The following is a 144,179-nucleotide window of genomic DNA, read 5'->3' as shown; positions in this document are numbered from 1 at the left end:
TACAAAATTTATATGCATATGCATATATATATGCATATGCATATATATATATATATATATACATATATAAAATCTGTTGTGTTTCTCTATACTAGTAATGAAGTAGCATAAAGAAGAATTAAGAAAATAGTCCCACTTACAATTGCAGCAAAAATAATAAAATACCTAGGAATGTACTTAACTAAGTTGGTGAAAGACCTATACTCTGAAAATTTTAAGAAACTGATGAGAACAAGTGGAGGTGATGCAAACAAATGGGAAGATATTCCATGCTTATGGACTGGGAGAACGGATATTGTTAAAATGTCCATACTACTCAAAGCATCCTACAGAGTCAATGCAATTCTTATCAAAATACCAATAGCACTTTTCACAGAACTAAAATAAATAACCCTAAAATTTGTTTAGAACCACAAAACATCTCAAATAGCAAAAGCAACCTTGAGAAAGAATGAAACTGGAAATAAATCCTGAAATTTGCAATTTAAAACTATACTATGAAGCTTGGGGTGTCTGGAAGTCTCAGTAGGTTAAGTGTCCTACATCAGCTCAGGTCATGATCTCACAGTTCGTGGGTTAGAGTCCTTGTTGGGCTCTGTGCTGACAGCTCAGAGCCTTGAGCCTGCTTCGGATTCTGCGTCTCCCTCTCTCCTCTCTCCTCTCTCTCTCTCTCTCTCTCTCTGCCCCTCTGCCACTCGTGCTCTGTCTCTGTCTCTCAAAAATAAATGAATGTTAAAATTTTTTTAAGTGTACCATGAAGCTATAGTAATCAAAATGGTATGGTACTGGCACAAAAATAGACACACAGATCAATGGAATAGAGAGCCCAGAAATAAACTATGCTTTTAAGGTCAACTAATCTAGGACAAAGAAGGCAAAAATATGCAATGGGATAAAGACAGTCTTTTCAATAAATGGTGCTGGGAAAACTGGAGAGCAACATGCAAATGAATGAATTTGGACACTTTCTAACACCATACACAAAAATAAACTCAAAATGGATAAAGACCTAAAGGTGAGACCTGCAACCATAAAATTTCTAAAAGAAAACTTAGGCAATAATCCCTTGGACATTGTCCTTAGCAACATATTTATGGATATGTCTCATCAGGTGAGGGAAATAAAAGGAAAAAATAAAGTATTGGGACTACACCAAAATAAAAATTTTTTGCACAGCAAAGGAACCATCAACAAAATAAAAAGGCAACCTACTGAATAGAAAATATTTGCAAATGATATATCTGACAAGGGATTCATCTCCAAAAAATAGTTATACACAAAATATAACCTCTAAAATACAGTTATATCAGGGCGCCTGGGTGGCTGTTGGTTGGGCGTCCGACTTTGGCTCAGGTCATGATCTCATGGTCCATGAGTTCGAGCCCCGCGTCGGGCTCTGTGCTGACAGCTCAGAGCCTGGAGCCTGTTTCGGATTCTGTGTCTCCCTCTCTCTCTGACCCTCCCTCATTCATGCTCTGTCGCTCTCTGTCTCAAAAATAAATAAACGTTAAAAAAAACTTTAAAAATAAATAAATAAAACATAGTTATTTGAAGAACTTATACAATTCCACACCAAAACAAGCAATCAGATTAAAAAATGGGCTGAGTACCTGAACAGACATTTTTCTAAAGAATACAGATGACCAACAGACACCTGAAAACATGCTCAACTTCACTAATCATCAGGGAAATGCAAATTAAAACCACAAATATCACCTCACATCCGTAAGAATGGATAGAATCAAAGAGACAAGAAATAACAAGAGTTGGTGAGCATGTGGAGAAAAGGGAACTCTTGTACAGTGCTGGTGGGAATGCAAACTGGTGCAGCCATTATGTAAAACAGTATGGAGATTTCTCAAAAACTTAAAAATAGAAATCCCATATGATCCAGTAATCCCACTATGGGTATTAACCCAAATAAAACCCTAACTTAAAAATATATATGCACCCCTATGTTTATTGCGGCGTTAGTTATAATAGCCAAGATATGGAGCCAACCAAGTGTCCAGTATAAGTAAATGGATAATGAAGATATAGCATATACATACAATGGAATTTAACTCAGCCATAAAAAAGAATGAAATTGCCATTGGCAGCAACATGGATGGACCCAGAGAGTATTATGCTAAGTGAAATAAGTTGGACAGAGAGAAACAAATACCATATGATTTTATTAATATGTTTAATCTAAAAAGTAAAACAAACGGACTCTTAAATACAGAGAATAAACTGATAGTTGCCAGAAGGGTGGGGCGTGATGAGCAAAATAGATAATGGGGATTAAAAGGTACAGACTTCTAGTTATAAAATAAATGTCACAGAAATGAAAAGCACAGCCTAGAGAATCTAGTCACAATAATATTGCAATAATGTTGTATGGTGATATATGATGACCACTTAACTTATAGACTTAGCAGATCACTATTTTGTACACCTAAAACTAATATAACATTGAATATCAACTATATTTAAATGATAATTTATTTTTAATTTGAAAAAGGGAATAAAAAAACAATCATGAATCAATATGTTTGGGAGCACATAAGGAAAAGTGAATATTTCAGCTGAATCTTAAGAGAAGGGTAGAAATTTATTTTGTGTGTGTTCCTTTGCTTTCTATTTGGAACCAGGTTAAGGAGTAATCTGGATTGTGTCCTATGGACAGTGGAGGGTCGCAAGTAGGAAATGGCTGTTATTTTAATTTTTAGAAGATAGCATTAACGACAATTTGAGTCTTGTTGAAATTCAAATATTTTGATCATTTTCCTTTTTCTCTCATTTGACAGTGATTATTTGGAATTTAAACAAGAAAATTTAACATTAAAACACACACACACACAACTTCTTTCTCATGATGGAGCTGCAAAGCACCATAAATCAGATCTATTTATTCTGCAGAGACTTAACAGGTCCCTTAATTAATTAAATATTAATCAACCAAGCACCTAATTCCCTAAATCAGCAGAACTGTGGTGGGGGAGGGGGGTGGGTGGGGAGCAGAAAAAACGTGCAAAGGGACTAGGAATCTCCTGAGAGGAAGAGATTAAGATCTCAGCTTCTTTCTATTTGAAGTTCAATGCTATCACATTTTTACTGCTGAACTGATTATGCTCCACAAAAGACCCATTGACAGGAAAGGACCTGAAAGAGAAGGTGCCAGGAGGGAAAGAAAAGCCTGACTGGCCACCCAGGTTCAACAGGGGGGCCTAAAGAGAGGTGAGAATGGACATGTGGCTGACACTGAAAATGCATCCCTTCCAGAGAAGAAAATGTTAGGCACAATTGCTGGAACTTCATCGTTAAACTAAAGAACGCTAACCTTGTACGTCCTCTTGAGCATCTGTGGTGGGAGTGGGGGATGAGATCCCGACCAGTAACGATGTCTTTCCTGCAGATAATCAGGAAATATCCCACAGGGCAGCAGCAGCCCTCAACTGCACAATTTGGCAGCAAGGAAAACAAGTAGTCGAAAAGCTAGCATCTGCTTGTGGCCATGTCTAATCTTGAGTTATCTTTTAGCCTAGAAGCAGGATGAGCCACTGGCTCTGGGCTGAATAACTCTCCAGAAGTTCCTAGACAATTGTTGAGTACTGAGGAGGCCTGAGGAGAGAACTCTATAATCCTGTAGTATTAATTTGCTAGAGCTGCCATAACAAAATGCCACAGACTGGATGACTTAAACACTCAAAATTTATGTTCTCACAGTTCTGGAGGATGGAAGTCTGAGATCAGGATGTCAGCAGGGTTGGTATCTTCCTTGGCCTCTCTCCTTGGTTTGTAGATGGCTGTCTTTTTCCCGTGTCTTCTCATGGTGTTCTCTAGATGTGAGTCTGTGTCCTCGTTCCTTAAAGATACCACTCATATGGGATCAGGACCCACCCATTTTATTTTATTTTTTTTTTTTTTATTTTTTTTTTTCCTGAAAGATTGCATTATATTTAGAACATTTTTCTTGGAAATATAAATTTCAGGATACTCTTAGGATCATACAAATGAGGTCAGGAAACTGATGTTACAGCCCCAAATCCATCATAGAAACAGTTGCTCTTATCTATATTTCAAGAGCTAGTACAGATTCCCAATATTGACTCTATAGTTCCCTTTTTTTCCATAATGTTGATTCAGGTTAGGCAGATGATTAAGTTATGATAGGCTAAATTATAGTTCAATAACAGGTGACCCTACCTCTGACTGGTAACAGACCTGTGTTTTGTATTCGTACAGTACTCTGAAGCCAAGTAATCCTCCCTCCCCTCAAGGCTATTTATTCCTCCTCAGCCCTGCCTCTCCTCTAGCTAAAGATGCCTACTGCTTACTCAGTGCAAGACTCTTAGTGGGGACTGGAAGGACCTCCCTCTCCCTCAGGGACTCTGCCTCTACCTCTCCCTGAGAAACAGATTTTACATGGTCCCTGGGGGTAGGAATATTTCCTATCCCTCCCATGCCACTTCAAATTTTTGTTCTAAGCTGGTAGCTGGTAGACCACATTTGGCCTTTGAAAAGTCATTAAAATTGTAGCTGTTTTCTTTTTCTTCTTCTTCTTCTTTTTCTTACCTGCTTTTATGGTGGTCAACTTTTCTTCCCAGGCTTTTCCAAAGGTGATAGTCATATGACCTTCCTCCTCTGAGGAGCTTGGTACCATTTGTACTTTGTTTGATGCCTTGTAACCTCAACTCCCTCATAGCCTCAAGAAAAATTATGATTTTGTAGACTATCTGACTTTTTCTAGTTGTTAGGGGGGAGCGATCTTCTCTTGCAGCTTTATGCATTTTAAGCAGAAGCTGAATTGATTTTGAAGCCTTCATCAGAAGGTAATTGTGTATGCTTCTATAGCCCAGCCAGGAGATGCAGAAAGACAAGAGTTCCAGAAATTCAGAGGAACAGCTACATTTGACCCAGCCAAAGGAGCATATTCTTGTTCATCTTTCTAGTGATGCAGAGAAGTGGGGACTCAGTACGTCCTGTTCAAAATGTCTACCTCGGTAATCCTTTCATGTGGAATTAATCATAATCTCTGTATCTTATAGTCAAGGCCACTTCACTTTGGTCCCCAAATGCTTTTCTCAGCATCTCCCGGCATGCTCAGCTGCACCTGTGATTCAGTCACATGAGCTGATAGACCTCAGAGAGGGGTCAGACCTCCTTCACTGGAATCCAGAGTACGTCACTTACTAGTTCTGTGACCCGGGGCGAGCTGCTGAAACTCTCCATGGCTCAGTTTCTTCATTTGTAAAATGGAGAAAGTAGTAATACGTACTTGCACCATAGATTTGTTATGAGATGCCCAACTTATTCTAGACTATTTCCATTTCTCTGAGAACCTCTTCTGCAAAACTAGAGTATATAAAACACTGTACCTGGCTGCAATTTGAGACATTAGAGGCTAATTTTATGGCTTTTGCATTGCTATAACAGGACCCACCCATTTTAATTCAATCACCTCTTTAAAGACTCTACTTCCAAATACAGCCCTGTACTGAGGCACTTAGGACTTCAACATATAAAGTCAGTAGGGTTGCAGGGGATGCAGTTCAGCCTATAACACTGGCCAAATTCACAAATGGAGACTTAAGGGAATTTGAATGTTGAAAAGATAAAACTCCTAGTATTTTTAAAAGTTATTTTATTGTCTAATCATTACCCATCACCAATCTTTTCAGATCTAATGCTCTGTCAACTTGCTTCAGAGATTTTGTTTAAACATATTGATGAAAATAGAAGATGTGGTTGAGGTCATCAGTATGTACCCTGACAACGTTCCTATGGATGTTTTTATTCTTCTGTTATAAACTGCCTGGCATTGTAAGCTGGTGAAGTATATCATACCATTTATATCTGATTAAAATTCTTATATAAATGTCAACGTCAGAATAAAGTCCACACTCCCTAGCATGGCATAGTTTTTAAAGATCTGTCCTTACCTGCCTTTCTGCTCCCACTCACCGTCCTGCCCCTACACAATGGTGAGCTAAACACATCATTTGCATGCATATATCTCCATTCCCTTCCTTATATGAGCTCTTCTCTTTCCCTAGAATGACCTTGCTTCCTGCCATCTAGTTTTTTGTCTCATTTATATTCTTGTAGCATTGAATAATGCCTCTGTCACAATAAACATTATATCAGATTAGAATTGTACACTTTTTTTGCATGTTTTACCAAAAGGATTCAGAATGCCTTGAATGTAAGGAGTGGACCTCTCATGATTCAATGTCTGGAGCTTGGCATGTAGAATATTATTAGCTCAACTAATATTTTTTAAATGAATAATTTAATGAATAAACTGGTTATTGAAGACGTTGGTGACAAATATTTCTTGGTGGCACATACTTGTCCCATGAAATTGGAAAAAAAAATTAGTTTTTGAAAAAAACTAAAAATAAAGTATTTCTGAGATTCTGTTCCAACGACAGAAGGAGCACCTAAATAAGGGGGTGGGGGGAGATATATGTACTTCCTGAGAATTGTTTCTCCTGCTGAGACTTTCACAACACCACTGCTTTCCTTCAGTGGCTAGGATGTATACATGACTGACTGTCTCTGCGATGCCTGGACACAGCCTTCGCTTGACACCTGACAGCCCTGTCTCTCCCTGACCCTGCTGGGAGCTGTTACTGTCAGGTGTCAGAGGCTTTTATTCCTACCTTATTAAGATGGAGACCCTGGTCCTGGAACCTAATTCCACCAAAACCCATAACTCAGGGAAGGGAGTGGGGGTTAGGGAGACATATAAGAGAGCCTTTCAAACAAATTGAAAAGCTAGTCTAGGTTCTAAAATTTTAAAAGCTTTTTCATCACATCCATGTTCTGTATCTGTCTCTTCTCAAGAAAAAGTTATTTCTATCAAATTGAGGTTATAGGCGTCCCAAGGAAAGCCACGGGCCAGCTTCCCCCCAGGCAACAGAGTCTCCCAGATTGGTCTGTCTCTGCAGGGGACACAGCCTCTGTGCCCCTCCTTGCTACATGGAGCAGCCTTGCAGTTTCTGCACACAGGCTTATTCCACCACCCACCCAGTGCCAATTGTTTTCCTGGGACACGACAAGAAGCTGGGGTGGCAAAAGCCTGGCAATATCCTGAGATAATTCCTGAGGGCTGTCTTCCTGCACTCATTATCCTCACAGACACTCAGCCCTCCAGGTTTCCCCAGAGCACCCCAAGTCAGTCATGCCAAAGGAAGGCATCATGGGCACCCTCCCTCCCAAATGATATAACAGAAGGTTAATTTCCAGGCACAGTGCCTGGGGAAGCCAGGGACTGTACACAGGAAAACTGATAACTGTATGAGGGACTCCATGTCAGCTCTCTCACCCTCATTAGTGGGAGCAGACAGAAGAAGCTGTCTCGGCTTGCAGACCTGAGGGGATGCTGGCTGCCTACAGGGTCATCACTAGAGATAAAACCAGAGGAGAGAGCCAAGACCTCATGAGGAAGTTTTGCCTTGAATGAATGAGAACATAGTAAAATAGGACACACAGGTGGTCTTCTCTTGTAGCCCTGAGAATGTCTGACCTGGGGCTCAGGACTTAATACAGGATGGATAATTGTCACCTGATGTGGCTCAGACGCTGTGAACAGAAACGTGTCCACAGAGAACAATATAAGAAAATTCAACTTCATGAAACAATAGCTAAGTTTGGGGGTAGTAACAAGCACTTGAAACACAACTACCGTGCATTTTTAAATAAAGATCTCCTACCATACACATACAGACACACACACACGCACACATGCACATACAATGAGCAATAAGAGAATTTCTCTCCGTTTTTATTTATTTTTTATTTTTATTTTTTGGAAAAGAGGAAACTTGTGCAAAGTAACACACATAAAAGATACTGACAGACTCCAAAGAGATCAGAAATAAGCTAGAAGGGTCATCTCTTTAAGATATTGTTTTATCAATATTGTTCCAGGACCATTTCAATACTTTTATGTGATCATGCCTGTTTCCTCAAACAGATGACCATTCTCTTGGCTAGATCAGTGTGTAACACATCCCCATTTGTATAGTCTGCGGTGCCTATGAAAGTGACAGGCACAATGAAGGTGCTAAATCAACATTTCCGGAAAGGAAGGAAATAAGGGGGAGAAAGGAGCAGGGGCAGGATGGAGAAAGGAAAGGAGATAAGGAGGAAAATGGATGAGAGATGTTTCAGGGCTTTCCAAAATTACACAGGAATCCACTCTCTGAGCCAAGATATAGGTTAAATTTTTCTTGGCATTGAGATGAATACAAAATATCCAGAAGCTATGCAATAGCTTAAAAAGCAGTCAGCAGTTTTTGTACACAGCTCTAATTCTCCAATCTAATTTCAATGATGAAACAATATTTCAATAACATTCTGCACTGCTTCTTACCATCTTCTGCCTGCAGTCAGCCATGTTCAATAAACAAAACAGTTATGGGCCCCAGGGGGCAAAAAAAAAAACCCAGAAATCCTAAACAAAGGGCTTCAAACGGGGCACTTGAAGAGGTTTTCCAGCCTTTTTCAAGGCAGAATGTACAGAGAGCTGAAGGAATGGTAGCACTTAACTTGACCCGCCCTGCTCAAAACCACCATCTACACTTTATATAAGTATCCTTCTTCTTATAAACAGGACAAATTGCAATTTGGCCCATGCTAGCAAATACTATCCCTCTGAGAGAAGTTTATCCTGATAATTCTCTGTAAACAGAAGAAAGGGGGAAGCCAAGAGAAGGACTCAGAGGTTCTCAATCCTAACATTATCTCTTCCACTAATTTTGAAGGGAAGAAGGGAAACCTCTGTTTATCTCAGTCTATAGCATCCTTACTTAAGTTGCTCCCTCATCTCTCTCTCCGTCACTCAGCTACGAATGTACACACACGCACACACACACATGCCTATTCTAACCCTGGAAGATGAAGAGGACTAGAAGAACACTTAGGATAACTCCTGGGAAATCTGAAAAGTTAATTTTACATTGTTGTTGTTGTTGTTGTTAATTTTAATTTAAAATTTTTTTAAATTTATATCCAAATTAATTAGCATATAGTGCAACAATGATTTGAGGAGTAGATTCCTTAGTGCCCTTACCAGTTTAGCCTTTTTCAAGATCGCTTTGGCTATTCGGGGTCTTTTCTGGTTCCATACAAATTTTAGGATTATTTGTTTTAGCTCTGTGAAGAATGCTGGTGTTATTTTGATAGGGATTGCATTGAATATGTAGATTGCTTTGGGTAGTATTGATATTTTAACAGTATTTGTTCTTCCTACCCAGGAACATGGAATCTTTTTCCATTTTTTGTGCCTTCTTCAATTTCTTTCATAAGCTTTCTACAGTTTCAGTGTATAGATTTTTCACTTCTTTGGCTAGATTTATTCCTAGGTATTTTATGGGTTTTGGTGCAATTGTCAATGGGATCAATTCCTTGATTTCTCTTTCTGTTGCTTTATTGTTGGTGTATAGGAATGCAACCGATTTCTGTGCATTGATTTTATATCCTGCAACTTTGCTGAATTCATGAATCAGTTCTAGCAGTTTTTTGGTGGAATCTTTTGGGTTTTCCATATAGAGTATCATGATATCTGCAAAGAGTAAAGTTTGACCTCCCCCAGGACGATTTGGATGCCTTTTATTTCTTTGTGTTGTCTGATTGCAGAGGCTAAGAATTCCAATACTGTGTTGAATAACAAGGGCGAGAGTGGACATCCCTGTCTTGTCCCTGACCTTAGAGGGAAAGCTCTCAGTTTGTCCCCATTGAGGATGATATTAGCGTTGGGTCACTCATATATGGCTTTTATCATCTCGAGGTATGATCTTTCTATCCCTACTTTCTTGAGGGTTTTTATCAAGAAAGGATGCTGTATTTTGTCAAATGCTTTCTCTGCATCTATCGTGAGGATCATATGGTTCTTATTCTTTCTTTTATTGATGTGATGAATCACGTTAATGTTTTGTGGATATTGAACCAGCCCTGCATCCCAAGTATAAATCCCACTCAGTTGTGGTGAATAATTTTTTTAATGTATTGTTGGATCTTGTCGGCTAATATCTTGTTGAGGATTTTTGCATCCATGTTCATCAGGGAAATTGGTCTATAGTTCTCCTTTTTAGTGGGGTCTCTGTCTGGTTTTGGTATCAAGGTAATGCTGGCTTCATAGAATGAGTTTGGAAGTTTTCCTTTCATTTCTATTTTTTGGAACAACTTCAAGAGAATAGGTGTTAACTCTTCCTTAAATGTTTGGCAGAAATCCCTTGGAAAGCCATCTGTCCCTGGACTCTTGTTTTTTGGGAGATTTTTTATTACTAATTTAATTTCCTTACTAGTTATGGGTCTGTTCACATTTTCTATTTCTTCCTGTTTCAGTTTTGGTAGTATATATGTTTCTAGGGATTTGTCCATTTCTTCCAGATTGCCCATTTTATTGGCATATAAGTGCTCATGATATTTTATTATTGTTTTTATTTCTGTTTTGTTGGTTGTGATCTCTCCTCTTTCATTTGATTTTATTTATTTGGGTCCTTTCCTTTTTCTTTTTGATCAAACTGGCTAGTGGTTTATCAATTTTGTTAATTCTTTCAAACAACTAGCCTCTGGTCTCATTGATCTGTTCTACCGGTTTTTTGGTTTCGATAGTGAAAAGTTAATTTTACTTTCAAGGTCACAGATTTACTAGGAAGTATAGTTCAACACAATTGTTTTATAAAATTTTTACTGTTTTTTTACCCCTTCCCCCCCAAAAAAAAATCACTCCCATTGCCAAACTCTTGCTTCTCCTCTAGCTCATTGTAGCAATTTAAGAATACTCTTCTCTGGTTCTGGTTCTAGTTCGAGTTAAAATGGAGTAAGAAGCACCCTCCACCTCACTCCCACTAAGTGCAACAATAAAACCTGCACAGAATATGTAGAGCAGCTACTTCAGGACGCTGAAAAATAAATAGTGGCAGACAGGGTGAGGAAGAAGATCAGAATTCAAGGTTCCACCATAGTCTCAATGTTTGCCATTTTCCCTACCTGTCTTCCTGCTGTTCTGCACCACATGGGATGCAGTTGTGGAAGTACACAACAGTGCAGGATGGGGATTAGAATAAGGCAATGCAGGCAGGGTCATAAAGTACAGAGCCAGAACCTGTCTTTATTTAAAATTGTAATACTTTGTACATGATGTATTTTGCATTAATTTTTAATGCAATGCATTTTTAAAATTTTTAATGTTTTTATTTATTTGAGAGAGAGAGAGAGAGAGAGAGAGAGAGAGAGAGAGAGAATTAGTGGGGGAGGAGCAGAGAGAGAGGGAGACACATAATCCAAAGCAGGCTCCAGGCTCCAAGCTGTCAGCACAGAGCCTGATGTGAGGCTTGAAATTGTGAACACGACATCATGACCTGAACTGAAGACAGATGCTTAACCAACTGAACCACCCAGACACCCCTGATGCAATGCATTTTTTAAATAATGCATTTAAATTTTATTTATCTTAGTTATTGATTTTTTGGCACCCCCTAATTTTGCACCTCCAGTGTATGCCTCCCTTATTTCACCCTAGTCATAGCCCTGTAGCAAAGTAGAGCAACTAAAACCTATTTTCTTCTGGGGAACTGAAAATGTGGAACTGTGGGGAACAGGAAACTGTGAAGGAGATCAAGGATAGAGAGGAGTGGGTTGCCTGGGTGGCTAAGTCAGTTGAGCATCTGACTCTTGATTTCAGTTCAGGTCATGATCTCAGGGTCATGGGATCAAACCCCGCCTCTAGCTCCACACAGAGCATGGAGCCTGCTCAAGATTCTTCCTCTCCCTCTGCCTCCATCCCCACCCTATCCTAAATAAATAAATAAATAAATAAATAAATAAATAAATAAATAACAATAAAAGAAAGAATAGAGAGGAGCTCAGGAAAGTGACTCCATGACAATTGTAAATTAACTCCTGGTCTAAACACCCAGCTGTGTAGACATGGATCAGATTCTAAAGAGCAAGTCAAAATCTGTGAGAACTAAGACAAGATACATCACTGCCCAGGACACTGACTGGTCACTAGGTAGAGAACAGACAGGACAGATAGAAGGAAAGCTTTTGAAAACTCACTTGACATTGGAACCACAGACAAGATAATTCTACAGAAGGTTGGGGTTGACTTGCAGCCTGAACCTACCAGAAACAAATTATACCAACATTCTCTATAGTATTTACATGCTATACAACCTTAAATGAGGCAGCATATGAAGGAAAAATCTCAACTCACATTGGAAAATACAGCTGCCAAAGCTAAGGTGGCACTATCTGATGGAATTATCTGACTACATCTTTAAGGCAGCTATTATAAAATGTTCCAACAGGCAATCATGAACACTCTGCAAACAAATGAAAATACAGAAGGTCTCAGTAAAAAATTAGAAGATGTAGGAAAAAACAAACAGATTCTAGCTAAAAAAATACAAATGACAGAAATAAAACATTCACTAACTGGACTCAGTAGTGAGATGGACATGAATAAAGGAAAATAGAGAAAAGAGTCAGAAAGCTTGAAGATATATAAATAGAAATTTTCCAGCTTGAACACAGAGAGAAACAAGATATAAAAAAAAACAACAACAGTTTTGGATATCTGCAGGACAATAAAAACAGGCTTCATGTGTGTGTCATCAGAATCCCAGAAAGCAATGAGGTAGAGTTTGGTCCTGAAAAATTAGTTGAAGAAATAATGGCCAAAAACTTTCCAAATATTTTGGTGTACAATTCTAATAATTTTAATGCATGTATTGAATAATATAACCACTACTACAAACAAGTAACAGAATTAGATTTCAAACCGAGGTTTCTTTTTCTCAAAAGCTTATTTAGATCCTGTCCATATGCATCCTTAAGTCTGCATTTGAATTCTACAAAACAGATAATCTCTTCTGTAAAATGTGAAGTGAAGGGTGTTATTTGGCCCTCATAATTTCTTTCATTCTCAAAAATCCCTGACACTGAACTATCATTGTGGCATTAACAACTATATTATGAGCAGTTTCCCTCAAAACTGTTCTTTTTAATAGATAAAAATCTCCAGGGACCTAAAAGACACTGGGCCTGACTCTGACAATCTGCATGGAAAGCTTTCAGAGTGTAGGGTCTCTTCACTTGCTGGGTCTTTTCTGACAAAAAGAAAGGGGGGGGTGGTGCTTGTGTGAATGTAAAGTATGTAGAAGTCTCAATACTTTGTCTGAAAAAACTATCAAATAAGAAAGTCACCAGAAAGTTGTGTCCAATGAGAAAGGTACATTTATAAAAACCAGAAGGAGCTTCACTCACATTAGTAAAGAGTAGTAAAGACCGAATGAGAGGGGCACCTGGATTTCAGTCGGTAAAGTGTCCGACTCTTGATTTCAGCTCAAGTCATGACCTTGAGGTTCGTAGGATTGAGCCCCTCATCAGCTCTGTACTGACAGCAGGGAGACTGCTTGAGATTCTCTCTCTCCTCTCTCTCTCTCTCTCTCTCTCTCTCTCTCTCTCTGCCCCTCCACCAACTTGCTCACTTGCTATCAAAATGAATAAACATTAAAATTAAAAAAAATTTTGTTAATGTTTATTTTTGAGAGAAAGAGAGTGCAAGCAGGGGAGGGGCAGAGAGAGAGGGAGACACAGAATCTGAAGAAGGCTCCAGGCTCTGAGCTGTCAGCACAGAGTCCGACACAGGGCTCAAACCCATGAACTGTGAGATCTTGACCTGAGCTGAAGTCAGACGCTTAACCAATTGAGCCACTCAGGAGCCCCAAACATTAAAATTTTTAAAATGCTATCTTTAAAAATTCAAACAAACAATAAACAAATGATATCAGGAGGTTGGGACCATAAGACCAAGCCAGAGTACTTAAATAAATTTTACCAAAAGCCTTAATTACATAGAGGGCTACCAAGGACAAATAGCCTTTTTTGTTCTCAACCAGGTACACTGTTAGAGAAAAGGGTTAAGCATTTTCTTCCCACAGCAAAATCAGTGGTGGGGCTGGGGGCAGGGGTGGGGAGTGATGGGATCTGAATGGTTGAGATGAGAAAGACATTCTTATTTATGTCACTGCTGCTCATAAAGGGAGAAAATTCCATGTGGTATACCTTTAAGCATACCCATTTTGAAATCAGAACTCTTTGTAAAACTCATGTCTCCCATTATACATGAACTTGGGCAAGTCATTACACTTCTGTCTTGAACTCAATTTTACAAACTGTGAAGGATGAAGATACCATGCTGCTTCACATAACTTTTATAAAAATTAGTGCACCAGGTCACACCTCTTCAAGCTGGGATATTCTGAAGGGAGCATTTTTCCTGCACATGGAGTAGCAGTTACCCTCATTTGAAAGACCTTTTATCTTGACTTTGTTCTGTGAATCTTGAATCAGCCTTGGGTGAAACCATGTCTCTTTGAGTTGACTATATCTCTGGGTAGTTTTCTGCATTCCAACAGCCTCAAACTTTAGACATTAAATGGAGAAATAAAACATATAATACTTCAACTTCCTGGCTTTGAAACACTTCAGTGAAGCAAGTTATTCACCTGTATATGAATACAAATTTTAGAAAAAAGCAAAAGGGAAATAAATATCACCTGTTGTATCTCAAACACAGTTTTAAAGCCAACCCTATTGATAGTTTAGCTCAACTTGGAATTTACTGAGCACCTACTGGATAAGACATGCTTTCTGCTCTCTAGCTGCCTAAAGCACACCTGGGGACACAGAAATCTGAGTAGATACTCCTGAGTGACAAATCCAGTAATGGAAATATATACAAAGAACAGAGGTAACATAAAGGAAGCCACTAGCTTGTTCAGGAGGGCAGGTATACTTCACAGAAAAAGTGGTGTCATGTTTGGTGACAAAGATGTGTAATGTTTCTTGGGTTGGAAGTGGGAACAGGCTTTACAGGCAAGAGTAACAGCTTACACAAAAGCACAGAACCAAGTGATTACAGGGAGAAATGAGGAGATCTCCTTAAATCTACCATGATCCCAGAATGAAAGCATGAGGACAAAAATCCCTTTCCCTAGGCCCAGGATTGTCTGGTTCTAAATTTTGCCCACATGGGATAATGCAGGGAATAATATGTAGACAAAAGACTAGGCTAACCATTTGATCTTGGGCAACCAACTCTGAGTATTAGTTTCCTTGTCTATGAGTTAAAGATCATTGCTGCTTCATACAGCTGTTGTGAGAATGTGGTAATATGAAAGTATTCTTCAAACTTTAAATCTATACAGATGTTTATTATTATGGATATTACTTTAGATATGGTCATTTATAAATCACTCATATTCAATTAATCATAAACAGTTATATTTATAAAGAAAACCAAAGCAGGAGGCCTCACAATCCCAGACTTCAAGCTATACTACAAAGCTGTAATCATCAAGACAGTACGGTACTGGCACAAGAACAGACACTCAGATCAATGGAACAGAATAGAGAACCCAGAAATGGGCCCACAAACATATGGCCAACTAATCTTTGACAAAGCAGGAAAGAATATCCAATGGAATAAAGACAGTCTCTTCAGTAAGTGGTACTGGGAAAACTGGACAGCGACATGCAGAAGAATGAACCTGGACCACTTTCTTACACAGCATACACCATACACAAAAATAAACTCAAAATGAATGAAAGACCTCAATTTAAGACAGGAAGCCTTCAAAATCCTCGAGGAGAAAGCAGGCAAAAGCCCCTTTGATCTTGGCCTCAGCAACTTCTTACTCAACACGTCTCTGGAGGCAAGGGAAACAAAAGCAAATATGAACTACTGGGACTTCATCAAAATAAAAAGCTTCTGCACAGTGAAGGCAACAATCATCAAAACTAAAAGGCAACTGACAGAATGGGAGAAGATATTTGCAAATGACATATCAGATAAAGGGTTAGTATCCAAAATCTATAAAGAACTTATCAAACTCAACACCCAAAAAACAAATAATCCAGTGAAGAAATGGGCAAAAGACATGAATAGACACTTCTCCAAAGAAGACATCCATATGGTCAACCAACACATGAAAAAATGCTCAACTTCATTCATCATCAGAGAAATACAGATCAAAACCACAATGAGATACTACCTTATACCTGTCAGAATGGCTAACATTAACAACTCAGGCAGCAACAGATGTTGGTGAGGATACAGAGGAAGAGGATCTCTTTTGCACTGTTGGTATGAATATAAGCTGGTGCAGCCTCTCTGGAAAACAGTATGGAGGTTCCTCAAAAAACTAAAAATAGAACTACCCGGCAACCCAGCAATTGCATTACTAGGTATTTATCCAAGGGATACAGGTATGCTGTTTTGAAGGGACACATGCACCCCCATGTTTATAGCAGCACTATCAACAATATCAAAAGTATGGAAAGAGCCAAAATGTCCATCGATGGATGAATGGATAAAGAAGGTGTGGTATATATGTACAATGGAGTATTACTCGGCAATCAAAAAGAATGAAAATTTGCCATTTGCAACTACATGGATGGAACTGGAGGGTATTACACTAAGTGAAATTAGTCAGAGAAAGACAAAAATCATATAACTTCACTCCTATGAGGACTTTAAGATACAAAACATAAGAACATAAGGGAAGGGAAACAAAAATAATATAAAAACAGGGAGGGGGAAAAACAGAAGAGACTCATAAGTATGGAGAACAAACTGAGGGTTACTGGAAGGGGTATGGGAGGGGGGATGGGCTAAATTGGTAAGAGCACTAAGGAATCTACTCCTGAAATCATTGTTGCACTATATGCTAATTAATTTAGATGTAAATTTAAAAAAATAAAAAATTAAATTAAAAAAACAGTTATATGTATAAAGCAACAGGTACACAGTGCCTGAATAATAGTAAATAATACATGGATACCACTAAAATGTTCTAGGAATTGAAATAGGCAGGAAAAGATCTAGATGATTTGAATCACTTTCAAAATGTTTACTAAGAAGAGAAACCTCCATCTCTTAGGACTTCCCATCTGCAAAGTGCAGGGAAAGAAACTTCCCATCTCTTTCACATGAAAGAAGTATTATGACAGAAAAATAATGAAGAAAGCTTTAGAAGATACTTGAATGCATGGTTTATTTAAAAAACATGATGGAAAACTTTCAGAGTGAGACATCTGATGTTCAGACTACAGCAGCTCAGAAGACGAGACAGCAGAAGGAGAAACTACGGCCATGAGACAACCAGGGAGTCCCGGGAGGTCCAATGATGAACACTAACCTGTTTTGTTTTGTTTTGCATTGCTTTTGAAGGCTCTCACACTGCTTCTTAGGTGCCATTTCAGAACTGTGAGTTTTTTTCTTTCTTTGGGGTGTGTGTACATGTAGGGAGAGGACAGTTTATGTGTACTACTTTGCTTTGAGAATACTGTGAAGTATATTTGGAGCTTTCCTCTGGATTGTGACTCCCCTGGGAAAAAAAAACTTGCAAATCATCTGATATGGTAACTAATAGCAGCTAAAATATTTAATGAATTTATCAATTAATTCTTTTTTCTGTTAACCCGCCAGCCCTACATTATGCCAGCACTTGGCTGGATGCTATGAATACAAAGGTGAGCAGGGACCCACTGCCTCTGCCTGCAGGCTACTTCAGGTTGCTTCCAGGGGAGCAGGGAAGATGGCCAGCTGAGCAGCAATTACAGGAAGGTTCATTGCTGCTCTAATAGGAGGCATGCAATGTTGTAGCAATCCTGGTAGAAATTATGTGTTTAGTTTGGGGTGGGAGGGATTGGACAGAGGATTATCACTAAATAATGGATTTTATAATGCAAACATTTAATGAGTACCTGAAATTTTCATGCTGATTTGGGGTACATAGAAACTACCAAAACTGATGCATTAACATTAACTCCCAAGTTTCTTCAGTGATTCATGTGGTCATCCAGTGAACATTTAATGAATGTTATTTCCTTCTGTGGGACAGGCACTGGCATATACAGCGATGAGCAAGACTGGCTGATCCCCTCCATCACTGAGCTTAAATGTAGCACATCTAAAATCTTCATTGCACAGCTGGAGAAAGACTTAAGCCAAAAGGATCACTTACCACAAGTTAGAAGTGAAGACATTCCCTTCCCTGGGAAAGGGTGCCCAGCACACAAGCTTGGAAGCAGCCTCAGAAATGATTGTCCCCTTTCCTCTGCCTGCACAAAGGACACTCCCCAAAACCAAACACAAAGTACCCATTCTCACTTTGAAGACCTCCTTAGACCTGTACTGCCCAAACGTATGAGGGAAAGAGTATGTCTGAAGACAGCTAGGTTGAACTCAGCCACAAAGTTTCGCAGCAGCTGTGTGGAGCTTTGTGAAGAGCGGATTTCCCCAAGGCTCACTTTCATCTGTCTGGAAAATGGAGGAAAGCACAGCAATCTTCTGGAGCTGTGGTGAGGATCCAGTAGACTAATCTAACTGAAGAATAACACAGCATGCAGTGTTCAGTAAATTTTTCTTTGTGCTTCAAGGTCCTGGCCAATTGTCAATCCCCACGTTAAAACTTTAACTTCCTTTTCCCAAGTGTGTAACTATACTCCTGTCATAACTTGAATGCAATTTAAAAAAAATTAAATTTCTATGTTTCCTCACCAGGCTATGAACTCCTTGAGGATAGGGAATATATGTGTAGTCCTGCCCTAGTTCACTGCTTGGAACCTTTTAACTGCTCTTTCCCTCCCTCCCCTACAGGATTACCATGACTTTCCCATTAACAGGAGGTGCAAACGACAGGAAGTCAGGGAATTCCTTCCAGCATCCTCTCAAATGGAAAACATTGCTTGGCAAATCTCTGCCTCAGTCAGAGGTACTTACCTGAAGTGTAAGGTTCAATAAATTTCCAGGTGAGTGGCCATACATTTTTGGCAGCCAAAACAAATAAGGAGATATGAATATTTACATAATTTGATGTGCAAAAGAGGAAAGCAAACCAGAAGCATTAGTAAGAGCACAGTGATCTCTGGTATTAAAACCAGAGAATCTCTTCTCTGGGGCCTCAAACAAAAGACGCTGTTTAATTTAATTAACAATGCCCACAAGAGCATCCTTGCTGTAAATATAGCATACAACAAGATGACAGTAACCAAGATACCTAGGGATATTCCTGCTGGTCATTTGTAATCTAGAGATACACTTTACAATACCTAGAGGAACAAATGGACAGCAGAATCTTCAGACAGTCCTGCATAAACACTTATTTCTCTGAGCCAGTTTGAAAGGCATGGAGCATCTGTGACTTTGGGAATCTGCTCCCTGAACAGCATAGCAGCAGCATTGCATAGTGGTTAAGAAGCCAGGTTCTAGGGGCGCCTGGGTGGCGCAGTCGGTTAAGCGTCCGACTTCAGCCAGGTCACGATCTCGCGGTCCGTGAGTTCGAGCCCCGCGTCGGGCTCTGGGCTGATGGCTCAGAGCCTGGAGCCTGTTTCCGATTCTGTGTCTCCCTCTCTCTCTGCTCCTCCCCCGTTCATGCTCTGTCTCTCTCTGTCCCAAAAATAAATAAACGTTGAAAAAAAAAATTAAAAAAAAAAAAAAAGAAGCCAGGTTCTAGACTCATACTGACCTATTATTTACTATTAATTCTATAACCTTAGGCAAATCATTTAACCTCTCTGAGCCTTGATTTTTTTCATCAATAGAATGGGAATAACAATAGGATCTATACCTTAGGGTTATGGTGAGCATAAACCAAAATGTGTAAAGAGCGTTTAGCTCAATGTATGGGATATGGTAACCACTTAATAAATGTTAATCATCGATTCTCATGACTAGTTGTTTCCTTCAGTCTCATTTCTTAGAGGAGGCATTATCCTTCAAGGATGTTCCTACAATAGTCATCAGTCATGCAGCTCAAAGGCCTCCATATGCCCCATGCCCTTTGTGGGAAGGGACTACCTTTGTCTCTGCCCAGAGTGTTCCCCTCAGTGTTCAGAGTCAAATGTTACTAGACCCACTCAGGAGTATTTGGTTTCAGGGTTTCTGTGCATTCATTCAGTAATCATTTATTAAATACTACCATGTGCCAGGTACTATGCTTTGTCCTGAGTCTGTTATAGTGAACAAGATGACATCTTTGGTCTTGAGGTCTCAGGAGAGGATCCTTGGCTCCTATCCACCACAGTCTATGTATTCCAAGAGTCTTGTCTGGCTCACGGCCAGTCCTGGGGCAGGCCTTGAACTGGGGCCAGTGGTTTGCAGTGGGCATGCATGTGCCTTGATTCTCTGGATGCTCATAGGCTCTTTTGGAGGCTTTAGCCTCACTATAACAATCTTGGTAAAAGTAAGCCTTTGTTATTCTATGAAATCAATTAAGCAAATATTTAATTTTGTGGATACTCATGGAGCTTGGGAAAGGAATGGAATTGACATCTTTTGTGTTAGCACTTTGGCATGCTTTGGTCTCTCTTAAAGCTGTCTGCGTCCTTAAGAGGCAAAGGCTAAAGTGTTCTGAGTGGTAACAAATAGGCACCATATTTGTTTCTCTTTCTGTAAGCATAGTTTTGATCAGGACTTTGTGTCTCCAAAGAACAGCCAGATCCTTGAGTTTTATTAAGATACAAAGATCCCTGAGTCTTACTATGACAAGAATCCCTGCTTTCATCTGTCTCACTGGGTCTAAATTCTTGTAACATTTTATGTCAGAACTTTTCAAAGTGCAGAGATGTCAAGCAACTTTCCCACGATCATAAAAGCAAGTGAACAAGTGAGTTAGTTGGGATGGGAACCTAGATCCGACTTCAAAGCCATATTTTCCACTATACCAGGGTCTCTTAACCTTGGTAATATTATCATTCCAGACCAGATAATTCTCTCTTGTTTGTTTGCCCTATGTATTTTAGGATGTGTACCATCATTCTCAACCTATACTAACTAGCTGCTAGTAGTACTCTCCACTTGTGAAAGTCAACATTTTCTCCAGACAATGCCAATGTCCCTGCATTAAAAACATTTGCCCTATAATAAACTAAGGGAAGCCATTCATCCAATATAAGTACTTGAACCTCCTTAAAATTGCTGAGATTTCAAATTATATAAGGCAATCTCTTAGAGACTGTGAGGATGAAAACATGCATGAAACATTCTACCTTGGAGGAACTTAATAAAAAGGTCTTGGAATAAAGAAAAAGAAGTTGGGGGGGGGGGCACCTGGGTGGCTCAGTTGGTTAAACAACAGACTCTTGATCCCGGCTCAGGTCATGATCTCATGGTTCATGAATTTAAGTCCTGCATCGGGCTATGTGCTGATGGTATGGAATCTCCTTGGATTCTGTCTCTCTCTCTCTCTCTCTCTTTCTCTCTCTCTCTCTCTCTCTCTGCCCCTACCCCACTTGCACTCTTTCTCTCTCACAATAAATAAACATAAAAATTAAACTAAATACATGAATAGTTAGATAGATAGATAAATCTAAAAGAAGTTGGAATTGCTTGTGGGGACAATCATTTAATTTATCAGGAGTGGGAGCTATTTAAGCACTGTTGTCCATTCACTGATCTGGTCAACATTATTGATAGTCTATAATATAATAATGTGGATAGTAACAATCACAGTTGTGACAACAATCCTATGATATTGCTAGTTTTACTGATTTTGCAAATGAGGAAATTGAGGCTAAGAGAAATAAAGCAGCCTACTCCAGATGAGGTAGCTGTAAAGAGAGAAGGTCAGGCCAGGACCCATTTCTGCACTATTTTAACCAACATTCTAAATGACAATCACCAATGGTGGAAAGTCACAGATGCTGTGAGAGACCCAAGTGCAAGCAGTTAGCAAAAGCTTTGCGAATAAAGTGAAAATAGCAAATTAACCACGAGTTGAAGTGAACAAAATGAGAAAAAATCATATATATTTGTAAGAGACATCCCAGATGTCTAGTGACTTTAACCTATTTATATATTGCAATTGAAGACATCACTTTGTTTTATGATCATTTAAGAATCAAATTGCAAAAAGGGCTGATTCTAACTAGAAATATTATATTAGAGCAAATTAGAAACATTAAGGCAATGGAAGTACACTTTTAAAAAATATAACCTTAATTGCCTATAGGAAAAATAACTCAAATGATACAGTATTTTATCCTAGCTTGTTCACAGGTTGGACCCATTCTGGAGATTTATCTGCCCTTTGTGTTTATAAAAAAAATCTGTAGGCTGTAAAGACTTGCTCTGGATGGTTCAGCACTGGGGTGAGACCTGATTTCCTCTCATGTGATGACTCACAGCATGCGAGGAAGACTTGCCAATCCACTCTGCTGGGAGCCCATCTGGCACCATGCAGAGGTGTCACAATGAGAGTAAATGGTCAGGTTCACTATGTTGTCATCTTCATGTGGTTACAAGTCTTCATTTTAGTGACTGCACAAAGTCTAGATTCAGTCTGCTCTGAAACAGGGTCTTTTTCTCTTGAAATTTTTTAGTTTTGGTAAGAGGAAGATTTTTTTTTTTTATCATTTAAACAGATTCCATTACAAGTCTTTAAAATAGGGCACCTGGGTGGCTCACTCATTTGGTTAAGCATCCAACTTTGGCTCAGGTCATGATCTCATGGTTCATGGGTTGGAGCCCAAACATGGAGCTCTGTGCTGACACCTCAGAGCCTGAAGCTTGCTTTGGATTCTGTGTGTGTGTCTCTCTCTCTTTCTGCCCCTCCCCTGCTTGCACTCTATCTCTCTCTCTTTCTCTCAAAAATAAATAAAAACATTTAAATAAAATTTTTAAGTGTTTAAAGTACAAGGAAAATGGAATTTATATATGTAAGAAAGTATATGTAACAAATGAGAAATATTTCTAACACATACACACACACAAAAAAACAAACCTAATATTTTTAATATATCAAAAGCTTTCATAAAAGTAGGAGATAAACATGAGTAACTCAATAAAAACAAAATAAAGTATATAAGAAGGCATTTCACATAAAGAAAACATTGGCCAATAAATATATAAAAAAACATGTTCACCATCACAGATTTTAAAAGATGAGATACATATTGTACTCAATTGCTTGATATGAGTTTAAAGTATACATATATATGAAACAGGGTCTTTTGTTCTAATACCTTTTTCAATTTCACTGTTGTAGAATTTTTCTTTTCATTTTCAATTTCCACATCTTTGGAATTGTCAGATGGAAGTACATAAGGCTGTATCTACTACTAAATATAATAGAAAAAAAGGAGAAAATTTTAATAAATAAAGAAAATTAAAGCAAAAATATTTGAAGAAATAGATGGGGGCAGGGTGCCTGGCTTAGAAGAGCATGCAACTCGATATCAAGCTTGTGAGTTTGAGCCCCTCATTGGACATTGTGATTACTTAAATAAATAAAACTTAAAATAAAACAAGGAAGAAACTGGGAGTGAAATACTAACTTTATGGTGCTTCAAATGTACCTATTTTTTTTATTATTTTTGTTTTGTGAATCTCATCTCTCCAGAAGCATCTTTAGGCTCCCTATGGAAAGTGGCACTTGTTTTTTTTTTTTTTTTTTTTTTTAAAGTGATAAACATACAGCAGTTGCCTAAGTTAATCGCCCTTAAGTAACCCAAGCAGGGCCAAAGTACAACATGGCAGAACTAGACAAGAATCCCAGGACTTGTGTTTCTAGTGCCAGGTTTCCCACTCACCATTTTTGATCTTCAGCAAGTCACTGAGCTCCTCAGGTTGTATGTGTCTCACCTAGTAAATGAGTGTTGGGTATATTAACCATGCATAACTTATTCCCCTTAAGTCTAAAAGTAATGTTAAGGACTACAGAGTCACAAAGTTTGGTCAAATGCTAGCTTTTAGAATTTACTTAAACTTATTTAACTTCAATGTGCTCAGCCATTACATGGTCAGAATAACAGTACCTACTTCACAAGGTTGCCATATGACTGTCACATACAACACGTCCAATGCACTTCAGTTAGTAGCAGGAATAGCAGTGATAGTACTGTTGAATAGCTTTTAATATCAGTGGCAATCTTGACCACTATCACTTTTAAATAGTTTCTCTCTTCCCTAAACACAGGATCATATGAAGAAAGATCATTTTCAGTGCAAAGGAGGAAGGAGGAATTAGCATTCCCATGGTACTTCATTCCTGGCCAACATGTGGGTGTTACACACTATTCACACTCCAGAATCTTCTTTAAATCAGATAAGAATTTCATGAAAACGATGCCAAATACTTTTTTGCTTTCAGATATTTGGTTTCAGCAACAACATCATTAAGCATACATTTATTAAACACCTACTACGTGTTTAGTGTTGTTCTAGGTATTGAGACATAATGAATGATGAACAAGAGAGACAAGATTTATCACCTCATGTTGAAAACATTGAAGAGACAGAGAACAAAAATAAATAATGGAATTACAAGTGTTGTGCCAGGAGGAGAAAGCAAAGCCTGAAATAGTCTTGGGCAGGACCCACTGAAAAGATGAGTCCATTGGTGGTAATCCAATATATTCAAAATACTATGCTGGTTAAACATTTAGAATAGATGTCTATGGGATTTTAATAGATGTTGCCTGAGGAAAAAAATACTGTGTTCAAACAGTTGGAGAAACTATAGTAAAGCATTAAATACATTCCTTTAGTGCAGCACTTACCAGAACTATCTCTATCTGTCTATCTATCTACCTATCCATCTACCTATCTATCTGGAGGGAGCAGCAGAGGGATATGGAGAGAATCCTAAATCTAATCCTAGTCCTAACCCTGACAAGGGTCTCAATATCACTACCCTGGGATCATGACCTGAGACAAAATCAAGAGTCCGATGCTTAATCGACTGAGCCACCCAGGTGTTCCAGAGCTTTTATTTACTGATGTACATTAGTTTTCCAAAATAAACCACTATTTTTCCCAACTTACTTTACTACACTACAGAATCCTATTCTCACAGAACATTTTTAAAAGGACAAGTGGCTCATTAACATGTTCTGGGAATTACAGCTTTAGAAATATCACATTGAACTGAAGAAATTGTTATATTAAATGATGTTTTAAAAATGTTGTTGAGAAGTTCTGAAAACTTTTATAATATAATGTAGGTATGTTTGTAGTTGACAATATTTCAGTTTGGTATTTTTATCCAGTTAGTCTTAAATGGAAAATATTATAGGCCTCTAGAGATTATGAACACATTTTTTTCTCAGTCTCAAAAGACAGTTTGCATTATTTTCATACTTGAAGGTCAGCATCATTTCTGTAAGAAATATACTGTTAGTAGAGTCTCTGGGATAGAAAGTTTAAGATGAATGACTTACTAGTGATCCATTAATGTATCAGTTGTTTCCTCTGGTGAGAGAAGGGAGAGGAATGAAGGACGATGGTTAGATTATGTTGTCATTTCAACCATTTGTTGAAAACTCATTTACTGAAAAAGAATGCCTCAGAATTGATATACATCTATGGTTTTTCTTTACTATCAACAATTTTATTTATGAAGACATATTTTGACAGAAATAGAGATTACCTTCAACTCTTTAAAATATATTTCACTTCAATATTCAAAACCGTTTTTTTAACTGTTTTCCTACTAACACCATAGAGAGACCACCAGATAGTTTGTATCCCTGATGACAGTACACAACATTATTTGTGAAATATTCTGGATTTGTTTTCTATGTAGTATAACAAAATTCTACAAACATAGCACCTTAAAACAACATACACTGTAGTATCTCATAGTTTCTGTGGGTCAGGGTTTAGATATGGATTAGCTGAGCCCTCTGCTTAAGATCTGTCATGAGGTTGTGATCAAAGCATTAGCTGCGCTCGGTTTTCATCTGGAGGCTCAAATGGGGAGTAACCTACTTCCAAGATCATTCAGGTCATTGACAGAATTTATTTCCTTGTGGAGGTAGGAATGAGTGGCTAGTTGGCAATTCACAGTTGACTAGGGGCTGCTCTTAGGTTCCAACAGCCACCTACAGCTACTGGAAGCCACTTGTAGTTCCTTGATACACAGGCTCTCTCAACATAGTTATTTGTATCATTAGAGCAAGGAGAATCTCTCATTCCAGTCTGCTATGACAGAATCTTAAATAATGTCACCCAATCACAGGAGTGACATCTCATCACCTTTACCATATTTTATTGGTTAGAATTAAGACACAAGTTCTGTACACACTCAAGGGAAGGAAACTATACAAAGGCCTGAGTGTCATAAGGTGACAATTATTTGGGATCACCCTAGGGACTGTTCATTATGTATTCCTTCCAAAAAAGTAAACTGAAATCTGATCAAGCCTGTAGATTGATTTACTAATTTACAGACAAACAAGTGGCAAAGGAACATATTAAACATCAACAGAGTTCCAGACAGTAAAACCACACTATAAAAAACTTCATAATCAATTATCTCTTTATTTGCCAATTGAATTATGAGGAGAAAAAAAAGTCATAAGGGGAGAAGAATCTCAAGTAATATTAATCAAGTGCAACGAATGAACTTCATTTTAATCCTAAATCAGACAAATGCAGAAAAATACCCAATTTATCAGATAGTTGATACTAGGGAGCTATTGCTTTTTTAAAGTACGAACATTCTTGGTTATATTTTTAAAGAATAATTATCTTTTTATGATGCATATTGAAATATTTATGGGCAACTAATCTGCTATCTATGCTTTGCTTCAAAACAAAAATGTGTGGATAGTGGGAGCCAGAGGGTGAGGGTATAGAAAAACAAGATTAGCCATGTGTTAAATATTGTTGAACCTGGGTAATAGGATTAGAATGGTTCATTATGAACTTACTTTTCTATGTTAGAAATTTTCCATAATTATTTGTAAGACTTTTATGAAAAGTGCCCAGTCAAATTTCTTAATGGAATAAAGTATCTCAATTCATACGTTGTCTAAAGGTAGCCCCACTTATATCAAGAGAAAGAGTCATTCTGGGATGGCAAGAAGGAAAAATAATAAAGTATATTTTGTAAATATATCTACAATAGAACTTTTACTGTAGTTGGAAACAAATGGAACAGCTTGGAACCCAATATATCAAAACTTACTAAGTTTTTTAGGTATCTGTATTGCCAAAGACAGCATCTCTCCCTTTAAGTGCACCACCCAAAAAAAACCCCAAAACATTTTTAAAGCTTTGTTATTACACTTAAGTTCCCAATTTTCTACAAGCAGAAGGCAGATTTTGAACTCTCTATATCCCTGAAAGGGAGCACACACCTTATATCCACTTGGAAGAGCCAAGGAGAAAAATGTGCAGAGGATCTTGTCTTTAGGTGGGCAAGAGAGCAAGAAAACTGTCAGAAAGCAAAATCAGGGCCTAATTAGGAACTTCCTTCTATACTTAGGGTAGGGGGACTTCCCAACATGTGGCCAGTGAGATTTTACAATTGATATGGAACAGTGACTGCTGTATCCCTTTATTTTGATTATGCTGGGTATGTACCACCATTGTAAATGGCTATACCAGGAGCCAGATAACTGCAAGGAGCCACATCTAAAATCCAGAGGAGGAACTTATCAAAGGCTATTCTAAACTTTGAGATGGATGCAGCCCTGTAACCAGATGAGACTTTGGGTTATTGTCTTATGGATATGCTGAGTGTATTCTATGTGTGTAAGAAAAAAACACAATGAAATGTGGCAAAGGGGATAAATGCCTACAAATTTCCCTTCTTCCTGCTGGGAGAAATACATTCTGAAACCCCTCTTCTAGTTAGGCTGGAACCATGTGACTGGCTTCTGGCTAGTGATATGCGGGATAAAGTGATAAATTCTACTTCCAGGACTGGCCCTGCTATGATGCATGATAATTTTTCTATGTCTCTCCCTCACCCATGCTACTGGAAGTGATGTGTAATACTCTGAGAAGGAAGGAGACTTGATCCCCCAGTTATCAGTTGGAAAAATGCAACAGAGAAGAACCTTCTTCCCACATCAGACTATAACATTAGATAGAGACCTTATTCTGCTAAGCCACTGAGATTTAGAGAATATTTATTGAAGCAGCTAGCATTAATTATCTTAGATTCACTGCTTGATACAAGCATATCTCTTCAAGTAGCTTTCCCAGGAATAATACAGGAATGCTATATACTTTGAGATATTATGCGCTTATGATTATCTTTGAGCTCTGCCTTTTGGGAAATTTTTTGGTCATAAGCTTTTGCTTTTTTTCCTCACCTATTTGTTCAACAGACATTCAAGAAGCATATGCTGAGTTCCTTCTATTTATCAAACACTGTTGTTGGTGCTGGGAATTCCTAGGGGGAAAAAAACAGATCGTTTCTGCTCACTTAGTGTATACAGTCTAATAGAGAGCTCTTTTGGTTCTTGTAAATAATCATTTTCAAGGATTTGTTGAAGTCTCTGGGAAATGGTTTCTTACCCTGTGTTGGGTCCTGTGATCTCTGCCTTGTCTTTCTTGTCATTTCTTTAGTGATCTTTAAGTGGGTAGAGCTCTATCAAGCCCAGCCTTTAACAGGCTTGCAGAATTTCCCTCATAGATCCAGATACAAAGGGCAGATTTTGTGTTTATCTCCAAGGTCCCTGTGTGATGCTCAGGTGTATACTTACTTTACAAATATGGACTCTCCTCTACTCAAAGCCCACAATAGTGAGTTCTATAATTTTTATTGAAACTAAGGTTTTACTTACAATTTTTTTTATCAGTCCAGTATAAGATAGATAATATGACCTGTCATCTAATATTGCTCATATTCTTCCTGCCTTAAACCCAGATTTTAATGCACTTGCTTTCATCTGCAATGCCCTGAGACTCTGAGCTTGAAGGGATGTTTGGGCATGAGAGGGTACTCAGAGGGACAGGAAAAATGGCTGGCTTTAACTCCAAAATTAGTTGACCAGGGCCAATGCATTCCCAGAAACATCACAGCAGAGACAGAAGACTAGATCAACATGCTTTTCTAATTTGGGCAGCGGGGGAGGTGGGGAGAGAATATTTGGTAGTAGGGAATGGAGGGCAGCTAAAGAGGCCTGAATCTTGGCTCTCTCCTCTACAATTGTGTGATGTGTGTCCTTGGGCAAATCAATTAACCTAGCTAACACATTTTAATTTATGAATGAGCATATTAATAGCAAATTTCTCATAGGGTTGCTGTGAGGATTAAATGAGCATATAAAGAGGGGCGCCTGGTGGCGCAGTCGGTTAAGCGCCGACTTCAGCCAGGTCACGATCTCGCGGTCTGTGAGTTCGAGCCCCGCGTCAGGCTCTGGGCTGATGGCTCAGAGCCTGGAGCCTGTTTCCGATTCTGTGTCTCCCTCTCTCTCTGCCCCTCCCCCGTTCATGCTCTGTCTCTCTCTGTCCCAAAAATAAATAAACGTTGAAAAAAATAAATAAATAAAAAAAATAAATAAATAAATGAGCATATAAAGTGCTTTGCATTAGTATTGAATTTCAGACGGTGAACCACATAGGTTACAGCACAATAAGGCCTTTCTCAGTTTATATTCATCATGACACAGAGGGAGAATGTCCCTTTGATTTGATCAATTGTCCTTTTGCTACATTTACATTGTAGATTCAGTTTTCTGTATATTTATGGCCATTATGTTGGGAAGTTGGGAGGAGTAATATCATGCAAGGTTATTATTGTAAATTTAAAAGCTGCTGCCTCATTCAAGAATGAAATAACACTGAAGGGACCCAAGCCCTGCAAAGGCATTGCAGATTGCTTTGTTTTGTAATCACCAAAGGAGCAAGGGACCTTTGCTGACATTTTTGATTTAGCAGTTTAAACATATGCTTTGTAACAGAGGGTGAGAGAACAGGTTTATGTTGGTTGCTAAAATCCCATCTTAGGGATACTGCTGATTCCTTGTTAGTTCACTACACAGCAGACACTGGCAGCAGTTTTTATACCACAGGACTTAGTGAGCTGCCATGTGAATATGCTGCCTGAGGTTACCATAGCTGAAATATTACTCTCAAAACCGCCCAAAGTTCTTGGAAACACATGCTGACAAGGGAGAGAAACTAATTCCACTAGATGTATCCTGGGTCACATCATCCTAGCTAAATATTTTAGAATAGATAGGTCTTCTTTCTAGAGTTTTATCCAAAATATGCAACTCATATCTCCAGGAAGAAGTCAGGACATTTTAAAACGTGTTTCTCTGCTTCAATCTGTATCATATAGTTACACAGGATAAAATAAGTTAAATCACAAACCATGGGTCAGGATGCACCTGTCTCACCAGAAGCAGCATAGCCTAATAGTTAAGTGCACGGGCTGTGTGCTTAAACATATCTGGATTTTATTTTGGTATAGCCATCAGTAAATGTGAACTTGAATAAATTACCTGAACATTCAGGTCACTGGTTTCCTCATCTGAAAATACTTTTAAATTTTGTTCTATTCCATAGGATGTTTTTAAGAAGATTAATTTTTCTCTCAATTTTCATTGAAGTATAATTCACCTTTTTATGAAATATCCATATTTTATGTGCACAGTTGATGAGTTTTTCAAATGCTGTTGCACTTCTATCGAGATCTAGCCTATTTTCATTACTTCAGAAACTTCCTATAGTTTCCTTCTCAGTCAAGCCCTGACTGCCCCATTTCAGAGGCAACCACTGTTCTGATTTATTTTATTACATCTTAGGTTTTCCTTTAAGGAAGACTAAGTTTGAAATGAAATAATGTCTATAAAGTGCTTAAAATATTTCTGGGTATCTAGTCACTATTCAGTAAAGGGTACCAATTATTATAATTAATAGTTCTACACAGAGTTACAATTGGGATAACTGATGCACAGCAGACACTAGAGGAAAATGTCCAAACTGACAGGGAATGAGATGTATTGAGAAAATGAAGAAAAGAGGGAAATAAAGATTAGAAGAAAATGTAAAAGAAGAATTTTTTTTAGCTTGCACCGTATTTAATCAGCAGCAGAAAGAGGTCAATAGATGATTTCATTTACTTTAAACACATTTATTTCATGTATTTTAAATTTTTTTTTTCAACGTTTATTTATTTTTGGGACAGAGAGAGACAGAGCATGAACGGGGGAGGGGCAGAGAGAGAGGGAGACACAGAATCGGAAACAGGCTCCAGGCTCTGAGCCATCAGCCCCGAGCCTGACGCGGGGCTCGAACTCCCGGACCGCGAGATCGTGACCTGGCTGAAGTCGGACGCTTAACCGACTGCGCCACCCAGGCGCCCCCATTTCATGTATTTTAAAGACAAACCTGGCAAAATAAGTCACTGAATGCTTTCAGATGCCAGTACTAATGCGAAAGTTTATATGATTTAATATTCATGATACTCTAAGAGATTCTGCTCTGCCCCCCATGAACAGGAAAACAGAGGTTCAGGCCAGTTAAGAAGCTTCCTCATATCACAACACACTGCTAAGTAACAGGGCTGAGACTGAAGCCTCTGTGGGGCTCTAGAGTAACACTCATTCTAGTAGAACACTAGAATCCCCATATTAAAAGACATAAAAAAGGAAAGAAAAACAACCTTGAGTCATAAAATGACAATGTATTAAGCTTGGTGCTTCTCACACATTATCTCATTTAATTCTCAAAGAGGTTATTCCTTCTCCTCCCATGCCCCGGAATGGCGCACACACACTGTATATTTGAGGAGTCAGAATTAAAATTTTAGTTTAACTTCAAATAACAGTGTCTTCCGACTGTCTGTCAAAAGAAAGAATGCTTGGATTAAATCAGGCCACAAATACTCAGCTCTCTCAACACACTCCACAAAAGGGCCAACTGAGATCTCAATATTTAGATTTGAAGTTAAAGAAGGTGATCAAAGTTGATCATACGGTATGATGTCAGGTCTAGGAAGTTACACTTTCATTCGTTGTATACACATTTATTTATTTATTTTTATTTTGGTAACGTTTATTCACTTTTTGAGAGAGAGAGAGAAACAGAGCATGAGTGGGGGAGAGGCAGAGAAAGAGGGAGACCCAGGCTCTGAGCAGGCTGCACAGAGCTCAACACGGGGCTCTAATTCACGAACTGTGAGATCATGACCTGAGCCAAAGTCAGATGGTTAGCCAACTGAGCCACCCAGGTCCCCCCTGTATACACATTTTAAATCATGGATGGGTTTGCATAAAATATCTAGATGTTGCTAATTGATCATAGTTACTTTGGGTGATCTATCATCTACACTCTGAGTTTTTTGTAGCTATTTTAAAAATTCTATTATCTTTTTTATATATGGAGGAATTATCTGATCTTGGGATCTCGAAATAAAGCAATCGATAACTCAGCAACTTACATAATCTTAAAAGAACAGCATTTAAAAACAGTAAATTTCAAGGCTATGATGTAAGCAAGAGAATGCAAGAGAGAATTTGGGACTTTTAGACACTATAAAGTGTCTATAAGCCATAAGTGTCTTCCTTTTACTCAACTAATATTTGATCAAAACCATATATTGTGACACTTTCATACTGAAAATTTTTTATAAAGCTGTTATAGAAATGCATTGACCCAAATCAACCTTTTATATTCAAGCCTATACTTCCCTTAAAACGGCAATTTAATCTTTAATCAGGCTGTGCTAAACAAAGTACTGTTGTCTATAACAAGGAATTATAAGATCAAGAAATTTGGGAGACGAAATGAAGTCAAAGGGTCTCTAACTCTGGCTCCAACCCATTCTAATTTGATGAAGATAAATATATTGAGGCAATTTTCTCAGTTCACAATTAGTTATTTTAAGTAGGGCATTAGAAGACAACTTGAGCCTGAACTATTTTAAGAACTTTCCCAGAAATTAAAAATATGGATGTCCTCCCAACAATGTTCTCCTAAGTTATAATATCAGAAAGAGACAGAGAGAGAAAGAGAGAAAACTACCCTGAGGATTGAGGTCAGGAATGACATACTAGTTATCTTGGATTATCAGACGTCAGGATACCAAGATCAGAGCAACGGACAAAAATGTTACTTTTACTCTGGATGGAGAAAGCAAAAAGAGAATGGTGCTCCCATTCAAGCAACAAGAAAAAAAAACAAGAAATCTCCAAAATTATAACTTCTCTTGAGCTCATTAGATAGCTGAAGTTGCAAGACAGGAAGACCTGGAGTGAATTTCAAAGAGTACACGTAAACTTTGTCACCATTTATAAAACATGGGAGGAAGAAGTGGCTGCCATAGTGTTAGTAAGAAAACTTCAGGTAAAATGTAATGGATTTCTAAAGGCCAACTATGGCTAGCATGAAAGTTTAAAATAGCCTGGAGCCCGAAAGACTCAGGAGGAGTTTGCAAGTATACACTCAAAAGCTCATTGTTATGGGCCTTAACTAGATGCTCATATTAAATATGGAATTAGGGCAGACAAGTGGAAACAGCCCTGCTCAGTGATACAAGCATGTAAGTCATGATCACTGCGACTGGAAGAGACGAGCACAAAACATTTCCTGCCTTCTAGGATACATAGAAGGTAAAAGCTTTAATCCATTGAGGAAGAGGCAGGGAAACTTTACACACACACACACACACACACACACACACACACACTCCCTCCCTCCCTCCCTCCTGGTCATCACTGAACTGTAAGATAGTAGCAGTGGTTTTACATACGTGTACTTTGATTGTCAGAGGGAGAAAAGAGAGAAACTGAGTATTACAAATAACTATTTGAGGGGTACCTGGATGGCTCAGTCAGTTGAGCATCTGACTCCTGATTTTGGCTCAGGTCATGATCCCAGGGTCATGGGATCAAGTTCTGCATTGGCATCTACACTGAGTGTGGAGCCTGCTTAAGAGCCTCTCTCCCTCTCCCTCTACCCCTCTCCCCTGCTTGCATGCTTTTTCTCTCTCAAATAAAATAATTTAAAAATTAAAATAAATAAATAACAATTATTTAAGATCTAATGGCTAAGAATTTTCAAAATTAATTACAAGAACCTCTGGGAATCCTAAGAAGATTTAATTTTAAATAATAATATTCCATTAAACACACCTATATCCATTATATTCAAACTGTTGACAAACAAAAATAAAAAGAAAATGTTAAAGCCACAGAAAATAAGGAAACATTACATAAAATGAAACAAATCTCATATTAAGTGTTCTTACCACAATTAAATTAAATTAAAAATCTAAGAATTAGAGTCAATTTCAAAAATTATTCAAGCAAGACAACAATGGAAAACATCTGTAGAGCGCTGAAAGAAAAAAGAACTGTCATTTCAGAATTCTATACAAAATAAAAATAAAATTTAAAAATAAAAATATTTAAACAAACAAAAAGAGAGTGAGTTCATTGCTAGAAGATCAGTACTTTTAAGAGATGTTAAAAATAATTTCTTCAGGAAGAAGGAACATAATACTAGATGGAAATATAGATTTATACAAATAAATCAAAGGTGCCAGATATAGTAAAATTAGGATAAATATGGAAGATATTCTTACCTTTTAATTATTATAAAAGAAATTGAATTTTTAAAACAAACAGAGCAACAATCTTTTATGGAGGGTATGTATATGTAGAGTAAGACATATGACGACAGTGGCAAAAAGGATGGGGTAATTATTGTGGAGCATTCTGTTGTAAGTTTCTCAAACTACACAGGAAGTGTTGAACTGTAATTAGAAAGTAGATAAGTTAAAGATGGATATTGTAAATGCTAAACTAAACACTAAAAGTTTAAAGCACAGAGATATAACTACTAATCTAATATTAAAGATAAAATGAAATATAAAAACATTAGTCAATAAGAAAGTCTCAGCAAGATAAATAATAATGGATGGAATAAATAGAAAAAAATAGCAAGATGTTTTACTTAAATGCAAATATATCAATAATTGTATTATACATAAATGACCTAAACGCCCAAATTAAAAGGTAGATATTGTCTGATACTGTAGAAAGAAAGAGTCAACTATATATACTAGTGTCTAGAATTACAAAGAATATAGTGAAATAAAAGAGTTCTTGCTAGTAAAATGAAGGGCTGGGAACAGTATTAAAATACAGGTTCTACCAGTGGCACACAGAGCCTGGTACAGGACCTATAATTCATAGGATGAACAGTTTAATGCATCCAGCATCTTGAAATCATATGAAGCATCTTTTCTACTACCATGGTAGAAAACTAGAAATCAATTATAAGCAAACTGCAAAATACACAAATACATACCTATGGGATGCAGAAAAACAAAACAAAACAAAACAAAACAAAAAACGTCCTAAGAGGGAAGTTTAGAGGAATAAACACGTTAAGAAAAAAGAAAAATTTCAAAATAAACAATCTAACTTTACACTTCAATGAACTGGGAAAAAAAGAACAAACTAAAGTCAAAGTAAGTAGAAAAAAGGAAATAACAAAGAACAAAGCATAAATAAATGAAAGAGAGACTATAAACCTAATAGACCAATGAAACTAAGAGCTGATTTTTTTATAAAGGTAAACAAAATTCGGGGCGCCTGTGTGGCTCAGTCGGTTAAGCGGCCGACTTCGGCTCAGGTCATGATCTCACGGTCCGTGAGTTCGCCCCGCATCGGGCTCTGTGCAGACAGCTCAGAGCCTGGAGCCTGTTTCAGATTCTGTGTCTCCCTCTCTCTGACCCTCCCCGTTCATGCTCTGTCTCTCTCTGTCTCAAAAATAAATAAACGTTAAAAAAAAATTTTTTTTAAATAAAGGTAAACAAAATTCAAAAACCTTTAACTAGACTTACCCAAAAAAAGTTAGTGAAAATTAAAGTTAGTTAAATTAAATTATAAATAAGAGACATTACAACTATTACCACACAAAAGATCATAAGAGACTACTATGACAACAAATTATCCCAAACTTGATGGCCTAAAATGACAGAAATGTATTCTGTCATAGTTGTGGATGCCAGGAGGCTAAAATAAAGGTGTTGATAAAGTTAGTTTCTCCTGGAAGCTCTGAGGAAGAATCCATTCCATCCTCCTCTATAGTTTCTTGCAGCTGTCTGCAATCCTTGGTACTCCTTGACTTGTAGATCCATCACTCCAATCCCCACATCTATCTTTATCTGACCAACTAGTGTCTTCTCCTTTTCCATCTCTTATAAGGGTACTCATTGGACTTAGGGTTCACACTAATCCAAGACGATCTTATTTCAATAGCCTTACCTAATTACATCTTGCTTAAGGCTTTATTCCAAATAAGGTCACGTTCTGAAGTACCAGATGGACATGTCTTTTGCAAAGCTACTATTCATTCCACTAGGGTGGCTTTATTCACAATCACCAAAATCTGGAAAAGCCCAAATATTCTTCAACTAGTGGATGGATCAATAAATTGTGGAACACCCCTACTACTCAGCAACAAAATGGAACAAACTCCTAATACATGTAACAAAATGGATTGATCTCAAAGGCCTCCTGCTAAGTGAAAAATTCCAGACACAAAAGCTATATGCTCTGTGATACCATCTATACAATATCCTGGAAAAAGCTAAAATTTAGGGACAAACTCAGATTTGTAATTGTCAGGGGGTGGGGATGAAAGATAGAAATATCTTTCACAAGACAGAATTTTTAGGGATAATGGAAATGATCAACATTTTAATTGTTATGATAGTTACATATCTGTATATATTTGCCAGCACTCAGAGTAGTTCAGGCCCAACAATAGCCAAGCCAAGGAGAGTCAATTAAGTTTAATAAACAATGGGGAGACATTGAAAGTTTTTGAGTACAAATGTTAATCACCCTATGGTATACATATACAATGGAATATTATTCAGCCATAAAAAATGAAACCTTTCCATTTGCAACAACATAGATAGACCTAGAGGGTATTATGCTAAGTAAATAAGAGAAAGACAAATACCAAATGATTTCACTCATATGCAGAATTTAAAAAACAAAGAAAAACAAAAAGAGAGACAAACAATAAAACAGACTCAACTATGGAGAACTGATGGTTACCAGAGGGGAGGTGCATTGCAGAATGTGTGAAATAGGTGAACGGGATTAAGAGTACACTTACAATGATGAGCACTAAGTGATGTATAGAATTGTTTAATCACTATACTGTACACCTGAAACTAATGTAACTGTATGTTAATTATACTGGAACCAAAATTTAAAAAATAATAAACATGTTAATCACCTTAATCTTAGAAAGAAAATAATGATTTGTTGAATCAGGACATGCAAAGCCTAGAAAGAAGGGTAATGGTTTTAAGAATCTGAGCATGGAAAGTGTCAGTCTGGTGGCAGAGTCAGTAGGGAATAAACAGTGTCAGAAAATATAGCCACTGGGATACCTGACAGGAATCTCAAATCTAAGATTGCCAAACCTGTACTCTTAGTGTTCCGTATTAAACATGCTTCTCTCACAATCTACTTCATCTCAGGCAACAGCAACTCCACTTTTCCAGGGTCCCTGATCTAAAACAGAGGCATCATCATCATTATCATTGTTGAATCTTTAATCTCAATCCCACATCTCAGTCATCAGAAAATCTGTAAATTCCATCTTTAAAACTTACTCAAAGTCTCTCATTTCTTATTAACTTCATTGAAGGCATCCAGGTCCAAGCCACCAATATCACATTCCTAATTTTTCCCATTGCTCCCTAACTGGCTCCTATTCCCACACTCTCCAGTCTTTCCTCGATTCAGTAGCCAGAGTCCTTCTTTTAAAAAATAGATCAGATTATTTAACTTCTCTGTGCATAAACCTCCAATCGTTTTGCATCTCACTCATAAAAACAAAAGTTCTATGGTAGCCTAAAGGATCCTACATAATCTGGCTTTCTATTCCTCCTGACCTCATCTCCTACTACTCTTCTTTTAGCTTAATCCCCTCCAGTAGTACTTGCCACTGCACTGTACCTTGAACATGAATAGATATACTCCTGCCTCAGGGTTTTTGTATTCACAATTCTCTTTGTTGGTCTGCTCTTCCCTCAGATGTCTGCAAGGCTGACTTCCCTTTAAAATATCATCTGTGCAATCAGACCTTTCAGGATACCTTATTTAAAATTAGATCCTTCTGGGGTTCTTGGGTGGCTCAGTAGCTTAAGCATCCGATTCTTGATTTTTGACTCAGGTTATTGAGATCAAGCCTCACATAAGGTTCTGCACTAGGCATGAAGCCTGCTTGGGATTCTCTCCCTCTCCCTCTGTCCCTCGTGAATCCTCTCTCTCTCTCTCTCTCACACACATACACACACTCTGAAAACAACAACAAAAAACACATCCCTCACCCTCAGCTCCTCTTATCCCTTTTCTCTATGTAATTTTTCTCCTTAGCACTTCCCATTATCTGAGATATTACATGTGTTTATATTATTGAATTTCATTGATCTGAAGATGCAAAAAATTCATATTTTATCACATTTTAACATCTATGAAATCAAAGTATCTCACAATTGATAGTGTATTATTTTAACTGGTAGCATTTTTTGTGGTGATACACAAAATAATAATGTACAGTAAAACCTTGGTTTGAGAGCATAATTCATTCCAGAAACCTGTTTGTAATCCAAAGCACTTGTATATCAAAGCCAATTTCCTCATAAGAAATAATGGAAATTCAGATTATTCATTCCACAACCCAAAAATATTCATATAAAAATGGTTACAGTACTGTAATATAATACAAAATAATACAAAAAAATACAAAAAATACGGAAAAATACACAAATTAACCTGTACTTGACTTTGAAAACCTTTGTGGCTGGTGTAAGGGAGACAGGAGAGAGGATGGTTACTGTGTAGGATGACTTTCACTATCACTAATGGAATCACTGCTATCTATTGGCTCAATGGAATCTTTTTCTTTTTGTGCAACTTTAACAAGGAACTTATCAATGACGCTTCCTTTTGCCTCCTTTCAAGGATTTTGTGGAAATGTGACATTGCATTAATGATCACCCACAATTCCACAGTGAGAGAGAGAGAGAGAGAGAGAGAGAGACCACTGGCTCAGTTGTGATCATGTGACATTCAGCACTGCATACTACTCATATTGCAAGACATTGCTCATTTATCAAGTTAAAATCTGTTAGAAATGTTTGCTCCTCTAGCAGAATATTTGCAGAACAAATTACTTGCAGTCCAAGGTTTTATGGTATTTGATAATCACTGACCTCTTAGATTCAATTAAATGTGGGTAAGTTTATTATTTATTTATTTTCATTTGAATATAAATTCTAGAGTGGTTATTTTTGTCTCCCTTGCTTAGTACTATATCCCTAGATCCTAGAATTGTCTCTGGCTAATAGTTAAGTGTTCAATAAATATTTATCCAATGAATGTTGAATAAGAATATTAAATGAATAAATGACTATTGCAGACAAGTATACAGAGGAAGCATTTGGCAACAGATTACATGTTAAGAGTAGTGTTATATGTAGTGATAGTTAACTTAAGTCCTGGAACCCAGGTACCTGAATATACAATGAGTTACCAGAAATAGGTAAGTTGGGAGGAAAGTCTTAACCTGTAGTTTAAGGGAAGGAAGTGGGGAATTTTGTGTTTCATGTTGCATTGAGAATCTGGGGCTACAGTTCAGATATACAGTAAAAAGCTGGAGGGTTGACTGCATTTTCTCAAAAAGGAGAAAAACTATAGAAATAAATGGGAACTATAAGAGGGCTATAGTAAAAGAGAAAAAAGGAGAATAAAGTCTTACTGAATAATAACTGTTACTATGAGGAAAAAAATGACCCATTGAAGAAGTTGGAGATTGATCAGAAAGGAAGGAGTAGAATGAAGTGAGACAAGATTGCTTGGTCAGGGAGGTCATACTTTTATGTGAAAGATCCTTATATCACTGTATCTATTTTGACTGAGGGTCTATTTTACATTTCAAGAGCTGGTTGCATAGCCTGGATCCTTCTCTGAGCTCTTCTACTTCCCTCACATAATCTTTCCCTTTCCTGTTTTGCTGCTTTCTTCACACTTTGATAGTAGCATTGTCTGTATAGAAATCTGTTATTTTGTGTTGTTCTTTCCAGCTCTTGGGGAATTTTTTGAGGGTGGACTCCATCTTGGCCATTATTATAGCACCAGTGTCTACCTCAGTGCCTGGAACATAATCATGCTGAATGAGTATTTGCTTAATAAAGTATTAGAAAAAACAAACAACCCTGTGAGGTGGACAAATTGCATATTTTGGTCCTATTAACAGAGAAATAATTAAGGTGTAAAGAAACATCACTCTGAGCCTCGTGAGAAATAGATGACATACTCAAAATGGATAATTTGATAATAGTTTAGTAATAGGACTATTTAAAAAGAATGGACAAGTATAAGGGAATCACAAGGGATAGAGCATATACCTGGTACATAATAGTTACTAGAACCTGGAGAAAGAGACTCTTACTGGGACTGCCTTTACAGAAGCAATGACATTCTGGCAATGGAATTGGCCAGCCCTTGATGACCCTTCAGGACAGAACAAACCTCATTTATCTCTCTTACTTTTAACTCTACTTCATTCTCCCCCTTGGTCAAATCCAACTGAAAGCCACAAGGCATGAAAACTAAAGAATGCAGTTCTTAGAGGTAGACCTCCAAGGGCATAGAGCAGATTAAAGAGTGGAAGGTGTATCTCAAGGAGCAAAGGGAAAATACCACAAGAAATGAAGGGACTTTAATAGTCATACAGGTCATAGATGACAAAAGCAGTAATAAAACTCAGATATTCTGTCTCCAAACCTAATTATATTTCCATTAAATTATGTCACTACCTGGTGCCAAATGCTATAATCAAAATTAAACATTACAATGAAGGTTGGGAAAACTTCATTAACTGTAAGTTATGTCTTCAAGGAAAATACTTTCAGCAATCCCCATGGTTGTAAGTAATAAGTGGTGACTTATTATTCTAAAATAGAAGAAAAGAGATGCTCGGGCAACAATCATTGAAAGATTTCTTTACACTAAGAGTCAATGAACTACAGCCCACAATCCAAATTCACCTGTCATTTGTTTCTATAAATAAAGTTTTGCTGAAACATAGCTTATTTTCTTTTGCTTATATATTGTCTATGGCTGCCTTTGTACTACAGCTGCAGAGTTGAGTATTTTGGACAAAGACTATAAAGCATGCAAAGCCTAGAGTATTTTCTATCTGACTCTACAGAAAAAAAAATCAACAACCCCTGCTTTACAGAAGGACATGGATTGAGGCTGTTCTGTGGTTGAACTTCCTTAAGACTGCAGTAAATAGCACAGGAATTTGGGGTCAACTAGAAAATACAGATAAATAGATAAATAGAGGGTTTCTTTTGGCTTTTCCCCTGTCTTTTCTAGGAGAACCTGTAGTTTAGGTCACAAACCCTCTGAGATATGGAAGCAGGGTACTATCTTGTTTCCAGATAACTCAGACTTTTCTGAAACAGAAGTAAAGTGCTAATCACAGTTCCAGCTCCAAAAATCTAGCAAGCATTCAATATGTGATATCTGTTATTTTCGTAGAAGAAATGAAAAAGTTAAAAAGTGGGTTATACAATGCTATGGGAACAATGGAAGGGAAGGTGGAATGTCCCATAAGGAAAAGTCTCATAATATAATTTTCAATACAACTGAGGGGGATAGAGAGGAGACAGGAAGGACATTTATCACTTTTGTCTTTCCTCTGGCAGGCATCATATGGCTTGTTGAGCAGAATGTGCCTAGAATCAAATACTTAATTCTCAAGACTCTTTTCTGAGGTCATATGCCCAAGTAGTGAACTCAGGATGAAGATCTCATCTGCCACCCAGGCTCAGAGCAAGAGGTTCCCAGGGAAGAGACCAGGCTTTGCTATTTACTATATTGCTTCATTTACTTCAAATACTTTATCCTAAAGAGTATGTTATGTATATAGATGCTAGTTAGTTCTCATCTTCACTATAGGCATGATAAATTCATAGAAGAATTAATCCCTAACCAAAAATACACTCTTCAAGGTGAATGGTTAACATCAGACAGACTCTATTGAGAAACCTGTATTTCAAAGGTAGTATACAAATTAATAAACTTTGAGAAAAGATGCCTAAAGCCACAGGAGTTCATTTTAAGTATATATAAAATCACAAAAAAATGATGACTTTCTTTCATACAGTCAGACCTCATGAAGATTTGAAGGATTATAGAATTTGAAGATTTTAGGAGATAAAAAGGATGTGTTGATCCCTACTTTAGGGCTCCATTTTGTGGTTGACCAAAAAATTTTGCCTCCTTTTTTTCCAGCACCACCAATTAACCATCTTTCTCCCTATATTTTGCCAATTTAGACTCTTTCAGAGAAAATTTGATTGGTTTGTTGAGATAGTTGTTTGCATCCCTAGATGTCCATATGGCCAGAGTTTACTCACTAGGCAACCTCACAGACTTTTGGCTAGCCTAAATTGACTGACTGCCTTTGGGTGAGATGCTCACCTCATATTTGACCAACAACAACCAGAGGAGTGAATTTATATTCTGCAAATCAGTTCCACCTCAACTAAAACACTATTTGGTTCTGTAGGCTCTGGATATTGCAAGTATTCAGAATGTAACAGGCTTCTCTCTATTACATACTGTATTTTCCTCCAAGTGTAAAATTATTATTTGTTCTAAACTTCCCTAGTATGTCTGGCAACACCCACTTTTCCCACCTTCTTCAATCCTTTGTCTCTAACTCTACTCCTGTAGACCATAAAAGCAAAGATGAGTTAGAAAATCAAGGTTTAAGACTTAAACACAGGTTATGCTATGGTTCAAGTATAAATACCACAACTACTTCTATCTGTCTGGTAACCTTCCATCCCCAGATAGTTCATTTATGCTTCTCCTTGCTTCACAAACTCCCACATATCATGAACTTCTCTGTTTTATACTTGTGCCTGATAATTTGACCTCAACTGCTATCAGTTCCTTTATTTTATATTGATCTTGACATATGTATTTCTGACTTTGGTCCTCAGTCCTTAGTTTAATTCCATGTCATAAATTTAGAAGGTAGAGGTCTATGTCCCCAAGACTCACTTTTCTTGAATCTTAACATATTTTAAAGAATAACGAATTATAATAATTTAAAAAATCTGTTGTTAGGACAGAAATCCATTTTGGATTTGTAAGAATTTAAGAAATATGAACTTGACATAAGGATAATTTTCTCAAAATTACTCTTATTTTCCAAAGGGACTCCAAATAATTTATTTTCATTTCCTCTATGAGAATACTTACAAGAGATTTCATTTGGACATATCAGGGAACTTGGAATGCTGCACATTTTATATCCACCATCAAAGTGAGCCTTAATTGGAGAGTCTGGAAGATGGCAGCAGAGTAGGATAACCCTAGGCTCATCTTGACTCATGAATATAACTAGATAGCTATCAAATCATCCTAAATACCCCATAAATAGACCTGAAGACAAGCAGAACAATCTTCACAACTAAAGGCAGAGAAGAGGCCATATCAAAGAAGGTAGAAAGTACAGACATGCAGTTTGGGAGAGAAACAGATGGTGACTCCTAGGGTGGAGAGGAACCACGGTCAAGGAAATGCAGGAGAGAAAGACTAATACATAGGGGAGAACATGGGGAAATGAATCATCATGGCAATTGGCTTGGAAAGCTAGAGATCCTGAATTTTATGAGATCTTTAAACCAGCAGAGCTTAGAACCTAGAATTCTAAAGGTCAGTAGTCTTGCCTCAGGAACAGCCCAGAGGACATTGGTGCTACTCTTGGAGAGAAGGCAGGCAAACTACCCATGGACACACAGCTTGGAAAAATTTATCTGAAGAACACCTGGGGCACACAGTGGAAAGGTTGTCTGCTCTGTGTCTCTGAGAGGCAGCATTCATGGAGAGACCCTTCCAGGAACAAAGGAACTGGCAGGTGCCATTTCCCTGCACCTCCCATCAGCATCCACCTACAGGAACCAGCACAGTGCTGACACTCACCACCTAACTTGCTTATACCAAGCCTTGCCCATGCACTCCAGTGGAACCACCCTTCCCAGTCATTCTTGCCTTAATCCCAGTGTGGTGGAATCCTTCTCCCAGAAGACCAGCCCAAAGCCCTACTCACATCACATCTCCCAAAAGAGGAGTTTTGCAGAGCCTCGGTATCAGTGCTGGTGGTAACAGGACTCATTTCACAAGAACACCAGAGCACACCTAGTCAAAATGTACCACATTTAGGCCAGGGACCAAACACTGCCTAAAACAGACAAAGAGAACTTCTACAGATGACTATCCTGAATGATAGAGTGGCCAAGGAGGAGCCAAGATAGTGGAACAGCATGGAAGATTTTTTTGTGTGTGTGTCTTGCATTCATGAAATACAGCCAGATCAACAGTAAACCATCCTGCACAACTAGAAAACTGATTTGAGGATTAACACAACAATCTGCACAACCTGAACCACAGAACTCAGCAGGTACACAGCACAGAGAGGTGAACTGGGGGATAGAGAAGCCATGTAGGGCAGGGAGCTGTTTTTGTGGGCAGAGAGAGGATGGAGATGGGGAGGGGGGAAACACAGGAAATGCACCCCCCCAGAAGCAGCTGGAGAGAAAATGAAAAAGTGGAAACCCTCACAGAGACTGAACTAAAAAGGGAGAAAGGAGAAAAGAGAGGGTTTAAATTTAATTAAGACTCTATAAACAGGGAGAGGGCAGAGTCTGAAAATCCACAGCTCAATAACTGGCTGTACTCTGGTAAGAAGGGTGAATCCACAGGAAAAGAGTGAAGTCCAGGGGTCTTTGGGCCACATGGGGAGAGGCTGTTCCCCTGCTGGGAGGACAGCTGGTAGAGGCTATGTGACCCCCCCCCCCCCAAGGCAAAGACCCTAGTGGACCCAGAGGAACAACCACATTCGCTGGTACCAGAACAAGTCGTTGGGGGTGAAGCCTGGCGTCAGATGTGTGTTGTGATTTCCCATAATCCTTGAAATGCTGCTGCTACATGATCGTGTGAAACTTTTCTGGGGTAGGCTGGCACCCAGCTGCAGCCTCTGGGCATCAAGAGCAGTATGGTCCCACAAACATTCCTGGGTACGGCCAGCATGCAGGCATTGTTCAGTGAGACTCTCCTGCAGAAGAGCAGAACAGGTCAAACCTGCAGTCCCTCAGAAATAAGGGGTCGGGAAAAACAGCTGCATCTGAGATAAAACCCAGGAGGGAGGTGCTTCCTGGGGCTTGGCAACAGTGTAAAAGCAGGGAGTAGATGGAAGCTGAAGACAAAGGATGGATGCGCCATTGCTGATATGAGAGAATAGAGTTCCCATACTAGAGACTGGGTAGCTAGGTGACGCCATTTTCATGGCTCCCACACATGCACATACACACCTACAAGCACCACAACAATCCACGCCAGTAAGCTAAGCAGAGCCATCTAGTGGAGAATGGAGCTATTACATTAAGCCCCACCCAACTGGGCCAACCTTGCTCTTCAGGAACACAAATCTTTCTGCCTGCTTAGTTTATGGACTATAAAGTGCTTCATAGTTTGACTTCTAGGGGAAAACGAAATAATTTCAATTGTATTTCAGTCTGTTCGCTGGTCCATCTATTCAATTTTCTTTTTTTTTTCTTGAATACAGAAAGAGAAAAAATTTATCTTTATTTTCAATTTTTATTAAAAATATTTTTAATTTTTTTCCTACTATATTTTTACTTTTGTGTAAATTTTTTCAAACTCTATTTTACTTCCATCATTTCATTTTCTTCTATTTCAGTGTATTCAGTTTTTCAAATTTTCAAGCGATTTCCTTTTTTTTTTTCTTTCCCCTTATTTCTCTATCAAGCCTCTTTCAACACCCAGACCAAAACACACCTAGGATCTAGCATCATTTATTTGATATGTGTGTGTGTGTGTGTGTGTGTGTGTGTTGTTTTTAATTTTTAATTTTTCTTTGATTTGAATTTTTTTCTAATTTTATTTTTTTTACATCATTAATTCCTTTTCTCCCTTCAAAATGACAAAACAAAGGAATTCACCCCAAAAGAAAGAGTAGGAAGAAAAGACAGCCAGGGACTTAACCAACACAGATACAAGCAAGATGTCTGAACCAGAATTTAGAATCATGATAATAAGAATACTAGAGGGGACGAAAAGATTAGAATCCCTTTCTGTGGAGATAAAAGAAGTAAATATAGCCAGGATGAAATAAAAATTGTTGTAATTAAGCTGCAATCTCAAATGGATGCCAAGGAGGCAAGGATGAGTGAGGCAGAGCAGAGAATCAGCGATATAGAGGACAAACTTATGGAGAATAATGAAGCAGAAAAAAGAGGGAGACTAAGGCAAAAGAGCATGCTTTAAGAATTAGAGAAATCAGTGATTCATTAAAAAGGAACAACAGCAGAATCATAGGGGTCCCAGAAGATGAAGAGAGAGAGAAAAGGGTAGAAGGGTTATGTGAGCAAATCATAGTGGAAATTTTTCCTAACCTGGGGAAAGACACAGACATAAAAATCCAGGAAGCACAGAGGACTCCCATTAGATTCAACAAAAAATGACCATCACCAATGCATATCATAGTCAAATTCACAAAATACTCAGACAAGGAATGAGTCATGAAAGCACGAAGGGGGAAAAATCCTTAACCTACAAGGGAAGACAGATCAGGTTTGCAGCAGACCTATCCACAGAAACTTGGCAGGCCAGAATTCTAAGAGTGACAGGATATATTCAATGTGCTGAAATGGGAAAATATGCAGCCAAGCATTCTTTACCCAGCAAGGCTGTCATTCAAAATAGGAGAGATAAAAAGTTTCCCAGAAAAACAAAAAGTAAAGGAGTTCATGACCACTAAACCAGGCCTGCAAAAAAATTTTAAGGGGGACTGTCTGATGGGAGAAAAGATTAAAAAAAAGACCAAAAGCAACAAAGACTAGAACGGACCAGAGAACATCACCAGAAACTCCAACTCTCCAAGAAACATAATGGCAATAAACTCATATCTTTCAGTACTCACTCTAAAATGTCAATGGACTAAATGCTCCAACCAAAAGACACAGGATAACAGAATGGATAAGAAAACAAGATCCATCTATCTGTTGTTTACAAGAGACCCATGTTGGACCTAAAGACACCTTCAGATTGAAAGAAAGGGGATGGAGAACCATCTATCATGCTAATGGTCAACAAAACAAAGCTGGAGTAGCCATACTTATATCAGACAATCTAGACTTTAAAGACTGTAACAAGAGATGAAGAAGGGTTTATATCATAATGAAGCGGTCTATCCACCAAGAAGACCTAACAATTATATACATTTATGCTCCAAATGTGAGAGCACCCAAATATATAAATCAATTAATCACAAACGTAAAGAAACTCATTGATAATAATACCATAATAGTAGGGGACTTCAACACACTACTTACAACAATGGAAAGATCATCTAAACAGAAAATCAACAAGGAAAAAATGGCTTTGAATGACACACTGGAGCAGATGGACTTAACAGATATATTCAGAACATTTCATCCTAAAGCGGTGGAATATACATTCTTCTCCAGTGCACATGGAACATTCTCCAGAATAGAACACATACTGGGACACCAATCAGCCCTCAACAAGTACAAAAAGATTGAGATCATACCGTGCATATTTTCAGACCACAACACTATGAAACTTGAAATCAACCACAAGAAAAAAATTTGGAAAGGTAACTAATACTTGGAGATTAAAGAACATCCTACTAAAGAATGAATGGACTAACCAAGAAGTTAAAGAGGCAATTAAAAGGTACATGGAAGCCAATGGAAATGGTAATACCACAGCCTAAAACCTCTGGGATGCAGAAAAGGTGGTCATAAGAAGAAAGTATATAGCAATCCAGGCCTACCTAAAGAAGAAAGAAAACTCTCAGATACACAACCTAACCTTACACCTTAAAGAAGTGGAAAAAGAGCAGCAAACAAAACCCAAAATGAGCAGATAGCACTCATGTCTCAGGGAGGAGAGGCCTTAGATACCAACATGGAATGCAATGAGACCTAGACATAGTTATGTAGTATTTGAAGAGATTTTCACAGTTATGTCTAGGAGGAAAGAGTATCACCTACAAAAACTTCATAGGGGCACCTGGCTGTCTCAGCTGGTTTCATGTCCAACCCTTGATTTTGTCTCAGGTCATAATCTCACAGTTCATGGGATCAAGCCCTGTTTTGGTCTCCACACAGAGCCTAATTGGGATTCTTTTTCTCCTTCTGTCTCTTCCCCTCCCTCACTCATTCTCTCTACCTGCCCCCTCTCAAGATAAATAAACTTCTAAAAAAAGCTTTATAGAAAAAGAACATCTAATAACAATCTTATAAAATAAGACATTTAGTAATGTCCTTTTCCACAAATGCAACTTAGTGAGGTATACCCACTTGCATTAATGGCTAGAAAAGCAGTAGGTTACAGTAGAAAGGCAACATCTTGCAATTTATATATACCCTTAACTGATTATAGGTTCAAACACTTTAGACAAATTGCCTAATTTATTTGGGACTCTGGTGTCTTACAAAATGGAGCTATATTTATCTCATGGATTTTCATAGGATTAAATGCCTACTTCTTCCCTGGAATATCCTGCTTGTTCTTATTCAGAGAACTGTCTCTTTTCTCTTTCATAACCTTGGTTAAGCTGTCCATTAGAGAAGATTTTCTTTTATCCTAAAAGAACACTATGCTTAAGCCTATCTGGCTAGTAGTTTAGCGGTAGGATTTTCATAGGCTGCAAATTCAGATCTTAAAAAAAGTGACTTTTTCTATATTGAACATACTTTCTCTACCAAATCTTAATTCACCTTTTAACAGAATCCTAATCTGTTAATCCTAATCCTAACACTGAGAGTGTTCAGAGTCTTTTCCATAAAATCAGCATTTGTCACCCACCATCTCCCTGGCTTTATCTAATGGCACCATTGTCTGTGCAGGTGGGGGTGCAGAGATTTGTCTGAAACCCTAGTATAAGCATGTATCCATGAGGTGATTCAAAATATGTTTTGTTCCAACATGTAATGGTCAGTCTGTGCAAGACACACCATTCCTGGCCACAGTGGTAAAACTGTTGGCCCCTTTCAGCTCTGAGGCTGTCTATGGACCTCTGCCTGGCCTATACCATGGCTGTTTCTACTCTACTGATCTCATAACACAAGAGGTTCAGAAAAGCCTAAGAATTCACCTACACTACTTTCTAATGGAAACATAGGGCCCTGTGAACTAGAACCCTCCATTGGGCAATCCACGTGCAGAACCCTTCTTCCTGGAACTGCCCATCTTTGATGAATGAATTCCAGGAAAATGTGATCAACAGCTCCTCACTACAGCCATGTGTATTGAATTTCATAATGGAGCTTTAATCAATGTTACCAATTAATGCAAAGGCCCTGAGGACTGTAACTTCTGAAATTCTTTCCTGTCTTCCAATTCAAGAGATTATTTTATATTACAACTGTGAATGAGTCTTAGGAACAGTCATTGGTAGAGTAATTGTGACTCACACAACAGGCAGTTAATTGTAAAACTGGTTTTCATGTGAGTAGTGGTCTAGTGGTAGAGAAAGAAAATTCATTCTCATATCTCTGCTTTCCCTCTAAGTGTGTGACCTCCCTGTGTCTCAATAACCTCATTTGTAAATGGGAATAGTTGACCTACATCATGCATGGTATTGATGCAGGGATTAAACGAGATTATGTATATAAAGTTCTAGGAACAGTACTTGGTGTATAATAAATGTCAACAAAAGTGGTAATATTCTTGTTAAAATAGATGAAAACAAATTGTCGATTTTTGAAAAAATGGAAAGTCACTAGATTTACTTTCTAAATCCTGCACCCCAGTCTTTGTTTTCTCCAAGTTTATTTAAAGTACTTAAATTGTAGACATTTTACCTACTGCATTTACTTCATTGGGTTAGATTTGCATTTCAGGTGAGGTAGACTAGCTAATGATGGGTCAATGCTCCTGACAAGAGAAATTAGAAAAAAAAAATTACACAATTTAGAAAATATGTTAGAAAGTAGCAGAAAGATGCAGCCAGAACTAAAGGGACTGAACTTTCAGAAAGGAGGAGCCTTATCATGTGGCCTGACCTTCTCCACTTCCTTTACCCTGGGGGCATTTGTTGGTTCTTGTTTGGACAGCAGTCTGACAGTTAAGACTTTGAATGTGTGGAGGGCACAAAAAACCTGGCAGAGTATTTGGAAGAAACTTGATGGGCTTCAAAGCCCTGCCAGCTTTCCCCTTGGGACTTGTGCTCAATCCTAGGCTACATGAGGCAGGAGACTAAACCCAAGTGAAAAGCCTCTAAAGAGCTCAGCAGGTTTGGGAATCTTGGGAATCAAAGATGACATTTCTGTACTCACAAGGAGGAGGAGTTGGGAATACATTAGGCTCTCTGTTGAAAAGGGGATAAGGAGAACCCAGGTAAACTAACCTTTGATAGGGCTGTACCTCAGCCTTGACTCAGAACTGCCTGTGATTGGATTCAGGCCCCTACTCTACCTAGAAAGAAAAGGGTGAAAGTTACCATCTCGAGTCTATTTTTAATAGATAATCAAACATTTAAAAAAATTAATAAGGCCAACAAAGTACAGACTGAATAACTAAAAACAAAAATAGAATATTAAATCAGATAGCAAAAACAGACTCACAAGTAATTCAGCTGCTGGAGCTAGGTAATTGAGACTTTATGACTATTGTGACTAAGGCAGGGGTAGGGGCTGACAAAAAGATTAAAAAGTTAGCTAAAAATTTATCTTATAAAAGACCATCAAATTCAAATTGTAGAATTAAAATATGTAACATCTGAAATATCTGAAATTAAATTGATGGCATTAAACTGAAATTTTAAAAATAAGATACCTTCCTTTTCATCTGTATGTAGTGAAATTGAGGTAATAGGTACATAATGAATGATGCTCTATCCTTTTCCTCTTTTTGTGTCCCTTCTCCTTGCCTCTCTCTCAGATTCTGATATTAAATCAACAATATACACAGCACTGAGTGACATATTCAAAAGGCCCCAGCTGGATGACTGTAGGTAGAAAGGGCAGCTGAGAATTAAAGAGAAAAAAATTGATACAGCATGGTCAGTATCCTCAGAGGAGACTACTGTATAATGAATAACCTCAGAATACACACTAGAAATTCAGGACAGTGGCTTCTAGTCTAAGTTTCTTATTAAATAACTGTGTGGCCTTGGGAAAGACTCTCTCTCTAAACCTCAATTTCATCCTGTTGAAAACAAGAGGGTGACCCAGATATCTATGTCTAAGATTCCTTCCAATTCTGAGATTTAAAGCAAATGGAGACAATAAGACACAGCTCAGAAATCCCCAATTTAATTATAGAAGAATTTATTCATGGTTTTCCTGAATGTTTTAAAATCAGTTTAATTTATATAACATTTACATAAAATACATTTCACTCATTTCAGGTGTGTAGTCCAATACTTTTTGACAAATACACATATGGTTATGTAACCACTACTATAATCAAGGTATAGAACATCTCCAATGACCCCAAAGTTGCTATGTGTCTTTGCAGTCAATCCTAGCCTCAGTAACCACTAATTTTTTTCCCTGTTTCAATAAGCATCTCCTTTGCCTGATATTTTATTTTTCAACTTAAAATCATATTCATTTTTATACCTCTCAGATAGGTAGCCATCCAACATTCTTTTATACACAAACACACGCACACACACACACGTAATCCAGTAAAGCAGCAAATCATTTAAACAAGTTCATCTCACCAGGATTTTATCTTTTCTTGACTGCCTTCTGAGCCCTTATTGATAAGATAATGTTAAAATATATCATTATTTTATTCAAATGGTGCATTATTATATTGTTTTTTTTCTTGGAATTAGCATTTTTTGTTTCAAATTTTTATCTAAATTCTAGTTAGTTAACATATAGTGTAATATTAGTTTCAGGAGTAGAATTTAGTGATTCATCATTTACATATAACACCCAGGGCTCATCACAAATGCTCTCCTTAATACCCATCACCCATTTAGCCCATCCCCACCCACCTCTTTCTGTCAACCTTCAGTTTGTTCTCTACAGTTAAGAGTCTCATGGTTTGCCTCCCTCTTTTTTTCCCCTGTCCCCTATGTTCATCTGTTTTGTGTCTTAAATTCTACATATGAGTGAAATCATATTTGTCTTTTTCTTATTTCACTTAGCATTATACACTCTAGCTGCACCCATGTCATTGCAAATGGCAAGATTTCATTCTTTTTGATGTCTGATAATATTCTTGTGTGTGTGTGTGTGTGTGTGTGTGTGTGTGTGTATTCCCCAATATTATTTATCCATTCATGATGGATATTTGGGCTCTTTCCATAATTTTGGTAACCACTAATCTGATTTAAGTCAATACTATTTTCTATTTTTTTTTTAATGTCCCATAAATAAAATCATTAGTCTTTTGTGTCTGGCTTTTTCCATTTAACATAATGATTTTTCAGTCCATGTTAATGCATTTATCATCACTTCATTCATTTTGAATACTGCTGAATAGTATTCCATCCTACATATATAACATGATTTATCAATTCATCAGTAGTTAGATAATTGGATTATTTCCAATGTGGGGCTAATATACTTAAAGAAGCAATGAACATTTTCTGTACTATTTTTTGTCTAGGCATGTTTTCATTCATTTTGGATAAATACATAGCAGTAAGATACCTGGTTCATATGACAGCTCTATGTTTGACTTTTATTTTCAAAATCTACCTTACTGTTTTCCAAGTATCTGTACTATTTTTCATTTCAAATAGCAATAAATGAGAGTTCCAGTTGTGCCATATCCTCTCCAAAACATTCATGGGTTTTAATTAGTATTTTCCTAATAACTAATGATGTTAATTATCTTTGCATGTATTTTCATATGACCTAGGTGTATTTTTGGTTAAATAAAAGCATGTCAAAATCCTTGGCTCAATTTTCTTACTTTTTAAATGACATTTTTACTGAGATAATTATAGATTTATATACAGTTGTTAGAAATAATATGTAGGGATCCCTTGTAAAATCTGCTCATTTTCCAACAATGGTAACAGCTTGCAAAACTGTAGTATAATATCACTATCAGCAAAATGACACAGATATGGTTCATTAATCTTATTCAGATTTCCTATTTTATTTGTGTATGTGTGTGTGTTAAATTTTATACAATTTCATCATCTGTATAGGTTTGTGTATCCATCACTTGAGTTAAGAGACTGAACAGTTTTAATACCACAAGGATCACACCTGTTGCCCTCTTAAAATCACTCCTACCTCCCTTACCTCCATCTCCCCCTAACCCCTAGCAATCACTAATCTATCCCCCATTTCTAAAATTTTGTCATTTAAAAAAGTTATATAATTGAAATTATATAGTATGTCACCTTTTGCGATTTACTTTTTTTACTCACCATATTCCATTGTTGTGTGTCCCAAAAGTTTGTTTTCATTGCTGAATAGCACGCCATAGTATGGCTATACCACAGATTGGTTAAACACTCATCCAGAGGACATCCAGATTGATTCTAGGTTCCAGCTATTACAAATAAGGCTGCTATGGGGACGCAAGGGTGGCTTGGTAGGTTAAGCATGTGACTTTAACTCAGGTCAGGATCTCATGGTTTGTGAGGTCAAGCCCCACATCGGGCTCTGTGCTGACAGCTCAGACCTTGCATGCTTCGGATTCTGTATCTCCCTCTCTCTCTCTCTTCCCTTCCCCCACTCACACTCTGTCTCTCTCTCTCTCTCTCAAAAATAAATAAATGTTGAAAAACAAAATTTTTAATTCAAATAAGACTTCTATGAATATGCATGTATTTAAAATTTTTTTTCAATGTTTATTTATTTTTGGGACAGAGAGAGACAGAACATGAACGGGGGAGGGTCAGAGAGAGAGAGAGGGAGACACAGAATCGGAAACAGGCTCCAGGCTCTGAGCCATCAGCCCAGAGCCCGACGCGGGGCTCGAACTCACGGACCACGAGATCGTGACCTGGCTGAAGTCGGACGCTTAACCGACTGCGCCACCCAGGCGCCCCTGAATATGCATGTATTTAAAGTGCACTGGGAGAGGCATTCCACTGCAATCCTTCCCCACAAACAGACACCACATGGCCCAGCCTGGTGAAAATCCTTCCACTTCCTCAGATAGCATCAGCAGGGTTTCTGTCACCTATGTACATCACTACAAGTCCTAGAGTGTTTTAATTGCCTATTGTAGCAAAGATTTCTTTTGTCATGAATTCCTTTTGCTTCTTCTCTACTCTTACCTCATACTTTTTGCTAAATTATCATGAAATAGACCCTATTCTAAAAATAAAAGCTAAGACTAAATAGACCTAGAAGAAAATCTTTATGAACTTGGGTTATGTAAATATTTCTCACAACACAAAATATATGAAACTAAAGAAAAAAGTAATAAATTGCTCTTCAACTAAGCTTAAAACTTTAGCTTTTCCAGAACACTAAAAAAAATGTGAAAATGCAAGCCATGTATTAGGAGAAAATACTTGCCACCTACAAAAATGATAAAGGTCTATGTTCACAATATTTAAGCATCCTTTAATATTTACAACTCCAGAGTCAAAATGCAAACAACACAATTAAAAATTGGGCCAAATCAGGCAGGCAAGTGGAACAGGAAAAAGGAAACCAGTTACAGCAAGTACCTAATCCAGGAAGTCTCTTTTCACCCCTCTGCCAAAGACTAACCCCTCCCACTTAGAGGAAACTTCTCCTTCTCTGAAGGGATGGGTGATTGCTAGAGCTTGGGTTTTCTCCATTAGCTCCACTGATGTATCCAAGTGGTAGATGGTCATTGTGGTATCCATTTTCTCCCATACTCGTCTATCTTCTAGGCTAGTGCTCTCTACACCCATCCCCAATCTAGAAGGAGGAGGAGGGAGGTATAGATAGGGTTACCCTGAATGTGCTCCCTTTTCTATTTTACCACCTCCTGTTTTCTATTCTTCCAATATTTCCCTGCAGGAGCAGCATCCTCTTGGGCCACAGAGGGAGTGAACTTTTAGAATATGGAGGCTGGCTACTCAATGGGTCCCAGCTCTGGGAGTCAGGCCTAGGTCAAAACTTAGTCTCTCAGGAAAAATCAGGTACTGGCATCCTCTTTTCAATAATTGTTGCTTGGACAAAAGGATATTCACATACAAAAGAATGAAGTTGGACCCCTTCCTCACATCATACACAATAAGTAAAAATGGATCATAGAGTTAACCTAAATATAAGAGTTAAAAGTATTTTAAAACACTCTTAGAAAAAAAAAAAATAGGAATAAATCTTTACAACTGAGTTACATAAAACCTTATTAGATAGGACAGCAACTGTATTAGAGACAAAAAATGTAATTGATAAATCAAATGTCATCAAAATAAAAACCTGTTATGCTTCAAAAGATGCCATTAAGAAAGTGAACAGATAATGCATAGAAATTAAGAGAACATTTACAAATCATCCATCTGACAAAACATTTCTATATAGAATTGTATAAAGAACTCTTTACAGTTCAAAAACAAAAAGACCAGAGACCCAATTAAAATGGGCAAATGATCTGAATAGATTTTTTTTCAAGGAAGTTATACAAATGACTAATAAAACATGCAAAGATACTCAACATTCTTAGAAAGGAGTTAAATGTAAATCAGAAAAACAATGATTTACCACTTTACATCCACTAGGATAGTTATAATTGAAAAGAGAGACAATAACAAGTGTTGGTGTAGATATGGAGAAATTGGAAGGCACACGCATTGCTGATGGGAATGCAAAATGATACAGCAATGTTGCAAAGAACTTGACAGTACTTCAAAAAGGTGAATATAAAGTTACCATATGAGCCAGAAATTCCACTTCTAGGTATATATCCAAGAGAATTGAAAACATGAGTGCACAAAAAATGTTTATATATGAATGCTAAGTGAAAGAAGCCAGTCACAAAAGACCACACCTTATATCATCCAATTGACATAAAGTGTCCAGAATAGGCAAATCCATAGAGACAGAGCATAGATTAGTGATTGCCAGGGGCTGGGAGTTGGGTGGCAATTGGGGGTAACTGCTAATGGTTATGGGGTTTCTTCCAGGAGTAATGGCAATATTCTAAAACAGATTGTAGTCATCATCAGGCAACTTTGTGGACATACTGAAAAAACATTTTTATTACACACTTTTAAAAAAATATCTGCTGCAATTTTATGCCCTCTTAATTATTCCTCTTGTTAATTGAGGACCTTGATAATTCTTATTTTTACTATGCTAACGTCTTCTACCTCCATTGCTGCTTTCAATCCATCTGCCATACTAGAGCCAGAAAAAGTTTTCTGAAATCTAGATCTGATTTAAAATCCCATTTAAACCCAATGGTGACTCCAACTGCTTACAATAGAAGACATTCTAATCATGTTTTCAACTTGTGTTTCAGCCCCAGTTTGGCAGCTTCTCTGCTACCTGCAGAGGAATTGCCCCGCCATATCTGCCTATTTGCTCTCTCCTCACCTTCCACTTCATTGTCATACTCTGTCTCTGCCAGATGTCCTGCCCTCTTTATGGATCTTAAAATATATACTTATCCATCCAAGCATTCCTTTCTACCTTACCTGAGAAAGTTTCTCCATCCCCTAAATACAATAAGCCATTCCCACATTATAGGGGCTTCCATAACTAGTGGATTGCACAGGATGTGGCTTTAATGATCTGTTTTCTGCCTCTTGCACTGGCCAGAAACCCGGGGGAAGCAGAATTTTTATTTTATGCATGTTGACATTTCCACTCCCTGACGTGCTGAAGGACTCAATAAGAGAGTAAATGAATGAAGCCAGGTTTAGTGCTTTTTCCAACATACTACCATTTCCCCCACTTCCTGGATAGACCAGAACTTCCAAATTTACTCTCTTCCTCTTTATTTGAAGATTTTTGTTACTCACCATCAGTCTCCAATTCCACCTGTTGTGATTTCAACGTGCACATGGATAAATTTTCTAGTATCATGGACCTGATCTTAATATCCTTGTTCCTCTACCTACCTTAGCAACTCACCTCTGAAGTCTGCCCTGGATCTACCATTATCAATGAGGAGTCTCACTTTCCTTCAACTCCATCTGTACTCCCAGTAGAGTGATCCCACCACCTTCTCACTGTCTCTCAACTCCTCATGTCTTTACTTTTCTCTTATCCACTTCAATTCCATTGTCAATTATTATATTAACTCTCTTACATGCATTTACATATCCATTGCTCCTCTTTTTCTCTATTGCACTTTCTTATTAAATTACCAACTCAGGCGGAATCTAAATCTCTTCCTACTTTAACCTAAGCCTACCTAGTAGAATGTGACTGGGAAAAAAAGGTACAACATACTTGCTAATCTCATTTTAAATTCATAACAACCAACCTTAAGTGAGTTCTTCGTGCTGGCAGGAAATTTTATACTTTTTTAGTCAAATCATTTTCCTTCTTTCCTAGATTATCTCATGTCTTTTAATTTCCCCCTCAAACCTTTTCCATTGCCCTCTGATTCAGCAGCAGCAGCATCACCCCCTTGGATTATCACAGTAATCTCCTATCCAGACTCTCTGCTTCCCTCTGACCCCTATAAACTCTTCTCCATAAAGTACCCAGAGGGGTTTTCTTAAAATGCCGATTAGATCATGCCACTCTCCTCCTCAATATCCTATAACCATTCCCTATTTTATTCCTACGGAAAGTCAAGAAAAAAACTATCACATCATCTTCTGCCTACCCAACACATTTCTTACCTTATTCCCTACTATTCTTCTTGCTCAGTGTCTTCAAGCCACACTGGTCTTGGAAAACTCCACATATGTTCCCACACTGAGGCCTTTGAATTTCCTACTCTTTCTGTCTGGAATTTTATTCTCTCAGACATTTTCATGGCTTAGTTCCTCATTTTCCTAAGATCTCTGCTCAATTGTTGCACCATAGAAGACTTCTTTGACTAATGTAATATAAACAGTAACCCCAACAAACATTCTCTCTTCCTCTTACGTGTTCTTATTTTTCTCCATGAAACTCATTAGCACCTAACATAACATATATTAATGTGTGCACTGCTCACTGCAGACCATTAGAATGCAACTCCCCATGAAAGCAGGGACTTTGATCTACTCACTGATTTATCCACAGCACCCTCAACAATGTTGACAGCCTGTTGAATAAATGCATTTCACTTGAAGAAAGGATTCCATTACAACAAAAATAATAAATTAAAGAAATGAATGAAGAGAAGAAGGAAAGAAGTGCTTTGTGTTTTTAAAAAGGTTCTGTACATAAAAAAGATTCTCCTTTTATTTGAGGTAACAGGATATATATAATTTGATGCAATATTTTTAAAAATTAAAAAAATAAAAACGTGTATATATACATAGAAAATTGTCTGCCTGTCTCTCTCTCTCTCTCTCTCTCTCTCTCTCTCACACACACACACACACACACACACCAAAATGTCAACAGAGTATATTTTTCAATACTGTGATTATGATGAAAGGATTTTGGGGGTGGGGGATCTATTTGGTCTATCTTCTATGTTTGTGTGTTTTAAATAAGGAACAGAATTTATAAGTGAAAATTTTTAAAAAGAAAAATTGAGAAGACGACATGAGAAGGAAAATAGATTTGGGTCTTCATATTTTAAAAATGCATTTCCTACACAGAAATCTCAAATACTGGACTAACGAAAAACAGACTTGGTCTTACACACAAAGAGGAACTTTCCTTTCTGTTCCCATTCTCAGATTTCCAGGCTGTCCCTCAATACCTCCGTGAAGTACCAGTCACTCTGTAGGGAACAGAGTGTTTCAGGTCCACTTTCATATGCATGGGTCGAACAAACTCAATAAGACAATCAGCATGCACTTAGCACTTATCTGATTGTGAGCTAAGTACAGAAGCAACACAGCCCTCCATCTGTGCCCCAAAGAGCTTATAAACTGTTGGGAATAAAACACTGAGTTTGTGTTTAGAAAGTAAAGCAATATTTGATTGTGAGTAATACGTGTGCCTGTTCTGCAGGAACACAGAGAAGAGGGTCACAAAGACTAAAGAGAGAAACCCTCCTTAAGGCACAGTCAGGATGCCTCAGGGCTGCTCTGTGGGGCCTCAGCCTTGTGACTCACAAACGTGTGTGGGGATATGATTAGTACACCAGGATCTAATCCATTATCTGCTTCACAGAGGGCTTGGTTTCCTTCACCCTGTAACACTGTTGCCTCTGCATATTCATATCCAATCTGTACCACCTTCAAATTTAAAAGAACTCCTATAAAAATCAAAGCCCTGGAAAATTAGAAAAGGACAGGATGGGGCTTCTGAGGGAGAAGGGTAAGCTCTATGTTTCTGAATAACTGAAGTTGTAAGTATATTGAAATCACAGAGACTTGGGGCGCCTGGGTGGCGCAGTCGGTTAAGCGTCCGACTTCAGCCAGGTCATGATCTCGCGGTCCGTGAGTTCGAGCCCCGCGTCAGGCTCTGGGCTGATGGCTCAGAGCCTGGAGCCTGTTTCCGATTCTGTGTCTCCCTCTCTCTCTGCCCCTCCCCCGTTCATGCTCTGTCTCTCTCTGTCCCCCAAAAAAATAAATAAACGTTGAAAAAAAAGAAATCACAGAGACTTAGTTTTCTTATCAGTGAAGTAAGTTGTCATATGATCTAGAAGTTTCATTTCTGGGAATACATCAAAGGAAACAAAAATCATAAACTCAAAAAGGTATCTGTACCGCCATATTCATTTAGCATTATATACAACAGTCAAGAATAGAAACAACCTAGGTGTCCATCAATGGACAAAGAAGATGTGGTATCTATATACAATGGGATATTATTCAGCCATAAAAAGAGGAAATCCTACCATTTGCAACACGTGGATGGACTTTGAACGCATTCTGGTCAGCAAAATAAGTCAGACAGGGAAAGACAAATACTGTATGACCTCACTCATATGTGGAATCTAAACAAACAAACCAACCCACCAAACTTGTAGAAAAGAGATCAGATTTGTGGTTGCCAGAGATGGGATTGAGGGGAAATTGAAGGAAGGTGGTTAAATGGTATAAACTTCCAGTTCCAAGATAAGTAAGTACTAGGGATGTAATGCACAGCATTCTGACTATAGTTAATATTGCTGTATGATAGACAGGAATGTTGGTAAGAAAGTAGGTCCTAAGAGTTCTCATCACAAGAAGAAAGTTTTCTTTTCTTTTTATTGTATCTATATGAGATGATGAATATTAACTAAACCTATTATGGCCATCACTTCACAATGTATGTAAATCAAAATGTCATGCTGTACACCTCAAAACTTACACAGTGTGGTGTGTCAATTACTTCCCATTAAGACTGGGGAAAAAAAATGAGTAAAAATACCCTTAATATGTTAGAGCATTTTAAGCCTTCTAAACTATAATACATAGGATTGTTAACTTTAAGATGTTGAGATTTAGGTACTGGGAATACTGTTATGCTGGAACTTGGTTATACTATTATTATAGATGAATAAATGTATTATTTATATTAAAAGAAATAAGTGGCCGGAGAGGGTTGAATATATTAGAGACATAAAAACATTTTAAAAAATAGTATCACTCTATCAACACTCCACTGGTCAGGCTTCTCTTTTGTGAAGTCAAACCCTCTAGGCATCCATTAACTTGCATTTTGATTTGATTTATCAAGGAGAACAATTAGGTGCCTTTGGAATTTGTCCTAGACCGCCTTCTGAACCAGTGCAGACCAGCTATGTTAGAGCGCTAGATATAGATACAGCACATAGTGTGTGTGTATAGTCTTATTTGATGGTGCCCACCTGTTTCTTACCAGAAACTTGGTGCACAGGACACAGGACAGAACACACTGAGAGCTTTCAGTACTAGAGAGTAGGATGAAATAGCCTGATATGAAGGAGACAGAGTGGTGTACCAGAACGATCCTGTGCTAAGAGTCATAACTGGATTTGAACCCATCTTTACTTTTGTATGACCTTGTGCAAGTTATTTAATCTCTCTAAGCCTCTGTTTCTTTATTTGACAAGTGTAAATTTAAATCCATGTTGCAAATTTGTTATGCCAGTTAAATAAATTAATGTAAGTAGAGTCCCTGGTACCCAATAGACTCTCAGTGACAGGAGATACTGGAGGAATTGTAGAGATGTGGCTTTTAGCCACTATTCTAAATCTTAGCTAGTTGCATGACTTCATATAGGACCCTGAACCTCCTTGGACTTTAGTGTCATCTGTAAAACAAGGGGCTGGGGAAAAAAATCTGAAAATAATGTGTTTTTAAAGCAACCTTGGTTTTGGGGGAGGATGTGTAAAGGAGGTTTATTTTCTTTTTACTAATATCTCACAAAAGCGCCTCTGGGACTTAGCAAGAGAATCAATCCTGAGGCCAGTGTTGTTAAGTATACTTTTCTGCTGACCTCAGTTTACTGCTATTAGAATTCTGACTCAGTTAATGGCTAAGGGCATCCTATATATTGTATTTACTTCTGGCATCTCCATCATTACCTAGACAACAGAACAAACCCCCACATTATTTAAAAATAGTCCGTCTTCATTTTGGGTCTTAACAGGAATACTAAAATTTTTAAGAAAACCAGCAACAACAGATGTTGGCAAGAATGTGGAGAAAGGGGAACCCCCCTGCACTGTTGATAGGAAAGCAAACTGGTATTTCCACTGTGGAAAACACTATGGAGCTGCCTCAAAAAATTAAAAATAGAACTACTCTACAATCCAGCAATCACGCTACTAGGTATTAGCCCAAGGAATACAAAAATACTAACTCAAAGACATACATCTGCCCCAATGTCTGTAGCAGCATTATTTACAAGAAGCAAATTATGGAAACATCCCAAGTGTCCATCGATTGATGAATAAAAATGTGGTATATATATATGTACAATGGAATGTTACTCAGCCATAAAAAAGAATGAAATCTTTCTATTGGCAACAACATGGATGGCAGTAGAGAGTTTTATGCTAAGAGAAATAAGTCAGTCAAAGAAAGCCAAATGCCATATGATTTCCCTCCTATGTGGAATTTAAGGAACTATTGAGCAAAGGGATAAAAAAATAAAAGAGAGAGGCAAACCAAGAAACAGACCCTTAAGTATAGAGAACTGATTGTTACGGTGGGTGGGGGTGGGGGGGTGGGAATGAGTTAAATAAGTGATAGGGATTAAGGAGGGCACTTGCTGTGATGAGCACCAGGTGATGTATGGAATTGTTGAATCACTATATTGTATACCTGAAACTAATATAACACTGCTAACTGGAATTTAAATAAAAATTTTAAGAAAATAATTCTTTTCAAACTAATTCCACTCTAAATCATTTTTTATTTAGAATCGAGCATAGACTGGACCAATGGAAATGAAAATGCTTTCCTATGTATTTTGTTTCAAATAAAGCTTTTAAATCATTTCTATGTTTTAGTAATTATTAAAACACAAATAGAATTATAACTGATATAAAAATCAAACACAATCTCGGTAGAATAAGAAATTTGTCTATGAAATTTTTTCTCATGCAAACTGATTATATGTAATATATTTTACATACAATAAAATTATGAAAAATAGACTCTGGGATTAAAATCAAGCCTGGTATGTTATTAAATATTCAGTAATGTTTATGCTCTAGAGCTCAAGAAAATCCCTTTCCTTGTTATATTATTTTATTTTTCAATTTTCACAAAATCCGTTACCTCTTCTTGAATCTCTCAGGCTTTCTTTGTGTGACATTCCAAAAATCAAAAGGAGGCAGGGAGGAAGAGAACTTAAAATGGACACAGGTGGAAATTCTACTTAACTCATATTAACATTTCATTGCTAGCAATTAGAATCCCCTGAGGAGAGTAAAGTAACCCAAAGTGTGAGCATAGCCGAATTGAAACACAATACGGGGTGCATGTATGCATACGCATACATACATACACATATACTGGGAGCTTAATAAATGGGAACATATGTTAAAATATGCCAGATGAGCATCCTCCAACAGTTACAGTGCTTGACATTCTCGCAGGACCAGAGTGTTGGTTCTAATATATCTAAATTGAAATCTATGGTTGCTACAAAACAGACCTTTGGCACATAGGATAATTGTCTTGCCTTGTGATAATTTGAGTTTTAATTCATATCAGAATAATAATACTTAGTATTTACTCGGTTCAAGATTCTGGGGAACTCCTAAATGCTTCAAATAAATTATAGTATTTCCTCCTTATCTGCCAGAACAGGTTCCAAAACCCACAGTGGATACCTGCAATGGCGGATAATACCAAAATCCATATGCACAATTTTTTTTTCCTATGCATACATTCCAGTGATAAACTTTAATTTATAAGTTAGGCACAGGGAGAAATTAAAAACAATAACTAACCTGAGAAACTTAACAGAAGACCATGGGGGAGGGGGAAGGGGGAAAAAAAGTTACAGAGAGGGAAGGAGGCAAACCATAAGAGACTCTTAAAAACTGAATAAACTGAGGGTTGATGGGAGGTGGGAGGGAGGGGAAAGTGGGTGATGGGCATTGAGGAGGGCACCTGTTGGGATGAGCATTGGGTGCTGTATGGAAACCAATTTGACAATAAATTTCATATTAAAAAAATAATAACTAACAATAAAATAGAAATATTACAACAATACTATAATAAAGTTATGTGAATGCAGTTTCTCTCTCTCAAAATACCTGATTGTACGGTACTCACCCTTCTTGTGATGATGTGAGATGATAAAATTCCCGAGTGATGAAATGAAGGGAAGTGAGGGGTGTAAGCACTGTGAAGCTAGGTGAGACTACTCTTGACCCCACCGTAGGTCACAAGGAGGATCATCTGCTTCCAGACCAGGGAGTACTGGGAGTCAGTGAAACCGTGGATAAGGCAGGGACTACTCTATATCCCTAACAAGGATTTATAGCAGTGGTTCTCAACCTCCCCTAACCCATACCCTTTGTAATCAATACTAAATCATCACTCTCTTCTCGTCCCACCCTCTTTTACTCTCACAAACACACACCAGATTCTGATATGTCATTTCACCTGACTTTCTACCTTCTACATTTTATTACCATCAGCCATTCCCCTCCATTGCAAATCCATCTTGTGAAGTTAACTTCTCCATATCTCACCCACGGAAGATGTTTAAATCTTCTGAGATTTGTATCACAAAAATAGTAGATTTTTTTTTTTACTTTTCCACTTCTAAAACTGTAAGATCGACTATTTTTCCTATTATTACCACCTCTGTGAGATTTTAATACATATCACATGCCCTCTTTAACTCTTGATAATTATTGATTTAAGGAATCTCATATCACTGAATGCCTAAGTATGTATTGTCTAGTGCTTTATATAATATTTCTTCAAATCCCACAGCATTATTTTGAGCTAAATGTTACTATTTTTAAAGATGAGCTATTTAAGACTCAGAGGTACAACAACTTGCTTAAACTCACTGCTAATAACAGACCATGCACTGGAAATCTAGTGTGACAGAAGCAAGACTACATGTCCACTGTCCATTTTATTTTCCTGTAGCACATTTCCCAGCCACTCTTACAGCTGGGTGGGAGGTTCTAAGTTCTGGCAAATGTTACATATACCACTTATAGGATTGGCTTTAAAGTATGTTCCTCAACCATCTATGTTCTCCCTCTCCTCCATTGCACATCCCAGAAACAAAGGACTCCTCAGTGATGGAGCAACACAAAGGAAGAAGCTAAAATAGCTGAATTTCTGCTTGTAGAAGGGTAGCTTTGTCGAGTTACCTGACTGGGACCAGATCATGAGTAGAAGTAGATCATGAGTACAAGCAGATCATTTAAGTAGAAGTGAACCTTCGTTATGTTATTATTGACAGTTTGTAGTTATTTGTTTTCACGGTTATCATGACTTAGCCTAGTTAACACACTGCCTGTTATCAACTTACTGCCTCTGTGTTCCAAATCCACCGTCTTTTCCTTGCATTATGATTCTAGAACTGGACACTATATTTCTCCTTTGCCAGCAGGCGCAGTGTAAAGGCTTTGCCAGTGCAGGGTGCTGTGGAGAAGTACTGTAGGAAGGAGGGGATTGTTTTCTCGGAACCAATGCTGCCAGCAGACAGGTTTTTTGCCAGACGGTCCTGGCAATGATGGAGACCTACAGGTGCACACCTCCCAGTGAGTGTCAGTGGCACGCCAGCAAGCAACCTCCCAGCAAGTGGTTTTCTACTCATCAGCCTAAGTGAACTCCTCCACCATCCAATGGACCTCAGCCATACCATCTCCAACAAGGTCTCATGTCAGCCTCAGGCAAGAGGTGGGAAGCGGCCAGGCTCTGCCAAGTGTTTTCCTTCTTTGGATGCTCTCCTTCAGCCACAAAAGTGGTGGCTTTTCCCTATACCTGACATTCCTGTAGAGTTCTTTTTAACTGTCCACAATTAACCTCCTTTTATTGGCTAATAATTCCTTATGTTAAATGTTCCCTTTCAACTGACTGTATCATGTCTGTTTCTTTACTGAACCTTAACTGATACATCTAAGAAATAAATATATGTTTTAAAAATCAGTGCCATCTAAACATATGGTCATATAAAATATAGTCATATGGAGGCATATTGAAAATAAAGTCTTTGAGTCAGCCAGTCTTGAGTTTGAAGAGTGGCTCTGTCACTTGCTAGCTGTGTGACCTTCAGTGAGTCTCTAAATATCTCTGATTAGGAGTTTCTAAATACCTCTGTTGCTATGGAGATTAAGTAGCGTATGTATTTTGTTGGCACAAAGTAGGTGTCAAACAAATGTTATTTTTTTTAATTTTTTTTAATGTTTATTTATTTCTGAGACAGAGAGAGACAGAGCATAAGAGGGGGAGGAAAAGAGAGAGAGGGAGACACAGAATCTGAAGCAGGCTCCAGGCTCTGAGCTGTCAGCACAGAGCCCAACTCGGGGCTCAAACTCACAAACCGTGAGATCATGACCTGAGGGGAAGTTGGACACTCAATGGACTGAGCCACCCAGGCGCCCCAAACAAATGGCATTTTAATTTTTTTTTTCAACGTTTATTTATTTTTGGGACAGAGAGAGACAGAGCATGAACGGGGGAGGGGCAGAGAGAGAGGGAGACACAGAATCGGAAACAGGCTCCAGGCTCTGAGCCATCAGCCCAGAGCCTGACGCGGGGCTCGAACTCCCCGACCGCGAGATCGTGACCTGGCTGAAGTCGGACGCTTAACCGACTGCGCCACCCAGGCGCCCCAACAAATGGCATTTTAAATAATAATTTACTACGAGTATTTTTCAGCACCTGTGATTGAGCATTATTGCCTTTCCTTGTCCTATTCAAACGATCGTGTCCCCCACCTCCTCACTGTAGTTCTTTGTGTACTTATGTCTAAACAAAGCATTTCTGAATGCAGCTTAAATTTTGTCCTCTTATTCTCTTTTGCCAAAGATTATAGTTGAATGTCACTTTTGTTAAAAGTAATCAGTATTTAAGGCATTTATCAAATTCCTTCTCATGCTTCTTTTGGGAAACTCTATGACCCCACATTACTTTACACTTTCACAAGTTTTTTTTCCATCCTTCTTTGATCCCTCTCCATATTCTCTCTCTCTTTAAAAGAGAGATTCCCAGATCATACTTTATAGACTTTTAAGAATAACTACCTCCTGATTTATGTAGGCAAACACCATCTGCTTAAAACATTTTTATATTAATTTTTAAATGTTAACTTAAATACAACATGTGGTATGATATGTCTATTAGAACTTCCTCTACAGTAATTTCATGATATCATCTAGTCCCAAAAAGTATTTATGTGCTTTATTTTTATTCTGTAAGCCACTTGTCACTATTTATATATTTATTTTGGGGATACTGACTGTTTAGTTATTATTAGCATGAAGCACCTGTTCTTCCATTGACTATGTCTTCATATATTTCCCTTCTAGAAGAATATTTGAAGTTAAACTTCCAATGCCTATAAAAGTCTTCCATTTAAGTGGGAGCTGTTATTTTAAATAAACATTATGGTCAAGAATATGGACCGTGAGGACCATGCACACAGACACACTGGGTACAAGACTTAACTCCCCTTTTTTTAACTCAAATATAATTAACATATAGTGTTACATTGGTTTCAGGTCTACAGTTTGATTTAACAATTCTGTACTTTTCTCAGGGCTTACCATCAGGAATGTACTCTTAATCTCTTCTATTTCACCTATTCCACCCACCCACCTCCACTCTAGCAACCCCTACTTTGTTCTCTGGATTTAAGATTATGGTTTTTGTGTTTGTTTGTTTGTTTGTTTGTCTCTTCTTTTCCTTTGTTTGTTCAGTTGTTTTGTTTCTTAAATTCCACATCTAAGTGAGATCATATGGCATTTATCTTTCTCTGACTGACTTATTTTATTTAGCATTATATTCTCTAGTTCCATCCATGTTGTTGCACATGGAGAGATTTCATTAATTTTTATGGATGAATAATATTCCATTATATATATTATATATATAATATAAAATATATATAATATCACATCTTCTTTGTTCTTCTTTGTTCACTCATCTACCAATGGACAGTTAGGCTGCTTCCATAACTTGGTTATTGTACATAATATTGCAATAAACAGAGGTGCGTAAAATTTTCAAATTAGTGTTTCCATATTCTTTGAAGAAACATCCAGTAGTGGAATTACTGAATTACATGGTAATTCTTTTTTAATTTTTGGAGGAACATCATACTGTTTTCCCCAGTGGCTGCACCAGTTTGCATTCCTACCAGTAGCGTACAAGGATTCCTTTTTCCCTACAACCATGCCAACACTTGTGTTTCTTGTGCGTGTGTGGTTTTTTAACGTTTATTTATTTTTGAGAGAGAAAGAGTGTGAGCAGAGGAGGGGCAGAGAGAGAGAGAGAGAGGATCCAAAGCAGGTTCCGCGCTGACACCACAGAGCCTGATGTGAGTCTTGAACTCACGAACTGTGAGATCATGACCTTAGCCGAAGTTGGAAGCTTAACCAACTGAGCTACCCAGGCAACCCTGTTTCTTGTGCTTTTTATTTTAGCCATTCTGACAGGTATAAAGTTATATCTCACTGTGGTTTTAACTTGCATTTCCCTGGTAAGTAGTGATGAACAGCCAAACCAACCTTAAGAAAGAAAAACAAAGCTGAGGGTATCACAATTCTAGATTTCAAGATATACTACAAATCTGTGGTAATTGAAACAATATAGTATTGGCACAAAGATAGACACATGTACCGGTGGAACAGAATAGAGAGTCCAGAATTAAACCATGATTATATGGTCAATTAATCTACAACAAAGGAGGCAAAAATATACAATGGAAAAAAGTCTCTTCAACAAATGATGTTGGAACCACAAGGGATCTTAATGATAGAGAACAAACTATGGGTTGAAAGAGGGAGGTGTGTGGAAGATGGGCTAGATGAGGAATAGATACTAAGGAGGGTAGTTGTGATGAGCACTGAGTATTATATGTAAGTGATTAATCACTGAATTCTACTCCTGAAACCAATATTGCACTGTATGTTAACTAAGTAAAATTTAAATTTTAAAAAAAAGGAAAAAAAGAAAAAAAATGACCCTGGGAAAACTAGACAGCTTCATGCAAATAACGAAACTGTACCACTTTCTTACATCATACACAAAAATAAACTCAAAATAGGTTAAAGACCTAAATGTGAGATCTGAAACCATAAAATTCCTGGAAGACACAGGCAATATCTTTGTCATCAGCCATAGAAACATTTTTCTACATTTTTTTTTCCTCTAGGAAACAAAAGCAAAATTAAGCTATTGGGACTACATCAAAATAAAAAGCTTTTGTACAGTAAGGGAAGCCATCAATGAAACAAAAAGGCAACCTATTGATTGGGAGAAGACGTTTGCAAATGATATATTCAATAAGGGGTTAATATCCAAAATATAAGAAGAATTTGTACAACTCAACACAGAGAAAAATCCACAAATAATCAAATCTAAAAATGAGCAGAGGACCTGAATGGACATTGTTCTAAAGAAGACATGCAGATGGCCAACAGACACATGAAAAGATGCTCAACATCACTAGCTCCACTTTTAATGGCCATGTGGCCATGTTAGTTAGGGGCATCTGAGTTACAAGTGGCAGAAAATCAAATCAATCTGCCCCGAAAAAATGAACAAAGAACCAAAGAGGAATTTATTGCATTGCACAACTGCAAAGTTAAAGGTTAAATTAGGATTCAAGCACAGCTGGACTAAGGGACTCAGATGGGGTTTTCATTTCTCCCCACTCTCCTTTCTCTCATTCTTGAGTCTTCATCTATTTATTGGCATGTGCTCACCTAATTGTCACATGTCCCATGGGGTGAGAAAATGATGGCCATTTCCTGTGGTCCTCTTTCGTAAAGCTTTGTGGGGGCGCCTGGGTGGCTCAGTCGGTTGAGCATCAGACTTCAGCTCAGGTCATGATCTCACAGTCTGTGAGTTTGAGCCCCGCATCGGGCTCTGTGCTGACAGCTCAGCCTGGAGCCAACTTCGGATTCTGTGTCTCCCTCTCTCTCTGCCCCTCCCCTGCTCACACTCTGTTTCTCTCTCTCAAAAATAAGTAAGCATTAAAAAAATTTTTTAAAAAAGTTTTGTGGGGTGGGGGGGCTACATTAGGCACAAAAAAGACCTTTGAATGTTTCAGCTGAATCACTAACATACCCCTAGATCTGTCACTTCAGCCAGGAAGAATGAAGTACTCTGATTAGCCCACTATGCCAAAAGTGTAGATACACTGACTAGAAATCCTGCCAGAATCATATGATATACATGAACGTTGGTCTCTATCATCCTGTTTTTTTATCTACAAACTGTGAAATCACCCCCGCCCCCATAGGGTGGTCATGATGATAAAACGACATTATGTTTAGAAAAGATATAAGACCTGAGCAATAACTATTAACATTTATTATAATGATCAAATAAAAATGAAGAATGTCATGTAGTAGAAACAGAAATAGCTTTTTTTTTTTGATCCATAAATGTATCTTTTGTCTGTCTTGTTAACCCATCCCCATCTCCCCAAGGAAATAGCAAACTTAAAGATCAGGGACACATGACTTTTAGTCCTCAGGTTTCCATGACAACAACTATCACAGAGAAAGGAAAGAAACTAACATATATTAAGCAGAGACCTTGACATGCGATCTTCTTAAACACACTAAATACAGCAACTTGTTCAGAGCAGTTTGATTAAGGACTTCAATGAATACAAAGTGACTGATGTTATACATCTGGCATAAGGTATTCTTAAAAGCAGTTCAAGAAAAAACAGAAAACATTGTATTGTATTATAAGTAATAGAATGCTTTGATATTTCACATTTGGGAAAAAAAAACACTTTAATAAGGTTTTTTAAGTCCTTTTTTAAAGAAAATTCTGTCCTAATAGAAAGCATAATTAGGGCCATTTGGAATTTTGAATTCCAGAGTCTTATGTCTACCATTAATTACGAGTACATTGCACTTAGGAATATACCAAGGCCTGGATCTGGAGATTAATAGTCTGAAAATCAATACAATTGAACAAAATAAGTTGGTTTGTTGAAATGGAAATTTTTAGTCATCAAGGCAGTGAGATAGTGTATATACACTTCCCAGGTTCATTTTGCCCTCATCTTTGAGAATTAAGCTAAGTCCATCAGCACCTCTGACCTTTCTGTTGAGATTTCTACTCTTTTTTAATGTTGGGGAATTGTATGTGCCTGGGGCCCAGAAAACAAAAGGATATTTTCAGATGGAAACAGCTCAGATGCAGCTGATCTAAATCCACGTATAACACTGGTTCCAACATCTGAGAGCAAGTCATGAATTCAGAAGTGATGACTAACCAGGCAGATGTCAGCAGTGGTAAAGGACAGCTCATGAGATTCCTCCCCGTGGAATAAAAGCAGGCCTATTCTCTGTAGTGAGGTAAGATAATGTACTAGGGGAATCAATAACTGTGTACTGCTTTCTCCTATGGCCCCACTTTTTTTTTTCTTATCACAACTTTATTTATTTGCATATCATACATTCCATCCAATTAAAGTGTACCATTCAATGCATTTCCGTAAATTCACAATGTTGTGCAAGCATCACCACAATCAATTTTAGAACAAACAAATTTAGAACATTACCATTACCAGAACATTTCCAAAAAGAAAACTTATACCTTTCAGCAGTCATGCCTAATCCTTTAAGCCTAGGGGACAAGTAATCTTTCTATCTCTATAGATTTGTTGTGGTCCTAATTTTGATACCTCCAAAAATATCTGCCATTTTTATCTGACGGCTTTGTTCTTACTACTTCTATTTAATAAATAAATAGCAGACAGGCTAGTATCATAATAACCAAATGTATCAATTAGTTACTATGGTTTAGGCACCATGCTAAGTGTTTTTCATGTATTAGCACAGGACAAGATGACACGATCTCTCCAGTGCCAGCATATGGTAAACTCTGCTAGCATTTCCTGGGCTGACTATTGTGCTCTGTATTCAGAACATTGTCCCCTCCAGAAATGTCAGACTGTCTACAATTTACTAGCCTAACAGTTAAGAGTGGGGACATTGTAATTAGGCTGCCTGGGTTGGAACCCTTGCCTTGCCAGTCTGTAGTGGTGTGAGTTTTGGCAAGTTGCTCAGTGTCTCTGTGTTTCAATGTCTTCATATATAAAATAGGAAAATGAGTAGTTCTATGAAGGGTTGTTGTGGGATTAAATGACATAATAGGGGTGCCTGGGTAGCTGAGTCGGTTAAGCATCTGACTTCAGCTCAGGTCATGATCTCACAGTTTGTGGGTTCTAGTCCTGCATCGGGCTCTGTGCTGACAGCTCAGAGCCTGGAGCCTGTTTCAGATTCTGTGTCTCCCTCTCTCTCTGCCCCTCTCCTGTTCACGCTCTGTCTCTGTCTCAAGAATAAATAAACATTAAAAACAAATTTTGTTAATGACATAATAACGGTGAGCTTACATATCAATGACTGTCCCATAGCACACGTTTTATAAATAACAGATAACATATCACTATAATGTGGCATGTGAGTGACAACAGAGTCAAGAGTTGAGCAAGTATAGGAAGAGATTTGAATTACTTACAGAGACCTACAAGTCTACAAAGTCTGTGTCATTATGCCGATCCTTGAAGAATGGGTAGGATTTCCAGGCAAAAAAAAAAAAAAAAAAAAAAAAAAAGCAAAGAATATTGTAAACAATAGGAAGCCCTAGCTGAACAAAATAGTCTAGTGTGGCCAGATCCTGGTGTTTTAGGAAGAGAATGGTAGGCACATATATTCTATTTCCTTAAACACAATTGGAGCTGAAGTCCCTGCATTTAAAAACAACTTATGTTTTCGGAAGAAATATCTCAGTTTGGACATTTGACTTCTCTCTTGATACATTGTAGATTACTTACATATTTGAGTTTCCTACCTGATCATAACACCTTAAGATCTGAGACCATGACTTAGTCATTTGTGTCTTCGGAAAAGTGCCTAGCCAAGTGCTGGGAATATACTAATTGTTCAATAAATATTTGTTGAGGGAGTAAAGGAATCAATAAATCAATGAATACTCATTTTGATGGCTATAAATAACAATTTTCTATGCTGGGTGAGGGTTAGAAGACAGTTTGAATCTTACCATGCTTATTTTAAACACCACATTTCAGAGGATATTTAGAAAGAAAAAGAGTGAATTAGAGATTCCATGGTAATGAAAATTATTGCCTGGGTGCTCTGATGTTTTAAGAACTATTAGCAGTTGGGGGAGCCTAGGGGGCACAATCGGTTAAGCCTCTGACTCTTGATTTCGGCTCAGGTCATGATCTGACAGTTAGTGAGTTCGAAGCCCATGTCAGGATCTGGGCTGACAGTGAGGAGCCTGCATGGGATTCTCTCTCCCTCCCAATCTACCCCTCCTCCCCTCAAAATAAATAAATAAACATTAAAAAAGGAATTATTAGCATTTGAAGGTCAATCAAAAATGGAAATCTCCTCACTGGGAGATGATCCTTGGAAGCACTGGCAGAGGAGTAGAGAACCAGGACAGGCAAGGAAGGGAAACCAAAACAGTTGTGGTAATGAGCAGCTCACCACTGTGTGAAATTCTGCCTCAATCCCAGCAGGGACCTCTGAGGGTTCATAGAGTTAGCCTCAGATTTATCCCACCTGAGCCGGGGACGATACTGAAGTACTTATCTGCCTGTTTGTCAGTCTCAGATGAGACTGCTTCTAGAGGTGATAACTAACTCTGTAACACTCTGGCCTGTCCAGCATGCAAAACAAATACACTCCATGCACCTGGGGAATGCTTTTAGGTAGAGTTTCAGAGGACTGCAATTGGAAGCCATGTGCTGGGTGGACACAGGTATTTCCTCCGCTGTTGACTACTGTAGCCCATGCCTTGCATTTCTCAGATTCACTTATGCTAATGTTAAGTTCAGTCTGTCCTTTCACTGATGTTTTTAAGGAAGTCATTGGTCATAATTCCCAAAGACAGAGGGAGAGCACTAGAGAACTCACAATAAAGGGTTGGTGGGATACGCTCCCATCTCCACTGCTGTAGTTAATTTTGAGACCATCATTGACATGCAGCATTTCCCTCCTCTACCACTTCTGTCCCTTGACCAACCGACTCCTAGCTGAGGGTCATGATGTGGTGCATGCAGAGCTTTGTTCCTGAGAGTGTGAGTCCCTGGTTACTTGTACTCTTCCAGATGTTATCACCGCAATTGCCCTTTTAGTTCTCACTAGGCATGGAAGGATCAAGAGGCACTCCAATGAGCCCCAGGATTTCCAGACATACTCTTCCCTGTTTCATTATTTAGCAGCAACCCTCTCCTCTTGGTAATAAGGATGACCTTCCCCTGCCTGTACAGTAACAACCTTCTCTAACAACAGGCCCATAGGCATGAGGAGCCAAAAACATCAGGCAGCAGCTGAAGAAGCTATAGATTTGGCGGAATCTTTACTATGTCCCCTGGTAGAATGATCAAGACCTCTAACTTTGCAGAGCCTGAAGTTGTACAAAGGGGAAGCTCACTTTCTTAAGTTGATTTTTTTTTTAATTTTTTTAACGTTTATTTTACTTTTGAGACAGAGACAGAGCATGAACGGGGGAGGGTCAGAGAGAGAGGGAGACACAGAATCGGAAGCAGGCTCCAGGCTCTGAGCCATCAGCCCAGAGCCCGACGCGGGGCTCGAACTCACAGACCGTGAGATCGTGACCTGGGCTGAAGTCAGACGCTTAACCGACTGAGCCACCCAGGCGCCCCTTAAGTTGATTTTTTAAAGGGATAGTAGGAGGCTTTACTTCCACTTCCACCTTTTGATGCTCAAGATCCAGGACCCAGCACTAAATATGCTAATACCACATATTGAACCTTAACCATGTTGGTGTCATTCCCAGTGAACACAGCAACATACTTACAGTCTCAAATCTGGCACAGAGAACAACCACCAGTGAGCTTCTCATTGATGCTGGTATCCTTGTTTGGGGGACACTCCTTATTGTTTTAGTGAAGGAGTGTCTTCTGGGCTCTCCTGAGGAACATAATCAGCTGGTAGTTTCTCTGATATTACAAAATAAATACATTATAATATGCCCACCTCTTTGAGACCTTAGAGCTCTTCTCTAATACTTTGCCAAGGTAGTTCTGGCATCTCCACATCATTTATTTTAGGCCAACATTGTTTCCAAGCTTCAAAGAGCTATTCTAGTAGCACATTGGGATCATTTCCAGGTTTCCTTGCCAGAATGTTAAAAATTAACTCATTAAAGAGTGCTCTCATAGAAATAGATTATCCATCATCTGGTGCTACATTCTGTCCTCCCTGATGCAGCATCTTAAGACCAATTCAAGAACGTTCTCCAGATTCCTACCCATACTTATTAGTCAGGCTTTATAGTTCATTTGATTAATAATCCTTTTCACCCTGCAACATAGAGCATAGTTTTCTTCTCTGAGACTGTTCACATTGAGACTTGATTCTAGTTATTTGTCTGGAAGCAATGAGGGAAGATGGGAGCAGAACTTGAGAAGGAAAAGCATCACCTTCTAAAACATCCTACTCAGGTGGAGCTTTTATGTGACAAGTGGCTATTTTCCCCCCAAGAAAGGGTAAAGGTCTTTTTTTCTGGGCCACAGTTTCAGAAAAATCTTTGGGTTCAAGATTCTTAAGAGCATCCATCCAAATTATCTCCTTCTATATTTCAGTGTATGATTTCTTTCCTATAAAAATTCTGATTTTAGTGGAGGAAATTTGCTAGCTCTGTGGGGTCAGTCTCTTTTAAAAGTCTGCTTCTCAGGGAGCCTGGGTGGCTCAGCTGGTTATGCGTCTGACTTGATTTCTGCTCTGGTCATGATCTCACAGTTTGTGAGTTTGAGCCCCATATCAGGCTCTGTGCTGTCAGCTCAGAGCCTGCTTGGGATTCTCTATCTCTCCACCCCACTCTTTTTGTGGGTGTGCTCTCTCTCTCTCAAAATAAATAAATAAGCATTAAAAATAAATAAAAAGTCTGCTTCTCCTAAAATCTTAGGCCTGATTTTCAGCGTCCATCCTGTCTATCCTGTAGCTAAGGGAAATGAGGATTATTTTTATTGCTGTTTGGAGGTCTTCAAGATTATACACCAAATCCTGAGTTGAGTGTTAGCTGAATCAACTTTATAATGTTTTCTCCTACAGAGTTTCTGGAAGTTAACTCCATAATCTCATGTCTTTGAAACCCAAGAGCAATAGACTTTCCTTCCATCTAGATTCTATCCCAATCCACGTGATGACAGTTTTAGTAATTATGGTGCTACAGCTTGCTAGGGATTAGCTCCACCACATTGTCTACCAGCAAGGGGGGGTCCTTGCTACCAGCTGGGTGATGAATGGTTCAGTTCAAGAAGCTGGTGTTGAGAATCTGCTTCTTAGGCCACCTATGTCCCAACTAATGTAGACTGGGTTTGGGTTTCCCCATAAGACCCTGAAACAAGGATTTCAGTGAAAGTAGTTTATTTAGGAAGTGAACCCAGGAATGACCAGTAGAGGAGGGAGGAAGTGAGGAAAAAAGGAAAGGAAGCCCATACAGGATGAGTCAGATGGCAGGTTTCCCCTGTGAAAGCCAGGGCTTAATCCCACTTGGGCCCCTGTGAGACTGTATAAAGTATGCCTCAGGATGAGTCAGTTGAGTGTCCAGCTTTGGCTCAGGTCATAGTCTCACAGTTCATGGGTTTGAGCCCACATGGGGCTCTATGTTGACAGCTCGGAGCCTAGAGCCTGCATTGGATTCTGTGTCTCCCTCTCTCTCTGCCCCTCCCCTGCTCATGCTCTGTCTCTCCAAAATAAATAAATATTTTAAAAAAATAAAACAACAACAACAACAACAACAACAAAAAGAATGTGGTTCCTGAGGGACAAGGAACCCAGGATACTCATCTCCCACTTCCTGCTATCCTTGGTTGAGAGCTACTCCTGTAGACATTAACTCCTGGAACTTCTCATCTGTCTGCCTCACATGTCAAGTGCTCCAAAGGCCAGAGAATGCCCTCGGGGAATAGGTTACAAACAATAAGAAGCTGAGTGGTTGGTACTTACAGAAACAGTGAATGCCAAGATAATATGGGTAGGACACCCAAAAATATCTGCTACAAAAGACAAAGCTCCCGTGAGTATAATATGAATATGAACGCCATTAAATGCTATTAAAAAGCAGTACCTGGGGCACCTGGGTGGCTCAGTTGCTCAGGCCTCCGACTTCTGCTCAGGTCATGATCTCGCAGTCCGTGAGTTCAAGCCCCGCATTGGGCTCTGTGCTGACAGCTCAGAGTCTGGGGCCTGCTTTGGATTCTGTGTCCCCGCCTCTCTCTGCCCTTCCCCCCTTATGCTCTGTCTTGCTCTGTCTCTCAAAAGTAAATAAATGGAAAAAAAAAAAAAAGCAGTACCTATCTTCAGCATATCAGCACCATAGCCATTGGGTAAACCAAAATATTATCATGCATATTTTAGTTGTTTCTTTGCATGTTGATTGGTCTGCTATTAGACCATATTCTTGATTAGAACATATGAAAATATATTCCTCTGCTTAACCAAGAAAATGTAGATACACTGCTTGGCCTAAATGCTGAAATGAACAATAGATAGACTCATCTAAGTATAATAGTGCCCAGAAGTTCCTTTAAGTGTATTTTTCTCATCGCGTTTTGAAAAAAAATTTTAGAAATGGGTCTTGAGAACCATGGCTACACATTCAAAAAAAAATCACAATACTAAGACACTTAAAGCATTTTCAGAAATAGGGAAACAGCATCTTGTAATGTTTTATTTTCCACTTGTGAAAATATATATAATATATATTACATGAACAGAAGAGCCCCACGGCTTAAGTCAGAGAAAGTGAACAGAAAGGCACATATGGAGGCAAGTCTTTTCATACAGTTTTCACTTAAACCAACATTCAGGGCATGGCAAGGGACAATAAAAGCAAGAAAAGCACAGGAAGTCTGTGTACTCGACTCTGAAGGGCTAAATCAGAGACAACTCTTAGGGCTGTTGGAAATGGAGGTCATCTCTGGAGAAAAAAAACATTTCTACTTAATAGGCCTGTCAGCCCAGCAGAAAGTGTATTGAAATCTGGACAAAGGCACCAGGGGCAAAGTGAAAGCCAGTGCTGAACTTGACAGCTAGTCTGCTCTTCTCCCCTTTCTCTTTAAGACTAGAGGCCATGGCTGAATCCAAGAAGAAAATAACAGGGCAGACACTGGCCCTCCAGAACTGTGGCCCTCCAGAACTGTGGTCGGCTACAAGACAGAATTTTGTAACAGACTAAATATTTAACAAGCTCGTAAACACTGTGCTGATGCTGGGAAAAACATGAAAAGAACATTTGCTATTTTTCTCTCTTATAGGAAATATACAGGCATAGATCTTTGGCTTGCTGCATGTGTATCCCTATCCTGACATTTACTCAAATTGGTAAGAACTGAGACATGAGATAAATGGGATTATTTCCATCATATGCCAGCAAAGAAGCCTACTAGGATTTGGCACAGCTGGAGCAGCTGACAATCTTGGGTGATGTGAGATGGGGCTTCACGACGTCCGGCTCAATGGACTCCATCAGGTCACACTCGTTTGCAAGTATATGTTTCACCAGGCATCTGGAGGCTTCATCAATGTTTATATTCTCCTACAAAGGGGGCAAAAATAAATAAATAAATAAAAAGTTTTTCTTGGGGCGTCTGGGTGGCTCAGTCAGTTAAGCGGCCGACTTCGGCTCAGGTCATGATCTCACGGTCCATGAGTTTGAGCCCCGCGTCGGGCTCTGTGCTGACAGCTCAGAGCCTGGAGCCTGGAGCCTGTTTCAGATTCTGTGTCTCCCTCTCTCTGACCCTCCCCCATTCATGCTCTGTCTCTCTCTGTCTCAAAAATAAATAAACGTTAAAAAAAATTTTTTTTTTTAAGTTTTTCTTTTTTTTTTCTTTTTTTCTTTTTTTAACATTTATTCATTTTTTGAGAGACAGAGCATGAGCGGGGGAAGGGCATAGAGACAAGGAGACAGAATCTGAAGCAGGCTCCAGGCTCTGAACCGACAGCACAGAGCCCGACACGGGGCTCGAACCCACAAACTGTGAGATCATGACCTGGGCCAAAGTCAGATGTTTAATTGACTAAGCCACCCAGGCACCGCCCCCCCCCAAAAAAAAGTTTTTCTTATCAATATTTTAAAATAATGCTGGAGCAGAGACCTATATATGACAAAAGAGCAATATTTTTGGCAACTCATTTAAGTATCTCTTGGATGCCCTATCCATGCATCTTCTTTCTCCTCCCCTCCCTCACATTCCTTTGAGAAGCTTTACTTTTCATTCCTTCACAAAAGCAGATATATTTATTTTGTTACTTCAGAGAAATAGTGTTTGGTAGTCTCACTTACTTTTAGTAGGTTGAAATGAAGGTAGAGGGCAACTTTCTCATTTTTACATACTCTTACAGTACAGCATAATATTATATGAGATACATAAGTCTTCAGTCTAACTTAGGTTCATAATTGCCCTCTTCCACATACTACTTTCATGACCTTGATATGAAATAGGAATAATAAGACACCTCTTACAGCGGTCATTAGTGATTTTATAAGTATTTTCTGGCTGTCTGCCTTTCGGTCAAATGGGAGAAGTGGACTGCTCTGACCTCTTTGAAGTTAATCACGGACATGTGACTTTCATTGGACAATGACATGTGAGAAGTGATGTGTCTCCCTTTTGTATAGAAGCAATAAAAGGCAATGCTTAATTTGCCATGTTTATTTTTCCCTGCTTCTGAAATCGTGGAAGCACAAAGATGGAAATTCTCTTGTCCAAGGTCTATGAATGGGAATCAAGAGGAGCCAAGTGGCCCATGATGATGCATGTAGCACCAAGTGAGAATTATGACCCTATTGTTTGACGTCACTACATTTAAGGTTATTACTGTGATATTACCTAGACAATCCAGATGGATATAACTCTTCAAAGAAAAATATGACATCAGAAATTTGAATCTGTATTCAAGAATAAAATAAGCTTTAATTTGGGGAAAATGTGGAGCAAACATTTAAATCTCAAATATGCTCTTTACTAGGTTAATCTAGATTAAATAGCTTTTTTCCCCCTGCTAATAGAAAGCAGAGAAATACAGAATATTTACTACTGGCATCCTAAACAAAAAACCTTGATCTCCAGTAAAGTCAAATTTGTTAAACTTCTCTGACATGTTTCATCATAGTCAATATAAAGAGATAAGGACTTTCTTGTCAACTTGTTTCACTGCAAGACCTTGTCGAATCTGAAGTATAACTTCTGATCTCTGAGCTTTTTATGTATGTCAGTTGTTGATACATTTTGAGATCACTGCATGAAGTCATACTACGTGGAAAACGTAAGAAGTGGTGATGGTTTCCAACTGGCACCTGTGGCTAATGACATTGGATGCAAATATTCATTAGCATGTTCCCCATCCTTCAAGTCCACTTCCGAGCTCACCTCCTATGAAAGCTTAAAGTAACTTTTGGAGTTCCAGGATATTTCCTCTGATTATTTTCTTTCATGTCTAGACCCTTAACAAAAAAAAAAAAAAAAATGCTTCCGAGGGTTCCCAAATCTAAAACAAGGTAAAATTATGTTTTGCTTGTTTGTGATGTTCTTGTTGTTGTTACTGGTTTTTATACCATACCAGAATTCATGTCTCTGAGCCTTCCATTCCTCTATGCATTCCATTCCAACTATGCAATGATCTTGATGACACTACTTACTTGATGAACAACTGCTTCTCTTTAAAGGTTATAGTGGTCATTGGTGCTTGCCCAGTGTGTTCATGCCGGGCACTTTATACACATAATTTACTTAATCCCATTTAAAGCCCTATGAAGTAAGGGTTTGGTTTGTGTTCCCACTGATTTTGCTGTTATTGTTCGGCTGGGCCTGAGGATGGCCTTCTACTTTTCGCTCCTATATGTGCCCATTCCCTGAAAGCCATTCCACAGAGAACAGCTTCCTCTGCCCTGTTCCCTGCTGGGTGGGTTACTGCGCCTTCACGTTGTTACCCAGGCTTGGCATGCCTTCTGCCCCTCTTCCTCTGCCAGTTATTATGCCCAGGGGTCACAATTGAACTATCTGCTCTCAGGCAACAATCTGACCTAGAAAGAGCCTGGCTCTTTGGGAGAGACTCAGCTCCATGTTTGCTCTTGAGCCCAGCCACTTATTTATGTGACCAATTAGAAGGTCCAGGTCCTCTACTGTCTCCAGTTCCAGGAAAGTGGAAATGAGTAGCCTCACTCAGCCTTCTGAGCCCTGGCCTCATGGGCCAGTACATCTCTCTGCAGAAGCCCTACATTTGGTTGGTTTTAACCAAGCAACTTTGGTTGCTTATCTAGCCATTAATGAACCAACACTTTTGTTCCCATTTGGCGATTGTTTGTGTGTAGGGAAGAAAGCAATAAAATCTCACCTCAAATACCAAATGGATGTCATTATATCTATTTATAGATAAGAAAACTTAAGTTTAGGTAGACTCCCGAGGCAGGGAAACTGAAGGACTCCATAAAAATCTGCTTTCTTCTCCCTTTCCTGCCTCTATTTCTGCCAACATCTGCACCCCCTACTCTGCTTTACACACACCTCAGAATGCATATAGCTCATGCCCTCCTTGTAAGGGACAAGGAGTTAATGATTTCTCTAGAAGAGATAACATCTAAGGAAGGACCAGATGAGACATCCTGGCTTTTACCAACTGGCTTTTACGAGGTGTGTTAAACTATATGCATATTCCAGACCACCAGCACTAGACATCTTTTTACCAAGGACCCTTGGTTCCCATGAATGACACCTGGGTCTTTGTCTTTGTCTAACCAGTTCCTGGATTCTTGAGAGAGTACATACACCACTGGACCACCTATCCTTAATCAAAACCCCCAGACCTGAAACAAAGACAAGACTCATGCTCCATTCCTTTCTGAGTCTCCTGGACCCTCCATCTGTATCTGCTCTCTCTACATCATCAAGTTCTGCTTTCACCTCCTGCTGGCTTGCATTTGATTTCCATCCTAAGCTCAGCCAGAGATCCTCTTGGCTCATCCTGTAGGACCTCTTCTGGGTCACTAGACCTGACGTGCCAAGATCATTAAGAGACTTCCCCAAGATCATGCAGTGGGTGGGTTGGGGGCCACACCTAGGTCTTTCTGACATCAAAGCCTGGTTCTTATCATGCTATATTCCTTTCCAGGATTGTTTTGAAGATCCAGTACAATAACAAACAGAAGTTCTTACTGCAGTGTTAGGCCTCATAGGTGCTAAATAAATCTTAGCTCCTTTCTCTTTCATACATTAGAAGAAAAACATGTTTATGTAATAGGAAAAACACATCTTAAGCATTAAAAAGGCCCCCCTTCACCTACAATGTAAAGTTAGACTAGTCAGTAGTATTTTTTAAACTTTCACTCATATATTAACATGCCCTTTAAATAGGGTTTACTTTCATTAATGTGCAAATTGGCAAAATCCAGTAATGAGGTGAGTGAAATGCAAGTATGGACAAATCTATGAAAACTCATCATCATTATAAGAAACACAACAAAAACCTAAGCCCAATTAGTGGCAGCCTAGCAGGATCATTTTCACAAAAGATAGGATGATGCTGGTAAAACTGTTGGAAAGTTTAACACCTGGTAAAGGCTAGCTGGGGTCAGGACTAGGACATGGGATCATGGAGGATGGGGCTGGACAAAGGGATCCATCAGAGCCAAGAAGTGCTAGCACCTGCTTTTTTGCACATAGGAACAATGTGGCAGCTCATGATGGCTAAGACACATTCAGTCATTCATTCTGTCAATATTATTCAGATTCCCCCCAAGTAGTAGACATACAAAGAAAAAGATGACCAAATAAGTCCCATCCTTAACTGAGCTTAAACCCCAGCAAGGTTTGTATAAATAGCAGAGGTGTAATGAGGTTGGAAAGGGCAGATCACTCCAGATCACTGAAGAGCCTTGAATGCTAAGGGGCCACGTAGAGTCACTGAGGGTTTTCTGCAGGTCAAGTGTCAATAAACACAATATGATACAAATACATTACTAGGCAAAACTGTACACAACCTGAGCACTGTTTTATCAATTAATCTATCAATAAGTATTTAGTAAATGGCTATCAGGCGAACCATGGTGCTGTTGCCATGCCATACCTATTTCAGATCAGAAATTGTCAGAGGAAGCTCAGAAGAGGAGCAAACACTATTATTTACCACATGCCCTCTATGAAAAGGCCTGGTATGCAGTGTTTTGAGCACAGGCATGAAGCCGAACTCATCTCAGCTCCTCCACTTTCTGGCTGTGTGACCTTGAAAAAATTACTTTAACCACTCCATACCTCAGTGTCCTTATCTGTAAAAAAGAGAATTAAGGGATCTACTTTACAGGTGGTTATAAGTTAATATATATTAATAGTGAGAACACGTGAAATACTCAACTACTCAGAAATACACATTCAACAAATGTTATCACTATATTCTCATTTTATCATCGGCAGAACACAATAATGTGTATTCGATTCCTTCATTTTGCAGCTGAGGAAACAAATTGAGAAGGGGTAATTGGCTGACCTCAAGACACACACTAGTAAGTGGTGGGGACAGGTACAAGTCCAAGGAGAAGAGTAAACACTAATACGTACCACAATATTTACCATATGCTTACAATAAAAAGTAAGGGATAAAACGCTGAAAGCACAGGCTTAGCGCCAGACCCTCATCTCAGCTCCGCCAAAATAGTCCCACAAACAAATAAAGGAACACTATGGCCAGGACACATGTTTCCAGCATAAAAAAGGTAGGAGCTGAGGTGCCTGGGTGGCTCAGTCAGTTAAGCGTCTGACTCTTGATTTTGGCTCAGGTCATGATCTCGCAGTTTGTGGGATCAAGCCCTATGTCAGGCTGTGAGCTGACAGTTTGGAGCCTACATGGGAGTCTCTCTCTCCCTCTATCTCTGCCTCTCCCCCATGCTTGCTTGCTTTCTCTCTACAAAACAAATACATACATTTAAAAAATAAAATAAAATAAAATAAAATAAACCCCTCTCTTAAAAAAGAAAAAAAAAAGGTAGGAACATGTATTCAGGGCCTCCAGCAAGGTTCGTTTGTATTGCTGGTCCTACTGTCTGTCTATATACCACTGAGGTCACAGCCAAGGGCCTAGGCTCAGATAAGGAATGGCAAAACAGCAAACTTCCCTCTCTCCTTCTGTCCATGGCTAGCGTGGATAATCAAAATGCACCTCAGACCCTTTGGGCAATTATATTGCAATATAATTGAGCTACTTGGCACCCAAGTCGTCACAGCTAAGTCCACATTTTCCAGGTGATTGTAAAGAAACACAGCAGCTGGCTTAAGTGCAAAATGCTACCTGGGAATGTTTATTGGCATTCATTCTAGAGAGTAGTAACATCTCTAGGAGGAAATTTATACGCTCTATGACTTTGATGATATGTACACTCAGGCTAAATCTGACTATGATGTATTTACAAATTGCAGTGTGACAAGATGCTCTATTGTGCTCTATTGTGCAGACTAATAAACAATTAGGTTTATGTATGCTCATCTTTGTGCCTCTACTCAAAATCTTTTCATTCATATTAATAAGCATACCTAAGAAAAAGGCTTAAAATTCCCAGCAAAGCATTTTAGTAAAAATAAATGGTAGTGATGGGGTGCCTGGGTGGCTCAGTCAGTTAAGAGTCCAACTTCGGCTCAGGTCATGATCTCACGGTTTGTAAGTTCAAGCCCTGCATCTGGCTCTGTGCTGACAGCTCAGAGCCTGGAGCCTGTTTCCGATTCTGTGTGTGTGTGTGTGTGTGTGTGTGTGTGTGTGTGTGTGTGTCTACCCGCTGCCCCACCCCCACTCATGCTCTCTCTCTCGCTCTCTCTCCCAAAAATAAATAAATGTTAAAAACAAAACAAAGAAAACCCAAAAAAACAAAAACCAAAAAAAATAAATAAATGGTAGTGACCACCAGGGTGACTACTGAGTGTCTACTCCATGCTGGGCGTATAGCAGGTCCTGTACTTATGACATAATGTTCACATCCAATCCTCATAAAAATCTATTAAAAAGCTAATAGCCATATTTTAAAGGTAACAAAACTTTGACCTTTAACACGGTTAAGTAATTTACCCAGGGGAGTATGTGATTGTGATCAACCTGTCTTTTTGGCTAAAACTGACCTCACTCCAATTCCTATTCTGTTCACATATATTACATTGTAGTGTCTCCCAGGATTAATACAGAGATTAAAATAGTTTTATTTCTAGATGAGTAGTTCTCAATCCTGGCTGCATATTCAAACCATTTAAAGAGTTCAAAAAAATCTGTTACTGAGACCCTCCTCCCAGACGTTGATATGATTAATCTGGGATGGGGCCCAGCGTAAGTATTTTTAAAAAGGTTCTCCATTTCTTTAAAATATGCACCCAGATTTGAGACATACTTCTATAATTAAGAATGTCTTTAATGCCATTTTTTTTTAATTTCAAAATGAACTTTCTGGAAGTATCATTTAATGTAGCGATTTTAAGCTGTAGTGATTGTGATCTTCCTGTAGAGGATGGAATATAAATCTAACTATATGAGGTCTTGGGTACTTGTCAGTTTTTTAATTAGCTCTTCAGAACATCTGTCTGGTGGCAAATTATTTAATCTCTGACCCCCCAGTGCCAGAGAGCAAAAATATTCTAGCAGAAAACCTTCACTTCTGCCTAGTTAAAAACTGGCAAAGAATTCTTCCTCCTCTAATCTTTCCAAATACATCAACCTCAAACAAAACACCAAGTGTACCAGAGGCCCTTAGGTTAGGGCACTAAATTCCTCAGCCCCGTGAAATTTTAATTAGAGCAGATGGCCCGCAGGGTAACACTACCACTGTAAGAAGTCTTGCGCAGAACAGGGCTTTTCAAATCCTTTCTTTCTCTAAGATTCAGTACTTGTTTATTGAGCACATAAGTGCTAAGCAGTTTGCTGGTTTTCATTTGCCTTAGTTCATATCTAATATGGGGCAGGCACAATGGACACCTGTGTTTTTGTCTGCTTTGTACTTCTTTCCTCCCTCATCTGTAATATCACCCCCCATCCTTCCGGTAACTGCTTCCTCTCAATCTTGAGCTTCTACTGGGGCTCCTCTAAACTGAGCCCTCTATCTCCAACACTGTTCTCAGAAGTTGGCATTTCATTTAATTTTCACAAGAAAGCCGAGGTGGGAGGCTCTGACCTCATTTTACCAATGAGAAAGGTGAGGTACAGGGAGGCTAAATGGCATACACCAGGTCTCAGGGACAGGAAGGGGCAGAATCTGGTTTCCAGCTCCAATCCTTGGAGCTTCTGTATTTTCTTTTTCTTCTCCCTGTTCACTTCTCAAGGTCTATGGTCAACAGGTTGTAAGTGCCCAAGGAAAGGTCTGCCTGCATCCAAACCCCATGGTTTTACACTGAAGAGTGTGCTTCAGAAAAACCAGGTCCTAATGATGCCCTGTTGTCTGAAAGTTACTTTGCATCTACCTAACAGGCACTGGGAAGGACAGATGGAGCTATATTGTCATTGATTTCAACATAGGACAGAGTCACCTTGTCAGCATGTAGATACTGGTGAAGAAGAGGAAAGTCTACAGATAAAATCAGCTCCAAAGACTGTGTCCCTCTGACAAGATCTCTCCACTCTACTGTAGCCCTGCCTCAGCCCCTGTCCTCCATGTTAGTTGTCCAAGTTCATGTGATACCCCATTTCTCCCCTGTCTTCTGTAGCCCTCAGGCCTCATACTTTAAAGCTCTCTTCTCTGATGCCCTTGCCATCAATCTAGCAGCCTCAGAAACCCCACCTCAGCCGTGAAACATCTCCAAACTTGCCACTTACCAGGGAAGTCAGATACCACTAATTCAAATTGATCTCTTTGACACATGCAGAAATTAACGCAACAGAGAAGGAAAGTGACTTGCCTGGCATCACACAGGCTGCCTCTTAGCTCTTGCTGCTTGCATACTTCTTTGTTTCTGTAAATATCTCTGCTAAGTAGCCTTCTCTCAGCATTATGAAATGTATCGTCAGGGCTGCTTGGCACTTTGTACACACCTGGCACTTACCAGTGACTCATAACCACTTATCGCCTGTGTTCTTAAAAATGGATTTTATCTTATTATGTTTGTGTTCCTGGCTCCCAGCACAGTGTTTGGTGCATAAGATGCCTCTAAACAAAACTGCCAAAGTTAGTTGAAACCTGTTGAAACTTACTGTCTGCGAGGTACCATTTATCTACTTTACCTTTATGAACTAAGTTAATCCTCACAAAAACTCAGGCGAGGAAATGGAAGGATAGAGAAGTTAAAATTTTTCCCAGGGTCACGCAGCCAGCAAGTCAAACTTTCAGCACCTAGTTCCCCAGTCCATGCTCAGATCCTTCTCCTCTGACCCCTGAAAGTTCTGCGCCGTTAGATGGCAAAGCCAGACTGAAGCCCAGAGCCCTTGCTCTTAACCTACTGAGCCATACTCCTCTCTATAAATGTCCATGGAAAGAATGAAGACTCAAGTCTCCTACCTTGGTGGCCAGGGCTTTCTTTCTAAATTTCAAAAATTATGAATGAGCAATTGCAATGTGGTATGTTTGGCCCACAGGCATTTATTTACTTATTTTTTATTTTAAATGTCTTTAAATGGCACATATTCACTCTCCAGTTTGCCACCTACCTCTCTCATACCCTTAACTTCATGGCTCCTGGAGGAATGTGAGTTCACCATCCCTGTCTCTTTTCCCACACCAGGCTAACTAGGGACACAAAGTTCCCAAGATCTTTTTTAGAGTTTGTCATTCCTGAGATACACTGCCAACTTCAATATGTAATGTATGACTTACCACTAATGGCTATAATCAAAACATTCATAGATTTTGTCTCTATTAACATTTGGCTTTCAATACAGTGTTTTTTTAATGTCCCTCACTATGAGTAGTATACTGAAACAGTATTTGCCTACCCAATAATCAGTTTTGAAAAGACAATAAAGAATAAATATAAGCATAAAAACTACCATTAAGCCAGATTTTATAAACCTTATTAATGAAGACAGCAGCCTTCAGTAAAAATACTTGCTCATACATCAGTTTGAGAAGATAAATGGCCCACCAGACCCAAAATATTAACAGTAATACTTGCTGGGTGGCTCAGTCGGTTAAACATCTGACTCTTGATTTTGGTTCAGGTCATGACCTCACGGTTCGTGAGATTGAGCCCTGCATCAGGCTCTACACTGACAGCGTGGAGCCTGCTTAGAATTCTTTTTCTTCCTCTCTTTCTCTGTCCCTCCCTCCCTCATACATGCATGCTTTCTCTCTCTCTCTCTCTCTCAAAATAAATAAATATATATTTTTTAATAGTAATACTTGCTAGTATTTACTGAACACTTACTATTGAACATTTACTCGGGTACTATGCTATATATGCTTCATGAATAACCACATTTCACATGCTGAGAGGTGGATATATTACTAATCTATTTTACAGGTTAGAAGACTGAGGAGTAATACACTTACAGAATAAACTGTGTGTCCACAGTATTTGCTGGACTTACTCAATTCAAAGTCATATTTTTTGAGTCTTAACTATGAGTAGAAATTATCTGTTTAATAATTCATTCCTATCATAATTAAATGCTTGCACTCTGGAACCTCTGTGTGCTAAGTCTGAGGATTAAGACTGGAACATTGTTGTCCCAGGAAGCAGCAGGATATAATGGAAAGAGAATGAGCTTTGGAATCAAGCTTTAAAACTTGCTACTGTCCCTGACTGTGGGACAGTCCAAACCCTGAGCCTTCCTGCTTAAACAGTAAAATGAGGCTAATGATAACCACATGCCATAGGGTTCTTGTTAGAATGTAAAAATTAAATGATACACACGGATGAAGCTCCTACACATTACGTATCGGTCCTCAGATAAATACAACCCTCTTCTGAGAAGTTGCCTCTGACTCCCAGAGGCTGGACAAACATCCCTCTATTCTAGCACCTGCCACTGGTCAATACGTAATGGCTTGTTAGTCTGTGTCCTCCACTGCACTGGGAGCTCCTGGGGGCTTCGTGGCTGCATCCCAGTGTCTAGCACAGTGCCTGCCGACAGTAGGCACCTGGAACACGTTGAGTAAATGAATGAACGGATGAATGAATGCATGAACAAATGAATGAGCTTGTTAACAAGGGCCCTCCAGAGTAACAAGTCCAGGTTTCAACCCGAAAATAATTTTAGATGGGGGTGATCTCTGCAGGGAGTGAAAAGGAAAACTTATTCACAACAGAATTTATTTCACAAGTCAAACTGCCTTTCCTTATCTTGTTTTTCAGTTATGATCTGACACCATTATTTTTGGGTGAAATGGAAGGAAGACTGACTGAAACATTTTATAAAAATCAAGCTGAACTACTAAAGGCTTTGCAGCTGAGCAGACCTGCATTAGATACTTCTTTTGCTTTTTTAAAAATAATTATTTATGCCCTGATATTTCAAAAGCTATTTCAGGTGACTTCCACTATTTAATAACTAGATGATAAACTTAGGCAAAATATTCACTTTAATTGGGCATCACCTAGAATATAAAGATAATAGCACCCTCCTGACAGAATTAGGAGAATTAGAAATAATTATATTAGGGGCAAAAGTAGAAATTGGGTAACATCATATATATTTATGACTATATATTATATATGAATATTTTATTATCATCTTTTCTCAAGAATTTTTATGAAACTGAATGAATGGTCAATTCGAGCTTTACAACTACTTCTCAGGCCTGTAGTTTATATTTTCTTAATATACGGCCCTTTTGTCCAGCCCTCAACTAACTCTAGCAGAGAGTTTGAAACCTTTGCTTTTCCTGATAGCATAAATGAAATGCTTTCTACCACCATTGTTAGAATAACGTCAGCGTGGGGGAAAACACAAGCAACAAAAAGTATGCATAAAAGATGATGTACTGACAAAATAAACAAATGCATCTTTTAGCACTCCCTTTATGTTTGGAATGTCATGGTACTAGCCAACTACCAGAACCCTGGCTTCAACGGTAGAACCAAAGTCTACACTTCCGTGTCTCTGAGGTCTAACTCCTAAATTCCACACTCGGATAACAAGTCATTCTTGGACTGGGCAACCTCCTTAAGGCAGTGCTTAGCATGGGCTATATAATTTTTTTTTTTTAATTTTATTTTTTCTGTGGAATAACACTACCCTTTTCTTCATTCTACAAGCTTGTAGTAGCAAAGAAGAGATGCTTCATTTCATAGTTCCTACCATGTAATATTGATGTATCATGTAACTAAATGAAATAACTTATTATTCAGCAAATAATCATTGATCTCTTTCCATGGACCAGGCACTGTTCATCAAAGTCTCTACAATCTTCACTTTAATAAACTATGGTGCCAGTCATTATGTGATTATTTTATTAGCCCTGGTCTCTCCTGCCTCTGCTCAGACATAACGATAACGATGAGCTCCATCTCACAATTGTTGTGACATTTTGCCCTAAGCCAGGCCCTATGTAGTCTTGTCTATGGTCACATCCCTCTGTTTTCTTCCCATGGCCACTGTTTTCCATACTCCTTTCAAACTATCCCCTGACTACTCTAACTAAAGTGTAGTGACCATGATACCTCACCCTAATTCCCAGCTCGAAAAACATTGCTGTCTCACCTTGCCTAATCAGAATTAGTCCAAACCACTACATGGAGCCAACCAACAGGGCTCCCCCTTAATTCTCTTGGCTCATCTCTGCTGGCTCCCCTCACTTAGCTGAACTCCAACTGAACTAAACCACAGGCCATTCTTTCAATGTGCCTTGCTTGGATTATCCTTACTCCATCTCTATCTGTAGGCCTACAGAGTGGATATATCTCATTTGGAAGTAATTAGCTACTGACATCTAATTGATTCACAAGGATTTCATTTTACCCTGCTTTGAACTTTTAGGTGAAATTTGGATATATTTTCTAGTTTCATAATCATTGGGTATCTTGAATTTTTATTGCTTACAAATTGGTTTATTTAAAAGGAAAGGTACAGTAAAAGGACTCAGAACTATCCTAGCCCTGCCAATTGCTAACTATGTAACCTCAGGGAAATCGCCAAAAGTCACCAAGCATGCAATCATGCATGACTGTTGCCTCAGTTTCTTTACCTATAATTGTGAAAAAAAACGTCAGCTTCACAAGTTTGTTTAAGATGTTATTAAAACAAAATGAGCTACATGAAAGAACTCAGCAATAGGGCCAGAATATAATAAGCCCTGAAAAAAAAGAAAACACTTGATTAAATACTAAGTTGTCTATGAGAAAGTTTGCAGGCACAAACATAATATACTTCTTTGTTAGAGCAAGGTATGTCAAAGTGGGTTCTGAAGTTTCATAACAAGGTAGGAAAAAAAAAAGGCATCTTATGGCCAAATAATTTTATGAAAAGCTAAGTTAAAAAAATTCCAAAATGTTTCTTTATAAAAAAAAATAATGTTTATTTGTTTTTTAGAGAGAGACAGAGACAGAGCATGAGTGGCGGAGGGGCAGAGAGAGGGAGACACAGGATCTGAGGCAGGCTCCAGGCTCTGAGCTGTCAGCACAAAGCCGGGCTGGAACCTATGAACCCTGAGATCATGACCTGAGTCGAAGTCGGACGGTTAATTGAGCCATTTAGGCGTCCCTCAAGATGATTCTTTACCACTGGATTGCTCGAGTCCTAGAAGCTTATGCAATGTAGCATGTGATTGAACTTCTTGCATTAGATGGAAAAGGGTTTTAGCATCTGGGGTGGGGGGACATGTGAGGAACCAAAGAAACACAGCAGAACTGGGAGCAGAGGGTAAAGATCCGCAACAACAACATGAATCGAGGAAAGGCAGATTCAGGTTGGGATGGGAGGGTCAGAGAGAATTAAGCAGCTCCACTTTCCTCTCCCATCTCCAAGTAGAGAACAAGTATACAGTATTCCATTAACTCATCTGATCACAGAACTCTTATCTCACAGAACGCTATCTCATATAACTAGTGTTCCTCTCCGCACAAGTTGGCAATTACTGCTGAGGAGTAGTGCAGCACATCTAGAAGTGGCTATGGATGGTGAAGGGATGGATGCAGAGAGACATCTATTAACTGACTGTGTTATACTTGTGGTCTTCCATCCTTACCTAAGCAGCGCTAGATATTTTTGCCTTTCTCCATTTTTCTGATGCTAGCCCCAAAGGAAGTTTATGTATGTTTTTAATAGGAGAGTAGCGAGAGACAATGTTAATAATAAAGCTGGAAACAATGGGTCTGACTGGTGATGACAAGGTTCTGACATCATCCCCTTTGGGGAGCATTCCCTGGCCAATGCCCCACGTCCCAACCTGAGCTGGGTCGGGTTGGATGTCTCTCAGGTGCTTCCATCATAGTCCCTAAAGTAGCTTTAATGGTTGCAATGTCTTTTAGAAATTACCTTCGCACTAGATAGTAAGCTTCTTGAGAGCAGAAGTGGCACTTTTATGCACTTGGACTGTTACCAGCAGCTTATATAGGGCCTGCTGGCACATACATGCCCAACAAGTAATTTATGAATGAACTGAGCTGTGAAAGGGAGAGAAGAATGGACTAATACCAATTAAAATTACAACAAAATATTGTGAGCTTTTTTATATTGTAGTCTATTATACTGAACTTTCTTTAAACTCAGGATAGCTTTAGACAGTTCATTAATTAAGAGAGCTGGGTCCTAGCCCTGATGTTACTACAACTAGCTTAGTCACTATGAACAGGTCAAGTCTTCTCTCAGGCATTAGTTTTATCAGCTGTGAAAGGAGAGAATTTATATTCTGCCTTTTTTCCAATGCAGTTAAACTGGTGCAAGTCCTAAGAATAACGTTTCTTTAATGGGAAAGATTTCTCAAGTTGAGAATTTAAGAATAAGACGTTTATTTAAGCTATCATTTACTACAGCAAGTGCACTCTATCAACATGATTAGCCATAAGTTCTTGGTTGCAAAAATCAGAAATCCATTGAATTGCCTAGGTCATTTGAAGGGTTGCTCCTAGGAGTTACAGAATTGCTGAATGACCCAGTCCACTCCAAAAACCTTAGGAAATAAAATTAGGCTCTCAAACACCATCAGGTCAGCTTCATTCTTCCCTATCTGTTCAGCAGCTTTCTGCATGTAAAGAGGGAGAGCGCTGCCAGCAGGCTCTGGGCTTACATCCTCATAGCTTTACCACCCAAGAGAAAGGTCCCTTAGCCCCAAACTCAGCTGGAGAAGTGCTGGGGAAGAACTCAGATGAGTCTGGCTTCAGTCACATGTTCACACTGAAGATTAAAGCAACTAAGGGTCCAGGAGAGAATGGTCCCAGGAGAGGCCCCACTCAGGTCATATAGACACTATTGGCCAATTATGATGACTTCAAGGACAGAGTATGCAGGAAATGGTAACTTTCATTTGGAAAACCTGGGGGGGGACCTGAAAGGGAATGTTTGGGAGTAGAAGCACAAAAATGGCCACGAAAGAATCACCACAAAATCAGGAAACGCTCAGTTGTATCTACTATACAGCTTTATGCACATTTGTAATTATCTACACTGATGTATTCATGTTTTATTTTATTTATTTTATTTTTATATGTTTATTTTTTATTTATTTTGAGAGCGAAAGAGCAAGCAGGGGAGAGGTAGAGAGAGGGAAAGAGAATCCTAAGCAGGCTCTGAGATGTCAGCACAGAGCCCAATGTGGAGCTGGATCTCATGAACCATGAGATCATGACTGAGCCTAAATCGAGTCAGATGCTTAACAAACTGAGCCACCCAGGCAACCCAACACTAGTATATTCATATTTTAGACAGACATAGCAAGGTATGATTTTTTTTAAAAAATAGGAAAATATTTTTCCATAAAGTTGTGCACTATTAAGCAGATACGTATCTAGTGGTGTCTGATAACTTTAACATATGCAGAATAAGTGGACATTGAAGCTCTTATATTGGACATGCAAAAAGAGGTAAGTAGAGTTGAGACAGAAATGACCTGAAAAGATGTACCTCATCAGAAAGGTATGAAGTAGTTGCTTAATAACTTTTTAAAGGAATAAATGAGGCTCCTGGAAGTTAAGACTTGACCTTAGTTCAGATTTCTGGTTATTTTTACAGATTTTCACTGAATTAAGTCTATTCAAAAGGACAGTAACTTTGCCAGATAAAGAACATTTCTGCTTCAATTATAAACTTTAAAAATCTTAACTTTGGGGACTCCTGGGTGGTTCAGTTGGTTAAGTGACCAACCCTTGATTTCAGCTCAGGTCAGGATCTCACAATTCATGAGATCAAGACCACACTGGGCTCTGCACTGACAGCAAGGAGACTGCTTGGGATTCTCTCTCTCCCTCTCTCTATGCTCTTCCCCCACTCACTCTCTCTCCCTCAAAATAAATATATAATCATACTTTTTTAATTTAAAAAAAATTTTAACTTTGTTCTGGAGAACTACTCAAGGTGTATTATATACTTTCTTGCATTGTAAAATACGATTCAGAGGACCTAGCTTTTCTTGCTGACCCTGGGTGCCTTTTACTTTTCCTCTCTTCCTTCTTCTGATGATATTGTGTATATGCAGCTTTAGGTCTACAGCTACTAAGCCAACTTTATGCACTGACACCCTAAGTGTAAATATAGCCTAAAAGGGCTATAAAGGAGTTCTTTTTAATAGACACCTAGCCTTAATTAGAAGGAACAGACTAAAATGATAGCAGCGAAATCAATTGGTGGTTTGATTACAGATAATTTCAACACTCAATTTTATAAGTCTGGCTATTTTATAAGTTATTTATAAGGTACACATACTACGTTAACATTCACATTCAAAGGTGTGGAACAGAGGAATAATTAATTTTGAAGCATGAATAGTGTAGGTCCTAATATCCTCATTTATCAAAGTCCAGACAATAAGAAGGAGACAGCACATCTAGAAATATTTCATAAACTGGAAAATAAAATTATAGAGAATAAATGGAAACATATATGTAGGTTTTTTTCACAGATGGAAAACAACCCATAAGATTGAGTCTGGAGAAAAATAAAGACAATAAACTCAGGAACAGAAATTCTAACTATACAGTCATGAGTAGCCCAGTGAAGAAGAAAGAGGAAGGAGATCTAAAAGAAGCCAGTTTGACTACAGGAACATCTCAGTTAAGATTAGTTTTAAAAATAACATGTACACAAGTAGAAGGGAAGTAAACTCAGAAAAGATTCAACGGTGGTCTGAACTCATCCAAATAGGCTCAGGATGCTCAAACCAAGTCTAAAGACATGCCTGGAGAAAATGATAAAAGCAGAAGACAGTACTGGGATTTATTCAGAGCAAAAGTATTGTCATGAAGGGAAAGCCGAATGCTTAAATAATGTAGCACAAGGTTAACAGATGACATGGAGAAAGCAAACCTAACACAAGAAACTAACTTCCTTTTCTTTTATAATAAATATTTCAGATTGAGCAATCAAGAGACTGCCTTTCAAATCTTTTCTTTAGTATAATGCCCCCCATCACATCCTGTGAACAAGGTGCATTTGGACAGGCTCCGTGGTAAAATGAGTAGATCGTAGCACAGAGCTCAAGATTCTGCTGGGAACTAACCTCATTTTATCAGAAGTTTGGATGAAGTCATAAAAGGCATGCTGAGCAAATTTTTGTTAGACATACAAGAGGCAGAAGTGACATGATGAAATTTGGATTTTTAGAGTGTTCTTATAGAGGTATACACACTTCTGTTCATTGTTGGCAAGTATAAATTAGCTCATCATTTTTGAAAATCTATATGGAAATATATAATAAGAACTGTACAAATGTCTATTCCCTTTGATCTAGTAATTCTATTAAGAATAAAGTCCAATAAAAAAGAATAAAGCCCAATTAAGGAATCTTAAATATATAAAATAATTTACATATAAAGATACTTATCATGACATTATAACAGTGAAAAGTAAAAATTGCCTAAATGTATAATAAGAAAAGGAGGGCCAATTATAGAGGATATTATGGTACAGACTTATGATGCAGTATGATTCAGTTACTAAAAATTATATTTACAGAGTATGCCATGGAAAATGCCCATGATAAATGTTAAGGTTGCATATAATATGATGCAATTAGGAAATACGATGTTAACAGTGATTAATCCTGGGTAGGAGTTTATGTGTGAGTTTGTTTTTCATTATTTTTTTAAGTTTATTTATTTTGAGAGAGAGAGAGACAAAGAGAGAGAGCACACAGTACAGAGAGAGAGGGAGAGAAAGAGAATCCCAAGTGAGCTTTGCACCATCAGCACAGAGCCCAACGCAGGGCTTGAACACATGAACTGTGAGATTATGATCTGCACTGAAATCAAGAGTTGGATGCTTAACTGACTGAGCCACCCAGGCACCTCTTGTTTTTCATTATTAAGTACTATTTTTCCTAAACTAGATAACATTTACTTTCTGCACTTTGGCATTTCCATTCATGCCCTGGCTATCTACACAATACATGATATCAACTCTTCCTTTCCAACAGAATCCCAATATATGTAGGTAGCAAAAACTTGATTTCCCTGGCTTCCTTGTGCTAAGGGTAGCTATGACTAATGAAATATAAGCAGACGTCTATTGGGTAAACTTCTAGTAAAGCTATTGTTTTCTGAACTTTAAAAAAGAGGAGTTGGCGTGGGCAAACCCAGCTGTTACATGTCTTTTACCCTTAACCTTTCCAGAATACTTATTCTTGTCTAAAAACTAGAGGGCAGAAGTCTATGCCATCCCCAAGATTTCTACCTCCTGGGATACATGACCATTGACTACAGCCAGGACCTATGCATATGATGGGATACTCACTCCCTTAATCAGGTTACCTTACATAAGACTTCATTGTAGATGACTGGGGACAGATTCTCCTTCTGACCTTGAAGAGGTAAATCGCCATGTTGTGAAAGGCCACATGGCTAGAAAATGACGTCAGCCTCTAGCACCTGAAAGCAACCCCTCGTCAACAGCCATCTGTCGTTGTTTTTAGGGTCTCTTCCAAACTTGTATGCACATAACCCTAACTGAAACTGACACTACTTTTATAAGCAAATAGATTAAAAATGAAACTGGAACCATAGATTAAAGCTTCAGAAGAAAATTTAATGGACATTAGTGTAAAATCCTACACTTGGGCTCAAATTATCAGCAGCTTATATCAGTAGCATAAAGATCTTATTTGATAGCATACTATTTGCAAAAATAAGGAGGCTTTTAGATGACCATGAGTGTACACATGTCAACAGTCTGATACAGCTGTTAAGATAAATTAATGCAGTAAAATACTATATAAAATTTAAAATGTGATGTAACCAAGGTAAGTTAAAGCCTCATTATACCATGCTCTGTCCAGTCTGTTGGTATATAATCAACAGACCTGGCTGCTACAAAAGAAAGAAAGAAAGAAAGAAAGAAAGAAAGAAAGAAAGAAAGAAAGAAAGGAAGGAAGGAAGGAAGGAAGGAAGGAAGGAAGGAAGGAAGGAAGGAAGGAAGGAAGGAAGAAAGAAAGAAAGAAAGAAAGAAAGAAAGAAAGAAAGAAAGAAAGAAAGAGAAAGAAAGGAAGGCGATCGACAAGTTACAGAGTATCCAGAATATCCAGGGGAAGGAATCAGAATGATTAGGGTTCTTAAAGCCATTTCACGTGAACAACAAGCAGGAGTTCTTAACAAAGAGTTTCACAAAAGAGTGAGAAAAATCAGAGGATTTGTGAAAGCCAAATAAGAAAGTAAATGTTAGAAACTTTCTACATTTGAAAGTACTATTCCAATGTTAATTATCATCATTTTGAACATTCTTGGCAAATAAAAGCTGACTTTCAATCTACATGATGGACTTAGTTTACAAATTTTTTCATAGACCTGAAACTTAAGTTTACATAATTGCTCTCAGAGTTAGATTTAAACATCTCCCACCTCCCCAAAACCTAGTGAAAGCCATCTCCAATCATATCATGGACCCTCTGGCCTAGGTTAGAACTCCCAGTGACTTGAAAGAAAGTGCACTGTTGATAGCATAGAGGGAGACAACCATTTAATCACTTTCCTACTTTGCAAAGTGACTCACCAACTAGCAGACATACAGTGAGCAAACCCAAGTTTTGATGCTTTCAAGAGAGAGCCTATAATGTGTACTCTTCTCTAGTTCATCATTTTCCCACGTCACTACTGAAAATAGCAGAAGAAAAGAAATTTCAGGCTAATTACATGTAATCTTATTAGGGTTATACACTGAGAAGAGATCACTGAGTTCCAATCTCAGCTTTTTTGGAAAATGCCTTTGCCCTCTACTACTTTTCCTCTGTGTAGCCTCATTTTCTCATCCAAATGTGGGAGTGCCCAGGGATCAGTACTTGGTCCTCTGACCTACTGCCTGGACTTTCCTCCTGAACTCCAGAATCATGCACAGCTATCTACTTGGCATCTGCTCTTAGAGGTCTTCTAGATTTTAACATATACAAAACTAGGTCTTGACATCTCCTCCACATCTCAGGGCTCCTACCTCAGAAAATGGCAATTCCGTTCTTCTAGATGCTACAACCAAACACTGCGGAGCCATCCCAGAATCCTTTTTCTCTTATAACCTCCATTCAAATTGTCAGGAAATCCTATCTGCTGCCTGTTCAAAATAGCATGTCGTCTTTGACTACTTCCCACAATTTCTCTCTCAGATGCTGCAAATAGAGTCCTCGCTAATCTCCTGCTTCCAGTTTTTCCCACTAAAATCCAGGCTCAACATAACCACCAGAATGATTGTTTACATCAAATCCTATCACATCTCTGATCAAACCCCGTGTCTTCCCATCTCACTCAAGGCAAAACTTAAAGTTATTACAGTGCTCTAACGACTCAGCATGACCCCTGTCATCTTCCTGACCTCATCTCTATTATTCCCACCAGAGTGCCTCTGCACATGCCACACCTTCTTCCTGGATCACTGCCCTCAGCAATCTCTACAGCTCAGTATTGTCCCCTTTCAAATCTTGAACTCAAAAGATAAAAAAATAAAAAAATACAACACCACACTTTCTAGTGAAACCCACCTTAGGTAGGTAGCACCTACCCAAGAGTGCTTTCCTTCTTTGAACTCTTTCCTATATCCTGAGCTTACATGCCACACTAGCTCTACACTCCTTCCCTGCTTAAATTTTCTCAGCATTTAGCTCTACTGACAAACTACACATTGCACTTATTCATCTCTTTATTACCTGCCTCCACCATTACAATGCAAGCTTCAAGAAGGCAGGGATTTTATCTGTTGTGTCTGCTGGTATAGCTCTGGTGCTCACAACTGTGCCTGTCACATAGAGGAGAGGTGCTCAATGATTATTTGAAAAATGGCTGAATGAAACTACAAAATAAGTAGTCAGACCATAAGATGATTATGAAGTGCTCTCCAGATCTACTTGTCCTAGGTTTCCACAGAATGGTAGAGGAAGGTATAATGACATGATGATTTGGGGGTTCAGTATGGGTTTCTGTTACTGTGGAAACAGTTGAGCTCTTTAGACCTTGGTCATTTGAAATTACTGCTCATGTCTGTCCTTTATGAAATCTGAAACATAAGAACTAAACCTATAACCAGATGAACCAGAGGATGATAATTCTCCTTCCAAAGGAACTTTTCCTTGTCAAAGGGAGAGCTGTCATAATGAGCTTCTTGAGGTAGCACTAAAAAATGGGACTTATATACAATGTTTCAGAAACATATTGTATGGGCAATTCTAGGCACCCCAATTCTGACCCTCTTTTTCATTTTGGGAATCCTGGGAAACATAAAAACTGGAGGACTTGCTTTATGGTACACAAAGATTATGCCTACACTAGAAAATTCAAAGGGACCAAGAATTAGAAAAGCTTTCTACAGAGAAATTCCTTCCCTGAAGCAACCTTTGACAGGCAAATGATTCTCAAAAGATGATTCTACCTCATTTAGTTCATGGAAACAGATTTACAACCCTTGATTTTACCATCACTGACTTTTCTACCTTATACCTAGGACAAATTTAATCACTTCGGAATACCCCTGGACACGTCAGGCTAACCTAGTCTTTGAACAGTGTCCTAGCATGTTAGGTCAATGAATAGGCTTCTGAGAAGCTGCTGCTGCTTCTCATTTCTATCTAATGGGATATTGGTTTTTCCTCCAATCCCAGCAGGCCCTCCCAAGAAATCAATACCTCACTAGTCAGTGAAGCAGACAGAGATGAAACAGAAGGCCTTGGGAGAGCAGGGCTGCTGCCCGCAAATCTAAGACCACTTGTGTCAAAGATGGCAAACAAGACACATCAAAGAAGGTAAATGACCACAAAACAGGAACAAGCAAAATCAATACCGAAAAATAATGAAGTAACACAGGGAGGGAGAAGACAAACATGTCTTAGTAACAAAACCTCTACAGACACAAGGAAGCAACACTTCCCAGAACGTTCTGACAGTGGTTCTGACAGAGGAGACACAGCTTTTGCCTGTTGGTTGTCTTTTTCAAAGTAGAAAGCTGGTATGGAAAGCACCAGGCATATCCAGAATCAATCAGACCTGAGTTTAAGTCCCAGCTCTGAGACTCACTAGTTGTGTGACTTTGGGTAAGTTACTTAAATCCCGTTGTGCTGTAGTTTCCACATAATAAAATGAGGATAAAATAACCCTAATTTTAAAAGAAACTATAATGAGTTAAATTATATAATGACTAAACTTGAGTCAGAAATGAAGTAGATAATCAGCAAAAAGGTCAAAGAGCACGGGTACCTTCCAGTTAAACACGACAGACTGAGGGAATAGGTTTATTCCCTATCCTTGCCAAAACACTGAAAACAAATGATTTGAAAGAAATAAAACATTTCAATTAGCATCTCAAGAACTAAAAGAATGAGAAAATATGCAGCAGCATTCAAGAGATTTCAACACATTTTTAGAAATCAGAACACAATGGAGAATAGTAGTGGATTTATAAAAACTATTCAAAGATCCCTTTGAATAGAGGGATCTGGGTTCTAATTCTGACTCTGCCACTTGCTAACCATATGATCATGGGTAAATCATTTGATGTCTCTAAGCCTCAGCTCCTTAATTTGTAAAACATGCATAACACTATGTGGTTCATGAGGGTTTGTGAGAAGTAAATGAAACAAATAAAGCACTTAGGACAAGGCCTGGGAATAAGAGGAGTATGAGTGTGTTTCATAAATATAAACTAACTATGATTCTTAATAATAAGATTCTTTGTGGTTTCGTATTGACAAGTTTCTGATTACTGTAAAGCTACTAACTGCAGTAGTGACATGTTCTCACTTAAGATATCTTAAGAGTAAAGATGAAAAGCTTGTCTTTGCTTTTAAGAACACCCAGAATCTCCTAACAGTGGCTTCTAAAGACCCTCTGCGTGGCACCCCTTAAAAAGGAGTTCTTCTCACGAGTCCCCTTTGGATCTTCCTTTGGGGACTCTCTCATCCTTGGTGACACACAACAAACATCAAGGAAGCTGTCTCACTCTCAGGCACAGATAACAGCCTTTCCTTCAAGTTTTCCTACACCTCGCATAGAAGCCACCAATTTTTACAGAAATTCATACTGTATTATAATTATTTGTTTATATGAGTTTCCCTCTAGGAGACTGGGAAGTTCTTAATGGGAAGAATCTATGCCCTTTATGATCAGTGCCCCTGTGGTTGGCAAAGTGCCTACCTGAACACACACATAGTAGCTATTCAAGGAATACTTCAGGAATGAATGAATGAATGAATGAATGAGTGAATGAACAAAGTATAACACAATGCATCTCAACCAAGGTGCATACCAACATCACCAAAGACCTTTTTCTAAAAACATACATCTATGTACCTCCAGACACCTCAGAGCAGGGCTGAGCCATGTGGAATCTTAGCAAGCTTCCTTAGGAGTTCCTGATGTACAACTTTTCAAGAATCATTGTCACTGGGGTAGAGTTCTGGACTAGATCTGAAGTCTGGGCCTGGTTTCTCCAAAGCCTCTCTGGAACTCCATTTTATGAATAGTAAGAAAAGGCCAATATGCTAGCCATTGTGCATGGCTCAAATGACAGGAGCTGAACAAAAGGAGAGATGCATGTAAACAAGATGATGGGAATTTCAATGAGGAAAAGATACTAAATTCTGGTCCTGGGGTGTGAAGGAGGAATAAGCCAGATAATAAGATCCACAGGCTAATGGGAGATTCTTGCGGGATGCTGTGCGGTGTTACCAAGAAAAGAATTCTGCAGTTCCCAGTTTAGGGCCCAAGGCATTAGGGGGGATATTTCCCTCATCTTCATTTCTTTCTCTGCTCCCCCCTCCACACTGCAGGGCACTGCAACCTCCCTGCTTTGCACAGGATCTATAAAGGTTTCTGTATGAAAGCAGTTATGTAATGTGGAATCCTCCTGGGAAATACAGTAGTAAATTAATTTTTCTCCTTCTGCACAGTTCTCTAAGGACAGAAATACCCCCATAAAGGGTAGGGAAAAGAATAATAGGGTAAAAGAATCTTCTGAAAGAGTCCTTGAGCAGCAGTGTAGCAAACAATTCTGTTCCATCCAATAACCACTGACCAAATGACCACTATGGATGTGCAAGCCACTGAGCTGGTGGCTGCCCAGGAAGATTTCACAGTGCAGTACAGAGGGCAGGCTCACAAAGAAAGAATCTTGACACAATTGTGATAAGAAACAGGAGAGACTATCTGAGGGTTAGTAACCAATAGCACTTGAGTCAAGTTCTGAAGGAAGAATGAGAGGGAGGTGAATAACTGTAAGAAGCATGTCCCAGACAAAGGGAAAAGCAAGATGTGAACAGGGGATGTGAAGCAGTTCAGTAACATTAGGGATAAATGGAAGGACAAAAAAGGGGCAAGAAAGAATCTCACTGTGGGTTTTCTATGCTCAGGAACAAGGGGTTTCTGAAGAGTGAGTAACCTAGTTATAAGGGTGCATGGCTTAGATGTCCAGGTGGATGTGAGGTCTCCACATCAGATAATCTGACTGGCAGAAAAGCCAATGAATTCAGTTTCAGATGTGTTAGGTTTGAAGAGTTGTCTGGGTGAAATCCAGGTAGAGACCCAGAAGGATATGGAAGTCTGAAGTTTGGGAAAGAAGTCATGGTTAGAGATCAAGATCCAGGAGGAAAGCTGACTCCAGAAACATAAATCAATGAGCATGGCTGTGCTCCAATAAAACTTTATTTACAAAATAGGAGGTAGGCTATATACTTGGGCTGCAGGCTATAGTTCGCTGATCCCTGTTCAAAGGTGTCTAAATTTGAATCAAAAAGTAGGGCCTACAGAAGATTCTTGAATTATCAAAGTGATCCCTTGGGTAGATTGAGTTTTTAGCACCATTGCAGTACAGACTACCATAAGCAAAGTCTGGAAATAGACTATTAAAACTGTCCAAATGTCAGACAGGAAGGACCTAAGCTTTATGAAATGAAAATGTAAAACATGCAGGAGAGAAGGACATATGGAACACCTTGCCCCCTGCACACCAAGCTATGACTATATCCTCTGAGGATCCACAACTACTTTCCTACGACATTTTAGTCATAGTTGGATCTCAGATTCTCTAGAAAATTTTAAGCACAGACTAGAAAACCTCTAGAGAACCAATTTGGCTAAAGATAAAAATTAAAACATTATTATTAATTTACATTGATTCACAAGCAGGTGAATAGCTTGAGTTTCAGGCTCTGGCACTTAAGCTCTTCTCAACTTCAAGAAACAAGTCGCGCTTTTTTTTGTTGTTGTTGTAGGGCATTAAGAATCTGTCAGAAGCAGTGATTCCAATGGTTGTGCTACAGACTATTAAACATTGCCACCATTTCCTTTAAATAATGTCTTCTAACTTGGGTCTGATTATGGATTCCAGATTGGGCCCTTCCTTTTATGTCCCTAACTACAAACAGCTCTAATCAGACCAGCTAAAAATACAGGGTTAAATGTGCTGGGACAAAGTAAGTGAGTGAACGCTCATCCTACAACCTCATCTAAATTCTTTGGAGACAGATGCCTAAAACCTGTAAGATCTATTTCCTATAGGAAATTCTAACATTTTAAGAATAAGAACTGGCACCTCATAACATGCTCTGAACTCAGAAAGGCCTTAATATACATCATTCACAGCACAGACCTGGACAGTCACTCAATACAAATTGTATTGAATCAGTGATTGCACCAGTGACTGTCAAGAATTTTTTCATGGTTTGACATTTGAAAAATGAGAATAATCAGAGATGGCCTACTACCCAATTTAAAAATAAGAGGTTTTTTTTTTTTAAATGGTGTTCTCTACTCAATCCGCTAAAAGTGAATTAGAATAGCCATCTACCCATACCCAGATGGCATTATCTATGCATTTTCAGTTTGTATGAATGCATTATGTTTCTAAGTGTATATTTTCTAGAAGCCTATGAAATAAATCATATGTGATACTACTCTTCAGGCAGCTTCCAGAAAAACTAGCCACTTCTTAACTGCTGCATATTTTAGCTTGCAGAATAATAATAATAATAATAATAATAATAATAATAATAATGGCTCAGTAAACAACAAAACACAGAAAACTTTCCTTTTAAATGAGAATTCTAGGCCAGCATTTCCTAAGCTTGTTCCACTATTTTGTTAAGTGTTCCACATGACCAAACACATTTAGGTACTGCTGCATGGTGTAGACCCCTCTTTTTTTTTAATGCTTATTTATTTTGAGAGAAAGAGAGAGAGAGCATGAGCTCACATACATGAGTTAGGGAGGGGCAGAGAGAGGGAGAGAGAGAATCCCAAGTAGGCTCTGCGCTCTCAGGGCAGAGTTGGACGTGAGGCTCAATGTCACAAACCCATGAGATCACGAACTGAGTCGAAATCAAGAGTCAGACACTTATCGACTGGGCCACCCAAGTGCTCCTCTTCTTGAAGGAGACAGCAGAAAAAGCCATCATTTTTATTTTTAGAAATCACACTGGCTATAGGGCACACTTTGATTTTGAAATGTTAACATATGAAAGAACAAAAAGAATATGTTAGAATTTAAAAAAAAAAAAGGCAGTAGTGGGGCACCTGGGTGGCTCAGTTGGTTGAGCGTCCTACTTGCGCTTAGGTCATGATTTCACGGCTTGTGAGTTCAAGCCCCGCATCAGGCTCTGTGCTGACAGCTCAGAGCCTAGATCCTGCTTCAGATTCTGTGTCTCCCTCTCTCTCTCTGCCCTTCTCCACTTGTGCTCTGTCTCTCTCTCTCTAAAAAATAAACATTGAAAAAAAAATTTTAAAGGCCGTAGTTATACAGTTTTAGGAAAGTCACTCAAGTCTCAACTTTTTTTTTCTTTAAAATGGTAATAATAATAATGCCTACTCTGTAGGCTCATGAGAAGGATTGAATGAGTGCATGTGCATGAAAATCTCCACGTGAAGCTCACATATAGAAAACAGCAAGAGATACGGCCACAGTTCTTCCTGGAGATTCAGAATGCACATTAGAATATCAAAGTCCTAAGAAGTCCTGCAGCAAGGGAAGCAGTTATTCAGGTTGGATTTCTCAAACATATTCAACCATGTATATTAATCCAGGTTCTCAGTTGTAAGACACAGAATCTGAAGTGCCAAATACGGAATAGTGTATTCAAGAGATATTGTGTAGCTTGTACATTTATTCAGCAGTCTTATGAAATAGGCTCAAGCCTAAGCTTCCAGAAACTCAAGCTCTACATAAAACAGGCCTGATAAGGACACAATGCCAGCCACCAATGAGCACTGCGTCCCGTAATCTGTGAAGCTTCGAGGAACTGAACTTGAATGCAACTGTCCCTGGGGCCAGCAGTGATTATCTTTCTGGGTCAAACACAGGACCCTGAAAATTCTGCTGTCTCCCAAGGATGGAGTCCTGCTCTGCCTCCACCCCCCTCTCCACCACCAAAAAATGGATTTTACATTGTACCTTCTTCCTCTAGTTGCCCACTTCTCCATCAGTATGATTGGTGGAGGGGCTCCTGGGTGGCTCAGTTGGTTAAGCGTCTGACTCTTGGTTTCGGCACAGGTCATGCTCTCATGGTTTGTGAGAGTGAGTCCCTTATTTGGCTCTGTGTTGACAGTGCAGAGCCTGCTTGGGATCCTCTCCCTCCTCTCTCTCTCTCTGCCCCAACCCTGCTCATGCTCTCTCTCTTTCTCTCTCAAAATAAGTATTATTGGTGGAATCTAGGTCACATGCCTGTGGTCTGGCTGCAAAGAAAGCAAAAGAAGAAAGTTCTATGGGTTCTTCCTGAGAAGGTAAGCCTGCTATGGCTGGGGGTTCCCCTAAAGATAGCAAACATGTGTAATAACTGCTAGAAATCCAAAATACATGAAAAACATCCATTACACTGAGGAAAACCTATTCCTCCCTGTAAGAAATTAATATGTTCTTATAGAGAACACTTCTGAGTATACTCCCTCTCCCAGAAGGACAAACATCAACATTTTTCTTTTTAACTGCAGGGAAGAGACCAAAATTGAGTGGAGTTTAATGTAAGAAAATTTCTTCCTGGGGAACCCAGTGATTTTAGAACATTCTAAGAAAGAGAGTGGGCCTAAAATGGAGCTATACATAGGATAGGAACAGCCATGGAAATCTGCCAAGAGTAGGGCATGAGGTGGAGGGGAGCATGAGCCAGAAGCACTGAAGTTCTGTGACTTTGGTTCCTGTCACCACCATTGGATAGATATTACTTGCTCCACTATTTCCCATCTAACCAGGCATTTTCCTGGTCTCCTGTTTCTAAACACAGCCATGCGTGAACCACTGCACCATAAAAGCAGGATGGGACAGCCTGTAAAGAGCTAAGATATAGAAGCATGCCCTTCCACCAAGTGCAGCTGTTGTGTGTATCAGAGCTAAGTACAGATGGTGACATCCAGACCAGCGGATGGGTTGTGCAAACAGATAACAGAGATGTTATGTTTGAGGTGTAGGTGTGGTGTGTATATGTGATCAGACATAACATATACATTATGTCACTTAATGTTCTTGACAACCCTAGAAGGTAAGTGGGTGTGGCCAGAAAGTGAATCCAAAAGAAGCAACTGGTGGAGATTCAGGTAATGGGCACCAAGAATAGACGAGGTAAATGGCTCAACAGGTAGCAGGGCCCCATCAGCCAGTGAGAAGGGCCCAGAAGATAGGACTGCCAACTCTGGGGATGCTCCAACAAGAACAGACCAAGGCTCTCATCGTAAAGAGACAAATCTACCAAAACATATTATAGAGACTGGGCTCAGGCACAAGAGTGCATAAAATAGACATTAGTAGAGTTAAGATCTGATGTGGACAGTGAGATGTACTAGAGCTCCTGATCTATATGGTGACCATGTAAATTCAAATTACAAACCAAGAATGGGTTGTTCCAATAATCACGCCAGGACAGCAGGATAAACCAGGAATGCCCTTGGAAAATGGGACATGTAATCACCCCCAATTATATATTATCTGGTCCTAGTGAATCCACAGGTAGAATTCAAGTAAACATGGCTGAGAAAAAAAAAAAAAAAAGAATATAAAGGTTGAAAACTAAAGAAAACTCAACTTATTCACAACAGTTTTTCTTTTTATTCCTCTGGTTTTAATATTTGAAGAAATGGTGTAAAAAGATCATAGATGCTAGCATACACCTAAATTTTTCTCTCTTAAATCACAGCCAGAGGCTACCATGAGTGTTCCAGCAACAGCAGTGAGACATGAAAACTCTTATGGAAAATTATTCTACAAGACTGAAGAGCAAAAGGGCAAATTTCCCTCAGCAGCAAGGTCAGCATCAAGATGGAGGCTAGTCCCAGTGACTTTTCAAACAACCTGTTAGTTTCAGCTTTAGAAATGGCCAAGCTGCAGGACTGCTACAAGATGTGGCCATGGCGACAAAGCCAAAGGTCATGGCCTTTGGTCCATCAGAAGTTTTAGAGTCATAAAAAAGGAAATCAGTTGTTTATCACCAGACAGATCATGACATCCCACAAAAGGATTCTAATTGTTAGTAGATTCACTTTCTAAGACAAAGATCTCTATAGGAAATGTTCCCTGCCCCCAAATGTTGTAATCAAAGAATAAATGGATCGCAGTTCCACATGCTGCCATCTTGTCTTTGGGTAGACAGTTTGATCTGGGCCTCTATTTTGTAAATGCTGTAATACTATCCTCAGAAATTAAGCAGAGCTTTATCAGAGATCATTTAAAAACGACTTTTTGAGCAGTTTGACACTCGAACATCAATGCTGCAGTATTGTTCCTGAGATGCTAGATATTAACTTTGAATACTAACCTGGCACTGGGAAGACATTTTCATTATTAAGACATTTGGGACAATTTCAATAGCAGTATGTTTGGAGGGAAGAAGGCATTGAGTGCAATACAATGAGGCCTTGTACCCTCTTTAGCATTTCAGCACACTTTAGGCTTGTGAAATCCCTCCACCCTCTCTCTGTACAAAGCTTCTCTTCAAAGTTTACACTGGCAGGGATTTGGAGGATTAAAAATCCAGTATCTAAGTACAGTGGGTCAGTCAGGCCTTAAGTTAATGAACCTCATGCTCTTAAGCAGAGTTTGACTGCCATGGTGGAACAAGAAATGTCAAAGTGAGGTTAAAGAAAATGTCCAGAAGGTCCTTTGGTCTACAAGCAATTTCAGCCCTCCTCACAAACTCATAGGTCTTTTCCTTTCCTTTCTTTTCTTTTCTTCTTTTTCTATTTTATTTATTTATTTATTTGTTTTGCTAACACTTTTCCCTATATACCACCTTATATGTTTAATTTATATTTTATTGTTATCCATGAGGTCAGGATTCTGTCTTTTTTATGCATTTCTGTATTCCCAGTGTCTGGTACATAACAGGTCTTCAATAATATTTGTTAAATGAATGAATGAATGAATGAATGAATGATGGAAGACTCCCTCATCATATACATGAGTCATTCATTCTAGTTTGCCCTTCAAATGGAAAGTAACCTATTGGGAAAAGGAGTTCTCTAAAATCTTATTCTTCTACCCCTGTACCTGGAGTTTTGAGCAGGAGAGCAATTATTTTGAAAGAAAGGAATCTGAAGGAAAATGCAGAAGTTGTAGAGTGAAACTGAGGATAGGGCTAAGGAATAAAGAGAATAGGTGAATTCACACACATTTTGGAATTTAAAAAGAAAACAGCAATATCAACATCCAAAAATCAAACTATAAAAAATGTCATATTTCTTTAATTTGTGTAATTTAATCAGACCTGTGAGTTTTGCTCTGCATCTCTCTCTTTACAATAATTCATCAAACAAACAAACCAAAAAGGTTCACTGACAAGTAGAGTAGAAAGGCGGTAGAAAATGATGGATACCGTGGCCTGAATTAAAAGATAATCCCAAGAAATAAGGGAAACAAAAGGTTTTGAAAAGACAAAATAGCACACTGTGGCTCCAAGGAAGGCAAAAATGCCAGGCACTGAGAAGTAGCAACTTCCCAAAACAGGCCAGCTCAGAGACACCACTCTCATTGAGACTCTCCAGGACATGAGGGGAACAAAGGAACATCCCAACTAGGACAGAAAAAGTGGCACCACCACCCTCTTCTCCATCTCTACCATCCCCCAACCCACTCAGTTGCTTAACGACTGCTGGTATTCAGACTTCAGTGAGGGGCACCTGGGTGACTCAGTTGGTTAAACATGTGACTCTTGGTTTCAGCTCAGGTCATGATCTCTCGATTCATGGGATCGAGCCCCACATTGGGCTCTGTGCTGACAGCGTGGAGCCTTCTTGGGCTTTTCTCTCTCCCTCTCTCTCTGTCCTTCCCCCTCCCTCTCCCTCTCTCTCTCTCAAAATGAATAAATAAAGTTTTAAAAATAAATAAATGAACTTCAGTGATAGTCTCAACTCAGGGTTTTCTTTCCAATCCCTATAGCCTTTACCTTCGTTCAAAGCCTTGCCATTTTCCCACAGGAATTCAATCACTACTATATTACTCTGTCTCCAGGTTGACCTGCCTCCAGTCTGTCTTGCCCTAGTCCCCAGGGAAAATCTGACCATTCTTCTCTCCAGCATGAAACAGGTCTCAGACTCCTCCTCAGCCTATTTGAATGATGTCCACTAAAGTTATATTTTCAAACCATTCTCTAGTGATTGCACAAATGTTCACAATAAGGCCTTACTGTGATTTCCATAAGAACAGAGACAATGCCTATCTTATTCATAGTTAAATCCCAAACAACCAGCACAGTGCCTGTGCTCCACTGCCTAAGTATTTATTTTGTGTTTTTCACAAATAAATAAAATGGGAAAATTATGATATAAAACTAAGCAGAATGCAATCCTAATAATGTAAAATATATGTATACATTTATATGTAAAATATATAAATATTATACAAATATATATAAAATATAATTTATAAATATAAAATATATAAAATGTTTCATATTTTTATACTTATATTTTTAATATATATGTAAACTTACAATATGTTATGTTAATTTATGTATTTTTTCACTTTCAAAATTTACCATAAAAGCTTTGTTTTTCTCTCTCTGATACTGAGATACAAAAATATAAGCAAAAACAAAAGGGAGTAAAGCAAAAACCATGCATCTGACAGATGAGATGGCAGCATGGGGCATTATGGGAACAATAATATCCTTATCACACCACATTGGGTTCTTCATCTTCCAGCCCTGACTCTGCCCCACTCCCTGCTACTCCTCCACCACCTGAAGAGTGAGCAGTGCCAAACCACATGATGTTCTTCACAGTGATACTTGCTAACTACTTTCTCACTCCACTATTCCAGTATTCCCAATGTGGTAGTTCTGCGTTCCTGCCATCTTTTCATTTCTAGGGCAAAGCACCATGCCTGGCATACAGAAGAACATATTAAATATTGATGGAATAAATTAATTAATACATGGATAAGGCAGTGACACTGAATGCAAGGCCCATTTCTTTCATTCACTCTAAAATCATACTTACTTAACAAGGTTGTTATTGAGGACTAAATGAGAAAATGCACGTAAAACATGCCTGACATATAATAAGCACTCACTAAATAAACACAGTTATTAACTATTATTACTGTGACCATGTACAAGTTGCTTTTTGCTCTCTTAGCCAAAATCATCTTTTTAAAAAAAATTTTAAGGTTTATTTATTTTTGAGGGAGACAGAATGAGAGCGGGGAGTGAGGGAGGGGCAGAGAGAGAGGGAGACACAGAATCTGAAGCAGGCTCCAGGTTCTGAGCTGTCAGCACAGAGTCCGATGTGGGGCTTGAACTCAAGAACCACAAGATCATGACCTGAACTGAAGTCGGACACTTAACCAACTGAGCCACCCAGGTGCCCCTGCCAAAATCATCTCAAATTGTGGATAGTAATTTCTGCCCTGCCAACTCATCCTCGAGATGAGAAAGAGCTTAAAACAATCTGGGAAATACAAATCACGAAACAAACACATATTATCATCATTATGATGATGATAATGATTATATGATTATTGTCTTTGTGAATCTTGCCTAATAGGTTTCTCCTTTAAAGTCACATTACCTTGGCTGATGTTTCAAACCATCCTACGAAACCATGCTCCTTGCAGAACTGGTCCATCTTGAGGCCATTGTTCGTGAGCACATCCTTCCCCTGGTCACATTTGTTGGCCAACAAAACCACTGAAACTGGTTTGCCATTAGGAAGACTTAACTTTGAGTCCAAATCATTTTTCCACTTTGTCACTGCTTCAAATGTAGCTGGCCTGGTGACATCGAAGACAATAAATGCGCCCATAGCTTCTCTGTAATAGACCCTTGTCATATTTCCAAATCTTTCTTGACCTATCACCAAAAAGAAAGAGAAATCAAAAACTCATTACAATTGTAAACCGAATCATATACTGGAACCTCTCAAGGTGTCCAGTGCGAGCAGATCCCTCACTAAAGTGCTTCAGTACTTATCTTTAAAGAGTGAGCTAAGTACACAATCAGTATGACATAAGTAGTGAAACCAGAGTTCCAGAGCAGAATTTATGACCAAAATTGACTGGGATTTCAGCTAATTAACAAAATGGAATGAATCTTATTGGTTGTAACTCTATCCACTAGCAGTAGCTGAAGACAGGAGCTAATGAAGGGTGGGTTTATATTTTTTGAACCCAAAACTCCAGAAGTGTATGGCCAAAGGCCTTTTATTCTGATTTGGTAATTTATTTATGTGAAGAGTCTTATAAAGTTATACAAATTAAAATAAAGCGAGGTGTGTATTTAATAAGCCAACTTCTCTCAAAAAGAATAAAACGCCGGAACTGGCCTATATCTAAGGACATATAGGTCAACAATTTTAAAAACACTTTACATTTAACTCTGAGTACAAGATGTTGTGATGGTGAGTTTTAATTCAAGTTAAAAAACTCTTTTGTAGGTTGTGATATTCACATGGGCATTAGCATTGCAGATTTGAAGAGGAAATGATCCATAGCACTAGTGAAAATGGATGCAGGTCAAGGGTTCCGCCCTAATGGTCCTACAGTGTGTGAGCCTGTGTGCTCACGCATGTATCACTGGAAAGAAGAGCATTTGGTAGGGGCCAGCACATGATGATCCTAAAACATTCCTTACATGGGTTTCACCACAGAAGCTTTGTTTTCTTCCCCATAGTTGTCTAGTCAATGAAAGAAAGTGGTATAATACTCTTCATATGACACACAACCCACAGATGAACTTTCATTTCTCCCAAGTGAGTTTTAAATTTCTTTTATTTTCTTTCTTTTTTTAGTTCCTAATGCAAACAGTGATCTCCTTTGATACTGCTCAGGGTGGCCATGACATTTCAGGAAGAGAGGGGAAAAAAAAGGCTTCTGTGATCATTTGGGACTCTGAAGGCCTCTAGGCTTTGCACAGTTGTCTTATGATCCCTTTCAGGGAACTAATCAGATGAAAAGCAAAGTCATGGGTTATTCAATAATCTGCTTGTCCAGAGATTTTCATAGTAGAGTAAGGGGGTCCTGAAGAAGAAAGATTTTTACATTTAAAATATATGGCAAAGGGTCATTTTTAAGACTAATGCAAAAAAACAATGTATAGGCTTAACACCTTTATAGGAATTCAAAAAGGAAAATCTGTATGTATGTGTGTGTGTGTTTGAGTTCATGAGGGTATGTGTGCTAGATCAGAAACAAAGAGAAAAAAGTGATCTTTGTACACTGAGGTCACTGGGCTGGTGGACTTGAAAAGTTTATATTTCCGGTGATCTGATAAGAGGTCACATTCAGAAAAGGGCATTTCTAGCACTCACATTTTATCCTTCCTTTGTCAGCTGATAGCTCTCTCTCTGCTGTTTTTTATTAAAAGAATGAGAACCATGTGACTTTTCATGAATCCCTACGAATGGCCAATGTAGAGACCTGAGGAGAGTATCATAGGTAACTTACTTAAAAAAAAAAAAAAAAAAAAAGACCATAGTTCAAAAATTCCCTGTGGGGTTAGATCACTCATTGAACATACATTTACTGGATAGCTAATATGGTCCAGGCTCTGTACTTTGTGCTGGAAATACATAATTATTTGCCCTTGAACTGCTAAACTAAGAAATGTCATACTGGATGCTTGCACTAAAAATGATCCAATTCAGCAGGTAGGTTCTCTTTTCTCTTAGATTCTACACACACATCCATAGCCCTGTCGATGTGACTCATGATTCAATGTTCAGCTTCCAGGAAAGTTAAATGACAAAGCAATCAACTGAACCACAAAAGTTAATACGATGGCTGCAGTAGTAATTTGGAAAACCTTGCTGCAGAAGGCAGTAAATTAAATGGTCAGAAGACACTGGTCTTCATTTTAATCACTGGTTACCAGTGCAGCCTTAGACAAATGTATTCCTCTTCGTAAGACTACGTTTTCTCACCTGTGCTTATTATTGTATGTCAGGCATGTTTTACGTGCATGAATTTGTTTTGGCTGACCTCCTAGGTCCCTCGCTGCTTTCCTGCTTCTAGAGTTAAAATATTCCTAGTAAATTAATGCTTGGCCCTCTGTCCCAACGGCCTTAAGTGGTTCATTTGGTGTCACAGACTCATCTAAAAATATACACAAGCAATACAGTCATAATGTTTATTTAATGGATTTTCACTTGGTAATTAATACTCTATAGATGTTCTCAGTGCACATAATCAAGCTGTGAATCTTCTACACAGGCATAGAAACAAGAGGAGGAAGTGTGTTGGGTTTTCTGTTAAACTGGGCACATTCATTTACCACTCCACTACTAACCAACCAGCTCTGTGACCTCAGATTAGTCACCATACCATTCTGAGCCTCAGCTTTCCTCATTGGTAAAATAGGGAAATGGGATTGGATACCAGAAACTAAATTCGTTATTGCCTCTGGCAACCCCTCTAATCAACCTCCTCAGATGCAGGCAACCAGCTCTCCACCTCCTACTCCCTCCGTGTTCCCTCCAGTTCTCAGCATCACTAGTAATATTGTGCCCCAGAGCGGTACCTTCAAGTCATCTGACTCTTTCTTCGCCTCTCTGTCCAAAGGGTCTCCAACATTCTACCAATGCTTCTCTTTCAGAAGCAGCCCCTGATCAGTCCTCTTCCCCATCAGCACTGCTACTGATCTTAAAATAAATATAAATATAAACATAGGTCTTCAGACATTCTGGCAGCATAAGGGGTCACCAGACGGGCATACGCAGGAAGGAAATGAAGTCATTATCTTAAAGAGCTATCTGCACCCCCCTGTTCATTGCAGCATTGTCCACAAGGAATGAGACATGGCAACCTCTTAAGTGTCTATCAGTGAATGAATGAATTAATGAATGAATGAATGAATGAATGAGGAAAACGTGGTATATGCATACAGTGAAATATTATTCAGCCACAAAAAAAGAAGGAAATTCTTCCTTTTGCAACAACATGGCAAATGCTATGAGAACATTATGGTAAGTGAAATAAGTCAGACAGAGGAAAGAAATACTATATCATCTCATTTATATGTGGAATCCAAAAAAGTCAAACTTGTAGAAACAGAGAGTAGAAAGGTGGTTGCCGAAGTCTGAGAGTGGGAGAAACGGGGAGATGTTGGCCAAAGGATATAGACCTCCAGTTATAAGATAAATAAGTGGTGGGATCTAATATATAGTATGATGATTATAATTAATAATACTGTATTATGTGTATAAAGTTGCTAAAAGAGTAGTTCTTACATGTTCCCACCACAGCCAAAAAAAAAAAAAAAAGGGAATTATGTAAGGTGATGGAGGTGTTCATCCTATCGTAGTAATCATTTTGAAATATATAAATATATCAAGCCATCATGCTGTACAGCTTAAATTTACACGTTATATGCCAATTATATTTCAATAAAGCAGGAAAGAAAATGCATCTTAGGTATTTATAGAACACCCATTCCTGGGCCATGTTCTTCAGAGATTCTTACATGGTAGTTTTAAATTTTTTTTTTTTCCACGTTTTTATTTATTTTTGGGACAGAGAGAGACAGAGCATGAACGGGGGAGGGGCAGAGAGAGAGGGAGACACAGAATCGGAAACAGGCTCCAGGCTCTGAGCCATCAGCCCAGAGCCCGATGCGGGGCTCGAACTCACGGACCGCGAGATCGTGACCTGGCTGAAGTCGGACGCTCAACCGACTGCGCCACCCAGGCGCCCCTCTTACATGGTAGTTTTATATGGGGCCCAGGAATCTGTCTTTTTAAGCAGTCCCTAGGTGAAATCTTAAAACCATTTCTGTATTAATCCACTTTCAAAATGTAAACATTACCGTTATGCTCTATTGCTTTAGCCCTTCAGTGCCTCTTACATCCTTAAAAACAGACACCTTTATTAAAACTGCAGACAAGGAGACTTTGGCTCCAACCACCTTTCCAAACTCTCCTCCTGTTACTTTCTTCAAGTGCTCCATGGCGAAGCCACACTAGAATACTTACTCTTTCTAAAACACATCCTCCATTACTCCCTGGATTTTTCTTTCCTTTTTATATCTCTATTCCCAAAACCTGAATTCCTTCCCCATCTTTCTTCCTCTCACTCTGTCCAATGAAATCCTGTACATCCTACAATTGTGCCCTGAAATGCCAGTACAGTTCTGCAACCTTCCCTGGCCTCCCAACTTTTTCACAACCCTGTAGCATTTTCTTTACCTGACATCATTTACACTTATTATGCTATATATTCATGCTTCAGTCTCCACTACAGCACTGTAAAATCTTGAAGAGCAAGTTGATCATATTTTGATCTTATAAATCTGAGGCCTATTTTCCACCTATTTGATATAGTAAAAACTCAAGATACTCTTGCAGAAATAAGCTAAAATTAAAGTTCTTTCTTCCTCTAAAATACAACATCATCGTATATTCATGAACGAGTGCTGTGTACTAACACACTTGCTCTATATTATACTCTCATTTCCAGTAAATAATCGAAAGATGTTCATTGATGGAGAAAATTAACATTATTCTAACAGGGCTAGGTGCATATCTGTTGCAACAAGTTTTAGACTGGAATGTTATACTTTTGTAATCATTTTCATATTCTTAAGAAATTTGGAATCAATTTACTCTATTCAAAATAACATATGTTTTGGGTCATGGCACAATCCATAGAGCTAAAATTTCCTCCAAGATACAGATATGCTCTTTATTTCTAGGGAATAATAGAATGAAAAGTAGGAAGATAAAAATGAGAGTAAATATGGACCTTGCACAAGGATCTAGAGGAAAAAAAAATCTATCTAATTACTGAATTTACAATAGCTTAAGCTGGTTTTGAAGAGTGAGTCAAGGAAATCTAGACTAGGATCAGAGTCTGGCTGACATCCTCATGAGTAGGTTTTGTCCACTTTTTAAGGGCCCATCTGACCTTCTGTCCAAAATTTTGAAACCGTCTCATCTTCTCTCTTCCCTACTTTGCCCCACCAAGCCAGTGACAGAAATGTCTCAATCAATCACTTTTTTTCCAAGTCACCTAGGCTGATATACTGGCATTAACCATGTGTAATCTTCCCTCACAAAATTGTAAGTTCCCCCTAGCCAGAACCAGGTTTAAGCACCCCCATGACAAGTGTATTGAACATTCAGTATACAGTGAGTGCTCAGTAAGGTCTCCTCACCGAGTGAAGGAATAACCCCTAATTCTTTACCTCCCCTCACCCCAGCAGATACTTGCAGGCTTAACTGGACTTTAAGGCTCACCCTCTGCCATGTCTCTTGTATTCATCATTTTCTTTCCATTCCCATCGAAACCACTCTAGTTAGGATTGCCTCACCTCTTTCATTCACCGAACAACAAAGTTTTGAATGCTTATTAATTTTCAGGCACTGTTCTAGCAACTAGAAAAGATAATTAAAGGTCTGTGTCCTAATGAATCTTACATTCTAGTGGAAAGAGATAAACAGTGGTAAGGTACACATAACACTGCATTAGCTGGTGAAGTGTTACAGAGAAAAATAAAGTAGGAAAGGAGAAAATGGTATGTGGGAGGGAGGGCAAAGTTAAGCAGGATGGATAGTGGAGGCCCACAAAGAAGGTGTTATTTAAGTAAAGACCAAAAAGAGGTAAAGGAGAAAGCCATATGGATATTTAGAAGAGGGTTTTAGACAGAACAGCACAAAGACTCTGAAGCAAGTATTCAGAGAAGAACAAGGAGTCTGCATTGGAGAGGACTGAGCAAGGGGAAGAGTAGTGTGCAGTGAGATGGGCAGATCTCAGGGTCCAGACCGGAAACAATTTCAGGCCATTATAAGAAGGTTGCCTTTTATCCTGCATGAGAGAGGGAAGCACTGAAGGATTGTGAGCAGTTGAGAAACATCAACGAGCAGGAGTAAATGGATAGTATGGCTGCTGCATTAAGGAACGACCTATGGGTGTCAAGGTTGGAAGTGAGGAGACAGGCAAGAGACAATAATTTGGACCAACATGGTGATGGTGAAGGGTGGTAAAGATTGCTGGCTTCCTGGGTATATCTGGAAATTGAAATGATAGAGGAGATGTATAGTATGAGATGATGCGAGCAGGACTCCAGAACTTTTGGCTGAAAAATATGGAAAGTATGGAGTTGCCATTAACTGGAATGGAGAAGACTTTTGGAAGTGTAGTTTTTGTGGAAGCAGGTCAGGATCTGATATGTTAGGTTTGAGATGTCTGTTAGGCAGATACGTTGAGTCGGCAGTTGTATATATAAGGCTGAAGTTTCAGGCTGTGGTCAGGGCTAGATATTGAACTTGGACTTTAATTTCTATACACCTCTTCCAAATTCACCTTCCAAAGCTCTGTTTTCACCCTATCATTTTCCTAATTAAACACTTTCAGGGATCCCCTACTGCCTACAGCAGATGCCACAAACTGGATGTTGGGCTGCTAACATGTTCTGTGACCTACACAAGATTTAAGGCAATTTGGACGACTTGCCAACAGTTATAAATTGGAAGATCTCTAATAAGACAGATATTGGAATGTCTTGAAAACTCAGAATATTTAGAAATACAAGGTCTACATCATATGAGTAATGTTTAGGAGTTAGTTCATTTGAGCTGACTAGTACCAAACACCCAATTTTAAAGGGAAAATAACTTTCTGAGATGCTATGCATGTCACATTGTCATATACCACAAAACTCCACCTTACATTTAAATGTGGGTAATTATATCAATTTTATAAAAACTAACTCTAACGAAATATTTAGAATTTAATGAAATTTATGTAATTTTATTTTAAAGAAATTGTTGCTACTGATCTTTTTTTCTTATTGCAAGCCTCTTATAAATGATTACTTAGGATCCCATGTTTGCTTATTTTTGCATCAAAATACTCTTTAATGCACTTGGGCTTGTTCCAGGATATCCACCTACTGTAAATGGAATTTTGTAGAGAAATAAAATGTGAGCCAGGATTACAAGGAAACTGTGTTCCTATTTCCTACAGAAACAGGGAGCAGTAGCTTGGGTGATCCTGAACTGGCAACAAACACTTCAGATAGGCCCTCGAAAGATGAGTAAGAGTTTGCCAGGTAGAAAAAAGAGTTCATTTACTCTTATCCTCTGGGCTCCTGTGGGATTTTTTTTTTTTAATTTTTTTTTTTAACGTTTATTTGTTTTTGAGACAGAGAGAGACAGAGCATGAACGGGGGAGGGTCAGAGAGAGGGAGACACAGAATCTGAAACAGGCTCCAGGCTTTGAGCTGTCAGCACAGAGCCTGATGCGGGGCTCGAACTCACGGACCGCGAGATCATGACCTGAGCTGAAGTTGGCCGCTTAACCGACTGAGCCACCCAGGCGCCCCTCCTGTGGGATTTTCAAAGTTGCATACCTTGATCAAGTTAAAGGTTGATCCTCAGACTGAGCTCAAGGTCCTGCTAAAACTCTGACTTGCACAGCTCTCCTAAATTCTGCTTCTTGCTTTCATTCACATTCACTCCCTGGCATCCTCCACTCCCACTGGAACATATCCGTTCCCTTACTCTCTATCTAAGTCCTAACTATTCTTCGAATCTGTACAAAACCCTACCTTCTTGGAGCATTCTACTTGGCCCATACTCAACTCTTTCCTCCATTATACTCACATGGCACTGACTCTATCACTTGCTTGCCCACTTATGCAGGCCCTGCCTTGTACTGCTTTTGATGGGCTGCAAATTTCTGCAGTCTACGTCCCTAACTACACTGAGCTTCTTGAGCTCATTGTTGAATTGCTCAAGTACTGTTCTCTAGGTCTCCATAGCACATACACACTCTGAGAGGCTCCTAGGCTATGCTCACAGCAGACTCATGTGATAGAACAGAACTGTAATACAAGTACTCTTTATGTAATGAAATAACAGCTAACATCGATTTCTTATTTGTGAACAGGAACTGCAGCAGGGAGAGGGGTGAACTGAATAAAGCAAGATCTCTGATCCAACTTATTTATTTTCTATGCCTACCAAACTCCTGTTCATTCTTTTTTTTCTTTTTAATTTTTTTAATGTTTATTTATTTTTGAGAGAGACAGAGACAGAGACAGAGCATGAGTGGGGGAGGAGCAGAGAGAGAGGAAGACACAGAATCTGAAGCAGGCTCCAGGCTCTGAGCTGTCAGCAGAGAGACCAACAAGGGGCTCAAACCCACGAACTGTGAGATCGTGACCTGAGCTGAAGTCGGACACTTAACCGACTGAGGCACCCAGGCACCCCTAAACTCCTGCTCATTCTTAAGATTCACTTTGAAAAAACTCGTCCCCAATTCAGAACCATCGAAGGTCCTTCTGCAATTTCTTTAGTTTCCCCATAAATGATGGCTCTCCTTTCATCCTATTACTGGTTGTCATCTCTTACAGGCAAATCCTACCTCTATTCAACAAGAAGGTAAAGTTAGATGCAGTGTACTGAATTAATAAGCTAAAGCGTGAAAGAGTAAGATGACATAAAAAATAACAATTGGTTTCTCAGGTGTCCATAAACAATAACATTATAGAAAAGAAAGATGAATGAATTAGAGTGATCTGTTTTTAAATTAAATTTCAAAATATTCTCATTCAATTCTATATTTATATTTAAATTTCAGGCTGTGTATGTGGGAGAGAGAGAAATAGAGAGAGAGTCAGAGAGAGAGAGACAATTAGTGCCTTGGTATCTCAAAAAAATTTTTTTTGTCAGAATTTATTTTGACTGAGGTCTTAAACTACTCAGTTTAGATAAAATAACTCACTTGGATGGAGAAATAAGATCATATAGTGATAGAATGGCCAATACTGGATAGAGGGAGGGAATGAAACCAAATCACAGAAGAGAAGTTGGCATGAATGGATATAAAACAATCAGCATGCCATGTTTTTAATTAAACTAATTACAGCTGAAACAAATGCCTAACAAACAACCTAAAAATATCTCCACTGAATATAAGCTCAAACACATTAAGTAAAAACGTATGTTTTGGATTACTTAGCATTTGAGATATCACCTCTAAGTAACATTTATAGATATTTTTATAAATAATTCACAAGACAGTAAAAAAACAAAAACAAAAACCTCACAAGTCTTAGCACTTTCACAAATAACTCACAAGTCTAGGACTCTAAGAGTTTTGTTTTTAAAGAATTTCCAGATTCCTCCAGAGCTGTAATTCCCAAGATGTGTACCAGGGTGTTCTGGGGTGTCTCAGTGAACTCACAGGGGTACAATAGGATATTTTAAAATTTCAAGGCAAACACAATGGTACTCAAGATCAATCAAACAACTTAGGAACTACTAGCTTGAGGTAGATCACAATTTTAACCTTAGATAACACTACATTCCTGCTGATGTGATCCTATCTTTTTGAAACTGGATTTTTCAGTTTGTGTAATAAAAAGCAAGAGGGGCACCTAGATGCCTCCATCAGTTAAGCGTCCAACTCTTGATTTTGGCTCAGGTCATGATTTCACAGTCCTGAGATCAGGAGATCAAGTCGCCCCTTGGGCTCCATGCTGGGCAAGCAGCCTGCTTGGGATTCTCCCTCTTCCTCTCCCTCTGCCCCTCCCCTGTTCATATGCATGTGTGCTCGCTCTCTCTCTCTCTCTCTCTCCCCCCCCTCTCTCTCTAAAACAAAAACAAATACAAGAGTCATGTGAAAATCAATGTGAAACAGGAAACGAGAGTGGTGATGTCTACTCTGACTCAAATTGAGGTGTTCCATGTCCCAAATATATAGAACTTGGCCTGTTATCCTACTGACCTAGAGGCACCATGAAAACATGACTTGACACTTAAGAATGCTATGAACTAAAAGTTTGAGCACTTATGCTATAGCCTCTACATTCTCTAAATTACTGTTTTAAGTTTAAAAGACACACACATGCACATGCATATGTATCCCTCTGTCCTACATAAGACTTATTTTTTATTCCAATACCATCAAGCATCACAATTCTTTCTATCTTTAGTCACTATGGTTATCCTGCCTAGAAGTAGTATATTAAGATGGTTGTTTTTAAGCCAAGCAAACCCCATGATCTCAGCAATAATGTGTGCATTTAATTCTTAGCTCCATTCAAAAGTATAAATGTTCAAAAAATAATAAATTCTTCCTTTAAAATAAATAAGGTGTGTTTCCTTTTTTTTTTTAATTTTTTAAAATTTACATCCAAGTTAGTTAGCATATAGTGCAACAATGATTTCGGGAGTAGATTCCTTAGTGCCCCTTACCCATTTAGCCCATCTCCCCTCCCACAACCCCTCCAGCAAACCTCTGTTTGTTCTCTATATTTAAGAGTCTCTTATGTTTTGTCCCCCTTCCTGTTTTTATATTATTTTTGTTTCCCTTCCCTTATGTTCATCTGTTTTGGATCTTAAATTCCTCATATAGGTGAAATCATATGATATTTGTCTTTCTCTAATTTCAGTTAGCATAATACCCTCCAGTTCCATCCACGTAGATGCAAATGGCAAGATTTCATTCTTTTTGATTGCCAACTAATACTCCATTGTATATATATGCCACACCTTCTTTATCCATTCTTCATCCATCGTTGGACATTTGGGCTCTTTCCATACTTTGGCTATTGTTGATAGTGCTGCTATAAACATTGGAGTGCATATATCCCTTCGAAACAGCACACCTGTATCCCTTGGATAAATGCCTAGTAGTGCAATTGCTGGGTTGTAGGGTAGTCCTATTTTTAATTTTTTGAAGAACCTCCATCCTGTTTTCCAGAGTGACTGCACCAGTTTGCATTCCCACCAGCAGTGCAAAAGAGATCCTCTTTCTCCACACCCTCGCCAGCATCTGCTGTTGCCTGAGTTGTTAATGCTAGCCATTCTGATAGGTGTGAGGTGAATAAGGTGTGTTTTCTAACTGCAACTTAATCTACGGCATGTGAAAGTGATTGCACTGTTGTATGACACTTAGGAAACAGCAGAACAGAGTAGTTAGAAAACAGTAAACAAATCTCAGTTCCTACCCACCACCATCCCTTACGATTTGTATGGCTTTTGAAAAGTTTTATGTATTTTTTTTTTCCTTGCTTATCTGTTTTCTAGCTTGTCTAAGCACAGTTCTCTCAGTGCTGTGATGGGATTAGTAAACAGTACCTACCAGATACTCTCACTGAGAGCAATGAATAAAATGATACATAAAAATGCATAGCACTATGCCTGACACCCAATAAATGGTAGCTGTTAATAATACATTATATCATAGAGAAAAATAGTCCTCCCAACAAAAAATTTGTTGATTAGCTTTAAATTTTTCCCTAGAAATTAGACTGAAAATTGTCTGAATCCTTCCCCCTACAGATATTTTCCTTGTCTCCATTAGGCTGAGGAGCTTATACAAGAAGCCAAGTTTTTCATCACTTTTCTTGAAAGAACAGTTTAATGCAAGGCTGATGAGAAAGAAAGGTTAAATAACGTATCAGGATAAAAGAGACTACAAAAAGTAGAGACTCCAAGCGGAAAGAAATAATTCTGATCTCTCTCAGACATTTGAAACTATTGACTATCCTCTCCTAAAATCCTTTCTCCTTTGCTTCCAAAATCCTGCCCTTGCTTGTTTCTCCTCCTATATAGTGCTTTCTCCTTCTCTACCTGTTTGCTGACTCCACAGTCATTTCAGTAAATTATGCAACAATCTGTGGCAATGCCTGCTAAAACACATGAGGGCTATCTGGAGAGGTATGAATAACTCTAAAACAAGGTTAAAAGAAGAAGTGCTACAAGGGCATAAAAAATTGCATGAGGTTCAAGGGAAGAGGAAGTTACTGCTGGAAAGAGAGAATTAGGAAAGTCTTTGTAAAGGAGTTGCCCTTTTGGATGGGTCTTAAACATGATATAGGATTTGGATATGTGGGAATAAAGGGAAGGGCATGTGAACCAACAGGAAGAGCAGGAACAAGGGCGTAGAGGCAATGACCATGGGGTGTGAACAAGGAAGCAAAGCTTCATCATGGAGAAGAGAGGAAAATAATACTAGGAATGCTATTGGAAGCCAGACTATGGATGTCTCTGGGTGCCCCCGGGACCATCACCCTCTCTTCTTCACTGCATGAATTTCCATAGGGCTGGTGCCCACCAAATTCAATTATTTTGGTGTCTCAGTGCTTAAGACTATACCAAAAAATTAAAAAAAAAATAAGCTTCTTCAAATCTCATCATTAATAAACTAGAGATGCCTACATTCTGGTTCCAGTTCTACCATTAACTCGTTCTAAAATTCTGAGAAACTAATACAAACCCCCTTTCAGAGCACAGCTTTCTCTTCTGTAAAATGAAGGATTTGGTTTGATGAGCTGTCAAGGTCTTACCTCTGTGAAAATTACCCTTCAAAATAATGACTTCATTTAATGTATCCAAAAATCATAAGGATGCAGTTTTGCCATGTGACCTCCAAATAAATGACACTTCATTCCAAATTATAAAGACTCGGTTAAATGATGAAGTGCGGCTTTTAAGAATGGTCTTTAGGGGCGCCTGGGTGGTTCACTCGGTTAAGCGTCCGACTTCAACTCAGGTCACGATCTCGCGGTCCATGGGTTCGAGCCCCACGTCGGGCTCTGGGCTGATGGCTCGGAGCTTGGAGCCTGCTTCCAATTCTGTGTCTCCCTCTCTCTCTGCCCCTCCCCCGTTCATGCTCTGTCTCTCTCTGTTTCAAAAATAAATAAACGTTAAAAAAAAAAAAAAAGAATGGTCTTTAAGCTCACTCTCCAGTTTTTACGGTAAAAAATAAAACAGAATGCCATCTTCAGGAAAGTGACTACCATATTTGTCAGTTATAAAATGTATGCATTTTTAATTGTTAATATTCATAAAACTATGAAGTCTTTCAAGCATAAACAAATTCATTATTTTCTGTTTTATTGGAGAAATGTTTAGATCAACAGTATATCTTAGAATTAAAGCAATGCTGAAATAGTTGGCTGAAAAACTTTTTAATGAACAAACACTCATTGAGGACCTACTAAATACCAAAGACTATGCTGGGACCTAGGGTCATAAATTGGAAGAAAAAGACATTGTAATGCAGAAGTGAAGGGCTTCTAATCTAAAATGATAAGCATGGCTATTATGGGAGCAAAGAAACACTGCCTCCCAGGGACACATGGGCTCAAGCAGATGCTTCATAAAGGGGGTGAGATGGGTTTTGTGACAAAGAATCCATACACATCATCTAAGTAAAAAGGAGGAAAGTGTATTTAGCCAGTGGCAATCATATGAGCCACAGCACAGAGGGGAAGGTGGGTGAATTGAAGCCACTGTAAGATATCTGGAATGGTCAAGAGAGGTATAAGATATGAGACTGGAATGGGTGAGCTCAAATTTCAAGGTAAAAAGTTCAGCCTCTAATTCTGAAAGTGATGGAGATCCACCGAAGAATGCCAAACTGGAGAATATCTGACTGGAGAATGAAGCCATGCTGCAAAGTCTCATGTCTATGGATGACAAACCGATGGGGCCTGGGAGCAGGGAGAGGAGCCTGATGAAGGTATGGGTATAAGGAAGCTGCTATAGTAGTCCAGATGAGTTGTGAAGAAGACATGGCTACTCATAAGGGGATAAGACAGTTATTTTTCAAGATAGAAGAGATGGGGGCAGTGAGCCTGGGTGGCTCAGTTGGTTGAGCATCCGACTCTTGATGTAGGCTCAGGTCATGATCTCAGGGTTCATGAGTTTGAGCCCCTTATCATCAGGCTGGGCATCATGCTGGTAGTGCAGAGGATGACTGGGATTCTCTCTCTATCCTTCTCTCTCTCTCTCTGCCCCTCCCCCACTTGTGCAGACACTCTCACTCTCTCTCCAAACAAATAAAAAGAGAGAGAGAGAGAGAGAGAGAGAGAGAGAGAAGAGATAGGATTTAATTAATACCTGTGCATGAGAAACCAAAAGGAGTGGGGAATGGTGGCAGTTAAAACCTGAGTTTTTTTCAAAGAGTAAATTAAGATCATATACTTTTTAATTGAATTCTCAAACCGTTGGGAAAAAAACAGCGGAACTCAATAATTTGAAACCCAGGCTGCAGTCACAGTCTTGACCTTGCCAAGTTGGAGACTACTCTAGTACACCAGCCTAGATGATGAGAATCTTCCTTTGAGGGAATAAACGTGATTTCCAGCCCAGGAGTAGTAGGGTCAGCATATCCCTCTGGAAATTTCCAATTTAGAATCTAAGAAAGTGAAAGAAAAAAAAAAAGAGCATGGGGGCTCTCAACGACTTGAAAGCTTTGCAGGATTCCCTAGAGTGAATCATCAGAAGAGGGAAAGGGCTCTAAGCCTTACTACAAAGGAGCTCTTCTCAAAAACTTTTCAGGTGAGCGAGGGCTCCAGTATTAATGCCAGTGACTGCTTAACACCAAACCACTTTCGCTGAACAACCACTACATACCGGACACCATGCTCCACTTTTGCTGGGCCCAGTTTCCTCACCTACAAAATTGGAAATAATAAGACCTATTTGACAGAATCACTGTGGTGTTTAAACTGCAAAGATTGACTTGACAAATTGATAAATATAAGGAACCATCACTCTTAACCTTTAGCTTAGCATATGCATCCTTTCATGGGCCCGCATATTGTAACCTATAGCCATGCCAGAGTACCGCTGTCCACACAGTGTCCTCACCTCTACACTATAGCTAGGGTAGGTGGCCTGTTTTGACTTTCTTTTAGCACCCCTTCAGAGCACTTATCAGAACAGTGATTAAATAATTATCCCACCAGACTATCAGATTCCATAAGCATGAAAATTGATCCATTTTGTTTACCCCTAAATCCCTCTGCTTATCAAGTGAATGAATAAATTCTCCCAGGAAAAATCTTATACCTCTCAAATCCTCAAATTTTAAAATGAATTTTTAAATAAAATTCAGTAAAATAAAACAAAAAAAAAAATTAAGTACCATTTCAACCCTCAATGAGAATAACTATATTCATGACAAGAAGCCACCTTGAAATGGATCCTGGGTTTCCTTTAGACCTGGTCAGGCCTCAAGGACTCCAGTCACTTCTTACTTGCTAGGACCCCACCAATTCTGCCCCCAATGGCTCTATGGCCTGAAATCCATCCTCGTTCTAGCCATCAACCTTCCATCACCTCATCCCTACTGCTTTAATTCTTCTTTTCATGATATGCACAATCTATAGACAATGTGGAGCCGCCAAGGTGATGTTCTGGGAAGATGAACTTGACCTTGGTACACATAACTGCAGGAAGAAGAGACTAGAGCTATACAGGTGGCTATTATATAGGTAAGTAATAATAGTGCTGCCCTTGATGTAAAGCAGTGACAGGAGAAGAATAATCACTATCTGACTTGGAGGGTCAAAGAAGAAAAGATGGCACAAGTTTCAAGTCCAAGTGAGTGGCGGAAAGGTGTATAGCAAGTCCAGTGAGTGGTGAAAGATATCTAGTATAGACAGACAAATAGCACCCTGTGCTACTTATCATTAAAAGGGGTGATTGTGGATATTCTTTGTAGTCCTTTGTTGTTGCTATTGTTGTTTTCTTTTGGGCTTTCCAATTTTTGCTACACTGAGCATACATCACTTTATTAAAAGAGAAAAAACAACAATCTTTGTTTTTTATGCCACTTTGCTATGACATACTAATCTTGCAATATGTGTGAGATATCATAAAGGAGATGCCCAGCATGAAGACAGAACTGTACGTCTGAAGGTCATGAGAAGTCAAGGTTATACGCACATTTTTGGAGTCGTCTGCATGGAGTTTAAAGCCATGGGAATGCCTAAGATTCTCAAGAGAAGGAGACAGAATTGACGAGAGACAGAAGATGAACTTCTGCCTCAAGCTGTACAGCCCTGAAATCACTCACAAGGAGTAGCTGGTGGTAGGTAAGGGTACAGGAAACATCCCACTAGGTAGAGGCTTTATCCAGCCTGCTTGAATTTAAGCTCAGAGAGTGGATGGATGTGGTGCAGGTAGGACCCCATCTGCACCACCAGAATATTTTGGAGTAGCCTATATTGGTACAGTTCACTCGCTGTTACTGTGATTTGCTTTGGTGCCATCATGCCCACTGAACTGTGAACTTCTTAAGGTCAGGAATCGGGTCTTGTTCAATACTTTATCCCTCTTTGTTTTCCCCTCACCCAGAACAGTACCTAACACATACCAGGCATTTCATAAACATTTGTGCTGAAGCCACACATTAGAACTGCTCCTCCCCATCCCTTCCTTCTTTCAGATGACTTGGCTTTCCTTGGTCAGACTGCTATGTGCTCTCCTGTCAGAACCAGTCCTCTAAAACCTAGATGAGTGGACATGTCCCACATGCCTAATGCTCATGTGTCTGTGACAGATGGAGATTCTAGTGAGTGCCCTGTAAAAAACCCTGAGGTGCTTTCCCCACACATCATTCACCCTACTTAGAAAGTTCACCATCTTGCTCAGTGCACATACCGCTTACCTGTAAGCACATACCATGTTAGTCCACATGGTATTTAGAAAATTTATAATTAGCCAGGCTAGAAACAAAGCAATAAACTGCCCAGCAGAATGTGGCCCAGACTCGACATGCATTTTTATTTTTTGTTTTTTGCTTGACATGATGGTTGCCAAATTTAGCTCTTTCTACATTTCTAGATCTATTATATTGATATTTAAGACCTTTCTTCTAAACTTCCTTGGAGAATTACAGGGTTTTTTTTAGAAAATTGACACTGAAGAGATAGTAAAGTCCAAAACCTTCCCCCAATTGACTGTCACAATGTGGAAGCATTTTATAAATTCTGAAACAACACAGCACTGTAATCCAGATGAATCTCATGGCCACTGGAGTGGGGATTCAGTGTCCTGGGGCTCCTGATTCTAGGCCCATGCTGCCTCCTTCCATCGCTCTGCCTGTTGGATAGTTAATGTCCTCCAGTGCTTCCTTGTCACACAGCATAGGCACGGAAAGTTAGCAGAGATGTGCCCTGATGGAAATGTTTTCCTCGGCTACTTTTCCTCCTCTGCCCCTTGCTAACTTTTGCGACCCTGGACCAGTCCCTTAACTCTCTTATTCTTCATCTTGTCTGATATAAAATAGATTTAGTTTAGTACCACCTGATCTGTCTATACCCTCAGCGATGCTGACAAGATCAAGCAGGAAAATGTTGTGAAGGTATTTTGTAATAACAATTAAAAGCAAGAGTAGGGGCACCTTGGGTGGCTCAGTCTGTTGAGTGCCCGACTGGATTTCAGCTCAGGTCATGATCCCAGGGTCGTGGGATCGAGCCCCGCGCTGAGCTCCGCACTGAGTGTGAAAGCTGCTTAAGATTCTCTCTCTCTAAAATAAATACAATGAAAAAAAAAATAGAAAAAAAACAAGAGCAATAGCTAACATTTATTTAGCATTGATTTTGTGTCAGATAGGCACAACTTTACACAAATTAACCCATTTCATTCTTTTACCAACTCTAAGGTACGGGCTCTGCTATTGTCCCCAGTTACAGACAGGAAACCGAGGCACAGAAGCTAAGTGACCTGCCCAAGTCACAAACCTAGCAAGGAAAGAAGCTGGAATATGCTGCCACATACAACCTGGGAAGAGTGAAAACCTACTAGAGCTGACAGGAATTGCAGGATATAACATAATACAAATACGTGATGTCATAGGAAAATGGAACAATGGCCATTTACAGACACGGCAACTGAGGTCCAGCCAGGTTTCATTGCTTACTCAATGTCAGGTATATTTTCAAAATATATTTGTAGTATGTTGAAAGTGTTTTATTTTTAAATTGTGGGAAATTGGGGCGCCTGGGTGGCGCAGTCGGTTAAGCGTCCGACTTCAGCCAGGTCACGATCTCGCGGTCCGTGAGTTCGAGCCCCGCGTCGGGCTCTGGGCTGATGGCTCAGAGCCTGGAGCCTGTTTCCAATTCTGTGTCTCCCTCTCTCTCTTCCCCTCCCCCCCGTTCATGCTCTGTCTCTCTCTGTCCCAAAAATAAATAAACGTTGAAAAAAAAATTTAAATTGTGGGAAATTGAGCAAAACTGTTAGGAGACTGGGTACTAGATTCCATGACCAAATATTTTTTAATAATTTTTTTAAATTTATTTGTTTATTTTGAGAGAGAGAGAGAGTGTGTGTGTGTGTGTGTGTGTGTATGAGCAGGGGAGGGGCATAGAGAGAGGGAGAATCCCAAGCAGGCTCTGTGCTGTCAGTGCAGAGCTCAATGTGAGGTTTGATCCCACGAACCATTAGATGGTGAACTGAGCATGGCCACATTTTAAGTTCTAGCACTTCCACTTAATCAGCTATTTTACTGGGGAATTAAAAATTAAAATGTGTGGACAACTGCAAGAATAAATGCGTATGAAATGTGAGCTACTATTACTATGGCTATCTCAATTCCTGCAGCTGGGTCCCAAAGCACGTTAAGAGTTCTAGACAAAATTGTATAGTTCTCTTTGAAAGTGCTAATGGAGTAATTATAGTATCAGATTTGAAGAGAAATAGAAGAGTCTCAAGTGTGAACCTTTTATTTACTTTTTTCTTGATAAATCTATTTTAAAAACCTTACAACCAAGAATTAAATTTTCGGAAATAGATTTTCATTGCATTTCCTCTTTCTATCTGCACAGTGGTTCTGATTAATATCCAAAAATATGTTAGAAATAGGAAGTAGAAGGGGCATCTGGGTGGCTCAGTTAGTTAAGTGTCTGACTTCAGCTCAGGTCACGGTCTCATGGTTCATGGGTTCGAGCCCCGCGTCGGGCTCTGTGCTGGCAGCTCAGAGCCTGGAACCTGCTTCAGATTCTGTGTCTCCCTCTCTCTCTGCCCCTCCCTCACTCCTACCCTGTCTCTCTCTACCTCTCAAAAATGAATAAAAACGTTAATAAAAGAAAAGAAAAGAAAAGAAAAGAAAAGAAAAGAAAAGGAAAGAAAAAGAAATAGGAAGGAGAAAGCAAGGATAACCTATTTACTAAGGAAGGAATACCTGTAAAGGAGAGGAAGGTATAACCCCAATGGGCCAGCAATGTCCCAGGGACTCTTGGGCTTTAGTCATGAAGAACATGGCTTGATTCCAAGTCAAACAAAACTGTATCAAATCCAGCTCTCCCACTTATTAGGCAGGTGGCCTTGGGCAAAATGACTTAATTTCTCTTGATGCTATCAAGAGCTTTGGAACCCAGAGTTGACCCACTTGCTCCTCTATGTAGAATCTTTGGGATTCAGGGTGATTGCTATTCCCTACAACGTTTGTGGAATTTACCATGTTGGTGTCAAGGCCTACTTCACAAGCCCTGAGAGGCATTTTTTTTTTTTAAATTAAGTAATCTCTAGGCCCAACGTGGGGCTCCAACTCATGACCTCATGCCCCGGAGATCAAGAGTGGCATGCTCTCCCAACTGAGCCAGCCAGGTGCCTCCTGAGAAGTATTTTGGAGTCTTTCAGGAACAGACTGGCCAGCTGAAGTGGCTATAAGAGATATATGATGGAAATTAGTTGGACAAATAAATAGGGCCCAACTTGGCATTGAATCAAATGAATATCAAAGGTCTAATGAGAAAAGATCCCCTCTATAGCAGATGGATCTGATATTCTATCAAGACAGGGCCATCCCCTCTATCTCATCCACACTCCTAACTAGCTCAAAGTGAGGCTCACCGTTCACTTTTTAGTCTCACCTCTTCTTTCCACACACATAGCAGAGTTGAGAATAAAGAGGAAAGGGAATCATTCCTGTGTTTGGACAGTCAGGCTGATCTGAAGGTGCCGTGAGGTACAGTTAGTTGACTGGAATCTGGGTGGGCAACTGAGGCTGGACTTCATATGAATTCACTCCTCACAGGGCTATTGATGTAGCACGAAACATGTCACCACGATGCTCCTATCATCCTTTCCCACAGGGCACAGGTTCCCCACGACCAGCTGTGCCTGATGCCCAGCTTATAACTCAGCTCACAGGGTCTCTGGGCTGGAGGCTGACACAGACAGGTTCCCACTGAACATCAGAGCTCTGGGAAGAAGTTCCCCTACTGACCCGCTACACACCACTATACGTACACAGACCTCTTAAGTTTCTTATGTACACAGACCTCTGTCACTAGAGCCTCCACAGCCATGTTAGTCCAGAACCATGGCTCAGGGGGCATTTCTAAACTTGGGATTTCAGCTGCTCATGTCAGCATGTTGTAATGCTGATAAAGCTAAAAGATGGTGCTGGGCATTTTGGAACAGATTCTATGTTCCAAATTTATTAAGATTTACTTTTTTATAATTTTTTAAAGTTTACTTATTTATTTTTTTGAGAGAGAGAGAGAAAAAAGAGACAGCATGAGTCAGGGAGGGGCAGAGAGAGAGGGAGAGAGACAAAAACCTCAAGCAGGCTCCAGACTGTCAGCACAGAGCTGGACGCTGGGCTGAGACCCATGAACCCTGAGATCATGACCTGAGCCAAAATCAAGAGTCTGATGCTTAACGAACTGAGCATCTGGGGGGCCCCCTCATTTATTAAGATTTAGTCCACATATTTATATCATGTCCTTCTTCCTAGCATTTATACATGGTCAAAAAAAAATGGTAGTATAACAGTAATCCTTGCAGCTCTCCTAGATAGTGGAAACTTTAGTCACCTTTAGCTGGCATCTGTTTGCTCATTTGCCATTTATTGGGAGAAAGCATTCTGCCTAATTCACAGATGAGTCGGCTGAAATCAGGAGGTTAGGAAACTTAACCTAAAATCGCCCAGGACATGGGGGGGGTAAAACAGGGATTCAGTCGAAAGCGGTTCAACTCTGGAATTTAGTCTCTTAATCACTATACCTTTCTCTCCTCTCTGTTAGGTGGGGACACTGAGATTCATGGACATTATATAACACGCCTGAGGTCACATCCTTATTTGCATTTGACACAAAAGTCTAAATTATAGCTATATCCCCTTTGAAACAGTAAGCTAATTCTAAACTTGAGTCCTGGATACTCCAGTACAGCCAGGAGAGTTTTCAGACACCAAAAAATGCAGCAACCGAGTGCTGAGACACAGTGTGGCTTTTCTAGATGAAAAACCTAATCAGATAGTGGCTGGTAACATCTTCCGGTCTCTGATAACCCCCATGCTACTGGAGCTGCTGAAGATGACTTCAAATGCATGAATCTGTTCACATGCCAAAAGGTTTATCATAAGACTTGGCAGCTCATGATTAAAGAGGCACCGCAGTCCCCAGAACTTGAAGTGCCCTTTCAAAAATTTTCCACATTTGTTCTTGCTTCGAGTCATGATAAAGTGTTTCCAGTCAAATACACCAGCTAAAAATGAAGCTATTTTCTGAAGGACAAGTGCCGGGTTTGGGTCCAGCACTTACAAAGACTCCTGGTACCACAGACCATGGAACAGTCAGAGGTGAGGTGGGACTGTTCACAACGAATCCCAGAGGACCTTAAAACTGAGCAGGAAGATTCCTGAGCTGCCATGTCCAACCCCTTTGCACTTAACAAGGATGCAACCGAGCCGAAGGGACTTGTCTGAAGCCACTGAGCAGGTTAGTGAGTGGCAGAGCCAGGATCTATAATGAGGGGTTGGACATGCCCAGGTTGCAAACAGCTTCAGTCCGAGAACTCACACTTGGAGCAGACATACATTTGCCTAATGCCCTGCCCAGCTCTGGGTACAAACCCTCAGAATCAAATTCTGGTTTCAAACATTGTAATGAAGCTTCACAGTTTGCAGATTTCTCACTGAAAACTTTAAGGCCAAATCAAGAAATCGTACGGCCAGGGTGCCTGGGTGGCCCCTGGATGGGCTCTGTACTGACAGACTGGAGCCTGCTTGGGATTTTCTCTCTCCCTCTCTCTCTGCTCCTCACCTGTTCGCACTTTTTCTCTCAAAATAAATAAACTTAAAAAATGAAAGAAAGAAATGACTAATGTCATAGACTCTTTGACAAAAGTGACCTTAAGGTATGTGCACAGGCTCCTTTTCATAGACCACAGAGAGTCAGACAAAGAGAGAAATAATACTTTGCCCCCAGTACATACACACAAAGATCCTTGGCTTCACCAAAGCTGAGAACCTCAAACTCTCTTGACTGAAGGGTAAAGAGGGAGGCGAGAGCAAGGAGCAATTAAAAACAGCAGTGAGTAAACCCCTCTAGCCTGGAACTCTCCTAGTTCCCGCTGTTAACAGGTCTGAAGACTCCCCCGTTGGTGGCTGGCATGACACTAAGGGCCTCGTCACCCGCAGCGTTGCCCACGCCCGGAAAAAGAGCTGGAGAGGGAGAACTGAATGCGACTCCAGATAGTCTCTCTCTGGGTCCCTTCGGGGGCCCGCGCTGGGTCGAGTGATCCCAGGGGTGGGTGTGAGAGGGTGTTCAAGCAACAATCCCAAAGCGCCAGGGAATGCACTTGAAGTTTCAGCCAGAGAGAGAGAGAGAGAGAGAGAGAGAGAGAGAGAGAGAGAAAGAAAAAAAAAAAAACTTTTTTGTTTTCTTTGGAAACAAGTTTCCAACCCACCAGAAAAAGTCTCTTGCGGCTCAGCGCCCCGGACTACACTAGACCTCAACCCGCTGCCCCGGGGCCTGCAGACCCGCTTCGAGGCCCTCCGGCCCTCGCCTCCTCCCCGGGTGCTCACCTGCGATGTCCCAGAGCTGCAGGCGCACTACTGTCTCAGGGTCCCAGTGGAGCACCTTGAGCGCGAAGTCCACGCCGATGGTGGCCCGGTAGTGCGAGGAGAAGTTCTGGTGCACATAGCGCTTGATGATGCTGGTCTTGCCCACGCCCAGGTCGCCGATCACCAGCAGCTTGTACAGGTGCTCCTTGTGCGCGGCCTGCATCCTGGCGGGCCGCCCGCGTGCAGTGCCGGACCGAGGGAGCGCAGCCAGCAGGGGCCTGGGCGGGAGAGGGACTCCGAGAGCGCGAGTGCGGGCTCCAGGGAGCCCAGCGGCGGGGCGGGGGCGAGAGGCGGAACTCCTCCCCGGCCGCCTGGAGAAACGCCCAGACAGGCGCCCAGGGGTTAATCCTCCTTCCTACCCCGCGCCGCGCCGCCTAGGAGGTGGGCGGAGACGGGAGCGTCTCCCGGGACTGGGAAGTGGGGGAGCTCGAGTGTGAATGCCTGTTGCGGAGGTTATTCGTAGGGCGCTTTGCTGTTTCCGAAGAGCTTTCCTCGCCTGTGATCCTGAACGCAAAGCTGTGAGGTGTGGGCTTTATTTCCCACGTTCTGCGGGCGGGAAAACTGAGTTAGAAAAGTTCAGTGTATTGCGGGAGATGAAAGTGACAAGCCTGGTGAACACAGGGCTCCTGAGCTCACAGCCGCGTCTCCAACCCACACTGCAGAGAGAGCTTGGAAGAGAGGCAGCGGATAATACAATTGTAGGAGGCCCAACATGGGATGGGGGGTTGGGTTCAGCATGCCCTGGTTTTAGAGGTGAGTGATCTTGGGCAAGTCCTTTGATCTTGGGCAAGCCTCAGTTTGCTGTCTTCCTCAGTGACGTGGTAATGGTAATCCAGACATGTGAGCAGCCTTGCAGTGAGAACACTGAGCATTTTGACTCTTTGTCAGTGGTCTACCAAGGGGGATCACTGGGCTGAAAACGCAGAGGGTATCCTTGGCTTTTAGCCTCCTCTTCTCCTATCCTAAAAGCTCTGGGCGACATTGAAAGACGATTTAAATAACTGGTCAGAATACTTCAAGTGATAATAATAGCAAGCATTTATCCAGCACTTGCTATGTGCCAGTTTTTATATGCATGTCGCTTAATTATCCTAGCAGTCTTAAAAGTGATACCATCATTCTTCCCCCTTTACAGAAGAGGAAACTGAGGCCTAGACATTTTAAATAATGTACCCAGGGTCAAATAGGAAAAAGTCAAATTAAAAGCCAATTTTCTAAGCCAAAGAGGGGGTTTTTTGTTTGGTTTTTAATTTATTCTTTTTAACCAATATATATTTGTGCTTGGGATGATACAGAAATAGCACAAAGATTCCTGGTCTCAAAAACTTTACCTTCTTGTAGGTGGAGGCAGACGAAAAAAACAAAAATAAATAAGTACAATTTGTAACATATTAGTTGGTGATAAATAACATAGGGCTACAGGTATGAAGAGTTGGAATGGGGTTGGTCTTTTAGATAGGGTGGCCAGGGAAGGCCTCCCTGAGAAGGCAACAATTTAGTAAAAACATAAATTTCTGAGGAAGTGGCATGCAGATCCATGTGATGAGCATTTTGTACCAAAGTGAATCATTTTGTACCCGAAAGTGCCAGGAACTGAGCCATGTCCACATTATCTCATTTCATCTTTCCAACTATATTACGAAGTATTTTGTCCAGTTTATCGAGGAGGAAAGCAAGACAGAGAGCAGTTCTCCCAAACCCATGCAGAGTGTTACAACTGGGACTTCAATACAGGCTTGTGTGAAACAGAGAATAGGTGAGGCACGCCCATCATCTTTCTGCCTTCATCTGACATTACACATGCTCTCCTTCAGCCTCCATGAGCCTCTAACAAGAAGAGCGATGCCCCAGCTGCCTAACCTAGAGAAGTCACATAACCTCTCTGCACCTCAGTTTCCACATGCACAAAGTGAGAATAATGGTATCTACCTTCTAGAGTTGTCGGTCAAAGTAGAGACAATATGTATAATAAAACGTCCCGCTGAATAGCAGGTGCTGACTAAATGGCAGCTATAAATAGCAAACGAGGGGCAAACTTTTCACACCCTGTTCTCTGATATAAATACTGAGGACCAGCATCATATCTTGTCAGCTTTCTGTCCCTTCAGGGAGTAGCTTGGCTCACAATGGGCACTAAGTGAAGGTGTGCAGAATTGCACTGGTTTGTGTTTTATTGAGTGCCTAGACAGGTGGACACCATTCTTTGGTTTCCACCGATGCAGGGACACAGCAGGCAGATTATATCTAACAAGTGAACCAACTAGTCTTCCTGCTTAAAGTATTGGCCAACGCTGTGGCTTCACTTTGCAGGGAGGGGAGTTCACAAACCTCAAGGGGTTAGGCCCTTCTGAGAGCCTGCAGAATGAGGGATGATGACAAAGGCCTTCCCTAGATCTAAAATCCTGGGTCTGTAGACCTGAAGACAAGTTTGGTCTGGGCAAGGAACTGGGGGTGGAAACAAGGAGCGGGTAGAGAGTTGAGACATTACATGAGCCAGTAGCCCTCAGTGTTATGCCTGCCCCAGCCTGTTTCCCAGCCTAGTCCAAGGTGAGCCATTCCCAGCCTTACTTGGTCTCCTCTTCTGATTGCGAGCATGTTGGAGCACCAGGTAGTTAGATTTACCATGTAGGACAGGCAGACCAAGATTCAGGTTTTCTGAGACCTAAAGCTTATAAAATTGGGTGGAGAGTGGTCTTTAAGCAAAAGAATACAAAATTAAGGAACAGATCCTAAAGCTTCAGCCTCACTGCCTCTAACAGGGCCTCCCTGTTAGGGGCAGTGGGCAACTGTGGAGAGCAAGCTCCCTGGCCAGACAGGAAGTACTGCAATTTGTTTCCAGAGTCATTCATTTAGGTCTCATGACAGTTCTTCACAGTGGGGAGAAATAACTCCTGGTTTATGTTTTTTTAAATCTTTTAGACTAAAGCAGCTTGGTGATCCTGCCAGGCTAGCAGTTCAGTGACATCCTGAAAGATCCGACGTAAAATGAGGGAGTTGGGTTACAAGATCTGTGGAGTGTACTTGTGACTGACCTGTCAGAGTTCTGGGTCTTTTAGCCACACCTTCTGGCAGGAGTGACACTCAGCTGATTCTAATCACTCCCGCAATGGCACCATTACCAAAGCTGTGGCATTTCCTATCCTGTACTCCATTTGCTCCCTCCACCTCCTACCCCCCAATTAGGACATTTGGGTGAAAGACTGTGGAAAAGCCATTTTCCACAAGCATCATGACATGGTTCTCTTCCTGTTTCATGGCTCTGTTCTCTCCTTAGCTGCTGTGCATTTGCCCCCAAGATAAGAGCTCTCCAAGCACATTTTTTGGATGGCAAGCCATTCCTGTGCTCCTTTGCTTTGCTTTGAACTTTTCTTCCCTCAGAACTAGGCTGCAAATAGCAAACCAGGTAGCTGAGGAAAGACCATAAGCTAGATTCAGGCTAGAGTACCTTCAGATGAAAAGAATATTAGCAAATAGGTAGATCATCCTTGCCTACTGTCCTTCCTCTCCCCCCAAATTATGAGACTCCGTAAGAACCCATCTGGCCCAACCTGATAATCCATCTGTCTCAGATACCTTGAGTCTATCCAGAAGGATGCCTGGCTTTATCCTGACAAGCTGGATCTCCTTCCCTCCAGAGAGAATGGCTGGGGTTGTGCTATGTGGCTCCTCCCAGCAGCCACACTGCGCCATGGAAACCTGTTTTCCGCAGTAACCCTCAAAGCATCTCTGGTGATGCTTTGATAATCTTACTGCCCTCAAGTTGCTACACTACAGAACACCTTATCCTGAAGAACAGGAAGGGAGGTTACTCAAGTCTGTAAAAGCTGTAAGTGACCACAGAGTTCTCAGAATTCAGGCACGGAATGGCATTCCAGAAAGCACAGAGTTAGATTTCTCTAGGTCTCCATTCCCTTGCTATTCAATGTAGGTTCATACTCTGCTCATATTAAGTGGCAAAACTAATTAAATTGATTGGGAAATGGGGCACCTGGGTGACTCAGTCGGTTAAGTGTCCAACTCTTGATTCCAGCTCAGATCATGGTCTCCCATTTGTGAGATCCAGCTCTGCAGTGGGCTCTGTGCTGACAGCCTGGAGCCAGCTTGGGATTCTCTCTCCCTCTCTGTCTACTCCTCCCCCTGCTCATGCTTTCTCTCTCAAACTAAATCAATAAACTTTAAAAAATAAATAAATAAAATAATTGGGAATTGCTTTTGCAAACATAAACACGAAGTCCACATGTTTCCCTCCTAGGGCTGTTCTATTAGAGGAGTCCTTATAAAGTTACCTTATTTGCTTTCACCAATAAGAGAGCAGTAGGGAGTTATTCATTAGTTTATATGGCTCTTAATTATTGCTCTGAAGAAATACTTCAATGACTTCAAGATAGAGTACCAAAGACTCTGCTGGAGGAAAGGTATGGTAATTTTTCTTAGATTAATGCAAATAATATATCTTCGAAAAAGCCCTGTAAGAGATAACAATAGAATTTATCATCCAAAAAGGGACCCTTGAGAGTGAAAGGTGGGGGGGGGGGGGCTATTAAATAATTACACCAAGCCCCAGGAACAAGCCAGGGTTGTCCAAAAGAATGTTTATTCCTGAAGCAGAGGATGAGATCCACAAGAAAGAGGGACATTTGAAAATTCTCCTAAATCACCATTTTAATATATAGTTCTGCCAAGTGAAGGCTGTGCTAATTTCTTGTTGAAGGCAAAGAGCCCCCCTTTTATCTACTAGGCTTGTCTGAAGCCTGTGCTAGCTTGCAATGTGAGTTATATCCAGTATTGACTCAGGACAGAGCAGGTGTCTGGAAGCAGGCAACCATTTTCAAACTATGTGGAGAGAGGCCAGGATGGATTCTGTATGGAAAGTGCTTCAAATGAATACGCTTCAGTCCATGAGAATTTTGATGTCGGACTTTTTACCCAGAAAGAAAAACTATGATGGGATATCTACAGATTATCATCAGAAATTGATTGCAGGTGAGTTTTTGAATCCACCACTTAGTTTGGACCAAAACAAGCAGATCATGACCTAAATCATTTTCAGCAGATTTATTACCATCTAAACTTCTATGCTTTCGCTGAACACATTTGACTTGCATTAGACAGATAGGGAAGGCTGAGTTAGGATTTATTTTCCTCCTAACCCACCCAACATGGATGAGTATAAATGAGCTTTGGAATAGCCAAAAGGTAAGCATCGGAGAACACTGAGCAAAATAATTCAGTATGACTCAGAGTTTTAACTTCCTTGTACTGAGTGCCTACAATGCACCAAGCCCTTTATCTTAGTTAATTTATTTAACCTTCACGACCACCCTGTTAGTGGGTGTCTCCATTTTATCATGAGGGAAATGGGACTCAGAGAATCTTTTAAATGTTGATTTATGTTTGAGAGGGTGGAAGCAGGGGAGGGGCAGAGAGAGAGGGAGACAGAGGATCTGAAGCAGGCTGTGCGCTGTCAGCACAGAGCCCAAAGCGGGGCTCAAACTCACAAACCAGGAGATCATGACCAGAGCCCAAGTCAGATGCTCAACTGACTGAGCCACCCAGGCACCCCATGGGCTCAGAGAATTTAAATAATTTACCCAAAGTGACAGAATGAAAATTGTAACTCATAATTCCTAAATCCCTGCTTTTCCTACTCTTCACACTCCTGTAGCATGTGGTAAAATCCAGATCCAGACTTCTTGGCCTTGTTTCTGCTATAAAACAAGGAGTCTACTTCTGTTGCTCTCAGAGGAGGCAATAGTTTGATAATACTAAGGATCTTCTGGGAGTGAGCCCCCAACCCACAACAAGTGGGGACACAGGGACTGGTATGGTCTAGCTCAGAGGATAACCCAAGAAAATTTCTGATGGAGTGTCAGTCAAGGAGTATTTATGTGCAAAGCACCGTGACAGAATTTGTTTTCAGGGGCAAGGGCAGGAGTGGGGTCTCAGATTTATCGACGAGAATGTCCCCACCATCAATATGTTTGGCCTCTGCTGGCCATCAGTCAGCAGGTATACATGTCAGCCTCTACCTTCCCCCAGATCCCTTCACTGGCTCCTTCCTTCTTTGCTGCCCACTACCCAAGTGTGCTAGTCCCTACCAATGGGACTCTGCCTTTCCATGCTTGAGCTCATCTACCTCTCTGGCAATGGAGCAAACAAGGCTATCGCTTCAACTCTGGAATCAGGCCAACTTAACTTGGTTTCACACTCAAATTTCACCACCAACCAATTATAGGACTTCAGTAAAGAAATGTAGTTTTTGTAAACCTGTCCCTTGGTGTGTATAACCTGATGAGGATGATAATTTCTACCTCCTGAAGTGTTTAGGAACCCTAAATGAAATAAGGCAGTGAAGAACCTTAGCCTAGTGTTTGGCCCAGGATGTTCACTGAAAAGCAAATGTTGGTTGAACTATCAAATGTCTGCTGATGGCTTCTAGATCTGTGTTTAAAATCCCAACCTCACTCGTGCATTCCATTCGCTGTTCCAACTGCCTTTTGGGCATTTCTACCAGGATCCCTGGCAGACATTTCAAGAGCAGCCTGTGCAAAACCGAACACATTATCTACCCTAACAGACTTGTTCCTTTTCCTGTATTCCTGGTTTTAGTCAGTGGTTCCACCCTCACCAAAGTCTACCAAGCCTGAAAACTCAGTCACACTTGACTCCTCCCTCTGAATTACCCACACATCGCATCATCTGAGTCCTCTGATTCTATCTCAGACAAATTCCTGCGTGCATTTCCTATACTCTGTGAAAGTACTATGAGGACATAGAGGTGAATATCTATTTCAGCATTACTGCGGGCAAAGGATTTTTATGCATTCTGCAAAGGGCAGAAATCATAAAAGGAAAAACATTTTAAATGTAGACATATTAAAAATTACCAGAGGCAAGACAAATGGTAAATGCAAACTGAGGAAAAAATTGCAACATTTACAACAGGCAAAAAGGGAATATATTTTATATATAAAAAGCTTTTATAAATTATTTTAATACATCCAAGTAGATAAAGGGACAGAGCTATAAATAAGCAACCACCACACAAGAAAAATAGAAAGGCCAGTAATAACGCAAAAAAAAATTTTTTTTCACTAGCAATAGAAGTAGGAAAATTAAACAATGAGATACCATTTTTCACTCTTCAGACAGACAAATATGTTTTAATACTAAAAATACCAGTCTTCATGAAGATGCAAAGAAATGGACACTATCATGTGATCGTGGTGGTACTATAAGAAAAAGCTGTTGGAGGGAAATTTGGTTACATGTATCAAAAACCTTAAAAACGTATGTGCCTTTGACCTAATGATTCCATTTGTATGAATTTATAGTAACAAAATCACTAGAGATTTGTACATATTTAACTTCACGAATGCATATTATACTGTTGTTTGTCACAGAAAAAAATGAGAACTTCCTAAATATGCATCAGGTTAAATATCACAATGGTAGGGGTCCCTGGCTGGCTCAGTGGGGGAAGCATGTGATTCTCAATCTCAGGGTTATGAATTTGGGCAGAGAGATTACTTAAATAAGTAAAACTTTAAAACTTTATCATAAAGGTATAAATATATAATGACACATCATACAATCTTTATAAATGAGGTGAAAGAAAAAATACTGAATGACTTAGAAAGATGTTCATAATATTTTTCACAAAATCTGAAATTGGAAAAAAATTATAAAATATTATAATACCCCATTTGGCATAATACACATACAAAAACTATGGAAAGGTATAGATCTCTGGATCATGAGGTTACTGCTTTGCTATATTATATTTTTCTACTTTTGTATATTTTCTATTTTATTTTTACTGGGAACATTATTGATTTCAAAGCAAGAAAACAAATTTTAAAAGAAATGACTATACACTGAACAGGTCTTGGCGAAAGACTCCCAGCTCCAGTTCCAGGTTTCAGCAGCAATCTTTGTGTAATAACTTTTTCTAGGCCTCTCCACCAGATGCTCTGAATCAGTGTTTTAGGTTTCAGTATTTTTGCAGCCAACCTTTCTCATCCTGATGCCACTGATCTTATCAGTGCCAAGATGTTTACCCTCCCAAAGTAACCTATGCAACGTTTCGCAGGTGGCTGACACTTGAGAACCTCAGACGAGGTCCCCATGCTATCCTGGAGCAGCAGCCACACCCCACACACCACCACAGCAGCCCAGGCTCGGCTCACAAGGCCCTGATGGAAGGCATCCCCACAAGCTCCAAGTGCCCGCAAGGAAACATCATCTTTCCCCTAAAGAGATGGCCCTCCCAAACCTTGATACCGTCTTCGTCTCCTTCCTGCTGGTGTCCTGCTTTTCCACTCAGACACCTTTGCTGAGTCTTCCCTCCAAAATCCCTCCCATTCACCCTGTGCTTTTCATTTCAGTGTCTCATGACAGCTCATCAGCAGCTGCTTCCTAAGGAAATCTCCCTGGCTCTGTTTCCCCTACTTAGACCTATCTTACCACTCTGAGATGGATCGCCTTCAAAACTACATTTTTTCAGTAGGACACTCTATTTACAACCTCTGAAATTATTTTATGTTTGAGAGGAATAAATTCTGTCTTATTTAATCTTTCTTGAGTTGTTTTCTGTTTCATGCAACCAAACCACATCTTAAGTGATAAACCTCCTAGAGTCCAACAAGGTCATTTCCCTCTGTAGCACACCCACATAACAGCGGTCTATACGTAGGTCATTTCACTGCTCTGTGTCGTAACTGAATTATTTTCGTAGATTTCCTCCCAATCTATTGTACCAATCAGCACCTGGCACAGTACTTGCCATGTCACACCTGAAGGCTCCAATGGATTTGTGTCCTCTTTCAGACCGGGCTGCATTTTGTGTCCTGACTTAAGCAGACAGTAAATGTTTTAATGACAATGGAAAATATGAACCACGTGAGACCATGTCTTATGCCCGTGCCAACCACTCTGAGCCCTGGATGCAGTAAGCTGCTTGTTTTTCCTACAAGGAACTTGAGCATTGCGGCTGGCTTCCACAGAAAGCAAAGGAGAGGGAGGCATCCCCGCACCATGAGACTATAAGTTTTAAGAGCTGTGTTCCATTTTTGACTCTCCCACGAACTCCCAGGTCAGCCTGGTTGTTTTACCCCACACCATCAGACCCCTCTTAAATACCGTCTCTAAACTGATAAGACCTTTTCAAAGATAATCTGGCCATATGCATTAAAAGTGAGTCCTGAAAATAGGCATAATTATCTGACAAATAGTAAATGCCCTTTTATCAATCATTCCTTTTTTAGGAATCCATCCTAAAAAATAATCAGTGTTTCAAAGATTTATGCAAAAGATTTTTAGTAGCAACCCAAGTACCAATCAATAGAAAATTGGTTAAAAAGACAATGTCATATCCAAAAATTTTAATTGAATTTAGTATTTTATAGCCATTAAATATCACATTTGTAAAAATATTTAGTGCCATGTGATGTTTAGGATATAATCTGGAAAAAAGCAAACATGAAATTACACATGAAACACATCTATGCTGTCAGTATTATCATCTGTTTGCCTACAACCCTCTGGAGAACTTCCCAGGTATAATCTGAAACCAGCCCCATACGTGGAGGACAGGAAGAGAGGAACAGAAGTAGGCCACTCCAGGTTGATAGGTAGCATTTTTAATAAGCAAAGGGAACTTAAGTATGATGCTTGCCTTGGGTGGCAGCAAGACGAGTAGATTCCCACACCTGTCCTCCAAATCTTAGAAGTTTATGAAGAGGTCCTAACTGGGCTCAGTCAGGTATACTGTGCAGTTCTCAACACAGTAAAACTATCTCAGGGTTATGTCCTTGGAGCACCCTCTGAGAGCAGGAAAGGCAAGTAGGACCCACATTCCCAGGCTGGGGTGGGGGAGATGGGGCTCCGAGTGCCCAGTGACGTTCCCATCATCCCAATTTTGCAAACATATGTGCATAATTATATGTATAGCTGGCAGGAACCTTGCCAAAATATAGACTTCATGGTGATTTTTCTTCTTTATACCTTCTCTAAATTCTCTACAATATACGTGTATTGACTTTAAAATCAGTGAAAATTAATGTATAATTATTTTGGAAATCTTTTAGGATTTACCACTTATTTTCGTTTACTCTTGGTATTTTGAAATTTTATAGTATTACCCCTT

General features: G+C 39.3%; 1 protein-coding gene across 1 annotated transcript; it reads right to left on the bottom strand.

The window, feature by feature from the left end:
• Positions 1 to 77,163: 77,163 nt before the first annotated feature.
• On the bottom strand, positions 77,164 to 134,951 carry RAB38 (RAB38, member RAS oncogene family). Its single transcript, XM_045483685.1, has 3 exons — positions 133,994 to 134,951; positions 111,013 to 111,293; positions 77,164 to 78,056 (listed from the first exon to the last, which is right to left on the bottom strand). The coding sequence occupies exons 1-3, from the start codon at positions 134,193 to 134,195 to the stop codon at positions 77,904 to 77,906; spliced, it is 636 nt and encodes a 211-aa protein (XP_045339641.1). The 5' UTR covers positions 134,196 to 134,951; the 3' UTR covers positions 77,164 to 77,903.
• Positions 134,952 to 144,179: the final 9,228 nt, after the last annotated feature.

Source organism: Leopardus geoffroyi, chromosome D1 (assembly GCF_018350155.1).
Source record: "Leopardus geoffroyi isolate Oge1 chromosome D1, O.geoffroyi_Oge1_pat1.0, whole genome shotgun sequence".
Lineage (NCBI taxonomy): Eukaryota > Metazoa > Chordata > Mammalia > Carnivora > Felidae > Leopardus > Leopardus geoffroyi.
This window is presented reverse-complemented; position numbering and strand designations above follow the sequence as displayed.

What these genes read in the sequence shown, in the direction of transcription:
- RAB38 (XM_045483685.1), bottom strand. Translation starts at nt 134,195, where the DNA reads ATGCAGGCCGCGCACAAGGAGCACCTGTACAAGCTGCTGGTGATCGGC. An exon ending in GCAGCTCTGGGACATCGCAG is followed by an intron (nt 111,294 to 133,993) that starts GTGAGCACCCGG and finishes TTTTGGTGATAG; the next exon opens with GTCAAGAAAGATTTGGAAAT. An exon ending in GGTTTGAAACATCAGCCAAG is followed by an intron (nt 78,057 to 111,012) that starts GTAATGTGACTT and finishes CCCCCTTTGTAG; the next exon opens with GAGAATATAAACATTGATGA.